At 38.7% G+C, this 105,208-nt stretch overlaps 9 protein-coding genes, 2 long non-coding RNA genes and 3 pseudogenes across 15 annotated transcripts; 10 read left to right on the forward strand and 4 right to left on the reverse strand.

Annotated features, from left to right (window-relative positions):
- The first annotated feature begins 487 nt into the window (after positions 1–487).
- Positions 488–13,748, forward strand: LOC147940119 (putative RING-H2 finger protein ATL37). Its single transcript, XM_087460384.1, has 2 exons — positions 488–621; positions 12,806–13,748. Exons 1-2 carry the CDS (start codon positions 488–490, stop codon positions 13,746–13,748), a joined length of 1,077 nt encoding a protein of 358 aa, XP_087316510.1.
- A 381-nt stretch (positions 13,749–14,129) lies between these two features.
- Positions 14,130–15,656, forward strand: LOC147940120 (putative RING-H2 finger protein ATL37 pseudogene; annotated as a pseudogene). Its single transcript, XR_015564309.1, has one exon. The product of XR_015564309.1 is annotated as a putative RING-H2 finger protein ATL37 pseudogene (transcript).
- On the reverse strand, positions 15,280–19,558 carry LOC104707227 (DNA mismatch repair protein MLH1). 2 transcript variants are annotated; one of them, XM_087462709.1, is made up of 16 exons: positions 19,225–19,558; positions 18,953–19,125; positions 18,782–18,854; positions 18,567–18,680; positions 18,234–18,444; positions 17,991–18,139; positions 17,729–17,827; positions 17,563–17,632; positions 17,313–17,448; positions 17,010–17,104; positions 16,816–16,924; positions 16,527–16,692; positions 16,218–16,379; positions 15,947–16,103; positions 15,693–15,856; positions 15,280–15,579 (listed from the first exon to the last, which is right to left on the reverse strand). In XM_087462709.1, exons 3-16 carry the CDS (start codon positions 18,830–18,832, stop codon positions 15,535–15,537), a joined length of 1,728 nt encoding a protein of 575 aa, XP_087318835.1. In that variant the 5' UTR covers positions 18,833–18,854; positions 18,953–19,125; positions 19,225–19,558; the 3' UTR covers positions 15,280–15,534. The 2 variants fall into 2 exon arrangements, with proteins under 2 accessions (XP_087318835.1, XP_087318834.1); XM_087462708.1 differs by having other exon boundaries at positions 18,546–18,680; positions 19,225–19,550.
- LOC147940121 (DNA mismatch repair protein MLH1 pseudogene) lies at positions 18,845–19,497 on the reverse strand (annotated as a pseudogene).
- A 136-nt stretch (positions 19,559–19,694) lies between the features above and the next one.
- Positions 19,695–21,844, forward strand: LOC109125940 (putative F-box protein At5g41500 pseudogene; annotated as a pseudogene).
- Positions 21,845–24,052: 2,208 nt separating this feature from the next.
- On the forward strand, positions 24,053–24,873 carry LOC147940122 (uncharacterized). Its single transcript, XR_015564608.1, has 4 exons — positions 24,053–24,316; positions 24,407–24,475; positions 24,556–24,609; positions 24,673–24,873. It is a non-coding gene; the product is annotated as an uncharacterized LOC147940122 (long non-coding RNA).
- Positions 24,874–30,080: 5,207 nt separating this feature from the next.
- LOC147940123 (uncharacterized) lies at positions 30,081–31,210 on the forward strand. Of its 2 annotated transcripts, none has more exons than XR_015563740.1 (4): positions 30,081–30,441; positions 30,551–30,629; positions 30,738–30,838; positions 31,035–31,210. It is a non-coding gene; the product is annotated as an uncharacterized LOC147940123 (long non-coding RNA). The 2 variants fall into 2 exon arrangements; XR_015563741.1 differs by having other exon boundaries at positions 30,111–30,441; positions 30,738–30,780.
- A 19,583-nt stretch (positions 31,211–50,793) lies between these two features.
- LOC104709559 (uncharacterized) lies at positions 50,794–55,997 on the forward strand. Of its 2 annotated transcripts, none has more exons than XM_087461633.1 (12): positions 50,794–51,247; positions 51,337–51,455; positions 51,534–51,978; positions 52,064–52,179; positions 52,263–53,004; positions 53,161–53,299; positions 53,380–53,540; positions 53,662–53,850; positions 53,937–54,164; positions 54,511–54,835; positions 55,065–55,248; positions 55,333–55,997. In XM_087461633.1, exons 1-12 carry the CDS (start codon positions 51,062–51,064, stop codon positions 55,790–55,792), a joined length of 3,294 nt encoding a protein of 1,097 aa, XP_087317759.1. In that variant the 5' UTR covers positions 50,794–51,061; the 3' UTR covers positions 55,793–55,997. The 2 variants fall into 2 exon arrangements, with proteins under 2 accessions (XP_087317759.1, XP_019084300.2); XM_019228755.2 differs by having other exon boundaries at positions 53,383–53,540.
- Positions 55,998–57,394: 1,397 nt separating this feature from the next.
- On the reverse strand, positions 57,395–58,285 carry LOC109125941 (uncharacterized). The gene has a single exon (XM_019228756.1). It carries the CDS (start codon positions 58,283–58,285, stop codon positions 57,395–57,397), a length of 891 nt encoding a protein of 296 aa, XP_019084301.1.
- Positions 58,286–63,053: 4,768 nt separating this feature from the next.
- Positions 63,054–65,701, forward strand: LOC104707228 (patellin-5). The gene is made up of 4 exons (XM_010423534.3): positions 63,054–64,615; positions 64,706–64,830; positions 64,922–65,072; positions 65,200–65,701. Exons 1-4 carry the CDS (start codon positions 63,281–63,283, stop codon positions 65,455–65,457), a joined length of 1,869 nt encoding a protein of 622 aa, XP_010421836.1. The 5' UTR covers positions 63,054–63,280; the 3' UTR covers positions 65,458–65,701.
- Positions 65,702–65,934: 233 nt separating this feature from the next.
- LOC147940124 (uncharacterized) lies at positions 65,935–66,552 on the reverse strand. The gene has a single exon (XM_087463170.1). The coding sequence runs from the start codon at positions 66,420–66,422 to the stop codon at positions 66,048–66,050; it is 375 nt and encodes a 124-aa protein (XP_087319296.1). The 5' UTR covers positions 66,423–66,552; the 3' UTR covers positions 65,935–66,047.
- A 572-nt stretch (positions 66,553–67,124) lies between these two features.
- Positions 67,125–67,605, forward strand: LOC104707229 (uncharacterized). The gene has a single exon (XM_010423535.2). It carries the CDS (start codon positions 67,156–67,158, stop codon positions 67,516–67,518), a length of 363 nt encoding a protein of 120 aa, XP_010421837.1. The 5' UTR covers positions 67,125–67,155; the 3' UTR covers positions 67,519–67,605.
- A 32-nt stretch (positions 67,606–67,637) lies between these two features.
- Positions 67,638–72,728, forward strand: LOC104707231 (uncharacterized). Its single transcript, XM_010423536.3, has 2 exons — positions 67,638–69,124; positions 69,244–72,728. The coding sequence occupies exon 1, from the start codon at positions 67,751–67,753 to the stop codon at positions 68,852–68,854; it is 1,104 nt and encodes a 367-aa protein (XP_010421838.2). The 5' UTR covers positions 67,638–67,750; the 3' UTR covers positions 68,855–69,124; positions 69,244–72,728.
- A 410-nt stretch (positions 72,729–73,138) lies between these two features.
- Positions 73,139–75,707, forward strand: LOC104707232 (transcription factor bHLH81). The gene is made up of 5 exons (XM_010423537.3): positions 73,139–73,763; positions 74,353–74,499; positions 74,724–74,789; positions 75,228–75,296; positions 75,438–75,707. Exons 1-5 carry the CDS (start codon positions 73,308–73,310, stop codon positions 75,489–75,491), a joined length of 792 nt encoding a protein of 263 aa, XP_010421839.1. The 5' UTR covers positions 73,139–73,307; the 3' UTR covers positions 75,492–75,707.
- The last annotated feature ends 29,501 nt before the right edge of the window (positions 75,708–105,208 follow it).

Here is a 105,208-nt window from a genome sequence, read left to right on the forward strand (position 1 = left end):
GTACCACCTTGTTTACATCTTTGATTACCATATGGTATGGCTCTCTGATTGCTCTACACTTGTGCTATCTATCATGCTGATGTAGTTCCTCTATCATTTGACTTTGCATTATCTTCCTTTTTTTTTTTATCCTTTTCAATGACTTTCCCGACAGTTTTCAATTGTCTACAAGATGGATTAGGTCATGTTGCGTAGTCAACAAGTTAATAGAGAGGGTATCAGTGGAGATGTACTTTTTTTACGCCTATGGTGAAAAAAAATATTTATTCAAAGCCAAAACGTCCGAGACAAATAAACTCCAAATCAATAATTCAGACCAAAATAAATATACCATTGTATCGTGACAGGCAGATCTTAGTCATCTACGAATCAGAATTTGTATAGTATAAGGACTTCTTTTTCTTCTCTTTCTATCGCTCTTAACAGAGACATAGAAACTTGAGTGACCCGCCGTGATATAATTGAAGAGCGGTTCACATGCATGATCATGACTATTATCACGGGACTTCTCATTCATGGGATCGTAGCATGTGTTTTCTTGCCGCTCTTCTTTTTCCAATGCTTGCCTTGCGCAACCTGCCAGCAAGAGTGGGAATCCACAGACTACGATAGCGTATCCAATGTCTCGCCAACAATTGAAATAGTTTTGTTTACGATGTTCCTTGTAAGTATCTTCATGTTCTGCCTCTTATGTGCATCGTGCACTACGGAGGGTGATGAGGCGGAATGCCACGAAGTATTGCACAGTAGAGCGACTGCTGCGCTTGACAAAAAAGTACTCGAGTCGTTTCCGGCTTTCCTCTATTCAGAGGTTAAAGGGATCAAGATAGGCAATGGTGGGGTTGAATTGTTTGAACTGAATTTTCAGAAAGAAGATTCAGAAAATTGCAGGTTTTGGGACAATGACTTTTCGGCGACTTTCCGGGCAAATGACTGATCGGAATTGTCGGGTTGATAGTGCAATGGAAAGTTGGTAACGAGTACTACAAGATGGTATACTCATACGTCCAAAAAGGAGTTGATTTGAATGAGAAATAAGAGTGTGAAATAAACTACTTTGGGAAATTTGAGTTGATTTTTCACTTATATATATAGTTTCACACTCTTCTAGTTTCAAAAGTGTGTAGATGGGAAGAGGGAAGATTCTCACACGCGAACCGAACCTAACCGGGCTGGGCCAAGCACGCACGCGGAGCGGGCCGAGCACGGACACGGGATGGGCCGGGCTGGGCGTGGACGCGGGCCGTAGGCCCTGGGCTTTTGAGTTTTTTTGGAAAGCTTTAGACCCATTTAATTTTTTGGAAAGACTTGGTGTGAACTCCAAACAAACTTGGGCAGTACTCCGAGAATATTCACTGAATATTTTCTTGAGACCTCCCTCCTTCCACTATATATAGAGGCACAACCTCTCATTATTTTACACATACAAAAACACAAAGCACTCCTTTCTCTGAAGATCTCTCTCCCTCTCCCTTGCTTAGTTCAAGTAAGTTCTTAGTTTAGTAGTTTCGAGAGTATAACATAGATCTGTTCGCTTGAGTTCTATTACGGGTGTGCTACTGTAATAGTTCGTGATCGGTTGTATCCTAGGATTCATAAATCGTGATTGTCCGAAAGCACTTACGGCCGATTTATTGAATTAAGGAAAGAGATATCATATCTTGCCTCCGTGATTTATTTTATGCTTTATATTATGCTGTTGTAATTCGTTTCTAATTTCGTTAATTTAAATATAATTCACATCTTTTATCAATTCGATTTTTGCGTTCCTAACAGTCTTAATTCAATAATTCTGCTTTCTACTTATCGCTTTAAACAGATTGAGAATTTTTCGAATTTTTTATTTTAAAAACGATTTCAAAATCTTCTGAAAAATTGTTTCTGCTTTCATCTTTCGGTGCTTACGCGGAAAGTTTTTGAAGAACGCTTTTACTTTAATTATTTCTTCTCTACTCTCTCTGGTTTCCACGAACGCTCTTAATTGAGTGAGTTTGTGAAACAAGTTTCTGTGAACGCTTGTTAAGCGAGTTTGCAAAACTAATTAAGTGTAATTTAATTACTTGAATTGTTTGATTAATATATTAATCAGATCTGTTTATTGTGAAACAGAAAGATGTCTGGAGACAACACCAACAACGTTGACGGTGCTAGGGTTCCTGCAACCCCTGTTGAAACTCCTGCGGAGTTGGCTTTACGGCTTGCTAAAGAACTTGAAAACACAAAGCTTACCGATTCGGGTATGGAAAACGTGCGCCGAAATCTGTTCGGTAATAGATCAACCCACATGGGGATACCACCTTCGGATTCCCAAGGGATGATGCCAGATAAGTTTGATGGCAAAGTTGGGTTCAAAACGTGGCAAAACAAGATGCGCTACTACTTGGCCAGCATGAACATGGAACGATACCTCACAGAGGATCCACCAACGCTTCCACAAGGTGACACTGACGTGTATGTGGTTCACAGTATGGATAGCTGCGCTCAAGGAGACTATTGTTGCAAAGGTCAGATTCTGAACCGTTTGGTCAACGATCTGTATGACCTTTACAGTATTTACAAGACTTCAAAAGCATTGTGGCAAGCTTTGGAGACCAAGTATAAGACTGATGAGTCTGGGATGCAGAAATTCCCAACTACGAAGTTTCTGAACTTCAAGATGGTGGATTCCAAACCAATAATGGAACAAGTGGAGGCTCTTCAACGCATCTTTCAGGAGATCGAGTTGGAAGGGATGTCGATCTGCAATGTCTGCAAGACAAATTGCTTGATCGAGAAGCTACCACCAGGCTGGTCGAATTTCAAGCATTACCTTAACCTCAAGTGTAAGGCAATGTCTTTTGATGATCTCATCCGTCGGTTGAGAGTTGAGGACAACAATCGTGGAGCTCATTGGGAAGCTCAAAACCAGGGGCATGATGTTCATGTAGCTGAGCATAAGGTCAAGCTGAAAGGCAAGGGTAAAGGGATCTCTATTCCTCATAAACCGTTGAAGGTGTCTCTGGACCAAATTTCAAGAAGAGCAACCTTGAGAGGAAGTTCAAAGGCAAGTGTCATCGTTGTGGTAAGATTGGACACAAGGCTGAAGTGTGCAAAAGCAAAGCCAAAGATCTCAAGTTTCAAGCAAACCTAACTGAAGAAGACATGGTTGCGGTGGTTACGGAATGTAACTTGGTTGATATCTTGAATCTAGTGGAGTGGTTCTATAACACTGGTGCTACCACACATATATGTACTGATAGGACCATGTTCACCACCTACGAGAAGAACAAGTCAAACGAGCAGCTTTTCATGGGCAACACGGCGGTGTCCAAGATTGAAGGTAAGGGCAAAGTGGTTCTGAAGCTAACTTCTGATCGTGAGCTCACCTTGCAGAACGTGAAGCACGTACCTGACATGCGGAAGAATCTCATCTCTCGAACAGTGCTAAGCAAGCATGGTTTTTCCATCAGTTTTGAGGCTGATAAGTTAGTTCTTAAGAAAAATGGGATGTATTTGGGAAAGGGTTTTGTTAAGGGTGGACTGATCAAGATGTCTATAACGATATTCCATCCGAAAATTGTACTTCTGCTTCTGTTGCTGAAATGAAAGAAAACCCTATTGCTTACTTGGTTGAGTCGTTTACTACTTGGCATGAACGTTTAGGACATGTCAATTACAAAACAATGCAAAAAATGCAAAACTTGAATTTGATTCCGAAATTCAAAACTAACCAAGAAAAATGTGAAGTGTGCGTACAGGCCAAACTCACTAAAACTCCCTCACCACGCGTTGAAAGAACAACCGACCCTCTAGGCTTAATTCACACAGACTTATGTGATTTAAAGTATGTGCAAAGTAGAGGCGGTAAGAAATACTTTGTTACCTTCATTGATGATTGCACAAGATATTGCTATATATATCTCTTGCATAGCAAAGATGAAGCACTGGAAAAATTCAAAGAGTTCACCCTCGAAGTAGAAAATCAGCTTCAGAAAACTATAAAGCTAGTTCGAAGTGATAGAGAAGGAGAATATAATGAGCCGTTCAATGCATTTTGCAGAGAAAAAGGCATTATACATCAGACAACAGCTCCCTACTCGCCAGAATCTAACGGAGTAGCCGAACGAAAGAATCGAACTCTGAAAGAGATGATGAATGCGTTGTTACAGGAATTTGGGTTAGCCCAGAACATGTGGGGGGAAGCTTTGCTTACCACAAATTACATCCTCAACAGGATACCGCATAAAGTGACTGGCAAGTCACCATATGAGCTTTTGAAAGGTACAATACCTTCGTACAAATACCTCAAAGTGTGGGGGTGCCTAGCAAAAGTGGTTGTACCACCTCCTAAAAAGGTCACAATTGGGCCAAAGACCGTAGACTGTATCTTCATCGGATATGCACATAACAGTAGTGCATATCGATTTTTGGTTCATGAATCAGATATTCCAGATATCCATGTGAATACAATTATGGAATCGAGAAATGCTTCATTTTTTGAAGACATTTTCCCCTGCAGGAAAACTCAAAAATGGACTCGTGAACAACGAGATGCAGCGACTTTGGAAGCTGGCAATACTTTGAGTACTACTTCTGTAGAAACAGAACTGGAACCTAGAAGGAGCAAACGAGCTCGCAAAAGTAAATCGTTTGGTGATGATTTTCTGATGACGGCATTTCTAGTTGAAAATCTACCAAGAACATACGCAGAAGCTATGTCTACACCTGATGCACCTTATTGGAAGGAAGCAGTCAAAACTGAAATAGACTCTATCATGCAACATCATACTTATGAGATGGCAGATCTACCACAAGGATTTAAGCCTTTGGGGTGTAAATGGATTTTTACGATAAAACGAAAACCCAATGGCGATATTGAGCGGTACAAGGCTAGGCTTGTAGTCCAAGGATTTCGGCAAAAAGAAGGCTTAGATTTATTTGATACCTATTCATCGGTAACAAGGCTATCTTCGATCAGGATGCTCATAGGTATTGCAGCCTTGAGAAATCTTGAAATCCATCAAATGGATGTAAAAACTGATTTTCTCCACGGATTTTTAGAGGAGGAAATCTACATGAAACAACCTGAGGGATTTGTTATTCCAGGACAACAACACAAAGTGTGTAAAATTGTGAAGTCATTATATGGACTCAAACAGGCTCCTAAGCAGTGGCACGAGAAGTTTGACAGTATGATGATGTCTAATAGTTTTCGCATTAATGAAAGTGACAAATGCATATACTACAAAACTACTCCATCAGGGTACATTTTGTTATGCTTATATGTAGATGATATGCTTATCATTGGAAGCAACAAAGATATCATAACTCAAACGAAAAACATGCTCAAAAGAAATTTTGACATGAAGGACTTGGGTTAGCAGATGTAATTTTGGGGATAAAAATCATCAGAACTGATGAGGGCCTTATCTTGTCTCAAACCCACTATGCTGAAAAAGTGCTTGATCGATTCAAGCACTACTCAAATGGGACTGCAAAAACTCCAGAGGATCCTCAAATTCACTTGACCAAAAATTCTGGTGAACCTGTACAATAGGTGGAGTATGCAAGGGTAATTGGCAGTCTAATGTACTTGACAAACTGTAAAGACCGGATTTAGCGCACTCTGTAAATGTACTTAGTCGCTACACAAGTAATCTAGGACATAAGCATTGGATGGCTATAACTAGAGTTTTGGACTATCTACGTTATACCAAAGATCACAGCTTGCACTATGGTAGAGAACCCAGAGTTTTGGAAGGTTACAGTGATGCCAACTGGATCGCAAACTCGAGAAACTCCAAATCCACGAGTGGATACGTTTTTACACTTGGAGGTGCAGCAGTGTCCTGGAAATCTTCCAAACAAACTCTGGCAGCTAAATCAACTATGTAATCTGAATTTATAGCTTTGGAGATAGCTATGTCGGAAGCTGAATCACTTCGTAATTTCTTAGAAGACATCCCAATGTGGGGGAATCATGTGCCTGCAATACGTGTACACTGTGATAGCCAATCGGCTTTGGGGCAGCGCAAGGAATACCCATTACAATGGCAAATCTCGTCACATCAGACGGAGACATAAAACTGTTAGACAACTTTTCTCAACTGGTGTAGTTATGATTGATTACATCCATACGAAAGAAAACCTAGCGGAAAGGTTTGGCGAGAGATCAAGTTATAAAATCATCAAGAGGAATGGGTTTAAAGCCTACGACTTAAGAGGAGGTTTGATGGTAACCCCACCTACTCAGATTGGAGACCCCATGACCTAGGTTCAAAGGGACAACTAAATCAAGCTGAATCTGCTACAAGCACTAAGAGACTTTTGTCTTTTCCCAGTTCCAAAAATGATGTAAAGTGCTTCCTGTATGTTAGAAGTTAAGCATATGCTTTTAATGATTTGAAATGTAGCTTTGTAAAATATTTGAAATAATTACAGGATATTTCTTTAAATACAAGCAGCTATTAAAATCACCTTGTGAGTGTGAAATGGGGCCGTTTCTAGGAGAATATATGAGGCTATACTCTCCAAGTTCACTCATGATTAACCAGGCATGTTCAAGGCCACAATGAACACAATAGAGAACCTCGTTCTACGAGAAAATGAAGCTGTGTTATGCCTGCTGTCTAAGTTTACATACAAATCCGGATGGTTCAAGACATCATGTTCACCATCTGGCCGAGTAAACTCGACAGGAATAACAATGATTCGGTTCAAGGTTTAAAAACACCACCAACTCAGATACAGTTAGTTTTCGCATATACTCTCGAAGGTCTGTCTAGTCTAGCTAGTAGTGTCAGTCTATAGAGTTTGTTATGTCGTCATATGTTTAGAGTTATTTCTATTCATGTGGGGGATTGTTGGAACTGAATTTTCAGAAAGAAGTTTCAGAAAATTGCAGGTTTTGGGACAGTGACTTTCCAGCGACTTTTCGACCAAATGAATGATCGGAATTATCGGGTTGATAGTGCAATGGAAAGCTGGTAACGATTACTACAAGATGGTATACTCACACGTCCAAAACGGAGTTGATTTGAATGAGAAATAAGAGTGTGAAGTAAGCTACTTGGGATGGTTTGGGAAATATCCCACATCGAAAATATGACTGATTTTTCACTCATATATATAATTTCACACTCTTCTAGTTTCAAAAGTGTGTAGATGGAAGAGGGAAGATTCCCACACGCGAACTGAACCAAACCAGGCTGGGCCGAGCACGGACGCGGGACGGGCCGAGCACGGACGTGGGATGGGCCGAGCACGGACGCGGGACGGGCCGGGCTGGGCGTGGACGCGGGCCGTAGGCCCTGGGCTTTTGAGTTTTTTGGAAAGCTTTAGACCCATTTAATTTTTTGGAAAGACTTGGTGTGAACTCCAAGCAAACTTGGGCAATACTCCGAGAATATTCACTGAATATTTTCTTGAGACCTCCCTCCTTCCACTATATATAGAGGCACAACCTTTCATTATTTTACACATACAAAAACACAAAGCACTCCTTTCTCTGAAGATCTCTCTCCCTCTCCCTTGCTTAGTTTAAGTAAGTTCTTAGTTTAGTAGTCTCGAGAGTATAACGTAGATCTGTTCGCTTGAGTTCTATTACGGGTGTGCTACTGTAATAGTTCGTGATCGGTTGTATACTGGGATTCATAAATCGTGATTGTCCGAAAGCACTTACGGCCGATTTATTGAATTAAAGAAAGAGATATCATATCTTGCCTCTGTGATTTATTTTATGCTTTACATTATGTTGTTGTAATTCGTTTCTGATTTCGTAATTTAAATATAATTCGCATCTTTTCTCAATTCGATTTTTGTGCTCCTAACAGAATGTGCTATTTGTCTATACGAGTTCGAAGATGAAGACACGTTACGTTGGATGCCTCCTTGTAGCCACACTTTCCATACTAACTGTTCAATATATATAATTAGAGATGCTCTTCCTTTTCAAATACCGAGAACCAAAAGCAAAAACATTGGCCACTAGAGGAGAGATTACATTCCTAGCTTTTTCATTTGAGAAGTAATAATGTAATCAACTGGGAACTGGAAGAGTCATTGCTAGCTCTGGGCATTCGGGTCCTCGGGTCGGATCCGGGTAGGAACCGATTGGGTCTGATTCTTTTGGTTACACAATTTTTTTATCCATTTATGAACCGATAAGATTTGGTTCAGATATCGGTTCGGTTTCTCTCGGTTCCGGGTCGGTTTGGTTCTTTAATTTTTGGAACCAAATCAGTACCGAAACTTGAATTTTCAAACTTTGGTTCGGGTAAAATGGACCCATTTGTACCCGAATGTAGCAAATTACCCGAAAATGAAAACAAAAACCTGAGACATCAAAGTTTAAAACTTCAAAGTTCAAACTTATTTCCTAACAACAAGAGTTCAGACATCAAACACCGAAGTTCAGACAACAAGAGCAAGACAAACAAAATTCAGTCATCAAACACCAAAGTTAAAACATCAAACTATCAAAGAGACAAAGATCAAACTTGAAACTTAAAACTTGAAACTTGAATGCTACTTGAAACCGTCCTTGGCTTGGCTCCTTGCGAGTTGAATTCATTTCAGGATATCAAACTCTACATAACAAAACAGAAGATACTAAGTTCAGTAATCATTAGTAAGAAATCGAAAGCGTTTCATCAAAGAGACATCAAACTTAAAATTTTATTTGAAATTGGAACTCACTCTACAGTCCTTGCAAGTTGAACTCAGGATCAAACTCTACATAACAAAACAAAAGATCAATTTTTAGAAATAGAAAGTAAAAAGCACATTTGAGTTAAAAGAGTTTAATAGAAGATATTATTAACTCGCATGAGATCATCTTGCAACTCCACATCCGCAGGAATTTGTTGGATTTTTATCACTCCCTTTTCAGTGACATGAATCTCACATTTCATCCATTGCTTTGTGCACATCAAGACTTCAATCATATAGTGGGTTAAGCAGCTTCTTTGTGGGTTTAATATCCTCCCACTAGTGCTAAATGCAGATTCCGATGCTACTGAAGACACTTGCATTGCAAGTATGTCTCTAGCAATAAGTGATAGAAGCGGAAACTTTGGGCTATTGATCCTCCACCAAGATAACACATCATACTCAGCACCATTTAGAAGGGTCGGATTCTCCACATTTTCTTTCAAATACAAATCCAGCTCATTTGATGAATCTTGAATTCCTAGTTCTTTAACCACCTCTTTGTAGATACTCTTCATGCTTTCATAACCAACGGTTCTCTCACAATAATCACTTCCAACTTGCTCTTGAGACTGAGAAGTTGCTCTTTGGGACTGACTAGATGTCTCCGATTCACCACTGCCACTTCTATTGACTAGAACACTATACTCTGCAAACATATCCTTAAGGATTTGCAAGACTGAATCATGAAGATGAGTAGCCTCAACACTATTCTTACCATAAAGTGTGTCAAAACAAAGCTAAGCAAACTCCATCTTCTTTCTTGGGTCGAATATACTTGTTACTATCAACAACTTATTCATTTTAACCTTCTCTCCAAAAGGATCCTAATACTTCTCTAATTTCTCTAACATAACCAATGCTTTCCATCTCAAATTTGCATCAGGACCAGTACTTGCAGTTAGAGCAGTAATGTTTTTTAGGATGGTAACTATCTCATTGTATATCTTGTGGGAGCACACAGAAGTTGAAGCTGATAGTACTAGTGTAGACTTGTAAAAGATGACAAGAAACTGAACCAACCTCTCAACTGCATCGAAATCCTTCTTGACTGCTGGTCCAACCCTTTTTGTCCCATCTACTTTTTCCTCAAAGTAGTCATTATAGACTTTGTCTTCAGCCTCCATCTTTTCAAATGCCACCCTAAACCTCAAAGCTTGTTCTAACATGAGGTAAGTGGAGTTCCATCTGGTCTTGACATCTAAAGGTAGGCTTCCACGTTTAACTTTTGCTGTTTCCACTCGAAGATCAAATGCTTTCAATCTGTCTGTTGTAGCTCTCAGAAAATTAATTCCATTCCTGATGGCAGCCACACTGTCATCTACCTCTTGCAGACCTTCCTTAACAATCAAGTTCAATATGTGAGTGGCACACCTTAGATGCAAATAATCACCTTTAAGAATAAATGCATCATTCCCATTAAGCTGTGTAAATGCTTCCTTTAATCTCCTTATTGCTGAACTGTTAGCAGTGGCATTGTCTACTGTGATGCAAAAGACTTTCTTGATGTCCCACTCTTCCATACAATCCATAAGAACCTTGGAGATTGTTGAACCTTCCATACAATCCATAAGAACATTCTTGAAACCAATGATCAGCTTCTTTAACTTCCACCAAGCATCAATATAATGAGCAGTAATGACTATATAACTATTTCCAGGATATGGAGCCACCCAAATATCGGTTGTCTGTTTATTCTCCCCAAGCACCTTCTTCATAGCTGCTTTCCTCTTAACAAACATCTCCACAACATCTCTTGTTGTTGTTCTAGGAGAGTGCGGCTTATACAACTGAACTTTGGCACAAAAGTGTCTCCAAGCTAAGCACTCTATGAAAGATAATGGCAGCTCAGCTAAAACCAACAACTCATTAGAAGCTTCCCGAAACACAGATTCAGACACTTTACTCAATCTAAGATCACCATTAACACCATCGGGACTAAACACATTCTGACTCTTTTCTGTATGAGCAGCTTGCCATACCTTGTATACCTTGCATGCAGTTAGTAGATGCTTAGATAAATTGGAGGTACTGGACTTGCTTGGACATTTCAGTTGTTTCCTACAATAATGACAATTGCATAAGTCATTATTGCCCTTCTGTTTAGTGAAATGTTCCCAAACCCACGATGTCACTGCTTTCTTCCTTGTGTTAGAACCATCCTCAATACCTCCTTCACCATGTTTCCTCTTGTTGTTAGCTCCAAGACCAAAAGTAGGTGAATCAACATCATCGCCTCTTTCACCATCATCTTCATCACTCAATGGAAACTGATCATTTGGTGAAGGATGATCAGAAGACGCCATCTGCAGCATTAAGAAAAAATATTTAGCCATTGAACAGGACAACTTACAAACAAGACCAAAACATTGAACATTACAATTTACACCAACGAAATAGTAAAAATCAGATTAAATCTTACAAACCATACATCACAAACAGTCAGACAGTAAGTAGTAACCTAGACTAAAGCTTAAACAGTCACAAACAGTCACAAAACCTTACAAACCATACATCACAAACAGTCATTACAAATCTTATTTTTTCAACCTTAGCTTAAACAGAGAAGGCAAATCTTTTTTCAACCTTAGCACAAACCAGACAAGAACATTGAACATCAGAGACAGTAACCTAGACTAGAGGCTAGAGCTTACAAATCTTTTTTTTTCAACCTTGAACAGCAAAGGCAAAGCTTACAAATCTAAATTTAAGATTAACAAAATACCCGAAGAAGTGATAAATGATAACAATAGTTAAACAAATAATCGATTAAGTGGGCTATAGAAAGAGAGAAATGAAACAGATCGAAAACATACCTCTGAATATTGGTTTCTCGACAACGCAGACGGCGGTGACGAAGAGAGATTATTTAGGGATTCCAGTTTTCTGTATTAGGGTAGACATGGGTACACTGGTATATAAGAGATTACAAAGATGTACGTAGTCGTACGAGAACAAGGCTGAATCGAGAAAGACAAAAATCCAAAGCAGTTGCGGGCTGTCAAAAGTGATGATTCATCATAAGTGAAGGTTTGGGAAGAACTAAAGATAGAGTTTCGGGTTCTCGGGTATCCATTCGGTTCTCTGGTGATAACCGGAACCGACCTGATCCGATACTCACGGATATAGAAAATAATTATCTATCGGTTATTTTGGTGATAACCGAATCCGAACCGAATTGGTTATTTTGGGTCGGTTCCGGTTCGGGTAAATGGATACAGTGTTTTTTGCCCAAGGCTAGTCATTGCACTGGTTTTAAATTTTTAATGCTAAACAGGGTAGCGCGTGGAATTTACCTAGAAGTTCTAGGCTAGAACCTATAAAAAGAAGACTCAAATGCCACTTTTCTCTCTGGTCTATGTCTTCTCATTAAAATTTACAAAGTGAAAAGATATGTTAAAATTTGCATCATGTGATATATAAAGTTTAAAATAAATGAGGGAATAATTGTATCACGTTCATAGCATTTTACTGCATCAATTACCTTATTCAGCGATACAGAGATCGAGCAACCGCAGTTAGAATGCGTTTGGTACCACCTTGTTTACATTTTTTATACCATATGGCTCTCTTATTGCTCCACCTGTGCTATCTATCAGGCTGTTGTAGTCCCTCTATCATTTGACTTTGCATTATCTTCCTTTTTTAATCTTTTTCAAAATGACTTTCCCGACAGTTTTCAATTGTGAAGTAGGATTAGATCTTGTTGCGTAGTCAACAAGTTAATAGGGAAGGCATCAGTGAAAATTCACTTGTTCTACGCCTACGGTGAACAAAAAGACTTGTTCAAAGCCAAAAAGTCAGAGATAATAGCCAAATCAAGAATTTGGACCAAAACAAATCTACCATTATGTATTGTGACAGGCAGATCTTAGTGATCTACAAATCAGAATTTGTATAACATAAGGACTTCTTTTTCTTCTCTTTCTATCGCTCTTAAACGGAAACATAGAAACTTAAGTGATCCGCCGTGATATTTTTGAAGAGCCGTTCACATCATGAGACTTCTCATTCATGGGACCGTAGCATGTCTTCTATTGTTTTTCCAATGCTTGCCTTGCGTAACCTGCCAGCAAAACTGGGAATACGCAGACTACAATAAAGTACGCAATGTCTCGCCGGGATCAATAATTGGAACAATTTTGTTTACGTTGTTCCTTGTAATTATGTTCTTTTTCTTCGTCATATATGGAACCTGCTTTACGGACGGTGAGGCGGGAGGCCATGAAGTATTGCACAGTATAGCTACGGTTGCTGCGCTTGACAAAGAAGTAATCGAGTCTTTTCCTACTTTCCTTTATTCAGAGGTTAAAGGGCTCAAGATAGGCAATGGTGGGGTTGAATGTGCTATTTGTCTATACGAGTTCGAAGATGAAGACACGTTACGTTGGATGCCTCCTTGTAGCCACACTTTCCATGGTAATTGCATCGACGTGTGGCTCTCTTCTCGGTCCACATGTCCGGTATGTCGTGCAAATCTGTCTCTAAAACCTGGCGAGAGCTTTCCATATCCGTGCATGGATCTTGAAACGGGGAATACACGAAGAAACGTTCAAGAATCGCATGATGACATAAGTTTGGTAGATAATATTGTGACATGGAACAACGATGCAAATTATAGAGCAACTCGATCAAGATCTACAGGGTCATTGTCGAGCTGGCGTATGGCTAAAATATTCTACCCTAGATCTCATTCGACCGGACGTTCATTGGTTCAACTAGGTAAGAATCTAGATCAATTCACACTGCAGTTACCAGAGGAGGTGCAAAGAAAAATGGTTAGCTTGAATCTGGTAAGGAGAAGCCATATGGCTTTACCTCGAGCCATGAGTTCGAGACAGGACTACAGGGACGGGTGTGTTGGGAGCGAAATAAGCGGTTTCTTTCAAGGACAACAAAAACTTAAGCGTGACATATCTAAGTCTCTCTCTTTCACTTTTCAAGCATCTTCTGTTCGGTCCACAATTGGCAGGGACGATCTAGTGCTAGATACTTCCCAAGTAAACGAGAAAGATTTGGGTGAACAGTCGTTCCAACGCCTCGTGCCAGAGAAGGTTTAATCTGTGTAGACAATAGACATGTGTCCTATCTGTGTGCTGATGTAGTTCCAAATCGAGTTAGCCTTTGACTTTTCATTGTCTGTTCCATGCTTTACCTTTGTGAATAAAATAATATTTTTGTTTTAGTCTTCTTGTTGCAGTTGTCTACAAGTAGGATTAGTTCAAAACTGTCAGATACAGTCTTGTTGCGTAGTCAACAAGTTAATAGAGAGGGCATGACTCTTGAGTGGAACTTGTACTTGTTTTACGTCTACGAAGAACATAAAGACTTTCTTAAAGTCAAAAGGTTGGAGGAAAAAGCCAAACCAATCATTCGGACCAAAACAAATCTAACATTTTAATTAGGAATACAATATTTGTTGTCGTGAAGGGCATATCTTATTGATCTACAAGTCAGATTTGTATTGCATAATGAACGACGACTTCTTCTATATCTCTCTGTAGGGAGACATGGAGCTCAAGTGATCCACCATGATATTAATAGAAGAGTTCTTCACATCATGACTATCTATACAAGAGATCTAAGCCATCGGATTGTACTATATGTTTTATTGCTGCTCTTCTCTTTCCAATTTCTTGCTTGCGTAACTTGCGAGGAAGAGTTGGAATCAGTAGATCCCAATGGAAAAAAAGTCACGGCCGAATCTGTAATTGGGATCGTTTTGCTAGCGATGTTCCTACTAGCTTTGGTTGTTTGTTGCTTGCACTACGGATTTTTTAGTGCAGAGATTGAGGCGGGAGGCCATGAAGTATTGCACAGTACAGTGAGGCGTGGGCTTGACAAGGATGTCATTGAGACCTTTCCGGCTTTCCTCTATTCACATGTTAAAGGGCTCAAGATAGGCAAAGGCGGAGTTGAATGTGCAATTTGTCTAAGCGAGTTTGAGGACGAAGAGTTGCTACGTTGGATGCCTCCTTGTAGCCACACTTTCCACACTAACTGCATCGACATGTGGCTCTCTTCTCGATCCACATGTCCGGTATGTCGTGCAAATTTGTCTATAAAACCTGGCGAGAGCTTTCCATATCTGAGCACTGATCTTGAAATGGGAAGTGCAGAGAGAGGCGTTCGGGAATCCCCCAGTGAGATAAGCTTGACAGGTAATAGCGTGACATGGAACAACAATGCAAACTGTAGAACACCTCGGTCGAGATCTACGGGGTTATCGTCGAGCTGGCGTAAGGCTGATATATTCTTCCCTCGATCTCATTCGACCGGACATTCATTGGTTCAGCTAGGTGAGAATCTAGATCGATTCACATTACAGTTACCAGATGAGATGCAAAGACAACTGGTCAGCCTGAATCTCATGAAGAGAAGCCACATAGCATTACCACAAGCCAGGAGTTCGAGACAGGGCTACAGGAGCGGAAGCGTTGGAAATGAGAGAAGCGGCTTCTCTCAAGGACGGCAAACACTCAGGTGAGCCATATCTACGTCTCTCTCTTTCTCTTTTCAAGCTGCTCCCATTCGGTCCACGCTTGGCAGAGACAATCTAATGCACGAGACTACCCAAGCTAATGACAAACATTTTGGTGAAAGGTCATTCCAACGCCTCATACCATAGAAATTCTAATCTATTTACATTCTTCCCCTTCAATCAATGAGGATGGATAAGTCACAGAGAAAGCTCGAATTTGATTATTATGGTTTCGGTCATCATGTGTGCCACAGTTTGGTTTAACCATAAATTGGTTCTTGTTTTCATTCGAAGTCTAGAAGCATAGTTAGAGCAAATGGAAGCCTACTCATATCAAAAGTTCCATCTGCGATCAGCAGTTGCGGCTAGCATCGTTCGAATATCTTGTACAGCTTTTCAAGGGATGCTACCTGAAAAAGAGTAAAAAAACTGTAATTAATGTCTGTGAGCTTTGATTTTCCAGAGAAAAGTTTTTACTTAATGTAAATGTAAAGCTCCATCTAGTAATGAGAGAAACAATAACCTTGACAAAAGTTCCATTTGAAGCCATGGCGGCTGGTGGCTTCAAGAACAATCTCATAGACGGAAACAACACGTGTTGGATAGACCATTCACGTTGTGCCCATGCGTTTTCAGCATCTGAAAAAAGGTCTTGATCAATATTTTCTTCCATCTCAACGTTACCCCCTGAAACAGTACAATGTTTAGATGCTCTCATCCCTTTCATTTGCAGTTAACCAAAAGCGAAAACATTGGTCACTTGAGAAAGTTGCATACCTAAATCTGTATTATCTTGAGAGCTCTCACTTCTCTTAGTATAGAACTGAATACCGTCACCCGATGGGTTTGGCAAAAGAGGAGGATGCATCGCGTAAAAGTTCCCAATAGCTGCAGAAACTCCTTGAAAGCAAGTCTTCTCATCTTCCCACTCAACCTAAACAGTACGTTACCGTTTACATTAGAAACCACTGTTCCTCTGATCAGTGGCATTTCAGTAGGAGCAAAATTGCAGATATTTAATAATACAAATAGTATTATCGGAACTCACATCATTTCCCAAGCACAGTAAAAATTCGGGAACTCGGTCCATGTCAGGTGTATACTGGTCGAGTATGACAGGAAGCCTTGACAAATTTCCATTGGAGTCAATGTTAATGCTGAAATACTCATCTAACATTTCCGTTTTTTCCTTCAGAAGATCTGTATTCATCTACATATTAAAATGAAATGAGTTAACGAAATCCATACGCAACATTACCACAACAGGAACTTGTTACTGTTGACGATACAAGCTGAACCAAAGGAATAGTTGGTACAAAACCAGTAGCAGAAATACGATACAGAAAGCAGAACTTACTTCAGCGATTCTTTCTTTCAGATCGTCATTGTTCTCACTTCCTAGATCTAGATCCTCCTCTTTCAGAGCCAATAATATTAACTCCGACAAAGGGGCTGGATCGCTAAGCTGTATAGCATTAAAATGAGCAAAACGACGAAGAGTTTGCTGATACATGAGCTCTTTGCTGCAAATCCAAAAAGGATGGTATATACAAGAATGAGGTCTTTTTGTAACATACAGCTAAAACCCGTTCCCATATTAATACAGTAGACTATTCCCCCAAAACATTAGATCTCAAGAACAATACCTGAGGTTCACCACATTTGCTAGATATAGATGGGTGTTATACTGAACTAAAGCAAAAACATCATCTGCCATTCCAACATATGTGCAATTCCTAACAGTCTCCAGCAGACCTAGCAAACAATAATTTCAACATAAGCTGTTACAAAGATTGGTTTACACTTATGTTCAGAAGAATATTTATGCAGAGAAAGTTACCTGGATGGCAGCAGCTGTCAACTCCAGCAATGAGTTCCTGGACACTAGAAAGATCTGCAGTTTCCTTTGGGTTTCTTCTTTGCCTTACAGAAGACCTGCATGTCCAGTAACAACATCAAGTGATAAAATAATACGCTTAGAACATTTAACCAATAAAAGAATATCTTGCCAAAGCAACAGCAAACATTTTCAAGGAAATCATAGGAGTGCAAAAATTTGGTAAATAGAACGAGAATTTTGAAGAGTGATGAAACGGGAACGATTTGTTACTGACTACATATCTTGTATCAGGTAAGGTCTTACCTTACTACACTCAAACTAGAAACCTTGTCAGGGAGATTATGGGATTTGGGTTGCAAAAAAGCATGTAACCGTCCAGCTGGATCTGATGAATCCGTTCTCACCATTTTATTTACAGGAACTTTCTGTGTTTTTTGTCCTAGTAAATGAGAAGAGCACCATGTTTTATATGAAGTGGAAAACGAAAAAAGAGCATGCAACGGGAAAGGCTTTAGGTTATATAAGGCATTCAAACTAGCCAAATGATAAATACCAGAAAGCAACGGAGAAACTGGAGGATCACTTCTCGAGGATGTTAACGTAGATTGAATGTATTCCACTTTCTGTAGCATGAAAATAGAAATGAATCTTATGATTAATAAACAAATGTTTTTAACCTCCAATGAAACGTTTTGCTTCAGGTTATTTTTCAAGCATACCTGCTCTTGAAAAGTCCTAGTATCATTTGCACTTCTCAGTTTTAATTCAACCTCTGACTGAATCATCTCGATAATGATTTCCTGGTTAAGAAGGCTAACCTGCAGGGAAGACCAAAACATCTATTATTTGATGTATATAAGGAATTTCTTTTTCAAGCAAGTTAAGCAACAAGTACACAATCTTCTGTCGTAATAGTTGAACCCATATACATGAATTTGGAACTAAGCCTCAAAACTAGCATATAAGGAGGAAAGCAATAACCTCTTTCTTTGTTGGATGAATATTGATATCAACATGTTCTCGTGGCAAATTAATTGACATGTAGACAAAAGGTTTCGATGCTTTTGGCAACGTTGCAGCATAAACAATCTCAATGGCTCTTTTTAAGGCAGAGCATTCCACCAATCTATCTGTTGTAATCAATAAAATTAAAGGTCAGATAGGCTTATCTAATGAGAAATCAGTTATAACTTTTCATTCCTACTAAGGAAAGAAAATCCTCACCATTAATGAAAAGCACCAGTATGGTCTTCTTAGCAACATAGTTTGAATTGGATATGAAACCTTCCATATCAAAAGTACAACCAGAGGGGTCAGAAGAGGAGACTTCTACTTTCATCAAGTTCTTTGCAACTGATACCCCATAAACGGACCTAACTGAATCAAGCCATGAAGGCGACACAACTGAGTGAACATCCGCCTTGACAGCTCCATGCTGGTGAGAAATCATCATAAAGGAACTAAATCATTCGCTTCACATTTCCAAAATACCGCTTCCCCAAGAGGTAAAATAGTCTATATAGTAAGTATACCAACCTTTCGACAAGAAAAGCTTACATTATTGTGATGGATGGCCATACGACTCAGCAAGTCTACTATTTTCCCATAATCATCAGCAGAATTTTGAAGTGTCTTCCTTCTAGCAATCATATTGTAAAACAAATTCTCCACCTAGAAAGTTACTCCCAAATTCACTTATCTCGCTCTTTGCTCAACCAATTTGATGCCAATATTTTCACAATTAAGTAATGAAAATTGAACTGATAACTAACCAATATCTGAGTTCCTTTGACAGCAGCACACGGCTTTGGTTCATGCTCCATGACACCATCTCTTTACGACACTCTGAACAAAAAAATTAGCAGACACAATATAACAACACTGTCTCTTCACAAATTTAGTAGAACAAAAAACATAACTTAATCAAATCACTGTCACGAAACCTGTAACCATGAATCTGGCCTTTAGTAATTGTAGTTACAGTAACATGAGCAACATAAGTCATACTAGCCAACGCCTCTCCTCTAAATCCCATTGAGCTGAGTGAGAACAAATCCTCATACTTAGTTAGCTTCGATGTCGTATGTCTCTCGCATAGTATCGGCAAATCTTCACGCTAAACAACAAGAACACAAACGAATCATTTCTCACCAGAACTGACACAAAAAATTCCCAATTTCGAAAACCAAAAATGAGAGTGTGTAGAGAATCGTACTCTAATACCGTGACCGTCGTCTGAGACTTGAATTAGTTTCAAGCCACCGTCCTTAACAACGACGCTTATGGAAGTGGAATCGGCGTCGAGGCTGTTCTCAACGAGCTCCTTCACCGCTGAAACAGGACGCTGGATTACTTCACCAGCTGCAATACGGTTGACCACGGACTCTTCTAGGCGTTGAATCTTCGGCGGTTCTCTCGGTGCAATCGCCGCCGCCGGAGAAGCTTCCTCCTCCATCTCCACCGTAAGAGACGAACCGTCGTCGATCATCTCCTCCGCAGAAAATAAAAACCTCAGCGCCAGATACAAATTGGGCTCGCTTTAGGTCTGCACATGGGCCTTTGGCCCAATTAAAAAATCCTATAAACTGAACGACGCCGTTTCTTGCCCTCATCCCTCCTAGTCTTGAAAAAAATATAAAAAGGTTTTTGAAGGTTGAAACAATGACGAAGTCGAGGTCGAGGACGATGATCTCCAACCTTCCAAGGGATTTGATAGAGGAGATTATTTCTAGGGCTCCCTGGAATTCTATGAAAGCAGTGCGATTAACTTGTAAATCTTGGAACAATATAGCCAAAAGTGAGAGCTTTACGAAGATGCACATTGGTAAAGTAACAAGAGAAGGGGAGGCCACGATGATCATGAAGGAGGAGCCTCACGGTCTTTATTTAATGAGTGGCTTCGTCGACTTTGATCCATCTATAAAGGTTATAGGCCAACTTCGTTTCCGTAACAATCAAGTGACTATATATAGAATTCTCCACTTTGAGGGTTTGTTGTTGTGCATCTTGCAAGAGGTTAGTAGGATTGTGGTTTGGAATCCGTATTTGGTGCAAACAAGGTGGATCATGAAATAACTAGAACATTGAATACTAATACAAGAACACCAAGAAATCAGTAAACTGAGCTTTATTAAGAAATTCTCAAACAACTATCTTACAAACTTGTTTGATCAGTTTTATGCAACACCACAACATGGTTTGCCACTGAAACAATTCTAATCTACCCAACCTTACATGCACAGCTAACAGCTATGCTCACTCTTTATTCACTCACCAATGAGACCCTCAAGCAATATTATTTTTCTTGCTTAGATCTAAACACACACTTTTCTCTCTGTCAAAGTGGTAACCGAACAAGGTTGTGAATTGCTTCTCTTTTATAGACAACAACAATCTTCACCATACTCTTCTTTATCCAGCAAATCCTCCTATGCACCATGTCCTTCAAGAACCTCTCTTTGTCCAATGAGTCATAGGAGAAACCTCATCATTATGTTGACTTCAACACTCCACTTGCTTGTAGCTTCCAACGGACACATTTTAGGCTGACACCTTTTTCGTCCATGCTCAGCATCTCCACGCTCGATGCACTGCACTGTCTTCAAGGTGTTGTGCTGGCAAAGACAACTTGCCACTTTCCCGCTTCGTCTGAAGTCCTTTAGGTACACTCTGCGATAGCTTGTAACTCTTACAGATCCTCTGTTTCTTCAGATCAACTTCCGATACTCTCACCGTCCACACAGATGTGATTATTTCAACTATGCTCTCGGATACCAAGATAAGAAATATTGTCGTAGCATTAAATTCTTGAGGTTTATAGATTATTATGGGAATAGACCATATGATTTTTTTTGGTACGAAATCTACGATTTTGACTATGGTATATGGAAAACTCTTGATGTCACTCCACACTGGAGTATATATTGGTCTTCCGATTGTGTTTCTATTAAGGGAAACCTTTATGTGGAGAAAAAGATCCCACATCTGATAGATGAGAAGGGACTTGAGTAATATATAATGGGTTAGGGCCTCTCCACTCACTGCCAATTGGTTTTGAGTTAGAAGTCTATAACAAACACTAATTTAACATGGTATCAGAGCCTAGAAGAGCCATCATCTCGAGGGGGCGTGTGGAGAAAAAGATCCCACATCTGATACATGAGAAGGGACTTGAGTAATATATAAAGGGTTAGGGCCTCTCCACTCATTGCCAATTGGTTTTGAGTTGGAAGCCCATAACAAACCCTAATTTAACAAGTTACTGGTGTGCTAACAAAAGGAGCTCAAAAAGTCATATCAATCACATAATATGTTTTGATTTTACAAGAGAGAGATTCGGGCCGCTTCTGCCTATGCCTTCTACCATTAAGGATGGTAGATATGTGGCTTTATCTTGTGTTAAAGAAGAGAAGCTTGCAGCCTCATTACGGCAACACGAATCATCTGAGTTTGATATATGGATCACGACCAAGATTGAGGTTGAAATGGTGTCGTGGTGCAAGTTCTTGAGAATTGATACGAGACCTAAAGTAGATTATCCACATTGTTTCTTCATTGACGAGGAGAAGAAAATCTATATGTATTTCAGTCAAAACTATGAGGACTCTTATCGTTGCAAAACATATATGAACATCATTGGAGAGGCTGGATACTTGAAAAAATTGGATGTTCAAAGATATACATATGATGCCTCTTATGCAGTCTGCTCTTATGTTCCAAGTTTGATCCAAATCAAGAAACATGCACGAGGCAAAAGGATAAAACAAAGTAGTTTAGAAAAGCGTCGAGTAGATCAAAACAAGTTGAGACTTGCCTCAATTGAAATGCTAGTCTAGGAGCAATATATATAATTAAGGAGGAGCAAAAGGAGAAAACAAGTAATTTTGTGTGCTCTTGCATCTTAGATATTTAATTGGAAGTGAAGCTTATGCTGATTACACTTGTAGTCTGCAAGGAGCAGAAAATTGAGAGAGGAGGTCGAGTATTGGAAACGCTTCACGCTGCTCTTATAACCATATGGGACTTCTTGCATTGTGATGCCTATCTTGCCGTCTTGCGTAATAAAGATTCATGCTATGTTTTTGGTATTGTTGAGGTTCTCTTTTACTTTCAATTGTGTTTTTTTTTTTTTTTTTGTAAATTAACTGATACGAGACTATGGTTAGGTTGATTAGAGTATATGGTTAGGACATTTTAATTAATTAGTTTTGGTGGTTTACATTATGAATTTGGTTTTCCTATTTTCCTTTTAATTTTAAAGTGATTTCTTTATGCATTAGGGTTTATGATTAAAGTTGTATGATACATACGAGCTTCCGAGCCAAAAGATATCATCTTCAAACTCATAAGTCATAATCGCAAGGTTTGATAGCTTGAGAATTAATAAAGATTAAAAGCTTAACTCCCTTTAAGAATATTGATTAATAAATCACTAAACCAATAAAAACCAAAGCACCAAACTCTTGTCACGTAACATATCCTAAACATAATCACGTATCACTAATGTTATGTGTTGTGAATCATTGAACTTGCTTGTGACCAAGAAAAAAAAACATAAGTGGTGTTTCATTTATATGTGGTGAAGTTGGTGTATGCTTGACTCGGGCATACTGAAGATTCAATCAATGTGGAAGTGGAACAAATAGACATGTAAACAATCAACGTGGTTTCAATATGTTTTGTTCTAGTAAATGACAAGAGCACAAACTTATCTATGAAGCGAACAAGTACAACAGAACTTACTTTGGTTCATGTTCTATAACATGCACTATCTCTATAAGACACTCTACACAAAAACAGAATAAAACATAACTTTTTTTTTTATAAAGTAAAACAAAACTTAATCAAATTACTTTTCCAAACCTGTAACCATGAATCTGGCATTTAGTAATTATGGTTACTGTAACATAATTCATGCTAGCCAATGCCTCTCCTCTGAAGCAACAAGAACACAAACTAATCATTTCCCAGCAGAACACAAAATTGCCAATTTCGAAACCAAAATGAGAGTGTCTAGAAAATCGTACTCTAATACCTTGACCGTCGTTTAAAGAATATAATTATACAAAGATAAGAGGTGAGATAATTGGTAACAAATTAATAGGGTAAGTTAGAATCAAATCTTTTGTGTTTATTTTATTTGGATATTCATTTTTTGAAATTAATAATGTATTTTTTGTTCTTTAAAATTAATTAAATTGCAATAAATTAGTTGTTGAAATTTTTATTTTTAATAACCACTAGTAAAAACTGGTCATATAGTTACGAAAAATTGCTACAAAATCATTTATAACCAATATTACCTACACAAAGTTACAAAATAGTAACAAATTTTTAGATAAGTTATTTTGTGACAAATTTGTAAGTTTCTGTCATAAAACAATTCAAAAAGATACAGTTTAGATTTGTAGCTAATTTACTACAAACTTAGAGACTAAAAATTTTGTAGCACTTGACTAATCCTAACAACTTGTAGCTCTGTGTAGCAACTTTGTGTCTATTTAGCCACAATTTTTGTTTTGTGTCTATTTATAGCTAATTAGCCACAAATTAGCAAGAAATTAGTATGTGGCTATTTTGCTACAATCAAAATCATAAGTTTCTCGTAGCTAATTATCCATACATTCTGTTTCTAACAATTTGTAGTTATTTCATAAAAATTCCAACACATTATGTTTATTCTAACTAAAAATCACAGTAAATAATTTTTTAACAAAATTAAAAATATATTTATTATATCCTAAATTAAATCATACTAAGTTTGTTTATAAATTGTAAAAATAAACCAAAGATCTAATCAATATATGTTTATATCCAAACCCAAATATTAAAAATTAAAAAATTATATTTTTCTTACACCATGGATAGCCATGAGTTTATTTGTGGTTATAGTCTAAGTCATAGACAAAAAATTTAGGTTCCCGGTTATGGGCTGTGAAAAAAATTAAATAACATAGCTACGAGTAGCACATAAATTGTTGTGGCCAGATCCAAAATATGGGCCCAAAATTCTACTCATAGCCACAAACAGCGTCAAAAGTTTTGTGGCAATTAAAAAAAATATACAGAAAACCCTAAATTTTCTCTATTATGTTATTTTGCCTGTCAAGCCTCTCTTCACTTCACCCATTTCTCGATTGCTTTCTTTACTTTGCCGATATCACTCTCTCGACGAGTCCCAAAGGTTTGGCCATAGTTCATTTTTAATTTCCCGATTGTTCCTTAATCTTTTTTTTCATCCTCTAATTCCTTCATCCGGCCAAGTCTCCGAATGTCATCGCTTACGAACCTCCAACCTGAATCCGCCGGTACGTCTTCTTCATCTCCTTCTTCTCTTTCAATGTATTTGCTTTTTCTGTTTCAACAATTCCAGTCCCTTTAAACCATTAACGCTTTAGGTTCGGATATGTTTGTGAAATTCGATAGTGTAAAGTTAAATTTTCGGCTTGGAATCAACCCGCTCAAAGGTAAATCTCTTTTTTCCTCTGTTTCAGATCTAACTATTTCGTTTAAGATTTGACCTTTATATCTAAGCATTTTTTTTCAGATCTGACCTTTATATCTGACCATTTTTTTTAGATCTCATCACCGTCAATAAAAGGTAAATCTCTCGTTTTTACTTCTCAAATCAACAAAAAAACAATTGGATTTTTTTATTTTTTAGGATCCAAAGAAGGGATGCATATAGAGAAGAATCTGTCCGGCGAAAGAAAGAGAGCGGCAAAGAGGTGGCAGAGGAGAGCGGCGGAGAGCAAAAATCTTTCTCCGTTAAAAGCATTTTTATTTTCTATTTCAATTTTCTTTTGTATAATTAAAATCATTTTCGCAATTTAATAAACAAAATAGTTTTGATATTTTAATTTAATATATAATCGCCAATTTTTTTTTTATTAAACTATATATGGAGGTCACAGATTAGTTACTGATTACTTCGTGGCTACTAATCCACGGACATTTACCTGGTAAATTCGTGGCTATATGAAGCTACCTATTAAGCAGCTTTCAGTCAATTTGTGTATCAAACATACACAGTAAATCGTAGTAAATGGTAGCATTTGCTCACAAATTGTGTAGTCTCTAATTTGTAGCACTTTGCGACAGTTAGTGACGAAGGATAAATTTGCTACGACCAAATAGTTATTAAATTTTTTTGTCGCAAATCTGTAACAAATCTTTTTTTGCTACAATTATCATGAGATACCTACAGAATTATTCGTAACTATATGACAAGTTTTTACTAGTGAACTATTATTAGTTTATTCTTTCGAACATATATTTATAACTAATTATAATGGCATTTTCATGTAAGTAGTTACACATTTTGAGGTTATATTCAAAATGTACTTCCAATATATAAAAGAGGGGATATATATTCTGTAATATTAATTCTGCTCTCTTATAGTTGAACTTTAGTTTTTTTTTATATAATTTCTTGAACTTAGATTACTTTGTTTATATAATAAATTCTAGGTTTGAACCACGAGATAATGTAAGTAAGGTGAACTTTTTTTATATAGAGATATCTTCATATGATATTTTGAGATATCACCGAATCAGAGCCAATTTCTGTTAAAGGAGTTTCGAAGGTAGTTTGACATCAGTGGCTAATCCAAGAACCTCAAATAGTTTAGTCACTAGTGAGATACTAATAATAGATACATCCTTTGTCCCGCCGTTGAATCAAATGCGCGGTGATTGTTGTGCCAACTATCTCCCAACGTAAATACTTAGCCACCCACTACAAAATACGCACTCAAAAACGTCCGTCATTCACCCTCAAAAACGTTACATCAGTTTTTAAACCAAGGGTGGTCCAAATTACAAGTTGAAACTTTTAATCGTCCGAGACTACTTGGGTCTAGTGATAGTATGATACATACATGTATTAACTATGGAGGAATTCAATTCCTTTCTTTTTTTTTCAACTAAAGTTTGTTTGTTTCTAAATTTCCGGGTGGAACAATTGGTAGCCCACAATGCGCATAACTTGAGGTCACAATTCAGATAATGTCTCTGCAAATTTTTTTTTTTCATAACAGAATTTATAAATTTGATTATATTAAAAAGAAAAATTATTAGTTACAAGTGTACGTAGGAAAATGCATGTCAAGTATACCATTGTACTTGATATCTTTATATTTACCCTATTTAAGCACACCTTTAGTCACTTTTGCATTATTTAGGACTACTCTTGTCTGTTTTGCACACTTTAGGTTGTTTACAATCATGTCTATCATCATGTGCATGCATTTATGCATTTGGAGTGTTATTAGGTGTTTTTGAGCTCTCAAAGGCTAAGGAAAGATCTTGTGTAGTTTCTAGAGCTAAGCAAGAGGATTTCAATCATCAAGAAGGGAAAATAAGGCACACTAACATCCCACTCGACCGTGGCCGCACAACACTCGGTCGGATTCATGACAATCCCCTCAAAGATTAATATTAACTCCTATGAAGATCTTCCGTTGGAATTCAGCTTCAGAGTTATGCATCAAAGTTGTAGGTATTTGAGTTAGATTTCAAATGTCGGTGATTTCAGGCCAATTGGAGGTGTCTTTCAAGAGGTATCACTGCTTTAGTGAATGTATATACATCTAGATCGAAGACTGGAGCCATAGAACATCACACCCGATCCTGTACTCGATCCCCACAGTCGAGTGAAACTATACTCGACACTATAATCGATCTTGTAACACCCGTGAACCAGAAAGGGATTTTGGGGGTGGGTGTCGAGCGACACAATAGGGGTGTCGGTCGACACCAATTTTCTCGAGTTTAGTGGTTTAGTTTAATCGTCGGTTTGATTCGGTTTAGTTTGAGAAACCCTAGGGCTTGAGTATAAAAGTTATATTTTGATGCCCTTGTTAAGGGGGGGGGGGGGGGGTTGGCGGACTGGTGGTTCTAAAGGAGACAAGGAGAGAGAGAGTTGTGGTGCTCTTGTTTGGAAGGGATCTGAAAGGAGATTCATCCTCTTCATGTGTAAGGAGAAGGATAGGAGCTTGGTGGTGGATTGAGAGAGACAAGGAGGCTCTCTCCTAGCTGTTATCTAGGTAAGTCGTGTTGCTTGATGCTTAATTTGGTTAGGGAATCAATAGTTGTGAATGATTAGGGATTTGCGGCGAGAAGGAGCTTAAAAGGGGCTCAAATCGTGATTTATGGGTTGGTGTCGTTCGACACCAACACCCGCAGATGGACTGCGCAAACTAGTCCAAGATGGCTACTTTGGGGCAACGTTTGGAGGATGAAAATGAGTCCGATTTGGCTGAAATTTGGTGGGAAGTTTTGTGGTTCTATAAGCTTCATATCCAATGGTGGGTTTGTGAAACGGACGGTTGGTTTGGGATTTGATCAAGTTTTTTTATTGTGCAGAGCTAGTTGCGATGGTGCAGTCCCCAGACGAATGTCCAGCCTTCTTCAATCTGCTAGATGATTTCAGCTTGATCAGATCATTATTTCCCTCCTTCACTCTTACCAGGATACCACGTACATCAAATGTGAGCGCATATTGTCTTGCTCGTTCTTCGTGATCTTTAGTTTCCGAATTATCTTTTGTAAACTCTTATGCTCCAGTTTGGGCAACCAACCTTGGAGTTATATTCTAATTTTAATGTTTGGTTGACAAAAAAAAAACAAGAAGGTATTACTGTAGTTCTCATGAAGTCGTGATCAACACAAACATGATACATGGCATTGTAAAATATACAACCGATCATCATAAGTGTATTATAGTAAACAAAAGAGATGATATTACAAGAAGAAACCATTTGTAATAATTCCATGAAGGCGCGTAAAGATAAAAAGACGATCGAAACGTATAATCTACAAAAAGGTTGAAGAAAGCCTTTGAGAGGAAAAAAAAGCTCCCTTCTCTCTCCTAAAAAACCCTAGCCTATTTTTTCAGATATGAGGGAGGGAAATCCTTCCGGCAGCCATTTCTGGTGTCGGGATTTCCTCTCCCTCCCTCCTCTTTAGTTTAGCTCCTTGATCTTCAGCATGTTGGTCGAGGTTAGCATCAAAGGTCCAGTGGTAAGTAGGATCTCTTCTTCGTCAGCGCGGTGTGGTATTTATCCTTGCCGATGTAGCTGTGGATCTGGTCAGGCGGAAGAGGAGCTCTGTATTCGAGCCCCGGTTTGAAGACATCGGATGGTTAGCATAGGAGTTCCTCTAGGCTCAACCGTCTTCCTGGAATCTGCGGCTACGGCGGAAGTCGGTAAGGTTAAGGTGGGTTTTGCTGTTTGATAGGGAGGTTAACTGTAGATCCTTTTTGATCTTAAATGGTGGTCGCGGATTCCGAGTTTAGAAGGTTTGTGTGAGCCAACGATCTTCTAAACCGCCGCGACGACTTTGCAGCCATCCATCCGGATTGAAGGATCTTTGCTTTGGGAGATTGTAGAGCCCAGATCTGGGATGGAGGGGATAGATCTGATGATAACGGGTTGCATGGGAAAATAGATCTGATGATGGCATCGCGGAACTGGTTTGTCAGAGAGGCTAGCTTTCTGGGAGGTTTGTAGCTTTGGTGGTGCGTCGGAGGAAAGAGATCGATGGTGGAAACTGGTTTCTTTCACCGTTGATCTTTGATCCTTCGATAGTGTTGCTAAGCCGTGGACCTTGAAACTGCCGGATTTAAGGCGTGGCTTCTCTGCTTCCGACCAGCAGCAGGATCGATCCTCCGTTCTGTTTCTGGCAAACTTTCCGATTTCCCTTTTTGTAACTGGACTCTTTTGTGTGTAGGGCCTCGGCCCAGCCCATTTTGGGATTATAATAGAATATAATTTTAATTAAAAAAAATCTACAATAAGGTGCAAATTATTATTAATATTTTTTCAATCAGTACACAACTACTTAACTAGACCGGACCTTACTCGGGTTAGATCGTAGTCGTAGGTGGATAATCTCAAACCGTAGATTATTTTCCTGAACTTGGTTTGGAGTACGAATCCCCTCAAACCGGTTCACACCATTTATGTTTAGTGGTTGTTACAAGACCAAGCAAACGGAAAACAGTGTAAAAAACAAGACAAAAAGAGTACACGATTTTCCTATACTAGTAAAAACTGGTCATATAGTTACGAAAAATTGCTAAGAAATCATTTATAACAAATATTACCTACACGAAGTTACAAAATAGTCACAAATTTTTAAATAGGTTATTTTGTGGCAAATTTGTAAGTTTCTGTCGGAAAACAATTACAAAAACATACAACTTAGATTTGTAGCTAATTTACTACAAACTTAGAGACTAAATATTTTATAGCACTTGACTAATCGTAACAAATTGTAGTTTAATATTTTTTAAATAATAGAAATTGTTTATCTACAAACAGGTTGTAACTTGAATCACAAAATTCGTCGGTTTGGTTCGTAGCAAAAAATTTTGACCCCAAAATATTTTGTTTCAGTATAGTTTAACTTATTAAAAGTTATTTGTTTGACAAAAAAAAAAGAATAAACAAGAAAACCCTCGCACTCAAAATCCCTCGACTTAACACTTAGCAAAAAAATATGGCCACTCTTATATCTCTTACACGAATCTCTTCCTCTTCAAGAATCATTATGCCTTCATCCGGCCAACACTACAAGAAATTAGAGTAATGATAGCAGTATAATATAGCGTTTTATACGTGTTTGCTATAGTTGATATATCCTTCAGTTTTAGACAGTGTTTGTATTGTGTCAAACGCTATGGTTAGTTGGTCATATTTTAGGCCTTGAATGGCTGTAGATTTTAAAAGTGTTTTTGGTTTTAGATTTTTCAAAAATCTACTTTAAAGCCAATCAAAATTATGAAAAAATTGGATTTCCTAAAAATTAGGGAATCCAGATTTTGTTGGTTTTTGGTAATTTTCAAAGAAAAACCAAAATATATGTTTTACTAATTTTTCATTTTCAAGCGTGACTTGAATTCTTTTTTCTGTTTTTTTTTTAATAAATTTTTAACACAAAATCTAAAAACCATAAACCAAAATCTAAAATCTAAAAACTAGAAACTAGAATTCAAAAACCACTTAAAAACTTGTAAACATTCGTGGCCTTAGACTTAAAAATAATTTATGAAGATAAAAAGAAACACTTATAACAAAAAGAGACAGTTAATATGTTCGTGAGAGAAACCATTTTCTTTCTTTTACATCTTCTAAAAAACCGAGTTCGTCCTAGTCGTTTCTCTCTCTCACAACCACCGAGGAGTTGTTTTCCAGCGACGTCACTAGATCTGGGTTTCCGTCTTGCTGTAGTCACTGCTGTCTACTAGGTATGTTCGTGTCGTGTTATGAGCTCGCCGGAGATTCGCCTCTCAGATCTTTTTCCTTCGCTTCCACTGTTGGTTTTGCTCCATACCGTGTCGGAGTCGTTGCCTCCTCTTCTTCTGTCGAGTTACAGACATTGCCGACGAAGACCCTTTGGCAATCGATAAAGACGTCTTTCACGAACTCTGGTTAGTATACTACGGAACAACACTCAATTGATAAAGCTCTCTTTGTATTCTTTTTTCTTTTTCTTAGATTTATTTCGTTGCTAAATCGATTTTGTTGGGAAAACCCTAGTTTGCAGCAATGGTTGAGTACTGCCCGAGTATGAACAAGCGAAATTGTCTGATATGAGCAGAAAACAGAGAATGCTGAAGTCTCCGATAAGTTTATGATTTGTGAATTCTTATTCTTTGTTGATTGGTATCCTTAAGAAGATTGTGTGTAAATTTTGGGTATTTTGTTTTTGTTTTTGGCTTCTCAGTTGCATCAATGCAATGAGCAATTGAAGGATGAGAAGGAAAAAGGTGAGAGTCTCTGCAAGAAATATCAACGACTCAGCACTTGCTTAAGTTAAAATCTGAGGTTTTTGATTATACTCAACATTAGATGCTTTTGTTTCTAATTATCCTCCATTTGGTGTTGAGTTTCTTATTATGTTTGGTACATGAATGTATCCAGCTTACTTCATAGTGTGCTAAGCTACAAGAGAGAACTATTATGTCTCGTTTTTACTTCTCAAATCAACAAAAAAACAGTTGGATTTTCTTTTATTTCTTAGGATCCAAAGAAGGGAATGCATATAGAGAAGAATCTATCCAGCAAAAGAAAGAGAGTGGCGTAGAACGGCGGAGAGCAAAAATCTTTCTCGGTTGAAGCATTTTTTATTTTCTATTTCAATTTTATTTTGTATAATTAAATTCATTTTCTCAATTTAATAAACAAATTGTTTTGGTATTTTCTTAATCTCCAATTTGTTTTGTTTTTTTTATTAAAACTATATGAGGAGGCCACAGATTACTAGTTACTGATTATTTCGTGGCTATTAATCCACGGACATTTACCTGGCAAATTCGTGGCTATATGAAGCTAATAGTTACATAGCTTTCAGTCGCTTTGTGTATCAAACATATACGGTAAATCGTAGCAAATGGTAGCATTTGCCCATAAATTGTGTAGTCTCTAATTTGTAGCACTTTGCGATGTAAAAATTTGCTACGACCAAATAGTTATTAACTTTTTTTGTCACAAATCTTTTTTTGCTACAATTATCATGAGATACCTACGGAATTATTCGTAACTATATGACAAGTTTTTACTAGTTCACTTATAACTGAAAAATATTTTTCATTTTTCTAATGAAGAAGAAAAATCGTTATATATATAAATCTGTTAAAGGAAAAGAGTGCACCATTATGGAAATTGAGACAGTTAGTTCTTTGATATCTGTTAGTGCAACTTGCTACTTTTTGGATCCATGACCATGAGTACGCATAATATAGGAAGGTAAAAAGAACTAACTACTCTTGTCATATCTGAAGAAAATGTCGCAGCATTTGCACACGTAAGTACTAAAGTCACATGACTGTAAACAATGTACGTGTGTGCATGAGATTCTCAGTTAAAAAGTATGAATCGCAAATCCAATTTTTTTTTTGACAATCAAACCCCATATATTAAGTTATGGGAGATGACTTTCTTTGAGAGAAAGCCAATCAGGTACCAACAAGCTTACATGGGAAAAGCAAAAATCTCGTGCTCTTGCATATTTTGCAAGCTTATCGACACGGATATTATCCTCTCGAGGAATATATCTAATACTAAAATTAGCAAAACCATCTCTGAAATGAATAAAGTCCTTCAATTCTGATGAAAAAGTCGGCTAATCTTCGATATTAGACGTCATCGTTAGGAGGTCTGAACAATCCGTAGCAAAAAGAGTTTTATCCACGTCCAAGGCTAATAAGCACTCCATAGCCCAAATAAGGGTGTATAACTCTGCATGCAAAGGAGATAGACTTCCACGCGATCCTTTTAGTCCCATGTGCATGATTCTATCCCCAATAGACGCAATCCAACCATGCCCACTCCTATCCACCTCTGTATGCCAAGATCCGTCTATAAAGCATACGAGGGTTTCTTGTGGAATTGGGGTCGAAAGTACTCTCGTTTCTACTATCGCTGGTGCTAAATCTCTATTATTTGCTCTTCACCACACTTCTTCCTCTTAGATTGCTCTCTCTAATGTATCTTATGGAGACTCAGAGATATTTTCAAACACTTTCTTGTTTCTTGCCTTCCAAATATACCACATCACCCAAGGGAATGTCCGCAAATTTTGCTCAAGTGCACCAAAATCTTTGCCGTGCCCATATAGAAAATCCAGGTTGCTATATAGGGAAGATGACGAAAACACCGTAGGGTGGGAAGGGATTATCGATAAAGCCCACACTTGGCGTGATGGGAGGGACATTCAAATAGCATATGATTTATAGTTTCCTCCTCCACTCCACATCTAGGACAATCCTTATCCCTATCAATATGGCGATAATGTAAGCGTTGGCATGTTGCCAAACATCCAGTCACACATTGCCACACGAAATGCTTCAGCTTTCGTGATGTTTTTAATTTCCATGTTTGCGCCTTGAGTGTCGTAACACTAGGCCCCTGAGAAGGGAGGTCGCAAACAGGGCGAGAGATAGCTCTGAATTGCAAGTCCAATTATAGTTTGGGTTTGTGCACAAACTATAACTGGATAGTTAGTCAAGAATAGACAATAATAAGACAAGAATAGATAATAAATAATGGGTAATATTAGCAAATACCACAATTGTGAAAAGAAATGAAGAAAATACTACAAAAATATTTTTTTTTATAGGAAAATACCACTGAGCTCACGTTTATTATGGAGTGAAAATACATAATTACCCTGTTGTGTTTTAATGTTAGAGTAGAAAGAATGAATGATGCATGAGAATTTTTTAAATAACATGTAATATATATATTTCATATGTTATATTAAACTAAATAACGTTCAATATATAAAAATAGTGTGTTATATAAAAAAATAACATGTTAAAAAGAGAAATTAATTAATATTGCATGTAATTCCAAGAAATAGCATGTTCCAAAACATAATAGCAGAGTTCCAAGGTGAGTAGATATGAAAGAAGAGAGAGAGAAAAAAAATAACAGATGTTTCAACGTGAGCGAGCATAAGAGAAGAGAAGAGAGAGAAAGAGTAATAGAGAAAGCTGAAAGAAAGAGAGTGCATGAGGGGAGAGAGAGTTTGTTATTTATGTGGAAAAAAAAGAATGAAAAGATATTTAAAAAATAATATGTAATATATGAAATGGGTATAAGTGTTATTGTATTTGAAGAGAAAGAATATCCTCTGACAAGCACTGCACAATTGTGGTATTTTCTTAATTATGTTCTGTTTTTGTGGTATCTAGTGCATATTATCATAAATAAATTGGATAGTTAGTCATTCTCGGAACAAAAAGACAAAAATAAAAAATTAGATAGTTAGTTATTCTCATAAATTCTGCTACCAACGTAATTATGAAGATACTGAACTAAGGATTTTGGGTGGCAAAGCTAAACATAAGAACTACAACCGAAAAGGGGACAACTCTAAGATTCATCTGGTTGATATAGTATCAGTGATATCTGTAATTTTACTTCACACAAACACAACAATATAATTCATCAAACTTGGTAGTCAAACAAAATGCAATAAAACTTGATAGCTCGAATCTTCATACTATGATTGCCAATAAATGATGTGCAATAGAAAAAGCTATTTTCTGTTATAAAATAAATATGATTATCCATCACTACATGTGTCTTGCACCTCAATGACACTTTTTCATTATATGCAATACATGTGTAACATCCGTGAACCGAAATCCGGTTTAGGGGTTGCATCGGTCGATTCACTATGTGCATCGGTCGATGCAAGGTTGGTTTTCTGCAGACGAGTTTAAGTTAAACGCTGCGTTTTAGGTTAGGAAAACCCTTAACTCGAGTTTTGTCTCATTAGTCGTGTTTAGCCGCTTTTGAGAGAAAAGAAAAAAGAGAAAAAGTTCTCTAAGTGTTCTTGAGTGTTCTTGGTGATTTCCAGTGATTGGAGGCGTTTTCTGTAGAGATTTGTAGCTGAGATCGTTGTAGGAGCTTCCTAAGAGCGTGTTCTTGCTTGTTTAAGGTTCAGAAACTTCTTGGCAAAGGTAAGTGCATGACCATGGCTTATCTAAGCTGGAGATCTCTCTGATTTGCTTGTTATGTGTTGTTACGCTTGTTAGATTGTTATTTGGGACGTTAGGAAGCTTTCTTGTGGCTTGGGATCGAGTTTTGTGGTTGTAGGAACGAAGATCCGGCGAGAAGCTTCGGGGGAAACGATGCTCGGCAATGCATCGGTCAATGCACTTTGTGCGTCGGTCGATGCAAGTGCGAGGACGGCGCGTAAAATTTAGGGTTTTCGTGCTATGTCGAGCATGCGTCGGTCGATGCATTGGGAGTATCGGTCGATGCAAGTGAACCTTGCATCGGTCGATGCATATCATGCGTCGGTCGACGCAACCCCAACTGGTGTCGGTCGATGCATGTTTGGTGTCGGTCGATGCAGATTCCTGGTTTCTTATTGTTGATTGTTGATTGTTGTTTGATGGTCAGAGGTATCTCTACTGCTGGTGTGTATAGCCCAATAGATGGGAGAATTGCCTTACTGAGTGTTTATAAAATACTCATGCATTGCAATTTGTGTTTGTGGTGCAGGTAAAGGCAAAGTATGATCGTGGAATCAAGGCAATGAAGAGGAGGATGTTCTAGGGACTCAATTGGTTGTTGTCTGGCATTGCTAGAGTTGGGTCATTAGAAACATTGCTAGATTGCCGGTTTTATGTTTTCTGATGTTTAGTATTTGGATATTATTTATGTTACGATTATTGGTTTATTATTGGATATTGATATTAGTTATTCCGCAGTTGGTTGTGACTGTGGTTAGGTGCCTAGTGGGTATGAGACCACTAGTTGTAGTTTATTTATTATTATTATTATTATTTACTATTTATTATTAAAAAAAAAAAAAAAAAAAAAAAAACGTGTCCGGTCGTTTCAGTTTGGTATCAGAGCCCATATGGTTCTAGGTTTGGGTTCACTAGGCTTTGTGCTATAGATGTTTGGGATTGCATGTCTTGATTGATTATGTGAGTTAGTCAATTGTGTGTGGTATGGAGTCCTAGAACATCCTCTTCGAGCCTACAGTGTGATTCCATGGTGAGTTTATGTTTTTGTGTTATGTTAATTGTGTGTTTAGCCTTCTGTTCATGGTAGTGCAGATGGTTAGAGGGGGTTATGTTGCTGGTCGTGGTCGAGGACGCGGACGTGGTTGTGGACGCGGACGTATTTGTCGTAGGGACAGAGTCCCAACGGTTAGTGAGACTGCAGACTAGAGTGTGATAACTAAGGGTGTTGGCGAGTCGCGGGTGTCCAGGGGGATTCCATGAGTGTGGCAGGAGGGGGCGGTGTTGATGCTCCAGTAGCCGGTGATGTTAGGGTCCCGGGTGTGGGAGTCCCAGCGGGTCGAGTCCCTGGTGTCGATCTTGCGGGCTTGTTAGCACAGTTGTTGGAGCGGATACCTGCGGTGGCACTGGCTCAGGCTCAGGTAATGCCACCAGTGGTGGCGGAGGAGCGGCAGCCAGTGGCTAAGGACTCAAGGAGATGCGTGGCATCAATATTGTGCGGTTTTCAGGTGGCACAGATCCTACTGCTGCAGATGTGTGGAGGATGAGTTTGGAACATAACTTCCAGACTTTCAGATGTACTGAGGAGTTTTGGGCGGACATAGGGGTCCACCATTTGCTTCGTGATGCTCAGGTATGGTGGAGTTTTGTGGCTGCTATGAGAGTGCAGAGGGAGATGTCTTGGGCTAACTTCGTCTTGGAGTTCAACCGCAAGTATTTTCCTAGAGAGGCACTAGATAGGTTGGAGGTGCAGTTCCTTCAGCTAGCTCAGGGGACTCGGTCAGTGCGGGAGCTTGACTTGGAGTTCAGTCGACTTCTAAGGTATGGGGGTCGAGCTATTGAGTCTGAGGAGGCTCAGATCAGGAGGTTTTTGAGGGCCCTACGTGATGACTTGAGGGTTCACTGTAGAGGGCGGAGTTATGCTACGCGTGCAGAGCTGGTTGAGGCTGCGGCAGAGATCGAGGAGGATATCCGGGCATAGTCAAGTAAGGCTCAACATCATGGAGGTTCTAGCAAGGGCGGCAAGCCTGCGCAGGGAACCAAGAGGAGGTGGGAGGCTATGCAGAGGTCGAGTGGTGCGAGTTTCTTCGGTTGTGGGAGCAAGGATCTCAGGATTGCTAGCTGTCCCAAGAGGAGTGCTCCGACGGTAGCGGCTCGTGTATGCTATCATTACAGGGAACCAGGGCACATCAGGCCCTTGTGTCCCAAGTTGCAGTCGGTGGTAGTGGCAGCGTTGTAGCAGGCGCAGCCGGGAGGGCAGCAGGTTGCACGAATTGATCAGGCGCCACGTGTTTACATGACTGCAGAGACTGGTGGAACCAGTGCCAAGGCGATCACATGTATAATTTCTGGTACTATGTCTTTGTGAATTCTTAGTAGGTTCAGATTTTATGTTTGCCTGTGATAAACTGTTAGGTTCTCAACACATGAGGTTTGTGTAGGGACCTTGTTGGTGAGCGGGTTTAAGTCCCACGTTATGTTTTATTCTGGAGTTTCTCATAGCTTCATTAACCTGGAGTATGAAGAGAGTGCTGAGATCAGAGGGGATCCCGGGGAGCGTACAAGAGTTGTCAGAGTTGCGGGAGCCAAGTTCCTGAGATTTATTGGACGAGCTAGAGGAGTTGATATTCAGATCGCAGGAGAGTCGTGGCCAGCGGATTTGCTTATCAGTCCAGTGGAGTTGTATGATGTTATTATCGGGATGGATTGGTTGCATTGGCATATAGTGCATTTGGATTGCCATCGGGGTAGAGTGGAGTTTGAGCGTCCAGGAGGGAAGTTGGTTTTTCAGAATATTAGACCGACTTCGGGGAGTCTCGTGATCTCAGCCATTCAGGCTGGGAAGATGATCGAGATGGGCCGTGAGGCTTATTTGGTTATTATATCTATGCCAGAGTCAGTGGGGAAGTCTACGGTTAGCGGTATTCAGATTGTTGAGCAATTTGAGGACGTGTTTCAGTCATTGCAGGGATTACCACCATCTCGGTCTGATCCTTTCACGATTGAACTGGAACCGGGGACGACGCCATTATCCAAGGCTCCTTACAGAATGGCTCCAGCAGAGATGGCAGAGCTTAAGAAGCAGCTAGAGGATTTGTTGAGTAAAGGATTCATCCGTCCTAGTGTATCACCATGGGGAGCGCCGGTGTTATTTGTCAAGAAGAAGGATGAGAGTTTCCGGCTGTGTATTGACTACAGAGGTTTGAACCGGTTCACTGTGAAGAATAAGTACCCTCTTCCTAGGATCGATGAGTTGTTGGATCAGTTGAGAGGTGCTAAGGACGAGGTATGGGCATTATGAGTTTGTGGTGATGTCGTTTGGGTTGACTAACGCACCAGCAACGTTTATGAGATTGATGAACAGCGTGTTTCAAGAGTTTCTGGACGTGTCTGTCATCATTTTCATCGACGATATCCTGGTTTATTCCAAGAGTCCTGAGGAACATGCAGTGCATTTGAGGGTAGTTCTGGAGAAGCTGCGGGAGCATAAGTTGTTTGTTAAGTTGAGCAAGTGCAGTTTTTGGCAGCGTGAGATGGGGTTTTTTGAGTCATATTGTGTTTGCAGATGGGGTTTCTGTAGATCTGGAGAAGATCCAGGCTATCAGAGATTGGCCTAGACTGCAGAATGCCACAAAGATCAGGAGTTTTCTTGGGTTGGCAGGTTACTACAGGAGATTTGTGCAGGGTTTTGCGAACAGAGCATGTCCTATGACTAAGTTGACAGGGAAGGATGTTCCTTTTGTTTGGTCACATGAGTGTGAGGAAGGCTTTGCAAGCCTGAAAGAGATGTTGACTACTACGCCAATGTTGGCTTTGCCTGAGCAGGGGGAAACCTATGTGGTTTATACTGATGCATCTAGAGTTGGTTTGGGTTGTGTGTTGATGCAGCATGGGAAGGTGATTGTCTATTCTTCTCGGCAGTTGCGGAAGCATGAGGGCAACTATCCTAGTCATGATTTGGAGATGGCTGTTATAGTTTTTGCCCTGAAAATTTGGAGATCTTATCTTTACGGTGCAAAGGTACAGGTGTTTACAGATCATAAGAGCCTGAAGTATATATTCACTCAGCCCGAGCTGAACTTGAGGCAGAGGCGGTATATGGAGCTGGTGGCAGATTATGAATTGGAGATAGCCTATCACCCTGGTAAGGCTAACACGGTTGCACATCCTCTAAGTCGGAAGAGAGTAGCTTCGGCTCAGGAGCAGGAGATGGAGACTCTAATGGAAAGATCAGTGCTTTGAGGTTGTGTGCCGTTTCTTAGGAACCGTTGGGTTTGGAGGCGGTTGATAGAGCAGATTTTATGAGCAGGGTGCGGTTGGCGCAGGAGAAGGATTTGGGGCTGGTGAATGCATCAAAGGATGTTGATTAAGAGTATCAGGTCTCAAATAATGGTACTATCCTTGTGCACGGTCGGATTTGTGTCCCCAAAGATGAGGAGTTGAGACAGGAGATCCAAAGAGAGGCTCATGCGAGCAAGTTTTCTATTCATCCAGGAGCGACTAAGATGTACCGTGATCTCAAGAAGTACTATCACTGGGTCGGGATGAAGAATGATGTAGCTAGTTGGGTCGCGAGGTATGATGTGTGTCAGCTAGTAAAGGCTGAGCATCAGGTTCCAGGCGGGTTACTGAAGAGTCTACCCAATCCTGAGTGGAAGGGGGATATGATCATGATGGATTTCATGGTGGGATTACTAGTGTCTCAGACATTTGATGTTATTTGGGTCATTGTGGACCGGTTGACTAAGTCAGCACATTTTCTGGCCATTAAGAAGACTGATGGAGCAGTGGTCTTGGCTAAGAAGTATGTGAGGGAGATAGTCAGATTGAATGAGGTGCCAGCGATTATCGTGTCTGATAGAGATTCTAAGTTCACTTCGGTGTTCTGGAAGACATTTCAGGCAGAGATGGGCACTAAGGTGCACATGAGTACAGCTTAGCATCCCCAGACAGATGGACAGTCAAAGCATACGATCCAGACGCTGGAGGATATGCTGAGAATGTGTGTGTTGGATTGGGGTGGCCATTGGGCAGATCACCTGAACCTGGTAGAGTTTGCTTACAACAACAGCTATTAGGCGAGTATTAAGATGGCTCCTTATGAGGCTTTGTATGGGAGGCCATGCCGTACACCGTTATGCTGGACTCAGGTGGGGGAGAGGAGCATGTTCGGGGCAGATTTTGTTCAGGAGACCTCAGAGAAGATTCTGGTTCTCAAGCTGAACATGAAGGAAGCTCAGGATCGGCAGAGGAGTTATGCGGATAGGAGGAGGAGAGACCTTGAGTTTCAGGTAGGAGACAGAGTGTACCTCAAGATGGCCATGGTGCGAGGTCCGAACAGGTCATTGAATAAGACTAAGTTGAGTCCGAGGTATATGGGTCCGTTCAGAGTGATTGAGCGGGTTGGACCAGTGGCATATAGACTGGAGTTACCTGAGGTTATACGTGCTTTCCATAAGGTTTTCCATGTGTCTATGTTGCGGAAGTGTCTCCGTGAGGATGATCAGTTGTTAGCTAAGATTCCTGAGGATCTTCAGCCTAAAATGACTTTGGAGGCGAGACCAGTGAGGGTTCTCGAGAGGAGGATCAAGGAACTTCGGAAGAAGAAGATTCCTTTGATGAGAGTCCTTTGGGACTGTGATGGTGTTGATGAGCAGACTTGGGAGCCAGAGGCGAGGATGAAGGCAAGGTTTAAGAAGTGGTTCGAGAAGCAAGCCGCAACTTGAGCTTGTCTAGCCTGGTCCCATCTGTAATCCGTGGCTGGAGCGGGAATGGAGTATTCCAGCCCATCTCTCTTGTTTACTTGGTCGCTTGGGGTTGTTGGTTGTGCGACTAAGTAACAAGATGAGGTGGGGCTCGGGGTAAAAAGTTTCCGTGAGGCGGGGTTTTTGGAGGAAAGTTTCCTGAAATAGAAGTTTCCAAAGTTAAAAGTTTCCAAAAGGGGAAAGTTCTAAAAATGTAAAGTTTTATCTGAGTTAGAATTTGTCCATTTTAGTGGCTGTGAGCCTTGGAGGGGTTTGTGTGGCCTTAGTGGCGGACTTTGAGTCATTGTGCCCATGTGTGGCGGTCTTTTGAGACATTGTGTGGCTTTTGTGGCTGGTTGTTTTGCTGTTTGTGGCCTTTGTGGCGGGCTGTTTAGCCAGAGTGCCTGTTTAAGCGGTCATTGGGGACAGATGGTCTTTGTGACGGTCCTTCGAGACAGATGGTCTTTGTGACGGTCCTTCGGGACATATGGTCTTTGTGACGGTCCTGTTTAAGACATTTGTTTGGCCTTTGTGATGGACAGATGGTCTTTGTGACGGTCCTGTTTAGGACATTTGTTTGGCCTTGGTGGCGGTCTGTTTAGGACATTTGTTTGGCCTTGGTGGCGGTCCTGTTTAGGACATTTGTTTGGCCTTGGTGGCGGTCCTGTTTAGGACATTTGTTTGGACTTTGTGGCGGCCCTAGTGGCAGTGAGATGATCCATGTGTGGTCATGAGGTATCCTAGTGAGGGGATATGTGGTTGATAGGACATTGTGATGTCTTACGCGAGCCACGGGAAGGAAGCCTGGATAGGGATATGACTCAGACGTGTTCAGAATTGTTTGCTTGCGACTCTTCGAGGACTTAGGTTCTCCTAGTACTGCCATATTCTGAGACTTTGTGGCTTGGGAGTATGGTTGGTATATCGACTTTGGATGACGATCCAGGGGCGCGCTGTAAGCTGGCAACCCAAGAGACGAGTATTGGATTTTTCCTTATATATTATGGCATGCGGGCTTAGGCCCGATGAGGAACCAACATTGTGGCATGCAGGCTTACGCCTGATGAGGAACCAATAAAAAAACTCAATGTTTAGGCCTATGAGTAAAGGAAAGTCCAAAAGTCGAGAGCAAATAATGCTTAGAGCGTGAGTCTATCGCCTAGAGGTGACCCTCCGTAGATCGGTCGGAGGAGTGCGGGCCGTGGATACGGTCGCACGGGAGTCCTTGGCTGATGGATATTCGTGATTCGAGGACAAATCTATGTTGGTGGGGGAGAATTGTAACATTCGGAAACCAAAATCCCGGTTTAGGGGTTGCATCGATCGATGCAAGATGTGCATCAGTCGATGCAAGATGTGCATCAGTCGATGCAAGGTTGGTTTTCTGCGAACGAGTTTAAGTTAAACGTTGCGTTTTGGGTTAGGAAAACCCTTAACTCGAGTTTTGTTTTATTAGTCGTGTTTAGCCGTTTTTGAGAGAAAAGAAAAGAGAGAAAAAGTTCTCTAAGTGTTCTTGAGTGTTCTTGGTGATTTCTGGTGATTGGAGGCGTTTCCTGTAGAGATCTGTAGCTGAGATCGTTGTAGGAGCTTCCTACTCATGCATTGCAATTTGTGTTTGTGGTGCAGGCAAAGGCAAAGTGTGATCGTGGAATCAAGGCAATGAAGAGGAGGATGTTCTAGGGACTCAATTGGTTGTTGTCTGGCATTGCTAGAGTTGGGTCATTATAAACATTGCTAGGTTGCCGGTTTTATGTTTCCTGATGTTTGGTATTTGGATATTATTTATGTTATGATTATTGGTTTATTATTGGATATTGATATTTGTTATTCCGTTGTTGGTTGTGATTTTGGTTAGGTGGCTAGTGGATATGGGACCACTAGTTGTAGTTTATTTATTATTATTATTTTTTACTATTTAATATTAAAACAAATAAAAAAAATTAAAAAAAAAACGGGTCGGGTCGTTTCAGTTTTTATTATAACCCGTCCTGTGGACCCCCTAGCCTACCCGCTAGCCGCCCCAACGGACTCCAAGCTGGCCCTGCAGGGCATCAATCCTAACTCCTCACTGTGGAAATGGAACTATTCATTCAAATCCACCAGTAGGTTATTGGTGCGCCAGACGTTCCTCGAACCCTGGTCCCTACCCTTTAACAACCTTTCCACATGACAAGCTGTCACCAATTAACCTGCAGTTCCTATCCACGTGAGGGGTTAGGATCGATGCCCTGTAAGGCCAGCTTGGGATCTATGGGGACAAACTAGCGGGGGGCTAGTGGGGTCTACGGGACGAATTGACATAACATGTCTTTGTGATGAAACACTTAATCACCATTTGTCAACAACACTCATATACGTGTCTTTGTGTCTTTAACAAATGTATGAGTCATCATGTTTTCCTTCCCACTATAAAAAGGGATTATGCACATGAGAAGAACTGTAACAAAGAGAAGAAGAAATTATAGCTTTATTACTTACCTCTCGTCTCTCTCTTTATTATAGTAGTGTATGTTATTATACATATATATACACATATACATATATGATATAATATTATTATTTATTTTCATTATGTTATTATGACGATCAATCCGAACACGTTATCAACATGATGTCTTTACCGCTGGAGCTTTTACGAGGTAAGTAAATTCATATTGTTTCGGTTTATATTTATAGAATATAAATATTATAGACATCGTGAAATTATGCCTTTTTCGGATTGATCTTCATAAGTTGTAGGCGTTGTCTGCTTTACGATTAAATCTATAGCTAAATCATATCTGGAAAGATTGCTAGATATATGGTAGGCTCTGCCTCCTTTACGATCAAATAAAAGCTATGTCTTTTCCGGATAGATAGATCGTTATATATGGTAGGTTTTGCCTCCTTTACGATCATATATAAAGCTATATAATATTTGGATTGATCATTTGATATGGTAGGCTTTGCTCCTCCTTCACGATCTAACAAAAGACTATGTCCTTTCTGGAAAAATCGGTTTTGCCTTCTATACGATCATATATAAAGGTATGTCATTTCCAGATTGATCGTTATACATATAGAAGTTCTGCCTCATTCATGATCAAATAAAAATCTTTGTCTTTTTGAAGCATGCTCTTTTTGTGTGATGATGGATGATATGATGATGATGAAAGGTGTTTCAATACTCTTATGATGTTGTAGCATAAAAGATGTCAATCCATAAAGAGTGTGATATGTAAGCAGTCAAGATGTGATCAATGCATTCAAGTTAAGCCAAATATCAAGTTGATTTGTTTCAAACAACCTAATGACAAAAAATTGTGCATAATTAAACTGTAAATGCAGAAGATTAAAGCAACTTAAGACAGTACTAATGCATAATTAAACTGTAGAACAAGTGCAATAAACTGTGCTAAGCAATAGAAAACTACTAACAAATGCAACTAAGAGCAAACTGAAAAGAAACAGAACATAAACAAGGAAGTAAACTGGCGCTCGAGTAGCACTCGGTCGAGTGCATGGTCGAGTGGGGGGTCTAGTGGACTTCCGGATGAAGAACAGAGACATGACAACAATCAAAACAGAACAAAACACAAGTAAATCAAACAGCAAGCGAATAACAGTATTCAAACAGAGAAATCAATAAACAAAGAAGGTCCTATGGATGAATTCATGGGCTGGACTCAAGCTATGGTTATCTAAATTGATCAACAAACCTCAATCAACAATGATCTATCTCTAGACAATGATCTTCTAATACTTGTTAATCCATTCTCATGACAATAACAATCAAGCTTAGATACTCTTAGACCTAGTTCTCACTAGCTATTACATATAAAAGCAGGCATTAAACAACCAGATCATCAAAGTCAAAAATCACTTTAAACATCTAATCTCTTAGCATGCTTCATGACAATCTCTAGCATTAGCCTTATCTAAAAACTTAGACATTAGTGTGATGCTAAGAAGCTTAAGATCTATCTTTACCCTCTCAGTATAAGAATAGCATAGAACATATCTAATCTAGAAGAGATATTTAAACAATCAAGCTTGATCAGTGTAGATACCCATAACTCTTATCCAGCCTAATCCATGCCTAAGATCCTAAGCCACTAATCAGATCTAAAAATCATCATGAAGAACACAAACCCATAAATTAATGAAACTACCATGATTAGAAAGATGAGATAAAGATGAACAATTTAATACAAAGAAGTGAAAGAAAATAGTCAACAGATTTAAAGTTGTGAAGGTTACAAATCTATGAAAATCTAGAGAAAAGATAAGAGATGATGCAATCAAGTAAAAGTAGCTAAAAATGGCAAAAACTAGGTTATGAGGTGTCTACAGGGTCTCCAGGGTCTCCAGGGTCTGACTTTGCGGCCACAAGTGTCAGTACATATATATAGTAAAGAGAGAGAAGCCCTAGTTAGCTAAAGGACAAAACAGAGATTCGGCTGCAAGTGCTCGAACATGTGCTCAGTCGAGTACATGGTCGAGTGGTTGGTCCGTCACGTAGCTCGAGTCTTCAATCTGGGATGATATCTGTTCAGTAAAATGAGGATAACTCTTGAAATACACCTTCGATTGACTTGAAACCACCGCCATTAGAAAGTTAACTCAATTTCCTACAACTCGCATGAAGAGTGTTCAAGCTTAATAGCAAAGGAAGATACCCATTCGGATCGATATTTCAGGAGCCTGTTATGCTTCCGACCATGTATTCAACCGTGTGTCTGGTCGAGTGGCATGATCGAGTGCCTTCTTTTTCCTTCCTGATACTTTCAGTCCTCTTGTTTAGATCTAGAAATAACACCAAGTCCTTCTGTACCCTTTTAGAGCTCCATAACACCTAATAATACTCCAAATGAACAAATGTATGCAATGCATGCTTCTAAACATCCTAAGTACATATTTGGACATATGTGGCTATAAAACCTAAGGAAACATTTCTATATGATGCAAAACATGAACTAAACAAGGCCTTGAATATGGTAAAATATAGTAACATCACTTTTCCGGATTGATCGTTATATATGTTAGGCTCTACCTACTCTACGATCAAAGAAAAGTTATGTCTATTAAATTATTATATATAAGGATATAGCTCTTATTTTATTTTCTGAATATAGAGTTTGTTTATTTATTTTTGTTTATTCGTAAAGAATAATTATATGTGTTATATATGATTTAAAGACAATGAAATATTTTTATAACCAAAAATATATTTCTCTTTTGAAAATATATAAAGCATGTGTACATATATTTTATACAGTGCAAAGGTAATTGGAATGTCTAGATAAGTTAGTCTCCCGACTTTCAAAGACATCAGATTCATAATTATAGATGTCTAGTATGCTCTGAAGTCTCAAACAAAATATATGTCTTAATAAAATTATTATGTTGAGACTATAAATAAATATGGTATCGCAAGGTCGACCATATTGGAGACACGCATGTATATAATTATATCATGCAAAAACAAAGATGGCAAAATAATAGTAAATATGAAATTCTCTTATGCTTCAAGTATAACATTACCGGTCAAGCCATCTCGGTCAATCAATGATATTAAAATTATTGAGAATTTGTTCAGAGGAACAAAAGTTCTTTCAAAAGTATTGCATGTCCCGTTCACATTTCATGAGGTTGTAAGCATTGCACTTCAATTCAGGTAACATCTATTTTATGTTGAAGTTGTATTAGTTTATTTCAATTTGTTTAATTTTTTTTATTTATTATTTATGGATTCGATGGTTATATACCTCCTCCTTAATTCTGTAGTAGGCTATGTAGGTTATGCCTCTAGAATCATATAATATTTGCCCATTTACCATTCTTTTGGATTAACAAGCTCATAATATATATATGATGATTTATTTCTTTTCTACTCCCCATATTAAACCCTGAATACAACCGATCTAAAAATAAGATTCGGTGCAAGATGAATAGTCATGAAAAGTTATCATCTTGAGAGGGGAGGGGATGATACTAGACACACATCTTTATAAGGATCTAAGATAATACACATGACCGAAATCGGTATGTTGTTGATCCTTAAGTGGGATTCAGTACGAGATGAATGAACTCCAAGAGTTATCATCTCGAGGGGGAGAATTAAAGAATCCCAAATTGACAATAATTCGATTAACTTTGGTGAATTTGACACCCCATAGCGATATAACTTTGGCGAAGTCATATCCCATAATTTATCACATATATGTCACATGTGATAAAGTGTAACATCCATGATGTTTACTCTCAAAATGAGCTATAATGAATCGTTCATAGTGCAACTTCAAGAGACTGCAAAACGATTCATGGTGATGTAGTCTCTATGTTTTTACATGGAACATGCAACTTTGCATGAAAAATATATTATATATGAGGTCAACGGTTCGTAAGAAAAATTTCTCCCATGTTATATATTCATGGTTGGAGATTAAATATTTATTCATTTTGAATCTTATGGGTGTGTGATATATATTTTAAGATGCTCCTCCACACCGCATAAAAATATCATCCACAGAGGATGAAATATATAGATGCAGGAGATGAATCTCCGGTCTAATAATGTTAAAGCCATCTTATGAAGATGTGCTTATTGCAAGATTTGCATATCATCATGTTGGATTATAAAGATCCCATCACTATGGGGAAATCATAGAATAGTTTGGATCTTTGAACAAATGAATATAATGAATATGAACTTGATAGTTCAAAAGTTCAAAAGACCACTATTCAAAATGTGTACTACAAATCAAATGCAAAAAGCTGATGGATGAGATTTCATATTGATCCTCGCTTAAATGAATAGGAACTTGTAGTTCTAAGAAATCTCATATCCCAGCTAGAAATGCTCTAATAAAATATGTCTCTGACGGATGACATATTAAGTCTATGACACATAAGAAACGTGATAGACTACTTTGGTTCCTAAGATAAATAAAATCCTCGAAAAGAAAAAGGAGCAAATTAAACTCCTAAAGAGGAGTAGATAGACTCTTAAAGAAGAGCTAATAGTCTCCCTGAGAGGAGTACATAGACTCCTAAAAAGGAGCAAGATACTTCTCAAGAAGAGTAGAGAAACCGATTGATATGGTTAATAACGAAATCATTTACCTATATAAAATCATTTATATAATGATTAAAGAGATCTCGATTAACCATGTCATTACGAGAAATATGGAACCAAAGACATAATGTCGACAATAAAAATATTATATCGCGCAATGTGATTAATGAGGATAATAAATCTCCGCTCTGTGAGCGTATAAAGATATCTATTGGCCAATAAAGAGGTAATATAGTCTATATAAACTCGTATGAAAACGAGTAATTTTTGGACTATTGGTCCAAGCATTAGAAGAGTATAATGATATATAACAAAATGGTGTGTCGTGCCATGTTTTGTTAAAATACCGTATATTATCAAACAAAATGGATGCTATATGAATGACTTGAAATATGCCTCATGGGATGCTTGAAAAGCTTACCCCGAAATATATATGATATCATACTTATATTCTCGAGAATTCATAACAGTGATGATTTTGAACATCATCAAAAACTCTTGAAGAGTTATTTGGAATAAAAGATCTTGGAAAGACAAAAATGTCTCCAGATATTCTAAACTAAACATCTATCAAAATAGATGTCATACTAATCACTTCTAAAGGAAGTCGAATATATGTATATATATATAGTCATATAAGATCATATATAAATGCTGACGAGCATTTATATATCTTATGAATTGTGCATAGCATTTTCTACTAATCTTTTTGCAGCATAAAACTCATTCTCTATGAGTAGATTTTGAGTATGAGTTAAAATGTATCTTCTATTGCAAATGTATGATTAACTTGGGCTTAATATATTTTGGAACCCCCAAGTTTGGTTTAGTTGTTTTTGCAGATGGAAGATTTATATCGGATATAAAGATATATAGCAAAACAACGACTTCGTGACGTTTTAGTGACAGACTTTGGTCGTCGCTTATTCAAGTAATGCCAAAAATAGTTGTGCTTTATATGCCATATCGGGAATCCATAATGGCTCAGATGATCCCCGAACGTCAACAATAGTTACATGCCTAAGACTGAAGCCTCGTAACATGTTGGCGAAGAACATCAAACTGAGGGTTCGATCAGCATCAACTAGTTAATGCTTGTTAAGACCCATTAGCAAGAAGCAACTGAAAGGCAACAACACTGTTTTGAAGACTATGTTGCATATGTCGCCCAAATCGCCCAAATCAAAGGAAGTTACACCAAGAGCGACAAAACAAGACATATTCCTCCCTTACACTCAAGAATTCGAGAAGAATAAAGAAGTTGATAGCCAGTCCATCAACTCAAGTAATAATGTAGCAGAGTTATTTACAAAGGTGCTTCCGACTACCTCATACATAATGCATCTTCAGAGATCAAAATGCATCTTTTGAAGATGATACTTCCAAGGGGAGAATATGATGATTCGTGTGGCTGCACTCTTTTTCCATTATTATGGTTTTTATCCCATTGGATTTTTCCATGACAAAGTTTTTAACGAGACAGCAAATAACACGTAAAATATTGACTTCAAAGAAGAATGTCAATGATAAAAATGAAGAGAAGCAAAAAATGATTGATATGAGTCATCTACAAAACTTATGAAGAGAATATGACTCTCTATTGCAAGGGGAGTTTATGTCACTATACTCTTTTTTCTTCGTTATGGTTTTTATTCGAAAGGAGTTTTCTGTGACAAGGTTTTTAATGAGGCAGTTCATAACTCATCATTAATGATGGATACTTAAGGGAGAATATTATAAAATAAATATGATTATCCATCACTACATGTGTCTTATGATGGATACTTAAGGGAGAATATTATAAAATAAATATGATTATCCATCACTACATGTGTCTTCCACCTCAGTGACACTTGTTCATTATATGCAATACATGTCTTTGTGATGAAACACTTAATCACCATTTGTCAACAACACTCATATACATGTTTTTGTGTCTTTAACAAATATATGAGTCATCATGTTTTCCTTCCCACTATAAAAAGGGATTATGTACATGAGAAGAACTGTAACAAAGAGAAGAAGAAATTATAGCTTTATTACTTACCTCTCGTCTCTCTCTTTATTATAGTAGTGTATGTTATTATACATATATATACACATATACATATATGATATAATATTATTATTTATTTACATTATGTTTTATAACATTTTCATTATTGTACGTAGATAGATGCTATGGCAGGCATTGGTTCCTCTATAAAGAGTTTCGGGTCAAGAAAAGCTTCTCTCTCTCTAAAAATCATTCAAAGAGAGAGAAAGCTTTTCCGGTTTGTTTTGCCATCCAGATTTATTGACTATTTCTGGATTTTCTTTCAGTATCATCTGGTTTCTCTAATAGTGGTGGTTGGCTTCCTATTCCAACATCGTCCGGTTTCCTTAACGACGGTGTTTGGCTTGCCGTCCGGTGTAGTATCCGGCTTTTGTCTGACATATATTGGCTTTCATAGCAGTGCATGGTCGGCTTTTGTCTAGCATCCTCAGCTCATACAGCAGTGATGGCTAGCTTAAGGTTTCAACCGACGTAGTTTGGTTTCTTTCTGTTTTTGCCTTCTCTCTTTTCCGGCATGTCCGGTTTCCTTTTCCTTTTGGTTTTTTTTAATCACGGTTTCGTTTAAACCGTTGATTGTTTTTAGTTAAAATCTCATCGGATATGTGTGTTGGTGATAGCGATTTAGTGGCATCTCTGCTCAAAAGGGTCTAACTCCAACCTATCCATTGGGTTTGAGGTTTACGGATAAGGATTAGGCGATTTGCAATTTCAGTTGAAGATCCAAAGCTCTTTCCTCAGCTTATTACTATTGCCTTTAGCTGTGTCTTTTATGTTTAAGCTTCTTCGATTGGTTTTTAGTCAACAGAGGTGGATTAATCGGAGTTCTTATTCTCTTTTGAGATTTATGGATCCGTATTAGATCTTCACTTCTGTTTTGCAGTTGTCGGCGAAATACAAAAGAATCTATCTTCGATCTTCACTCGACGTTAGTTTCATTCTCCGGCGGAATCGATTGCTTCAACGACGAAGGATGACGACGGAAAACTTTTAGTCTCCTCAAGTTACACGTGTCTTTGTTGTTGACATGTGTCTTTTGATATTTTAATTTGATCCAATCTTCTTCTCTGAGTGATGCAATGTTGGGCCAGATGGACTTTCTTTATTAGTCACATTAAACCACTGTATGTTTTATTGAGTTTTTGCTCGGTTGTTGTGTGTAATGTTTTATATCAATAAAAATCCTTGGGGTTTGACAAAAAAAAAAAAAAAAAATCTTTACTTGGGAAAAAAAAAAGATGTTATGGCATTTGGAAAAATAATTGAACAAACACAGTTCATCACATTTTCAAGGAAAGGAAAAAAAAAAACTCGAATTGCACAAACCCAAACTATAATTGGATTTTCAAACTAATTTACAAACCCAAAAGTTACCCGACGTCGTTTTATTGGCTCAATACAGGAATAGATGGAGAGATGAGAGATTGTAATAGTTTCAAAATACGGATAATTCTGGAAATCTCCACAAATTACGGGTCCAATTGGAAATTAAATAAAAACGCGTATCTTCTCTTCTCTTCGTCTTCATCAAAACAAAACACAATTCAAAAACAACCTAACGAAAACAAAAATCAAATCTCTCCGCTCTTAAACATCTTCACCGACTGTGAACATTTGTGTTTCTCTCTCGTTTCCAAATAAAGTTTACATTTTTATTTTCCGAATAATCACTTTTTGTGTGATCTACAATTTGTGTGGTCGTGATAATCAATGACGGAACCGGAGCGATTAGGAGGAATCTCCCTGAGTTTTCCGGCGAATGAGGAAGATAACGTAATTACATCATCACCAAAGACTCTTCCCCGGAGACTCCGTCGTCGTCTTCTCGAACCCAAGAGTCCTGTCTCAGCCGAAGAGATCGATTCCAAACTCAGAGAAGCTGATCTCCGTCGTCAGGTAATTTTAAAGTTTGAAACTTTACGTATGGGTTGTGTAAACAGAACGGATTTTGAAAAAAGATCGTTACTTTTATGGAATTTTTGCAGCAATACTATGAGTCGTTATCGAGTAAGGCACGACCTAAGATGAGAAGTCCGAGATCAGGTAGTATAGAGGAGCTTAGTCAGAGACTTGAATCAAAGCTTAATGCTGCTGAACAAAAGAGGTATGAATGAGACTATCTTTTTGGTGATTTTGAACAATAGAGGAGGAATTGTGAGAATTTAATCAAAGTTATTGATAGGTTAAGTATTCTGGAGAAGGAGGTGGCTCGTTTGGCGAAGATGGATGAAGCGAGACAAGCTGCAAAGAACGGACTTGAGCAACGGGTTGAGAAAGAGCGTGATGAGTTAGAGAGTAAGGTTGAAGAAAGGGTTTTAAAGGCAGAGAAGAATAGGATGCTTCTTTTTAAAGCTATGGCACAACGGAGAGCGGCTAAGAGACAACGAGCTGCTCAGAGTTTGATGCAGAAAGCTATTCAGGAGAAGAGGTATAAGGAGAGTGTGCGTGCAGCGATTTATCAGAAAAGAGCAGCTGCTGAGAGTAAACGGATGGGGATTCTGGAAGCGGAACGGAGAAGAGCGAACGCTAGATTGACACGTGTGTTTGGTGCTGCGAGTTCTGTGCAGAATCAGAAAGAAGCTGAAAGAAGGAAAATGAAGGACCGTTTAGAAGAACGGCTTCAAAGGGTATGTTAATACATTCTAGCCTTTTCTTTTGGAAGACCATATTGCAATTGGCCATAATTATCATTGTTGTTGTGGCATTTGTTAGGCCAAGAAACTGAAAGCACAATATATGAGGCGAAGAAGAGGAAGAGACAGTTGTTCATCTTCAAGATCAGAAACATTGCGAAAGAACCAAGTGCATCTTGTGAGGATGTTAGAAAGGTAAGTATATTTCCCTGTAAGATTATGTAAGATGTTTCACTGTCTTACCTTGATGGTCTGATGATTGTCCTTATCAATCTCAGATGCTGGAGGAGGTTTACAAAATACAAGAAGTCTACTTATGGCTTGGCTAGTGCCTATAACAGCCTCGGGATCAATGAAAAATCCATCGAGTCAGTACCGTTTGAGCATTTTGCCATTCAAATGAACTCAGTTTCTGTTATTCAAACAGTGAAAGAATTGCTTGATCGCTTGGAGATCCGACTCACTCTATCTCAGGGATCCAATATGGAGAATATTAATCATCTTCTTAAACACATCTTTCCCCCAGCTCGAAGAGGAAACTCAACCAGTTCCATGAGTAAAGGAGAGAAAAAGTCACCTAATTCCAAGAAGACAGGATATCAAAAACTTAAAAAGATTGCGAGATATCCAGCTAGAATTTTTCTTTGTGCCTACATGATCAAGCAACATCCCGGTGCAATTTTTAGAGGAAGAGGTGAACATGAGATTGCTCTAGTGGAATCTGCAACCTATCTTATTCGGGAGTTTGAACTGCTAGTGAAAATTATATTGGAAGGACCAGAATGTACTCTCCCGGACAATGTATCTTTCGTAGCTCCACGTCCAAAAAAATTCAGATCTCAGCTACAAGCATTTGATAAAGCTTGGTGCTCTTATCTGGAGGGATTTGTTGTTTGGAAAATTAACGATGCTAAGCTTCTTGAAAAAGATAAAGCCTCAACTCAGGAGCCAGAGCTGTCTGCGGTATCGAAACATACTTCCTCTCCCAAAATAGTAGACAGTGGCGTGAATCTGAAGCCGGTATTTCCCATGCCCCTCTTTTGCATTTACCTTAACTGACTTTGTGTACATAAGCGTAAAGTAAGCTTATTATGCTGCACAATTATCTGAATAGCAGACCATGTAAGGCCAGAAGCTTGATAGGGAGAAAATGACTTACCTTTCTTTTTTCTTCAGCTGAAGGCATCTCCTCCAACTAGTCGGGCTTTATTCTCTGAAACTGATGGAGAACGAGAATCAAAAGCACCTGCAGGTTCGCATCTTCCATCTTCATCTTCGCCGGGCTCATCAAATTTGTCCCCCTCTTTGAACAGTGGTAATATATTCAATCTGGATAACCTTTAAAGCTCGCTAGATAATCTGGCAACCCTTCAACCTAACACAAGTTTTATCCAGCAGGAAGCGAGGGCATTTCTACTCCAAACGTGGCAGCTAATAGCTTTGATGCAGCATTGGCTAGTGAGAACGAAGTAATCGTAAATGAAATTGTTCATGACAATAGCAGTAGTTTTGCTGATAGCTTCGACACTAACACTGGGGATACAAGCAACATTCAGGTTCATAAATAGAAGCTCCATAAGGCTTGTGATATATGCTGACTTCACTATTCTGATTCGCTAAGTTGCACTCGAATATTATCGACTTGACTCATATTTTTTCACTTTTGCGATGTCCCAGGTGAGGGTTAAGGAGACAATGGAAAAGGCTTTCTGGGATGGTGTCATGGAATCCATGAAACAGTCGCAGCCAGACTTCAGCTGGGTTATAAAACTCATGAACGAAGTTAGGGATGAGCTCTGTGAGATATCTCCCAAAGATTGGAGACAAGAGATTGTTCAAACTATTGATACGGATGTGCTGTCACAGGTAATTCTTACTACAGTCTTGTCTTTAAGTGTTGGTACAAAAGATATGTTATGTACTTAATGTCTTTTTCTCTTGGCATGATTCAGTTACTGGCTTCTGGAAATGTGGACATGGGTTATCTTGGAAATATTCTAGAGTTTTCCCTTAGCATTTTGCTAAAACTCTCTGCTCCAGCTAATGAGGAGGAAATCAGGAGTACTCACCATAAATTAATGACAGAACTTGGAGAGATAGTTCCAACTGAAGGCCAGTCAAATTCTTCATATGCCATCTTAATGGTTAAGGGGCTACGCTTTGTCTTGCAGCAGATTCAGGTATGCACATTTTGTACTTTTCGTACTTCGTGGACATTGTAATTGATCGTTCTATGCTTTCTGGACATATACTATGAACTAGAAACTTGTAGATGGGTATATTTCTATAACTTTACTGAATAGAGAATAGGGCAAGGTTCGCAAGTAGCTACCAACTTTCGAATATAATGTTACCATAATCTCCACAAGCATAACTGTAATAAACTTCCCTTTTCATGTAGTGCACTGTGTTAACCACCACTGCTAATTTCTTTGAAGTTTTTTGTACCCTCTGAATAAATGCAATACAGACCTAGGGAATAAATCTGGTAGTGCATTTTCACGTCATATGTCCTTTTACTTACAGATTCTAAAGAAGGAAATCAGCAAATCTCGTTTGAAACTCTTGGAGCCGCTTCTCAAAGGACCTGCTGGTCTGGAATATCTGAAGAAGTCATTTTCTAGTCGGCATGGTTCCCCAGACCAAGCGTGTTCCTTGCTACCATTGACAAAGCGTTGGCTTTTAAGTGTTCGAGGAGAGGCAGAGAGGGAGTGGAAAGAACACAAAGATGCTCTTTCTGCTGTCACAAACAACCACTCTGGATCATCAGGCCTCCCTTCGACCACCATGCGAACTGGAGGCAATATCTCCTCTGTTTCAAAAGTCCATACCCCTTCGTCTCCGTTTCCAGGTTTGGTGTCAATCTGTCTACTTTATTTATCTTAATGGGAAATTTTCTTTCCTAAGATCTCACTTTAGCTAACACAAACCAACTGGTTTAATCATTTTATCATATATGATAAGCGAGTGATGGATACTAAAAGATACTAAAAGATGCTTCCATGACACTTTGGGGAATCCACTATGGTCATTTGTTGTTCTATGTAATCATAGTTGCATGCTGGTGATTTTCTACGCAGGAATTGAACAGTCAGAGTGCAAGGGAGAAACTGTGGATCTTCTTGTTCGTCTCGGCCTATTAAAATTGGTGAGCGAAATTGGTGGTCTTACTGTAGAAACTGTCCCTGAAACATTTCAACTTAACCTCTCTAGGCTGAGAGCTATTCAATCCCAAATCCAGAAAATCACTCTAGTCTCCATCAGGTCAGTAATGACAAAACCTACCTCTTGATTTCACAGTTATGATTATAAAACCCTCGTATTAACCGCTCTGTTTCTTTCACTTAGTGTATTGATCCTTCAGCAAACACTTTTAAGCGATAACTCAGCCCCGATTGACATGGAGACCATTACATGGACTTGCATAAACCGGCTTTACGAGATGTTGGATGCAAAACCTGATGCGGGTCTTTCAGAAATCATGGAGACACTCTCCGAGCTTCTTGATTCGAATGATGCAGAGACAAAGAAACAAGTACTTGCAAACATGCTTCTGAAAAGCTTACAAGCAGGAGATGCAGTATTCACACATGTATCGCAGACCATATACCTAGCCATTACAGCCGCGGTTTTGGCAGGAAACAACACAAAGAGAAAGCAGTTGGTGGAAATAATGCTAAGAAAGATCGGAGCAGCTTCTCTCTCGGACAAGGTCACGGAAGTTTCAGACATTCTAGTTCTTGTGGCAACAGTGTCACGTTCTGTTCATGGATTGTGGTATGAAGAATTGCTGAAGAAACCAAACTAAAACAAGACTGTGGACCAGTGGACTAGTATGGCTTGTCTATGTGTGAGTCTATGATTTTAAGTGTTTGTAGATAAGAGTTATAACTTATAACAACACACCACGTTTGTATTTATAACAATATATTAGCTATGATTACTCGTACATCTGTAATACACTGTACGTACAAGTATTCCGGTTATTTATATTGTGATTGATTCTTATTAAACCAAGTCTAGTTTCAGTTTGGATCCGGTTATATCATTTTGGGGCTAACATCATTTAAATTTGGTCCTCCAGTGACAATACGAACAAAGTGTTGTTGGGGAAAATGTCCCTACAGACTAAAGAACTAAAGGTGAAAGCTATTTTGTACAGTATTTGATTATTTGAATTAACACCAACTGACTATAAAAGTTAAAGAAACACATAAACAAAAGAAGACAGTTCAGCTTTGTGACAAAATTATTTGAAATTTTCTGTGTACTACAGAACTTGTTATCGGTAACAAACAAATACTTCCTTTTAAAAGTTTTAGTTCAAGTTTATTATTGTCAAGCATTAATTTAGTTGTTTATTTATATCTAACTCCTTTAGGTTTAGTTGGTTGTATTTAATCATTTTTTGTCGATATGAAAACATCTTGAATGAAGAAAACGTTTCATAATATATTTTGCTTTTGTATTTAAAACATGAACGGTAGATTTAACTAGTGATGATAGAGATGTTAGGTGAGAGAATTAAACAAACTCTGATCTAACAAATTGTTTAGTTGGGATGATTTTGCAGGTGCTAATTTTTATCACGATATATAGAAAAAATTTATAGTTAAAATTTTTCTAAAACGAAACGATAAAATATTTTTACTTGTAAATATGGTTAGCCTCAACCCCTGTTTTAGAAATCGCTAGGCGTTAGTCGGGCGGTCGGGATGGGCCTAGCGTCTAACGAGAAAATAGGAGATTAAACGGGGATTAATCGGGAACTAGTTTTTGGGTTATTTTATTAAATTAATAGTAAATTAAAAATATATAGTACTAAATATATGTGTAATTATGTTTGTGTGAAAAGAAAAATATCAAATAAAATATAAAGCTATAGTATTGTCTTTAAAATTACTATAAAAACATAAAAACATTTATGATTTTAATTAAAAGTTTGTACATTAGTTATTTTAAAATATCATAAACTCTTAATTTAAATGTCTAAATAACAAAAATATATATATTTGATTTATATTTGGCTCCAAAAATAATTGGTATATACAAAATTATGCGGGAATTAATCGGATTAGACGGTATAATCGGATAATCGATGCTAGGCGGGAATTAGTCATTAATCGAGGCGGAGAGGATGGGCCTAGCGATTTTACGACGCGTAATCGGTGCTAGGCGGAGATTTTTAAAACAAGGACCTCAACTATAGAACATGCGGAATAGTGTTCTCGAAAACATATGTATGATTGGAAAATTCTATTTACTACATATGTGTGATATTTTGGTATCATATTTATTTTTTTATTTTTTTTTGGTTTTAATGTTAAGATTTCATTCCAAAAGCGTTTACAAGTTACAATACAAGCTTACCCATTATCACAAGAACAATAAGACAGAGAAAAAGCGATATTTACAAATGCGGCCAAAAACGAGTAAAATAAGTTAGAAAGAGGGAGGAATCAACGCTATGCCCTGGGAAGGACAGGAGTTTATCCCGCATAGAACGATCCATGACAAGTCGTAGTGCAGCTGGTGGTGAGGAAGTGGCGGAGAAAATCCTAGAGTTCCTTTCTTTCCATAGGTGGTAAACCACTGTCTGAAGGAGGAGTTTGAGGATTGCTGAGTCCATGGCTTGATGCGGTTGATTTAGAAGAAGGATCTGGGAGATGGCTTCGTCAATAGAACGTGGCGGGATGGGAAGTACACGGCTAGCAAAGGAGCACCAAATCTCTGAGGAATAAGAGCAGTTGAAGAACATGTGATGGTGGCTTTCCAAACCAGTCGAGCATAGAACACAGGCAGCAAGGATATTCATGCCCCACCCTCGAAGGTGATCCCTTGTGGGGAAACGTTGAAGCACAGCTAACCAAGTGATAAAGGAGAAACGCGGTACATGTTCGCAAAACCATACAACCGCAGCCAAAGGAACTGGCGGGGAATGAACTCTAAGCTGCTCCCAGGTTTCCTTAGAGGAGAAAGATGAGGAGAAATTCCCAGTAGCATTGCGCCAGAGGAAAGAATCTGCACCACTGGTAGAAGTGGGGGCGGGTAGTTCGGTTAGAGCTGCTAGCAGAGTTAGAGAGTTGTTTGATCGGGCGGCCGGAAGATTCCAGTCCCCATTCCTTACAGCATCAGCCACCTTGGCGTCTTTTCTTATGCGCAGTTGTCTTGGTCCCGCATCACCTATAAAGGTAATGAGCTGCCCAAAGTTTGTCCAAGTGTCATACCAGAAAGACGTGTTACATCCGTCTCCCACCTTACATTTAAGAAACTCAATAAGGGTGGATTTTAACTGGAGCATGCTGTTCACAGTTTTGGAGAAACGACCAGCTTCTGGAGTTGACCAATAGCTTCTCCTTGAGAAAATATTTCCTTTCAACCAAGCAACCCATAGCAATACGGAATTTGAGAAAAAGGTCCAGAGTTGTTTAAGCCTGAAAACAGCTGCGAAGTCTTCCAGCAACTGCAAACCAAGACCCCCTTCCTCCTTTGGCCTACATACATCTTTCCAGGCCACACGAGCACCAGCAGCAGAGCCTGTCTTATTCTTCCAGAGGAAAGCGGAACATAGAGAATCCACTTTGGCATAGAAGCGCTTAGGTAGCACAAAGACACTGCTCCAGAAATTCACCATACCATATATCACAGAGGCAATAAGCTTTATCCTCCCTGCAAAGGAGAGGGATTTTGCGGTCCAAGAGTGAATTTTGTTTGTGATCCTCTCCAGAAAAGGCTGTAACATTGCGTAAGTTATCCTGGTTGGACTTAGTGGGAGACCAAGATAACGGGTGGGGAAGGAACCTAAGCTTATCCCAGCTAGAGCACTCAAATCAGCAGCTTCAGATTCGGAGTAACCTCCAAAAAGATTTCTGACTTAGACGGGTTCATGTCCAGCCCCGACATGTCCTTAAAACCACGCATCACCTCTGCAATGCCCTCCAGGGAACGACGAGAACCATTAGAGAACACAAACAGATCATCCGCGAATAACAGATGGGTGATTCTTGGAGAGGAATACTGAGGGTGAAGCTCAAGCTTTTCCTGGTCCGCCGCTTTCTCTAAAAGCTTTGATAGTACCTCCATAACCATGATAAATAGGTAGGGTGACAACGGGTCTCCCTGTCTCAACCCTTTAATCCCCTCAAATAATCCTGCCAACGCTCCATTTATAGCCACCGAGAACATTGGAGAAGATATACATTCCTTAACCCATGTGCAGAAGATAGGCGGAAAGTCTTGAGTTGCCAGAATTTTTAACACAAAGTCCCAACAGACAGTATCAAAAGCCTTTCTGATGTCAACCTTAAGCATAGAACTTTGTTGACAAGAAGCAAGCGGGTAGTGCCTGATTAGCTCCGAAGCTAGAAGGATATTCTCACCAAGCAGACACCCTTTAAGAAACGCGGCTTGATTTGGAGAGACACAATCCTGAAGGAGCGGCTTTAGTCTGATTGCAATTATTTTTGAGATAATCTTATACACCAAATTGCAACAGCTAATGGGTCTATAATCACCAAGCTTGCAGGCTTCTGGGAACTTCGGGATTAGTGCAATCTTTGTGGTGTTGAAATCCTTGAGCAAGAGATCATTCCGAAAAAACTCATGAACTGCCCATACTACATCTTCACCAACAATAGACCAAGAAGCTCTAAAAAACTCCACCGAATATCCATCAGGTCCAGGGCATTTGTCCAGAGGTAGTGCAAAAACCGTTTGAGTGATTTCCTCCTCAGAGATGACCTGACCAGAGCTAACTTGTGCACCTCAGAACATCAGAAGGGGAGAAGCTCAGCAAGAGTAGAGGTAGAGCATGGAGATATCACTATGTTTGTGGTTCCCAGGATTTCTTCAAAGTAGTTTGCAACATGAGATTTGAGCTCTGATGCACCTGATATCCTTCTGCCATTCTGATCTTGGAAGAAATGGATGTGGTTTTTGGTTAACCGGAAGGTGAGAGTCTTGTGGAAATAGGATGTATTCCGGTCCCCAAGGTGCATCCACTGAATCCAAGATCTTTGCCGATAGAATTTCTCCTCCGTCTTGCTTAACAACCACCATCTTTCCCGTGTCAGATATTCCTCCCTTGCCACATCAGGACCGGGATTTGTGAGGATAGAACGATGAAAAGCATCCAATTTCGCTTCCTCTGCTTTAACTCTCTGAGAGATGCCACTATAGTGCCTCTTATTTAAGCGTTTGAGCACATGTTTCAAGCACTTCAGAGATCTAGCGACTTTAAATTGATTTGAACCAGAAATAGAACCACAGTTCCAAGCCTGTCCCACCTCACTGGCATACTCAGGATGATCAATCACATGATGAAAAAACTGGAACGGTCGTGGGATAAAACGCCTAATCGAAGGGACAGAAGACCATATTGGAGTATGGTTAGACTGTTTTGGATCCAAGTACTCGACAAACGCATCCGGGAATAAAGAGGCCCACTGTTGATTAATCAGAGCATGGTCAATTCTCTTAGAGTCAGTATTCCCTTCACTACAATTCCACCAGGAGAAGAGTAGACCTTTCGCTTGCGCCTCAAACAGTTCAGCTTCCTGGAAAGCAAAATTCATCTCGTCCATACCACCAGTATCGACGTCCCTGATTTGGTGATCAGAATGCTGAGAAGTACGCAGAATCTGATTGAAGTCGCCAAAAACCGCCCATGGGTGGCTTGAGACTGGGGTGGTGGAGTTCAACTGAACTAGCTCCTCCCAAAGACAACTTCGCTGCTCAACCTGGTTAAAGCCATACACAAAAGAGATTGTAAGACTAAAATACATCACATGTTACCATCTATGCCGAAGCTTGATAGACCACCAAAGAGATACTAGGATCCCAAACCACTACTATCCTTGTCGTGTTGTGTTGGTCAAAATTACCAAAAAACTTCCAGCCATTTGGAATGGCATTTACAACCCTCCTATCATTACTCCTTCTTATGTGTGTTTCCAAAAAAGCTCCAAAAAGAGGCTTACGGATGTTAATCCAATCCTTAGTCATACTCTGTCTTGAACTGCTATTCAGCCCTCTTATGTTCCATACAAAAAACATGATAATGGGTAGCTTAGGGTAAAAAACCGGCCTTGCGGCCAGACTTCCGACGAGTCACGATAATGAAAGGCGACTCAATATCTCCTCCGTCGACTCTATCGAACTGCGTGGCATGAGGAGTGCTATCGTGGGTAGGATCTTTACTTGGTGAAGTTCTTCCTGACTCCAGCTATGGAGAGTGAGCTTCAACCGCTTCACTCTGAGAGCCTCCGGCGTACGTAGGGACTGGGGCAGGGAGAATAGGGTGGTGAACCACTGTTCTGGATCCGCCAGAACGAGATAGACTACCCTTTCGGGAGAGCCTTTCCCGACGGGATGGTCGACCTCTCCTGCTAGAAGATCGTCCTGTCACTTTTCTCCCGGAATTTGAAGGTGTCTTTGCTCTGCAAACACTAGTAGCATGTCCATACTGGCCGCAGGAAGAACACTTTGGCGGTAGCCAAGGGTAAGAAACATCCACATCTATTTCCCGGCCATCGCTAAATCCAGTGATCACCCTAGTAGGGAGTTCCTTCAAGAGATTTACTCGAACAAGGACTTTTGCAACTTCAAAATTTTCTTTCCTCGCTATTTCAGGAGCAAGAGCGACTGGTTTCCCTACCGCGGTGGCAATCCTCGCCAAGCTCTCCTTGTTAAACAACATGTAAGGCACACCTCTGAGTTCCACCGTCAGAATAGCCGAGGAGATAGGTGGTGTGTCAGGGCTAAAGTCTGGTGACCACGGGGCAACAAACATCGGGTGCCCAGCGATATTCCACATAATGCGACTAAGGATAGTGTCCTTTACCTGCGGTGATAGCACCTTTAGAAGGAAAGTCCCTTCGCTTATTCGATGAACAAAGATTCGCGGTCCTGATCTAGCCCAAATTGCATTGGCCACTCCAATCACTCTACCCATAGGAGGCGAGGGGCCGTGAAATTGAGCAAAGATAAAATCTTTGACTCAAGCTTTGCTGCTTGGATGTTCTCATCTGGAATGAGTACATATGGGACGCCTGAGACATGCTCCGTCAGTGTACCAATCTCCTCCAAGCAAGAAGAATCGCGCGCCATTGTAGAGTACTTACGTGGAACAGGAGGATTTGCTGCACCGGAGGGTGGACCTGCGACGATGGTAGACGGAGAGGTGTTCCCTAAGGCCGCCACATCGGAGGAAAGACCATCAACAATGCGTGGGGAACAAGCTAGAGCAGTCTCATTTCCAAAGACTGAAGGGCAGATAACAGAGGGTAGACCCGAGTCCACCGTCAAAGCTCCACCGGAGGCTGAACCTTCCACAGAGAGAGCAGGTGTATCGACGGAACTAAATCGTAGATCTACAAGAGACGCGATGCTCGAGGGAGTCGCGAGATCTAGATCTGCAGCAGGAGGGGCTTCAGATGGGGTATGGGGATCAGATGAGACCTCCGGAGGGAGTCCGAAACCAAGTCATCGTCAGGAAGACCAGTAAGGGGGGGAGGCCTGCTGACGCCAGCTAGAGCATGAGAAGTTATTCGAGCAGACTTGAATGAACCAGGAATAACACCGCGTAGAGTTTTTTTTCTTTTTCTTAAAACCTATGAGAGAAATTTCTGACGGGCGTTAGAGGCGAAGAGAAGTGTTTAGAAGAAAAAATGTATGATATAATAATGTATATATCATATCGACTCTGTTTTTTTTTTTGGTACCATACTTGGTATCATATTTATTTGAGAAATAGCCCTCATATTTTCTAGGTTTGAATGTTTGATATAAACGAAGTAATTTTGTAAGAATTTTGTTTTGCTATATAGTTTAGTAATGAGAAACTTTTCACTTATTAGCTAAACCACTTAGAATCCTAATCTGTTTTTGTTCTTCTCTACGTTGATAACTTGAGTGCTACTAGCAATTCAACCCAAAATGTAATAAAGAGTACTAACTACTAAAACCCAAAAATATATGCACGAACATGGGGTGTATCATTAGGTATTGGTGGTTACAACTTACAACAAAGTGGCACAATTTAATAAAGCACCGGTTACATTTACTATTTTACTTTAAAAAGGATAAAGACATCTTTTACTTTATTATTAGGACAGCTTTTTGAGTTGTAAATTTACAACATTTACATTGGATACCCTCTTCTTTGACCATTCTCTCTCTCAAGCCTCGACTCTCTAGTAGTCAGTCTCTCTACCTGAAAAACCCGCTAACGTTGCTCTCTCTATCTGTCTCTGTCCCTTTCTTCTACCTTTTCCAATACAACTCAAATAAATATAAAATGTCTCAAGATTCTCCAACTACTACTACTACTCCGCCACCACCTTCAACCTCCGGTGAAGAAGTAGAGCCAAAGCTTGTAACTCTGGAATCAGAGGAGGCACCGGAGCTAATTCAACCGCCGTTGGCGACTCCAGAGCCAAATCCTCAGCTACCTTTAATGCCGGAGCTAGAGCAGCCTAACCACGTGACGGAGGAGGATTTAGAGCAGACACATGAAGTGACTTCGGAGCTAGAGGGTCTCAACCACGCGGCGGAGGATTCAGAGCAAACACAAGTAATGACCCCGGAGACAGTGACTTTGGAGCCTAAGGTTCATGCGGCGGAGGATTCAGAGCAGACACAACAAATGACGCCGGAGACAGTGACTTTTGAGCCAGACCCGTCGGACGATGAGTTAGAGAAGACGGAGACAGAGCCATCACAGAAACTGATGTTAGAGCAGAGGAGAAAGTACATGGAGGTAGAAGATTGGACTGAGCCGGAACTACCGGACGCGGCGGTGTTAGAAGCTGCAGCATCCATCTCTGAGCCGAAGCAAACGGAGCCTCAGGCGGTGTTAGAAGCTGCAGCATCCATACCTGAGCCAAAGCAACCGGATCCTCAGGCGGCGGCACCACCTACTACTACTGCTTCTTCCGGTGAATCTAGATCGCTGGCTGATATGATGAACAGAGAAGAAGCTGAAGCAGAAGAGAAACCAAAGATTCAGATTCCTCGTAGTCTTGGCTCATTCAAAGAAGAGACAAACAACATCTCCGACCTTTCAGAACACGAGTTAAACTCACTTCACGAGCTCCGTCACCTTCTTCAAGAATCACAAGATTCAGGCAAAAGCTCTATATGGGGTGTGCCGCTACTCAAAGACGACCGAAGCGACGTCGTTTTGTTCAAGTTCCTAAGAGCAAGAGACTTCAAACCTCAAGAAGCTTACTCAATGCTCAAGAAGACACTCCAATGGAGAATCGAATTCAACATCGAAGAGCTTGTCGATGAAAACCTCGGAGACGATTTAGACAAGGTTGTGTTCATGCAAGGACAAGACAGAGGGAATCATCCTGTCTGTTACAATGTCTACGGTGAGTTTCAGAACAAAGATCTTTATCAGAAGACGTTCTCGGATGAAGAGAAGAGAGAACGGTTCTTGAGATGGAGGATCCAGTTTCTTGAAAAGAGTATAAGGAATCTTGATTTTGTAGCTGGTGGTGTTTCAACGATCTGTCAAGTGAACGATCTTAAGAATTCTCCAGGACCTGGTAAGACTGAGCTTAGGTTAGCTACTAAGCAAGCTCTTCATCTTCTTCAAGACAATTACCCTGAGTTTGTCTCTAAACAGGTATGAATCTTTAATTACATAGACAATGAAAATAATGTTTTGATGATTGCTCAGATCTGATATGGTAGAATGTTGAATGTGTGCGATCAGATATTCATCAATGTCCCATGGTGGTATCTTGCGTTCTATAGGATTATTAGTCCTTTCTTGACACAAAGGTCAAAGAGCAAACTTGTTTTCGCAGGTCCTTCAAGATCTGCAGAGACACTTTTCAAGTAATAACCAAATCTTTTATGTTTTGTTTTCGAATTGTTTTCATAACTATTGCAAAATGTTAAGCCACTCCCTTGTCTTTTGGTTTTATAGGTACATTTCACCAGAACATGTCCCTGTTCAGTATGGTGGACTAAGTGTGGATAACTGCGACTGTAACTCGGATTTTACACATGATGATGTCGCTACTGAGATTGCTATTAAACCAGCTACTAAACAAACCGTCGAGATTATTGTTTATGAGGTGAGACCCTTTTGATATTGGACATTTTATACAAGTATTTTGAAACTCCCATTTCTGTGTGTTTGAATGTGAAAAGATGTCCAAAACCTACTTCTTACATTTGTGCCTAAAAACACTTTGTATGCAGAAATGCACGATCGTGTGGGAGATAAGAGTAGTTGGATGGGAGGTTTCGTATGCAGCAGAGTTTGTTCCAGAGAACAAAGAAGGGTATACAGTGATCATTCAGAAACCAAGAAAGATGGCTACGAAAAATGAACCGGTGGTATCTCAGAGCTTCAAAGTTGGGGAAGTTGGTAGGATTTTGCTCACGGTCGATAACCCGACTTCAACCAAGAAAATGCTTATCTACAGGTTTAAGGTTAAGCCTTTGCCATGTGAGTAAGTAAATCGCATCTTACTTCATGTGTTGCTTAGTTTAGAATTATTATGATCATATGATTGTTAGTTGTATTTTTTTCTTTTTCTTTTATGTATGGTGACTTATATGCTTGTGTGGTTCTGTTTTGCGCTAATTCTTTTGTTTTTATATTGTATTTTCTCTCATATCCAAATTTCTCCCAAGGACGATGATGTTTGTGTGTTGAATTGCTTTTAAAGGGAAACCAAGCCTTAGGCTTCTAGTAGTATCTTCAAGTCTAGTGCATAGTCTCGTCTCTAAAGTCTAAAAGACTAAAACATTCATTGCCGTAATTGTTTCGCATGAGTACTTTTACGTGCACTAGATTGCAAAACAAAAATATCATAAATTGTAATTTATAAGACTAATCATGATCAATTGTGACTAACATCAATGACAAGGATGGGTATGCTGATAACAAAGTTGATGAATAAAAATGGTCACAAACTATAAAAATTAAAGTAAAAACATAAATTGAGATTAATTGGACATATATTCATTTTATCTACATTTTAAAGTTTGAAGTAAAAAAAGGAATATTCACATATAAAATTTTGAAGTAAAACAAAATAAAATTACGACAAAAGAGGAACCCTAGTTAAATCACGTTTGTGATCGCCGTCGTCATCTTCGCAAATGGATCTAGCCAAACTCAACTGATCATCTAAGTATCTATGAAGCAAACCACTTTCTCCATTCTCATCTTCTACTTCAACTCTATCCTCACATCTCCGGAGCCGTAAAGCATCTTCATCAACGGCGACGACTTCTTCTACGGCGGAGGAGGAAGGTGGAGGTTTCACGAACCGGCTGAGGATGAGGCTGAAGATCTCGACGGCACATAGGAGAGGGATTGAAAGACAGAGAAGAGGTAGAAGGAGAGGTGAACAGAGGAGAAATAAGAGGATGCGACGCCACGGCGTATGGAACCAAGATGCAGCGGTTAGCATGACGTCAGCGGTTGATACGGCGGAAGGAGGCGGCGGCGTGCATGACTTGCTACTTTTGTAATATAAGACATTTTACTTCTTTTTTTATGTACATATTTGACGCTTGCCGACCTCGTATGACATTTTTTTTTTTTTTGGCTAAATTGTGTACTAGTTAATAAAATTTAACAGTTGGTTTTGAAGAGATGTAAATAAATTTGGTGAATGGTTGAACTATTTTTTAGGTTGACATAAGTAATAGATTGTTTGACATAAAAGACTTTTACGTAAACATTAGTGATTGTGTACATCTTAACCTTTTTTTTTTTAAGGAGATTATTATTTTAGTTTAAATTAATATAATCTATATCAACTGAATAATAAATAATTAAATACTAAAACTAACTGATGTGAAGTTACATATAGACTATTTTCAATAACAGATTTGATGCAAGTTTTCACCTTTAATCCTTAAATAAGTCGACAAAATTAGGAAGATCAACAACAATGTTTTCAATCTTTGAACAGTTTGAACAGACTTTTTCAATATCATGTCACAGACAAAAACAAAAAGCAAGCAAATAATAATACTAATTTCTTGGCGAACAAGCATTTTTGACTATTCGTATTTTCTTGAGGCCCAAACATATTTGGTATGCTCCTCAACCTCAATATATATATATATATATTAATATATACAAGACATTAATAATAATCCAACACTTCATCAAGTCTCAAATCAAAGTAAGCAAACATGAAGAGTGAAGGTCGTCATCAACGCATCGTAAGGACGGGAATGATTCATCCGCAGGGCTTTAATCCGCGACCCACCAACCGGCTCTATTCACCACCGGCTAATGGAATATTTACCAAAATGCCATCAAATACTACCAACCATTCAAATTTCACTGGAGAAAGTGAACGGTCCAACTCCAAGTATAGTAATTGCCATGTGTCGCCGGCTATCAAGTCGAGCCACAAATCTAAGGGTTGCCGTAAGATACAGCCGACAAGTTGGTGGAGTGAGGATAAGTTAGACCGGTTCATTGGGTCGGACTCGTCTTCTGTTAAAGAGATTTTGGATATGTTATGGGATGAAGAACATGATGAGCATTAGTTATCATCTTGTCTAATCATTTCATTTGGGATGTATGAAAATTATTGTTTTTTAATTTTATGTTTGAACTTTTGATCAACAATGATAATAATTATGGGACGAAGCAAAATTAATTTACAAAAAAAATATCCTGCAATATAGCACAAAGTTTTATCTAGTCATCGATTAAACAAAAACTATATAAAAACAAATCTTGAGAAGAAAAAAATTAAGATGTCATAATTTTGTTTTTATGTGGGTTAGTTTTTATTTCTCTAACCAGAAAAGCAGTGTTCTCTCCTCGAGAGCGATTGGCACTGTTCATAAACCCCAATTTGAAAATCCGCGGCCAGCTGAATCCTCGTCGTATGGCTGGAGCCCCGGCGCAAATCCCCCGGTTCCCCCAGACTTTTTCCCCTCTTCCCTTCTTCCCCGACAAAGGGTCCTTTCTGGTCAGAATGATGTGGAAATGGCAATCCCAGATCTAGATCCTCCTTGTCCCTCAATTCTCCCGTCACCTGTGACGGTGGATCAAAACCTCATCTCGGCTCCGCGCCCTGGTCAAGGCATCCTAGGCTCTTCTCCCTCCCCCACCTTGGCTGCTCTTTCGACCTCTCTCCAGCCTCTCCCAGGGAAGCCGGTAGTTCCTGGATTAGTTTCTCAAATCAACTCTTGTGAAACTAATCCTCTTACTTTGAAGGTTTCCTCAGCGAGTATTTCGGATTTCAATTGGGCTTCGAGATGCAAGGGTGCTTCAAAGTTCCCGAATACCGCAGTTGAGGTTTCTGTTTCGGGTGAAGGTAATCCTCGTGTTAAGGTCCCAAATGCTTTTTTTGAACGAAGAGCTCGCCTCCATTCAGATTACATAGTGGGTATCTTCTATGGAAATGCTCCTTCCTATGGTAAAGTATGGGCTGTCCTAAACTATCTTTGGGGAAAGGATCAGAAAGTTAAAATCCATACTCTCTCTAAGAATGCTTTCCTATTCCATATCCCCTCGGCCCCCTTAAGGAATGAGATCCTTCAACATGAACTCTGGCGTGTTGGGGATTCCCCTTTCTTTGTAACTGAATGGAAGGCGTCTTTCAGTTTAGATCCTCCATCACTGCAGAAGGCGCCACTATGGGCTACACTCAATCAAGTTTCTTTCGATCTGCTTACTGATGAAGGTTTGAGTTTTCTCTCTCGTCCCCTTGGAAAAATTGTTGATGCAAAGCCGTTTTCAACGGTCAGTTCAGCAGAGATCAAAGTTATAATAAATCTTAAAGATCCTCTCCCGAAAACTATAGAAGTCGAAAGAGAGGATAGGGAAATTGTGGTGATTTTTGTCTCGTATCCGTGGCTCCCACCTCTCTGACCTGTTTGCAAGGAATTAGGTCACAAATCTTTCTTGTGTCCTAAATGAGATTTGAGACAACCCACCGGGCAAAAGAGAAAACAATCGAGAAACGAAAAAATTTAGCTATGGTTACTGTAAACCCGTTTGCTATTCTTCAAGGTGATTCGGATCAGTTAGCTGAGGTAACAGAGAAAGCTATCATAGTCGGGCTACCTTCCCCTTCTCATCACAGTGGTTCATCTTCCTCTTCTTCCTCTTCTTCCTCTTCCAAGCGCTCAAAGAAAAACCGTAAGTTAGCGCTCGTCGATCCTCGTCTTTAGGCGGTGGCACTCCTCTGGTGGCAGGGGTTAGCCACAAATCCCATTAACTAATATATGTCGGATACATTTTTTTTGGAACGTGTGCAGTTTTAATGACTCCTTAAAGCACTTACCCTTTGTTCAATGGATTAGAGCACGACGTATAACTTTTGGGGCACTTTTGGAGACGCACGTTAAGGAATCAAACAAGAACCAAATTTTATCAGTTCTGGGACCAGAGTGGTCTGTTTTTGCAAATTACCAACAGTCGGATTTAGGGCGTATTTGGGTTGTATATAAGGCCCCTACTATCATTACCCATCTTTTCTCGGATAGTCAGTCTGTTACTTGTGAGGTGCAGCTGGAAGATGAGCTACCGTTTATCTTTACCGCCGTATATGCTTTCAACACGGTTGAAGAAAGGTGTCTCCTATGGACCTCCCTCAAAGACACTTGTATCTCTTTTAACCTGAGCTCTCGCCCCTGGCTTGTTGGTGGTGATTTCAATGAGATCCTGAATATTGCGGAAAAATCATCCATCCATTCCTATCACTCTACGTCTACAATGAGGAGTTTCAGGGAATGCCTTTCAGATGTTGGGTTGTTTGACCTCGCTTTCCAGGGACCAAAGTTCACTTAGTCAAACCATCAAGCTTCAAATCTTGTTGCCACAAAGATTGACCGGGCCTTGGTAAATGGTCAATGGATCCAGTCTTTCCCCTCGAGCCACTGTACGTTTGAACCGCCTCAGTTCTCTGATCACACTCCTTGTCATATCAGGATCAAGACCCCTCCACCCTCCTTTGGTACGAGGCCTTTCAAGTTTTTTAACCTCTTAACAAAATTGCCCAACTTTGTGGATGTAGTTGCAGACTCGTGGAGATCATTCGGTCCTTCAGCCTTAACCCTCTCTGATTTCTGTCACAAACTAAACCAGCTGAAAAGACCTTTAAAGACTCTGATGAAGGAGAGGTTCAGTGACATTGAAAAGAGGGTCTTAGAAGCGGACCAAATCCTCTCTCAACTCCAAGTTTTGACCCTAAATGACCCCTCCCCTTTCAACGTGGCCCAGGAGTCGACTGCGAGGCAATTTTGTCTATCTCTGAGGATCGCTGAATAATCCTTCTTTAGACAACGGTCTAGGATCAAATGGATGGAGGAGGGTGATTCAAACACAAGACTCTTCCACGCAATGATGAAGTTCAGAAATGCCTCGAATGCTATTAAATACGTTCTTAGGCCTGATGGGACAAGGTCGGAATCTTTGAGGAAGTTCACAATCTAGCCGAGAGGTATTTCTCATCCATTTTGTGCTCTCCTAGAGGGGATTTCTGCCCTTTCCTTCAGAGTTTCCTGGAAAGGATCATACCCTCCATTATATCTCCCACTCAGAAAACCTTTCTTGCCGCTGAGGTTACTACTATCGAGATAAGAGAAGCTCTTTTGCCTCTACCACTGAATAAATCACCGGGTCCTGATGGCTTTCCAGTTGAGTTCTTTAGAGCGTCATGGCAAGTCATTGGTCAGGAATTTGCTGGTGAGGTGCAGGAGTTTTTTGTCTCTTCCTTTTTGCCGACTTGTGTAAACGCAACCTCCATGGTCTTGATCTCAAAGCGGCCAGGAGCAGAGAACTTGAAAGATTTCAGGCCAATCTCTTGCATGAACACTATATATAAGGTTATTTCTCGGATATTGTCTGACAGGCTTAAGCGAATTCTCCCTTTTGTAATCCTCCCAAATCAGAAAGCTTTTATCAAGGATAGGCTTTTGATAGAGAATGTCCTCCTGGCTTCTGAGGTTCTGCAAGGTTATCATTTGTCCTCCCTTACGCCAAGGATTACCCTGAAAGTGGACATATCAAAAGCTTTCAACTCTGTTCGATGGGATTTCGTAATCCATGCTCTATCCTCTTATGGGATTCCTGACCAATTTTTGATTTGGATCAAAAGTTGTATATGCTCCCCCAGTTTCTCCATTAGCATCAATGGAGTCACGTCGGGGTATTTTAAAGGAAGGATCGGTCTTAGACAAGGGGAACCCTTATCACCTATCCTCTTTTTTCTGATGATGAATGTTCTCTCGATAATGCTCAATCAAGCGGCTCAGGATGGCATCTTGCTATCACCCTAGGTGCGAAGAAATGGAACTCACTCATTTGTGCTTTGCAGACGATTTACTCATCTTTTTGGATGGGTTCGAGGAGTCCCTAGTTGGAGTTTTCACAGTTCTGTCACAGTTTGAGAAGTTTTCTGGACTATCAGTTAATATCACAAAGTCCTCTATGTTCTCATCAGGTGTAAGTGAGGATACCCTTCTCCATATAAGATCTAAATTCCCTCTCCCGTCAGCCGCCCTGCCTGTCAGATACCTTGGTCTTCCTCTCTGCTCGAGAAAGCTTTCTATAAGAGATTGCGACCCCCTTCTTTCCAAGATAAGGGCAAAACTGAACTCTTGGCAGCACCGACACCTTAGTATTGCGGGCAGATTACAGTTGATCTCAACTGTTATAGCTGGGATAGTTGGTTTTTGGTCCAATGCCTTTTTCCTGCTAAAGAAAGTAATCAAATGCATAAACAGTCTCTCTAGCTCTTTTCTGTGGCATGGATGTCTGGACAAACCATCAGGTGCAAAAGTTGCATGGGACAACCTGTTATTTCCTAAGAGGGAAGGAGGACTGGGCTTACGTTCATGGTCCTCTTGGAACGAAACATGCGCTTTGAAGCTTATTTGGATGCTCTATTTCTGGGCAGGTTCAATCTGGGTGGCTTGGGTCCGATCCAAATATTTCTCTTCTGCTTCTTTTTGGGCTCTAAATGAGAATTCCTCTCAAGTCTCTTGGCTTTTCAGGAAACTACTAAAGCTGCGTCCCAAGGCAATCAAGTACCTCAATATAAAGTTGGGTACAGAGGAAGACACTTTTTTCTGGTGGGATCCTTGGGTACAGGAAATGTGGTACTCTTTGCGACGGTCAAAACCGCAGGTTCCTTGGTTCCCTCTTGTCTGGCACAAAGCAGCTGTACTGAAACACTCGCTGGCGGTTTAGTTGTTTTTGCTCAATCGTAATCCAACTCTAGATCGTATGATCAAGTGGGGTCTAGATGTGGAACCGATATGTCTCCTCTGTGGGCTGGTAAATGAGACCAGAAACCACCCGTTCTTTCAATGTGACTACTCATCAGCCATTTGGTCTGCTATGTCAACTAGGATGGAGCTCCCTTCCCCTCCTTTGGTATGGGACCAAATCATCAAATGGCTTCCATCTGCCTCATCTTCTGCTATCACCTCCTTGGCCCTACTGCAAGCTTGTATCTACGAAATCTGGAAAGAGTGAAACCGTCGCTATCATGAAGGTGTTACCCTTCCGCACAATATTGTCCTAAGGCGTGTAAGTATGGCTGTTAAGGACAAGTCTATAACCCTACGGTACAGGTCTACAAAGCTTGGTGAAGCTCTGAATGTCTTCTGGACCTCACACTGATTGGTTTTTCTTTCTACTTATAAGCTTATGTATGTTCTATTTTTCTTTCACTTTTTGTTTAGTGAGTTATGTGCTCACTCCCACTTTTTCCCCTCCTTATTTCGGTTTTCATTACTATATCTGGTTCTTGTATGATTTCTTGTAAACTTTTTTATTTATTTTATAAAAAGATCCTTTAACAAAAAAAAAAAAAAAAAAGTAACGCAGCTAAAATAAAAAGTCGCATTTTTCAGATATATCGGCAATAAATAAGTTCAACTGAAATTGTCGGACTAAGAAGGTGGACTGTACGAGCATCCATCGCGAGTGGTTTGAATAAACTGAGTGGTGTAAACCATAATCTTATTATTACCAAATAAAAAAGGAAACAAAAGAGAACAATGACGTTAAAGCAATGTTACTCTGTTACGCGCTGACGTATCTCTAACCTTTTAGGTTCTGTACTATCTTAGTCAAGTGTTTGGAAAGTATCTTAATCAGACGGTTAGGGTTCTTTATTAATTACTAGCCGCAATTTTTGTATTTGACAAAAAAGAAAAAAAAAATAATAATCCAAGAACAATCTGGTCTGCTGCTGAATTAAATTAAAGAAAAAAAAACAGAGCAAGAAACAAAAAAAAAAAATGTAAAGAAAAAGAAAAAGAAAAAAACTTTAGTAGTGTTGTCTATTGAAACCAGAGAAAAGCCAAAGGGGATGCAATCAACATCCGTCGGTAGTAGCGGCGGTGGAGACGACGGAGGAAGCAGAGGAGGAGGAGGAGGGGGGCTGAGTCGAAGTGGACTGTCTAGGATCCGTTCAGCTCCAGCGACTTGGCTTGAAGCTTTACTTGAGGAAGATGAAGAAGAGTCTTTGAAACCTAATCTTGGTCTCACCGATTTGCTTACCGGGAGCTCGAACGATTTACCGATAAATCGTGGCTCGTTCGAGTTCCCTATTCCGGTTGAGCAAGGGTTGTATCAACAAGGTGGGTTTCACCGACAGAATAGTACTCCGGCGGATTTTCTCAGTGGTTCTGATGGATTTATCCAGAGCTTTGGGATTCCGGCGAATTACGATTACTTATCCGGGAATATCGATATTTCTCCCGGAAGTAAACGGTCTAGAGAAATGGAAGCACTCTTCTCTTCTCCTGAGTTTACTTCTCAAATGGTAAAAAATTGGTTTTAAAAAATCATTTGGGTCAACCAAATTTAGTTCATTATTTGTGGTCTGTTTTTTTGTTTACCTTCCAAAAATAGGATGAACTTAACTAACTTAGCACTTGTTTTTAGATTTGTCAAGTTGTTTGAAATTGTAGTTAAACTGCTGACTAAAGTTCTCGAGATTGAAAAGACCAGTCTTGTCTTAAAATTGACAACTTGTGTGTTTTTCTGAACCAAAGCCAGCAGCAGCAAGTTGCAGTTTTTATTTTAACCAAAAAAAAAATATTGCAGTTTTTATTTCTCCTTTTGTTGTTGTACTCTATTGCTTTGGTGTGTGGTGTGAACATTAAAGAATGCTCATATGGGCAAATGGTTGACGAGAACATAAGTCCACATGATGGTATATACTATATACTTATTTGGTAATGTCGATTTTGGTGGCTAATGTATATATATATGTATTGATCCTCCACACCATATGGTACATTAATATTACTTGGATGGTAGGGAATACATGTATAACATATGCATTGCGTGATATTGATTAAGATTTTAAATGTTGACTGGCTCTTTCCGGAAATCTTTTCTGTAAGTAGAAAGGAGAGCAAATCAGCGGTCAAGTTCCTGCCGGGGTATCAAGCACGACGGATATGAACATGGAGAATCTTATGGATGACTCGGTTGCCTTTAGGGTTCGTGCTAAACGTGGTTGTGCCACTCATCCTCGTAGCATTGCCGAGAGGGTAAAATATCTTCAATCTTTTCTTTCATTTCATTGAAATTTTGTGATAAAGTTTTATATCTATACTTTTAATTCATGGAAGCGATGAAAAAGGTTCTATATTTACTTTCCATTCATAGAAGTTAGTGATTTACAATATGCTTCATTGAACATAGAACTGCTCTGTTCTCTTCCTTGTGAGTTTCGAATAAGCATTTATGTATTCCTCCTCCTTTCATTTTGTAGGTACGAAGAACGCGAATAAGCGATAGGATAAGGAAGCTACAAGAGCTTGTACCTAATATGGATAAGGTAATATCACTATCAAAGTAGAAACAATTTGAATTGACTAAGGATGTCTTATACGATTATATTGATTGTAAATGGGTCAAATTTTATAGACGTTTTCAGCAAGGTTAGAAGTTAGTGGTTAATAATTTAGCCTTAAAGTTAAAGAGACCATAAAATATGACAGTTGATGATTGTGATGCAACTTCAAAATTACGGTGGTCATCTCCGGTACTAAGGTTTAAACAATTCAAATCCAATGGGAAGGATCTTGAAAATAGACTCAAATTGTTGTCCCTTCGATCAAATAGCAGACTTTTTAAAGCGTGAAGTATGAATTTGGTTTTATCTCCCTATAGATCATGAACAAACTGAGGAAAACTTCTCGTTCTCGCATATATATATATATAGGCTCTAAGAACATCCGTTTACTTTTTTTTTTTTTTTTTTTTTTTGTTGCAGCAAACCAACACTGCAGACATGTTAGAAGAAGCTGTAGAATACGTGAAAGTTCTTCAAAGGCAGATCCAGGTAAATGATCTAAGTGAATATATGGTAACCCCATAGATGATTTAAAAATGATTAGTAAAAGAAGTATATAGTAAAAAAAGAGTTTTTAACATTGAATTATCCATTTCTGATTTGGTTTTAATTTTGGTGTGCATAATTTAGGTGTTAACAGAAGAACAGAAGAGGTGCACATGCATCCCTAAAGAAGAACAATAAGGTCTGCCCCTGATTTGTGGATAAATGGCAATGATCTGATCGAAAAAGTCGAAAGATGATCTTAGCTTGAGTTAGATGGGTGTGTCAGGTTGACAAGTATATTATTTGTTAAATGGATGTAGGGTGTAAAATATTTTTTTTTGGTACAATAATGAAGAAAGTTAACAAGTTAATGGTAGCACATATATATTCTTTATAAGAAATGACTTTTTAGAATGTATTCGTATCATTAATTTGGATTTAAATTTTTTTTTTCAGTTTTTCACTCTGTTTAATGATATTAAAGTATTTCTAAAAAGTTTACCAACGAAGACAGAATCGCTCGAGCTTTTGTCTACATATTTAGTTATGTCGTCATTCCTCACTTTCTAGTTTATCATACCAAAGCAATCTAAGGGTAGAAACCACTCTTTAAAATAGAAAGTCCAAATTCGAGAATATGGAATCCGACGGCATCACCCACTTGTGCTGAGGCCTGAGGGAAATGAGTCAGTTTTGTAGAGCTGGACGGCATTAACTTTATAGTCTCGCTTGCCAAAGAATGCATTTTAGCTTCGGGTTCTTGTTGATTTAGGCATTTGTTCCAACAAATCTTTTATTTTAGGCATTTTTTTCCATGCTTCTAAAATTGGGCATTTTTTATGATAATAAAAATACAACACTACCCCTAGAATCTCTCTTGCAACGTTCTCATCACAATCAACATGAAGAAAAGAAAGACAATTAGTCTTCATATATAATATAAATTAACCATCGTTTGGTTTTCATTGTTAGGTTTATATACCAACACAAAAACTAGAAAAAAAACAAATCAAAATTACATCAACAATCTTTAATTTCAGAAGACAACAATAAAACAAATCTGAAAATAAAAGAGATGAATCAGTCCATTAAGCTGTCGACTCCTTCAAGAACTTTTCTGTCTTTACAGCTATCTTGTCGATGCCACCAACCATGTAATATGATTTGTTCAGGATGATACCTTAATACCAAGCAAACCCTGAAACAAACATTTCATAGAAACTCAAAACTTGGAAGGATCATAGAAAAAGAAAGAAGTCATGGACTGAAGAGCTTGGCAGTTACTAGAAGCCATTTTAACCGAACATACAAGGGGAACGCAAAAGAGGACAACTAATATTTAGTAAGGGAAACCCATGGACAAAATCTAACACGCATGTAGTAAGAAAACTAAACCCTAAAGAACTACAACTGAGGGAACCCCAATAGCCAGTTAAGCAGAACACTAAACCCTAAGGAAGTACAACGGAGGGAATCCAAGTAGCCAGTTAAGCAGAACACTAAACTCTAAGGAAGTACAACGGAGGGAACCCAAGTAGCCAGTTAAGCAAAACACTAAACCCTAAGGAAGTACTCGGAGGGAACCCAAATAGCCAGTTAAGCAAAACACTAAACCCTAAGGAAGTAAAATGGACGGAACCCAAGTAGCCAGTTAAGCAGAATACTAAACCCTAAGGACGTACAACGGAGGGAACCCAAGTAGCTAGTTAAGCAAAACACTAAACCCTAAGAAAGTACAACAGAGGGAACCCACAAAACCAAATGAAACACACATATTGTAAAGGACATGAGTAAGTAACAACATGGTACCAATTCATGAACGAATATTAATTCTCCATCAAAAAGATATGCAAAACCACTAGAAACAATAATGAAATTCACAAATAATGATTTTTAAAATGAAGATCCACAAAAGTAGCCTGATGTAAAGAACATGAGTTATACATAAGGTTAGTATCCCTTCACGAACTCAAATTCTTTACCCTAATTTCATGAGTTGTACATAAGGTTACCCTAATTTGATTTGTAAAGCATTTGATTTACAACTTCACAACACTAGCTTCAATAACGAGTATTTTGTCTCCAACAAAACACCAAAATGAATGAAACGACCGACCATTTTTTTTTTAAATAATAAATAATAATAATAATAAATTCACTACAACTAGTGGTCCCATATCCACTAGTCACCGAACCACAATCACAACCAACAGCGGAAATAACCAATACCAATATCCAATAATTATAACATAAACAATATCCAAAACTCAACCAACATGAATCATAGAACCAGCAACCTAGCAATGTTTCTAATGACCCAACTCTAGCAACCTAGTAATGCCAGACAATAACCAATCGAGTCCCTAGAACATCCTCCTCTTCATTGCCTTGATTCCACGATCACACTTTGCCTTTACCTGCACCACAAACACAAATTGCAATGCATGAGTATTTTATAAACACTTAGTAAGGCAATCCTCCCATCTACTGGGCACACACAATCAATGGAGATACTCTAACCATCAAACAACAATCAACAAACAAACCAGGCACTGCATCGACTGACGCCAAACATGCATCGACCGACACCAGTTGGGGTTGCGTCGACCGACGCATGCTCGACATAGCACGAAAACCCCAGGTTTTATGCGCCGTCCTCGCACTTGCATCGACCGACGCACAAAGTGCATCGACCGATGCACATGCCGAGCATCGTTTTCCCCCGAAGCTTCTCGCCGGATCTTCGTTCCTACAACCATAAAACTCGATCCCAAGCCACAAGAAAGCTACCTAACGTCCCAAATAACATTCTAACAAGCCTAACAACACATAACAAGCAGATCATAGAAATCTCCAGCTTAGATAAGCCATGGTCATGCACTTACCTATGCCTAGAAGATTCTGAACCTTAAACAAGCAAAACAACGCTCCCAGGAAGCTCCTACAACGATCCCAGCTACAGATCTCTACAGGAACAGCCTCAAATCACCCAAAATCCTCAAGAACACTCAAAAACCTTTTCTCTCTTTTATTTCCTCTCAAAAACGGCCAAACTCGCCGAATGAGACAAAACTCGAGTTTAAGTGTTTCCCTAAACCCAAAACGCAGCGTTTAACTTAAACTCGTCCGCACTTAACCAGCCTTGCATCGACCGATGCACATAGTGCATCGACCGATGCAATCCCTAAACCGGGATTTCGGTTCGCGGATGTTACAATTCTCCCCCACCAACATAGATTCGTCCTCGAATCTCGAACAACCATCAGCCAAGGACTCCCGTGCAACCGTCTCCATAGTCCGCCCTCCTCCGACCGATCTACGAAAGGTCACCTCTAGGCGATAGACTCACGTTCAAGGCATTATTTGCTCTCGACTTTTGGACTTTCCTTTACTCAGAGGCCTAAACCTTGAGTTTTTATTGGCTCCTCATCAGGCCAAAGCTTGCATGCCATAATATTGGCTCCTCATCGAGCCTAAGCCCGCATGCCGAAGTCGATATACCAACCATATTCCCAAGCCACAAAGTCTCCGAATATGGTAGTACTAGGAGAACTAAAGTCCCCCAAGAGTCGCGAGCAAACAATTCTGAACACGTCTGAGCCCTATCCCTATCCAGGTTTCCTCCCCGTGGCTCGCGTAAAGCAACACAATGTCCCACCAAACACATATCCCCTCACTAGAATACTCATGACCACACATGGACCATCTCACTGCCACTAGGGCTGCCACAAAGGCCAAACAAATGTCCTAAACAGGACCGCCACCAAGGCCAAACAAATGTCCTAAACAGGACCGCCACAAAGTCCAAATTAAGAGTCCTAAACAGGACCGCCTCAAAGGCCAAACAAATGTCCTAAACAGGACCGCCACTAAGGCCAAACAAATGTCCTAAACATGACCGCCACCAAGGCCACTCGTCCCGAAGGACCGTCACGAAGACCACTTGTCCCGAAGGACCGCCTAAAAAGGAAACTTTGGCTAAAAAGCCCGCCACAAAGGCCACACAATTGGCTAAATAACCCGCCAAAAACACCACACAATTGCTAAACAGCCCGCCACAAAGGCCACACACGGCACAAAGACTCAAAAGTCCGCCACTAAGGCCACACAAGCCCCTCCAAAGCTCTCCACCACTAAAAATGGACAAATCCTAACTCACATAAAACTTTCCATTTTTTGCACTTTCCACTTCAGGAAACTTTCCTCCAAAACCCCGCTTCACGGGAATTTCGTACCCCGAACACCACCTCATCTTGTTACTTAGTCGCACAACCAACCACCCCTAAACGACCAAGTAAACAAGAGAGATGGGCTGGAATACTCCATTCCCGCTCCAGCCACGGCTCAAGTCGCGGCTTGCTTCTCATACTACTTCTTGAACCTTGCCTTCATCCTCGCCTCTGGTTCCCAAGTCTGCTACTCAACACCATCACAGTACCAAAGGACTCTCATCAAAGGAATCTTCTTCTTCTGAAGTTCCTTGATCCTCCTCTTGAGAACCCTCACTGGTCTCGCCTCCAAAGTCATGTTAGGCTGAAGATCTTTAGGAATCTTAGCCAACAACAGAGACACTTTCGCAACATAGACACATGGAAAACCTTGTGGAACGCACGCATAACCTCAGGCAACTCCAGCCTATATGCAACCGGTCCCACCCGCTCAATCCCTCTGAGCGGTCCCATATACCTCAGACTTAACTTAGTCTCAGTCAATGACCTGTTCGGACCCTACAACATGACCATCTTGAGGTACACTCTGTCTCCTACCTGAAACTCAAGATCTCTCCTCCTTCTATCGGTATAACTCCTCTGCCATTCCTGAGCTTCCTTCATGTTCAGCTTGAGAACCCGAATCTTCTCTAAGGTCTCCTGAACAAAATCTGCTCCGTAAATGCTCCTCTCCCCCACCTGAGCCCAACATAACGGTGTACGACACGGCCTCCCATACAAAGCCTCATAAGGAGCCATCCTAATACTCGCCTGGTAATTTTTGTTGTAAACAAACTCTACCAAGCTCAAGTGATCTGCCCAATGGCCTCCCCAATCCAACACACCCTCAGCAAATCCTCCAGCGTCTGGATCGTCCTCTCTTACTGTCCATTTGTCTGGGGATGATAAGTTGTACTCATATGCACCTTAGTGCCCATCTTTGCCTAAAATGCTCTCCAGAACACCGAAGTGAACTTAGAATCCCTATCAGACACAATGCTTGCTGGCACCCCATGCAACCTGACTATCTCTTTCACATACTTCTTAGGCAGGACCGCTGCTCAATCAGTCTTCTTAATGGCCAGAAAATGTGCCGACTTAATCAATCGGTCCACAATGACCCAAATAGCATCAAATGTCTTGGCCACTGGCAAACCCACCACGAAGTCCATAGTAATCATATCCCACTTCCACTCTGGAATGGGAAGACTCTTCAGTAACCCGCCTAGAACCTGATGCTCAACCTTCACTGGCTGACACACATCGCACCTTGCGACCCAACTAGCTACATCCTTCTTCATCCCGACCCAGTGATAGTACCTCTTGAGATCACGGTACATCTTAGTCGCTCCTGGATTAATAGAGAACTTGCTCGCATGAGCCTCTCTCAGGATCTCCTGCCTCAACTCCTCATCTTTGGGCACAGAAACCCGACCGTGCACCAAGATAGTACCATTATCTGAGACATGGTACTCTGAATCAACATCCTTTGAGGCATTCACCAGCCCCAAATCCCTCTCCTGAGCCAAACGCACTCTACTCAGCAGATCTGCCTTACCCACTGCCTCCAAACCCAACGGCTCGTGAGACACTGCACACAACCTCAACGCACTGATCTCTCCTATCAGAGACTCCATATCCTGCTCCTGAGCCGAAGCCACCCTCTTCCGACTCAGAGCGTCTGCAACCGAGTTAGCCTTACCAAGATGATAAGCTATCTCAAAATCATAATCTACCACAAGCTCCATCCACCGCCTCTGCCTCAAATTCAGCTCGGGCTGAGTGAATATATACCTCAGGCTCTTATGATCGGTAAACACCTGTACCTTTGCACAATAAACATAAGATCTCCAAATCTTCAGGGCAAAAACTACAACACCCATCTCCAAATCATGAGTAGGATAGTTGCCCTCATGCTTCCGCAACTGCCGCGAAGCGTAGGCAATTACCTTCCCATGTTGCATCAACACACATCCCAAACCAACTCTAGATGCATCTGTATAAACCACATCGGGTTCTCCCTGCTCAGACAAAGCCAACACTGGTGCAGTAGTCAACATCTCCTTAAGGCTTGCAAAGCCCTCCTCACACTCCTGTGACCAAATAAAAAGAACATCATTCCCTGTCAACTTAGTCATAGGACGTGCTTTGCTCGCAAAAACCTGCACAAATCTCCTGTAGTAACCTGCCAACCCAAGAAAACTCCTGATCTCTGTGGCATTTTGCGGTCTCTGATAGCCTGGATCGTCTCCGGATCTACAGAAACCCCATCTGCAGACACAATATGACCCAGAAAACCCATCTCTCGCTGCCAGACACTACACCTGCTCAGCTTAGCAAACAACTTCTGCTCACGTAGCTTCTCCAGAACTGCTCTCAAATGCACTGCATGCTCCTCATGACTCTTAGAGTAAACCAGGATATCGTCAATGAAAATGATGACAGACACGTCCAGAAACTCCTGAAACACGTTGTTCATCAATCTCATAAACGCTGCTGGTGCGTTAGTCAACCCGAAAGGCATCACCACGAACTCGTAACGCCCATACCTCGTCCTGAATGCAGTCTTTCTCACATCTGCCTCATCAATCGGGATCTGATGATAACCCGATGTCAGATCTATCTTGGAGAACCAAGTAGCACCTCTCAACTGATCCAACAACTCATCCATCCTAAAAAGAGGGTACTTTTTCTTCACAGTGACCCGGTTCAAACCCCGATAATCAATACACAACCGGAAACTCCCATCCTTCTTCTTGACAAACAACACCGGTGCTCCCCACGGTGATATGCTAGGACGGATGAATCCCTTACTCAACAAATCCTCTAGCTGCTTCTTCAGCTCTGCCATCTCTGCTGGAGCCATTCTGTAAGGTGCCTTGGATAACGGCATCGTCCCCGGTTCCAGTTCAATCGTGAAAGGATCAGACCGAGATAGTGGTAATCCTTGCAATGACTGAAATACATCCTCAAATTCCTCAACAACCTGAATACCGCTAACCGTAGACTTCCCCACTGACTCTGGCATTGATATAGTAACCAAATAAGCCTCACGGCCCTTCTCGATCATCTTCCCAGCCTGAATGGCCGAGATCATGAGACTCCCCGAAGTCGGTCTAATACCCTGAAAAACCAACTTCCCTCTTCGACGCTCAAACTCCACTCTACCCCGATGGCAATCCAAATGCACCATATGCCGATGCAGCCAATCCATCCCGAGAATAACATCATACAACATCACATGACTGATAAGCAAATCCGCTGGCCACAACTCTCCTGCGATCTGAATATCAATACCCCTCTCGCCCGTCCAATAACTCTCTGAAATTTTCCTCCAGCAACTCTGACCACTCACGCTCGCTCCCCGGGATCTCCTCTGATAACTGCACTCTCTGCACACTCCGGAGTAATGAATCTATGAGTAGCTCCAGAATCAAACATGACGTGGGAGTTAAACCAGCCCTCCTCAGACTCCATAGCCCGACCCCCATAAGATAGAAGTCGACTAAACTCCAAGTCCAGCTCCCGCACTGACCGCTTCCCCTGAGCTAACTGAAGGAACTACACCTCCAACCGGTCCAATGCCTCTCTCGGAAAGTACTTGCGGTTGAACTCCCCCACGAAGTCAACCCAAGTCATCTCCTTCTGCGCTCTCCTAGCAGCAACTGATCTCCACCACACCTGAGCAACTGATCTCCACCACACCCAAGTTACGTTCCACACTCGTCCTCCACGCATCTGCAGCAGTAGGATTTGTACCACTCGAAAACTGCACAGTATTGATGCCACGCATCTCCTTGAGCATAGACAAATAACGACTATGCCCTCCCACATCCGCAGACACTGGTTATCGCTCCTCCGCCACCACCGGTAGCACTACCTGAGCATGAGCCGGTACCACTCCCGGTAACCACTCTATCAACTGCGCTAACAAGCCCGCAAGATCGACACCAGGGACTCTACTCGCTGGGACTCCCACACCCGGGACCCTAGCATCACCGGCCACTGGAGCATCAACACCGCCCCCTCCGGCCAGACTCATGGAATCCCCATGGACACCCTGCGACTCGCCAACACCCTCAGCTGTCACACTCTGGTCCGCAGTCTCACTAACCGCTGGGACTCTTCCCCTACCATGACCACGTCCACGACCACGACCACGTCCGCGTCCTCTACCACGACCAGCAACAGCACCCCCTCTAACCTTCTACACTACCATGAACAGAAGACTAAACACACAATTAACATAACACAAAAACATAAACTCACCGTGGAATCACACTGTAGGCTCGAAGAAGATGTTCTAGGACTCCATGCCACACACAATTGACTAACTCACATAATCAATCAAGACATGCAATCCCAAACATCTAAAGCACAAAGCATAGTGAACCCAAACCTAGAACCGTAAAGGCTCTGATACCAAACTGAAACGACCCGACCCATTTTTTTTAAATAATAATAATAATAATAATAATAATAATAATAATAATAAATTCACTACAACTAGTGTTCCCATACCCACTAGCCACCTAACCACAATCACAACCAACAGCGGAAATAACCAATACCAATATCCAATAATAATCCAATAATTATAACATAAACAATATCCAAAAATCAACCAACAAGAATCATAGAACCAGCAGCCTAGCAATGTTTCTAATGACCCAACTCTAGCAACCTAGCAATGTCAGACAACAACCAATCGAGTCCATAGAACATCCTCCTCTTCATTGCCTTGATCCACGATCACACTTTGCCTTTACCTGCACCGCAAACACAAATTGCAATGCATGAGTATTTTATAAACACTCAGTAAGGCAATCCTCCCATCTACTGGGCTATACACACAAGCAATAGAGATACTCTAACCATCAAACAACAATCAACAAACAAACCATGCACTACATCGACCGACGCCAAACATGCATCGACCGACACCAGTTGGGGTTGCGTCGACCGACGCATGATATGCATCAACCGACACCAGTTGGGGTTGCGTCGACCGACGCATGATATGCATCAACCGATGCAAGATTCACTTGCATCAACCGATGCTCCCGTTGCATCGGCCGACGTATGCTCGACCTAGCACGAAAACCCTAGGTTTTACGCGCCGTCCTCGCACTTGCATCGACCGATGCACATGCTGAGCATCGTTTTCCCCCGAAGCTTCTCGCCGGATCTTCGTTCCTACAACCACAAAACTCGATCCCAAGCCACAAGAAAGCTTCCTAACGTCCCAAATAACATTCTAACAAGCCTAACAACACATAACAAGCAGATCAGAGAAATATCCAGCATAGATAAGCCATGGTCATGCACTTACCTTTGCCAAAAAGATTCTGAACCTTAAACAAGCAAAACAACGCTCCCAGGAAGCTCATACAACGATCCCAGCTACAGATCTCTACAGGAACAGCCTCAAATCACCCAAAATCCTCAAGAACACTCAAGAACCTTTCCTCTCTTTTCTTTTCTCTCAAAAACGGCCAAACTCGCTGAATGAGACAAAACTCGAGTTTAAGGGTTTTCCCTAAACCCAAAATGCAGCGTTAAACTTAAACTCTTCCGCACTTAACCGGCCTTGCATTGACCGATGCAATCCCTAAACCAGGATTTTGGTTTGCGGATGTTACAATGAATCCCTTCACGAAATCAAGATAACGTGTAGTCTAGAGGTAAAGAAAATACCATGAGAAGCGGTACACAAGTAGGAGTGAAACACTGAGGAGATAAACATTCATGGATCCTCTAAGGATGAGGCTGAGTTATATCAATATTGTTGTTCTATTGGTTACTTATTTGATCTCTATTTCACTCTTTATTTAGGCAAGAAGAATATCATAACAAGGAAATTAAAACATGATATAGCTTGAGGGATGAAATTTTTTCCAAAAGAACATGCAAAAAAATAGACCAAGTACACACATGAAAAGATGAATCAACCAACAGGTTTGCTAAGAAAGAGAGTGAGGGATCAAAATTTTAAGCTAAACCCCTACAATTTCAATTTCTGAGAATCGATTCTAGAGGTTACAAAATATCCAGAATCATAATGTTTTACGGATTCACAGAAAGTCAATTATTGTATCTTCAAAACCAGATTACTTATATTCCTTAATTCTCTCTTTTATAACACCACCCTAACTAGCTACTCTCGAAATCAAGAAAATCATTTGATTTGTTTCTCTAGTAGAAATAATAAATGAACAACTAAGGCAAAGAACAGAGCTCACATACCTTATACCTTAGGCAAAGAACAGAGCTCACATACCTTATACCTTACAAGGTCAGGCGATTCCCAGAAGCTTCATGCGATACAAAGAAGCGACAAAGAGGATGAATGAACCGTTGTTGGGAAATGGAAGAGATTTGGGACTTTTGTTACCTTTGAAGTAGAGAGACATTAAGTGTAAGATTGCAGACCAGATACAAATTGAAATTTCAAAACTCTCCGTCTCTCCTTCCCTATCAATCTCTAAATCCCAATTAAAAAAGGAAAATTGAAAATTTCAGAAAAATTAAAACCCTAGAAACTGAAACGTACTTCTTTATAGGCTTTTCTCTATTAGCATTCGTATAGAGCTAATTCGTTTGGGGCTATCATGTTGGTGTAGTCGGAGGGAGAAGATTGGAGCACCGTTTTTTCATTGTCTAACTAGAGAGCAAAGAACACAGGGCGACAAAGATGAGAGACGATTCATTGTTTTAGGTGAGAGGGGCAATATTGTCTTTACAATATCTAAGAAATGCCTAAATCTGTAAGTATGGGAAGAAAGTCCTAAATCTACAATACCCATGAGAAAAAATACCAATCTTGTAATTTCAAGAGTTAATTATGAGATAAACAATTTGTTTAACAGACTTTTTGTCCATGATTATGGATTTAGGCTTTTTTCGCTACAGAATGACGAAACTGCCCCGCTCACAAAAGACGATCAACTTACTTTCTCTCTTGCTTCGAATGTCTGTTCCTTACGCCTCACCCAAAATCAGAAAAAAAAAATTCAGATCTTGAGCTGCTACGCAAAGAAGATTATCTTTTGTACTTTGCCTACGCTCGAAAAACCTTGAGAGGATTTAGCTTTGTCCCTGTCTCTATTCTCTCTCTCCTCTACAACAATTCTCTCTTTTTCTCAGTTTTTGCAATGAGAGATGAAAATTGGGCGATGACGAATCTCGATTCTCTCTCGTAACCATGCCCTTTGTGAAGAACCTTCGTAAGAGATAGTGTCGATGATGAGATCCGGTGATAGTCATGTTTTTTTTATGGTGGTGAAATCTCTACTTAATAACGGCAACGTATTGCCACGACCATGGGTGGAGCCAATATAAGATCATGTGGGTCAAATGACCTTGGTGAATTTTTAAAACTGGTTAAATTTTGAAAGAAAAAAATCAAATTAACCCTGGTAAAATAGCACAATTAACTTTTATAAAAAAATTTAACAACATAATTGATACCTTAAAATTTATTTTGACTCTGGTAAACTAATTTCCTAGCTCCGCCACTGGCCACGACGATGATGGTGATGAATGAGTAGAGATTCAATTTAGATTTGAAGATGAGTTGGAAATTTTGATTCACTCTGTAAAAAAATAACATAATTTTTTTTGCGTTTGTTGTTAAAAAGTTTAAGAAAAAAAATCTTAATTGATCCGATCAATGTCTAAAATTAGAGCCCTTGGGTTCAACATTATCCCCTTAGGGTTTAGATTCCTTTATTCAAAACACAATCAATTGAATATCTTGGGTTTGTCGGAGTAGATGGTGTTGGTGGCGGAGATGTTTTGTGAAATGGCGGTGATGTGATCCAGTGACAACGGTGGTTTAGATGTGAAGAGGAATTGGAAGTTTTAATTGGCACTCTTGGGTTCAATAGTTAGCATCCTATTAGGGTTTAATTTTTCTTATTAAAAATCAAGGGCTATCGCCAGAAAATCAGACTGTGTTCAGAGAAGCACCGTTGAACCAAAAAAAAATTCAGAGAAGCACCGTCGTTGTCGAGAGAGAAAGCAAAAAAAAGTGATACAAAAGACAGGGTAAAAATATCTTTTTTGATCTGTAAAAAGCCTAATTCTGAGAGTATGGATAGAAATGCTCATTTTGAAAGTTTTGGGCCAACAAATGCCCATTTAGACAATAACCCCTTAACTCTTTTAGCTTTGATACGTGGCTCTCTGACCGTGTAAACTCTAGATTTTGTGAGGTACCTACAGTATATCATTTAGAGTATATTTTCGTACTCAACTAGGTCTTGAATTCGGTTTCTGTTCACCATTTAGTCTCTTGGTCAAAAATCAATGAATCAACACTTAAAAAATTTGGGATATCAATCTCGTAATTAACCAGAAAATTCTTGCAACAAATTCTGATAATGATGCTTTTATTATTAATACTTTTTCTATGCTATAGCATATTAGCATAGCACCAACAACTATCACACAGATTGTTTTCGTCCTATTCAATCATTTTTGGAACTTTGCCTAAAATATTGCATATAGGTCTACTAAAGTTAAAAGGACATAACGCGTTGAACATTACAATAACATGTAGGCCTCATGTTTTCACCGAAGATGCAATCGTCAAAAGGGAGGAAGTCTCTCCATGGTACATAAAAATTGGTAGTTTTGAAAATAATCAACAAAAAAATGGTATTTTTGAAAATATCCCTTCTTTTTTTAGAGAATACAAGAGTAGTAACTCATATAAATTAATTAACTATATGACAATGATATATTTAAGAATAATTATGATTATGGATAAATGATGTGTGGTAGAAGAAGTGAGAAAGCTAGATAACCCTATATATATAGAAGATGAACTAGTCTTAAGGTTTTAACTGTTTAAAAACCTGAAATTGTGTAAGACCACATCCTTTTAAAGCTTATTATAGAATATAGGATACATATATAGTCGTCTGTTTATTGATTTATTTTTGAAAACACAATATACTTATTTCTATCATTTAAAAATGAATAAATTATTTTTATTCACATCTACTATTCTAATTATCTTTACCGTTTTTGTAACAGGTGTGCAAATTACTAAAAAATTATAATTATTTTACTATATTACGCATCGTCGTTGTCGCTCTAAAAGTGACAAATTTGAATCTATATATACATTTTTTGAAACATTTAGCAAATAAATCCTGGAGTTGCAACCTATTTACAAGCATGCCATTAGTATTAATTATTAATTTGTTTTTATTTAATTAATTAATATTAAGTTTTGATTTTTGGAAACAAAATTTTCTATCCTAATAAAATTTCCAAACAATCGAAATCAGTCCCTTTAACAATAAGTATTAAGTTTATAATTAATTTAATTAATATTAAGTTTCCAATTATACAAAACAATATTTTCCTCATACAAACATTTCCTAAACAATCAGCATAATCAATAAACGACAATGTTTTTAAAACCAGACTGGAAGGTGAACCGGAAGTCTTTCGGGTTGCTGGGTCAATTAGTCGGACTGGTTGAACCACATGTCAATTAGTTTATTGGTTTGTTTATATTTTATGAATATAACATCTACTTTTCTATAAATATATGAACAAAACATACATAGTTAAGTATTAGCTGTCGATATAACATTCCTACTTTTAGTACAAAGTAACAACCCGCATTACATGTGGATGTGGGATACATAGATTCAAATAAAATTATTATGATTAAATAATTATCTGGGATCCAAGATACACGTTTGTGTCAAATAAAATATATGTATTTAAATTTTATTAATTCAAATTTTTCTTTATTTTGTGTAAAAATATATTTTCACCCTAAAATTTGAATGTAGAAAAAATTTTAACATGGTGAAGAAAATATTAATAAAATATTATTATTTATGGTAATTTCTTTTTTATTTTCAAAATTAAATTCATATTTTTTTATGTTTTATCAAATAAGTATAGAATTTTGCATGTTTCTTATAAAGCATAACAACAGTACATTAGGAAGAAAAGATAGTGAGCTACACCAAGTATAGTTGAATACATGACCACTAATCCCAGCTTTAAAAATGTATAGCTAACTAGACAAAGTAAATGTATTGCATTGGCCATATGTACAACCTATATGATGGCATGTGCTCAACATCATGATCATTGTATTCTGGTACACCGTTTGTCAGAATCCGGCGTTAACTAGATTTGACTGTGACCAAAAAATATATATTTAGTATTAGAAAAAACATTGTTTTATTGAATCATTTATGGTTTAAAAAACATATCTATATCCAATATAAAGATATATTATATATGTTTAATGCATTTAATCTTATAATAGTTAGTTTTTTAAAAAAGTTCAACACTTAAATAAAACTGAAAATAAAAATCAAATAAAAATCACTAACAGTTTTTTAAGATATTGAAACTTAAACTAAAACCTGAAAATTCATGTTATAATAATTAAAATATGGAAATTATTTATTATACATTGTTAACCAAAAAACAAAAACTTATTCTTAAATTTATTCAAATACAAAAAATATTCATTATATGAACTCATTAGAATCAAACCCAAATTATATCAAAATCATTAGAACTACTGATAAAAGTCATTTACTCATACATATGTGGTAAAATAAAAGTTTTAATGTCTGAAAGTTTATTATTGATTTTTAATTTATTTATTGTTAAGTTTTTCAATTGACAAAAACTATTATAAGATTGATTGCAATAACAAATATAAAATATCTCTTTATAATGAATAAAAATATTTAGTTAACTATTAAAAGGCCATAAATTATTCTATCAAACAGTTTTATTTTTTTTGTTTCTAATACTATAATAAAACAAAAAAAATAAAAAAACTTTGTCTGTTAACAAAGGTCAACGCTAGTCAAACTTGGTTAATGCCGGATTCTGACAAACTGTGTATAAGAATAAAATGATCGTAATGTTAAGCCTATATCATCAAATAGTTGGTATATATGATCATGCAATACATTTACTTAGTGTAGTTGGCAATACATTTTTAAAGTTGGGATGTGTAGCCATATATTTAAGTATACTTCGTGTTGCTGGCCATCTTTTTCCATTACTAATGCATGTTTTTTAAAGTTTTACAGTTATGCTTCCTTTCGTTATGGAACACACATGACCTCCCATTATGCTTTCTTTCTCCATCATTACCACAAATTTGTTGTAGTATATTAGCCCATTTGGCAATAACGATTGGATGTTTAAAAAGTGTGATATCTTTATTTCCGAACTTGAGAAAATTAACAATAAACAATAGTTTTTTCCTCGTTGTTTTATATAAAAAAATCACATATAATATCCAGAAATCTTATGAAGTTTAAGAGTAAACCTCACAAATGTTCATTTTTATTTTTAAGAAAATACAAAGTCCAACAAATCAACCAAATATCCTTAAAATTCACTCTCAATCTTCTAAAATTATAAATTCAGTACACTGCCTAAAAGGGAGTAGTATTTTGATATTTTCCATAATAAAGTTGAATAATGGCATAGTCTATAATTTTCTATATTACTTAGGTATAAAAACACAATACATCACTTAGATTAGGCCTGGGCATAAAACCCGTACCCGAATACCCAATCCGGAACCCGACCCAAAAAATCGGGTTCAGGTTGGGTACGAGTTTGCCTATAAAACCCTATTGGATTCTATTTTCTAATACCGTGGATTCGGGTTAGGGTCGGATAATACCCGGTACCCGTTTGGGTACCCATTAAACATATAAACATATTCATAATCTTTATCATTAATATAATACAATTACCTCAAAATTATGATTATAATTTTGAATATTTCATTTAGTTTTATAACTAAATATCAAAAATAATCAAAATATCTAAAATATTTTGTTACGTAACTCAAAATTTAACAAAATTTTTTTAAATTTAATTAATTTTAATTATATTTTTTTGGGTACCTGGTAGTTCGGGTACTAATCGGGTTCTAAAATTTGTAACCCAAACCGATCCGAACCCGATAGTACCCAAACCGAACCATACCCATATATATAAAAATACCCAATGGGTTCTATTTTTCCAAACCCGTTTACCTGAACCCGAATGAGTAATATCCGAACTCGAATGGATTACCCGAATGCCCAGCCCTAACTTAGATATAGGACGCCCACGTGTTTGTTGTCTTTGAGAGAAACCGTTTCTCTCGCTCACAAGTCACAACACACCCGCTCTCGTAGCCCTGTCTCGAACTCATGGATGGTGGTAAGGCCATGTAGTTTCTCCTTATCAGATACAAGCTATGCAAATTGTCTTTACATCTCCTTCGGTAACTGCAAATGAATCGGTTTAGATTCTTACCTAGTTAAACGGATAAATGCCCGGTCCAATGAGATCTCGGCTGTAGATCTTGATCTAGTTGTTCTATCATTTTAGGCAATCTCTAACCGTCGATTGTTGTGTTAGAATAAGGAGAACTCCTATGTGGTGCGTTTGTTCAATTTATAACCCCGCAAATCGTGGCTCTCGTCAATGCCAATGATGTCAGTTACATCGTTGGAGTCGTCCGTCGATGTGGTCGACCCATAGCCCGTGGTACCAAATGTGGAAGTAAGTGTATGTACCAATCAATCCCAATTTTTAATATGATTTGTTACGATATCTGGTCTGCATTGCTTATTACCGTTGGAAAGTTTTCTATGATCAAGAAACAAATATAATTATGTTGTAAATCATTTAGGATGGATCTCCATAACCAGCCTATATTCATGTTCAAGTCCACAAGGTCTATCAGCATTGTTCTCTTAGTTTAAGTCGGTTTAGGCCCATTGTACTTAGGGCTTTATCTTTCACTATATATATGTATGATTATCGAACATAATGAATAACAAGAAGAGAATACATCTTTTGAGTTTCTCTAACTTTCATAAAACGTTATCAGCACGAGTTTGCCCTAAACTCCAACTGAGAAAAATCCCTAAAACCCTAAAGCAGCCGCACAACATCCTTTGTTCGTCCAAGCTATCAACCGGATCAAGTTCATGATTATTCAAGCTCAACGATCGGTTCTATGTTCGTGATCAAGTTTTGTTCGTGACTAGTCTGAGGTTCGTGATCAAACTCAAGGTATATCCGAGGTCTTTAGCTCCCGGATCAATTCCAGTCAAACCCCAAACGGTGTAAGGTAAATAAATTGAATTCATCGGACACATATATCGAACCTGATCTTGAATATATTAGAACCCTAAAATCTACAATTACACAATCAACAAATCAAAACCCTAAAGTTCTAAATTCTAGAAAACCCTAAAGCTTAAAACTCTAAACCCTAAAACATTAAAATCCGATTGTATGAGGTTTAGAATTGCTTAGGATTGATTGTTTGTTATTGATTGATTGTGATATATCTTGCATAAATTGAAAACTTAAAATCGGAATTGTTCTATGTCTTGCATGAAATCCTAAAACTAATAACTTAAAATCGAAACCCTAGAGAAATTTTTTTTCCTAAAACCTCTTGTCCTAATTCTATTCAGAATAGGAAAATTTACTAAACTAAAAAGGAAAACTTAAAAAAGGAAATAATCTTATCTAGAGAAAAGGAAAACTTAAAAGAGGAAATTCTAGAACCCTGAATTTATTTGCATATTTCCTTGTTCATACTAGATTATATTTTTGTCTAGAATTGTTTCATGCATATATTAATTATGTATTAATAGACAAGAAATTATTTACTAAAATTGGCATGGCATGTTTCGGTCTTAAACACCGCATGGCCTAGACGAAATTAATGGCATGGTTCGATCTTAAATACTGCATGGCCTAGATGAAATTAATTGCATGGTTCAGTCTTAAATACTGCATGGCATAATCCAAAACGATTGTATGGTTTGGTCTTAAATACCGCATGAAAATAATCGGGTGCATGTTTTGTATTTTATAATGGGCATTGGACACTAAAATTACCCTGAAATCAAAGGACCTATGTGAGTGCATTGAGGATGATAATGATTGTACTGAAAAGAGTAGGTACAAGGCGATTTTGCTAATACGCCATCATCTTGCTGAGAGTCTCAAGAACCAGTACCTTACCATTGAGAATCCTCTTGACCTTTGGACAGAGTTGAAAAACAGATATGGGCACCAAAAGACGGTGCTCCTACTAAAGGCTCAATTCGATTGAAAAAATCTAAGAATCCAGGATTTTAAATCCGTGGATGAGTATAATTCAGAGCTATTTAAGATAGTCTCGATCTTGAAATTATGTGGTAAGGAGGTTACTGAGGAAGACTTGCTAGAGAAAATATTCTCAACCTTTCACACCAATAACATACTGCTTCAGCAACAGTATCATGAAAAGGGCTTTAAGACATATGCAAGTCTAATCTCTTGTTTGCTACTTGCTGAGCAGAACAATGAGTATTACTAATGAACAGTGCAATGAGACCTCCTGGTACAACTCCATTACCAGAAGTTCACAAGGTTGATATGACCAAGAAAGAGCCTAAAGAGACTAAAGAGTCTAACTACGTCCATAGAAGCGAGTATCACGACCGTGGCCGTGGTGAAAAGAGGATGTGATGGTCGTGGCAATTACCATAGAAATAATTATGATGGTCATCGCCGTGGGAATCGATCAGACTTCGGTTGTGGTCGAGGTAGAGGCCGCGGAATTTTCAAACCGCAACATAAGACCAAATCCATTTGCCATAGATGTGGTATTGAGAATCATTGGGTAAAGACTTGCAGAACACCTAACCATCTTGTTGATCTCTATCAAGAGAATTTGAAAAAAGAATCCAGAAGCTAATCTGGTTCATCTCGATGGTGAAGGAGATTTCGACCATGAGAATGATGACCAATTGGATTATGAGACTTCGGATTGTATAGGAGAGGATAATTAAATTTAAAATATTGTCTTGATTTAATTTCCATGTTTCATGCTTTGAATTTTATTGGATAATGATTTTGGTTTAAATTCAATAATTTTATTTCCTTCAATATATTTTTGTTTGTTTTATTCTTTTATGTCTAAAACATAATTCTTGTCCATATTGAGAAATGGCTGAGGACAATAATATAATTGTGGTGGATAGTGGATTAAGCCACACAATTTTAAATGAGAAGAGATATTTTGCAAAATCTCATTTTGAAAAATGCCAATATTAGCACAATAGCGGGTATAGCAAGTCTAATGGCACACATCTTGAAATAAGTGATGCTTTATATTCACCCGGCTCAAAGAGGAGCTTATTGAGTTTCAAAGATATTCGTTTTGATGTGATCATGAGACCATCCGAGACGACCCTTGAGTCTTGCTCACCACGAACGAAGTCAAAGGTCAACTCTTCCAGCCAAAATACTATTTGGGATACATTCTTACCTTATCTAGAGCATATCTCGAGGTGGAATCAGTCCAATCAGAGTTCAGATGAAGAAGTTATTCATTTTACAACTCAGGTGAACTCATGGCTACGCGATTTGGACCTACGAGTATTCAAAGGAGGATTCCGACCAATTCAAAAGGATTCAAGGTATGAACCAAAATGTTCTGGAATATTGATCCATCCTAGAATCACTGCGAATTGGAAGCACATTAAAATCAGTTCATACTTGAAAGATATGGATATTTCAAATCAGTGGATCTGCCCCAGTCCCAGTTTCGCGTCTGAGCCAAAGATCGTGTTACACAGACTAACTCAGCATCAATTTCGACACGAAATCGGTTGGAGGATGTTAATGGATCTCTTATGTTTCCAACAAACCCAAGAACACAAGATCTGGCCAACAAACCACAAAGTTACGCTTCATTTGCCAAAGGAGGTCAACCTAGTTCTTCACATGAAGAGTTTTAGGTCCAGTTGGTTTAGGTGCTTCCAGAATTATGTTTGGCAACCAGGAGGTGTTTCTACTAAGCCCAATGTGAAGAAATAGTACAACCTATGTTGTTTCTCATCAGCAAGTTGGACCAAAGAGTCAAAGAGAGAAAAGATCAAAGAAACCCTTAATGGGTCAGTTCAAGAGCTTATGGATAAATAGAGCACGGGAGATACTATTGGAGATGATACATATCTAGTCCAGTCCACTTTGAGCCTAATTCAAGTCCAAGAAAGCTCAAAATAATCACTTTATTTTGTGGTCAAAGAGGGATGACGAAAATGGAGTTCAACTCACCTTGGGAAGGACACCTTGGGAAGACAAACTTCAAAGAGTTGAATTTTCATTCAACTATCTATTTTTATTGTGTTTTAGTTTCAAGAATAATACTTGGCTTTGTGACCAAGTTTTCTATCTCTATATAAACTCATGTAATCTCATTTGAGAATAATCAACCAATTTTCCTTTTCATTTTAGAGTCTATCTCTTTGTTCTTTGTCTAGAACGTTTCTTTGTTTCTTGGTGTGTAATATCCAAGTAACAGCCTCCTTTTGCTGGATTAGTGTGTCATATCTAGCAGTGATTGGAGTTGGGAATATCAGCAGCCTTCCGCAACTGCTGTGCGACCCCTCAATCCATCAAATCTCCCTTGTTGCACATTGCACCTTGGTGAGTTTCTATCCTTTCTAATCCGGCTGAGTGATCCTCGAATTTTGGGCGTATCACGTTTGAATGGTTTCCATGTTGAAACTAAGGGTGAAGGAAACCAAGAGTTCCTATATATTCCTGAAATCACCCAAGGATCTAAGAAAATCCTAGAGACTATACCCGCATTACCCAATGGTCTTTACCATGCTAAGATTAATATGATAGAAGCTACTATGGCAATGAACAAGATATTCAATGAACAATTCACTTTATGGCATGACCGGCTTGGCCATCCGGGTTCTAACATGATGCGTAAGCTAATTATGAATTCAAATGGGCACACTCTTAAAGAGAGACGAGTTATCCCTAAAAATCTGACGTGTGTAGCATGTACACAATGGAAACTCATTATAAGGCCATCACCAGTCAAAGTAACTAAAGAGATTTTACACTTAAGACTATACGTCTAGACAATGCTGGTGAATTTACATCCCAAGCGTTTAATGAATATTGTATGTCCATGGGGGTAAGTGTGGAACATCCTGTGGCACATGTACATACACAAAATGGATTAGCTGAATCCTTTATTAAACGTATTCAATTGATTGCTCGACCATTACTCCTAAGGTCGAAGCTTCCTGTGTCGGCTTGGGGACACACAGTATTGCATGCAGCAGAACTTATACGCATCAGGCCATCTAGTGAGCATAAATATTCGCCATCCCAATTACTAACGGGTCATGAGCCAGACATATCCCATCTAAAGACATTCGGGTGTGCCGTTTATGTACCGATTGCACCATCACAGTGAACTAAGATGGGATCTCAAAGGAGGATGGGAATATATGTTGGATATGATTCTCCCACCATTATTAAGTATTTAGAGCCAACTAGGGGTGATTTATTTAAGGCTTGATACGCGGATTGTTAGTTTGCTGAATCCGAATTTCCTATGTTGGGTGGAGAGACAAACAAGCTGGTCAAAGAAATATCATGGAATCAAACATCCTTAAATTGGCAAGATCCTCGGACTCTAGCATGTGAGGCAGAGGTCCAAAAGATTATACAATTACAAAAGCTAGCTAATCAATTGCCAGATTCCTTTGCTGACCCAAAGAGAGTTATGAAATCGTACATTTCAGCTTGTAATGCACCAGTACGTATTGATGTTCAAAAGGAACACAATCAAGTTTCTACAGAGTCTAAGGCACATTTGAAACGTGGTAGACCAATAGGTTCCAAAGATAAGAACCCTCGGAAATCAAAGAAAGGTGCAAATCAAACCGAGGTTAAGGAAAATATAGACATGGCCGCGGCAAATCCTAAGGTACCGAATGAGGTTTGGGACGCTGAACCTCAAGGTCTTGAAGGTATTGATAATAATGAGATCTCAATAAATTATAATGTCTGGAATTAAATGGAACTGAAAAGATGTCGACATCGATGAAATATTTGCATACAAGGTAGCACTTGAAATAAATGAGGATCATGAACCCACGTCCATATTAGAGTGCACTCAAAGACCAGATTGGTTAAAATGGAAAGAAGCCATTGACGTGTAGTTGAATTCATTAAGGAAAAGGAATGTGTTTGGTCTGATCTTAAGGACACCATTCGATATAAAGCCAGTTGGACACAAATGAGTCTTTGTAAGGAAGAGAAATGAGAATAATGAAATCGTGAGATATAAGACACGACTTTTAGCACAAAGATTCTCTCAAAGACCAGGAATAGATTATGAGGAGACATACTCCCCTATGATGGATGCAACGACTTTTAGATTTTTAATAAGTCTGGCTATAAGAGAAAAACTTGATTTGCGGCTAATGGATGTAGTGACCGCATATTTATATGGTCCACTGGATAATGAGATTTATATGAGATTACCAGAGGGTATTGAGCTCAAAGATAAGAGTGGTTCTCGAGAACAATACTGCATAAGGCTAAACAAATCCCTTTATAGACTGAAACAAAGCGGGCGTATGTGGTACAATAGATTGAGTGAGTACCTAGCCAAAGAAGGCTATAAGAATGATCCCATCAGTCCATGTATTTTTATAAAGAAGTTGGCAAAAAAAGGGTTTGTAATCATAGCAATATATGTGGATGATTTAAATATCCTAGGAACCTCTGGGGAAATCACCCAAACAGTTGAATATCTCAAGAAAGAGTTTGAAATGAAAGACCTAAGTAAAACTAAGTTCTGTTTGGGATTGCAACTTGAGTACATAAATGATGGAATCTTTGTGCATCAAATGGCATATAATGAAAAGGTACTCAAGAGATTTAATATGGACCAGGCTCACCCATTGCCTAGCCCAATGGTTGTGAGAAGCCTTAATTTGGACAGTGATCCATTAGGTCCAAAGAAGGACGATGAAGAGATTCTCAGTCCGGAAGTGCCATACATCAGTGCTATAGGAGCTTTAATGTTCTTGGCTAGCCACACTAGACCAGAAATTTGTTTTGCTGTGAACCTCCTAGCAAGATTTAGTTCTTGTCCGACCCAAAGGCACTGGAACGGTATCAAACATGTATTGTGTTACCTACAAGGAACGTTGGATTTGGGTTTATTTTATACTAACTATAACAAAGAAGGTTTAGTTGGTTTTGCTAATGCAGGTTATCTATCCGATCCACATAATGCAAGGTCTCAAACCGGCTATGTGTTTACGCACGGTGGTACAACAATTTTGTGGCGTTCAATGAAGCATACCATTGCGGCTACATCATCTAATCATGCAGAGATTTTAGCTATGCGTGAAGCCAGCCGTGAGTGTGTTTGGTTGAGGTCGATGACTCAACATATCAGGTCGGATTGTGGCATGGCCGATGACAAAGAACCGACTATCATATATGAAGACAATACCGCTTGCATCGCACAACTCAAGGAAGGGTACATTAAGGGAGATCGGACAAAGCACATATTACCTAAGTTCTTCTTCACACATGAACTACAAAAGGCCGGAGAAGTTCAAGTGGTACAAGTTCCATCATGCGACAATTCAGCCGATCTCTTCACCAAATCATTACCGACATCGATATTCAGGAAGCTCACGCAGGAATGCGGAGACTTAAGGATTTTTAGTGATGCTTGGAACAGGGGGAGTAATGCGTGCTGTACTCTTTTTCCTTCACCATGGTTTTGTCCCAATGGGTTTTCCTGGTAAGGTTTTAATGAGGCAGCGTCCCCAAGCGCATTACGGTTATCTCTTAGCATTTGCATGGTTATGTCATCCATAATCAGCCCATATTCATGTCCAAGTACACAAGGCCCATCAGCCTTGTTCTCTTAGTTTAAGTCGGTTTAGGCCCATTGTACTTATGGCTTTATCTTTCACTATACATATGTATGATTATCGAACATAATGAATAACAAGAAGAGAATACATCTTTCGAGTTTCTCTAACTTTCATAACAAATTACATATTTTCTAAATAAACAAACTACTCTATATTTAAGAACTGTTATTGGATGAATTATTTGTAAGGGGGAGTTATTGGTTCTATGATTTTAATAAATTTGAAAATCTAATAAAAATCATATTTTATTCAATCATTGATTTTAAATATTTATCAAAATTATGTATTATTAGTTATATGATTTATAAATACTTATTAAAATCTCATGTTATTTATTTAATTATTTATTTTGTATTTCAAAATTCACATTATATTTGGAATGGATTTGAAAGTGTAAAATAGAAAGATCCAAATTCAAGGATAAAACATGTTATTTCAAAATCTATCTAATTGGATTTTCATAAATTACAATTCTACATGAATTTCTCTTTCACCTCCCCCCAAAACAGCAAAGTTGCATAGTGTTTTTCATAATTAATTTTTGGTTAGCTGTAACTAAAATATTTGTATTCCACGTTTGCATTTACATATTGTAATAGTAATACTTGTTGAGAATCTTGAAAAATGTCTTTAATTATTAAAAGTGATTTTTTTTTTTTTTGAAAAGTTTTCATATGTACATCCATACGCAGGAATTGGTATTTGAAAGAATCATCGTCCTATACAATTACTTTTCACTTTACGTTATGGATGTGCAGGTCTCCATGGATCATTTTTAGTAAGTCTCTAATTTTTTTTTTTTTTTTTTTTTTTGTCAACTGCTTTTACTAAATCAGTTCAAATGGAACCTTAGAAGGAAAATTACCTACAAAGGTTACACTAAGCGGTTCAGCACGAACTTTTTGTGCTTAGGAATTCACTTTAACATTCGCACTCCAAGAAACAAGAGAAAGAGAAAGAAAAAAACAAAGTTTTTTATCATTTGCAATATCGTTTAGGTAAACTGAGAAAGTCAGCCACTCGAAAGAGAAAGACACCATCTTCATCAGATCAGAATAATCCGCGAGAAAGACGATGTCATTAATATCAACTCCAATCATACAACGCATAACCCATAGTAAAGCTTCAACCTTTACGTAAAGAGGAGATAAACTTTGTCGTCGATTAGTAGCCCCCATCGAAATCATTCTGTCATTCAAGGACACACAATACCAACCTAACCCAAAGAATTTATCACCTTCTTTCCAAGATCAATCCACAAAACATCTAGTGACTATCCTGCCTAGTACATCAAGCCCACTTCTCTGGCGTGGTTGGAGATCACTAATCACAACATAGTGTTGTTCCGTCATCTCTAATTGAGTCAGCTGCCAAGCCTTTTCCTCTACACCACTCTTAAAATCTTAAGAACGTTAAAATTCACATCCTGAAATACCCTATTATTTCTACCCTTCCAAATATACCACAAAATCCAGAGGAAAGAGGAATCGGATACTCCGTTAGGTAGATACAAAAAAAAATCTATATTGGCATACAATGAGCCTGTCGGGAACACCCCATCACCCGAGGAGATCTAAGATAAAGCCCACGTCTGAAATGCCGGTGGACACTCAAAAAACGCGTGATTTATCGTTTCATCTCCATTCCCATAACTACCATACACATGATCACAAACGATACCCCACCTATACAAATTGGAAGTGACCGGCACACAACTCGAAAACCTGCCAGATGAAATGCTTTAGCTTGGGCGGTGATGTGATTCTCCCAATGAATCAACGCTCTAAGGCAGGTAGACTAATAATCCTAAAACTCCGAAGGCTAGCAAAGCTGGATGATAAGGCGTGAGATGAACTCGAAAATCCTTATGCCCCAAACTCTCTTAAAACAAACCAACAAAGCACGGCGGTGGAACTTTAGATAGAAGCTTTGCGGAGACAGATGACAAGGCGTGAGACGAATCCCAAAAATCCTTGTGCCCTAGACTCTCTTGTAACGACTCTTCGATCCTCAGCTAACGAATGGCAACATCAAGTGGGGCGGAATCACTTGATATACCAAAAACTCTTTGATGTAACCCACCAAGGAGAACTCTTTGATGTAACCCACCAAGGAGAAAGAACAAGTTTCAAAGGAACAAAGGAGTTTACCACTCTCAAATAAAAGATAAAAGATGTTTTGGATTGATATTTCTCAAAAGATATTACAAGTGTTTATAAAGAGGTAAAAATCTTGGTAACAAAGCTAAGTATTAATTATTCTTGAAACTAAAAGTCAATAAAAATAGTAAGTTGAATGAAGACTCTTGATCTTCATTTTCGTAACTCCTCTTTGACCACAAAATAAAGTGATTATTTAGGGCTTTCTTGGGCTTGTATTAGGCTCAAAGTAGACTGGACTTAATAGAAATCATCTCCAATAGAATTTTTCACGCTCTCTTTGGCCATAAACTCTTGAATTAACCCATTAATTGCATCTTTGATCTTATCTCTTTGACTCCTTGGTCCAATTTGCTGATGAGAAACAACATGGGTTGTATCATTTCTTCACCTTGGACTTAGTAGAAACAACTCCTGGTTTCCAAACATAATTCTGGAAGCTCCTAAACCAATTGGACCTAAAACTCTTCAGGTAAAGAACTATATTGACCTCCTTTGGCAAATGAAGTGTATCCTTGTATTCCATGAGTCAAATCTTATGTTCCAGAATTTTTTGAAAACATAAGAGATCCATTAACATCCTCCAAGTGATTTTGTGTCAAAATTGTTGTTGAGTTGATATGTGTAATACGATCTTTGGCTCAGACGTGAAACTGGGACTGCGATAGATCCACTAACTTAAAATATCTATATCTTTCACATATGGCTGATCTTAATGTGATTCACATGCTTCTAAACATCCTAAATGCATATTTGGACAGAAATGGCCATAAAACCTAAGGAATCATTTCTATATGATGCAAACATAAACTAAACAAAGCCTAAAATATGGTAAAATTCAGTGACATCAAAGATCCTATAGTAACAAAAAAAAAAAAAAAACACTTAATAGTAAATATATAAAGCGAAGAAAAAACTTATGGTTTGTTAAGACAAGCTTATGATGTGATGGTAAGATCATACCCAATGATGTAATAAGTAATGAAGACCACAATGAAGACTTCAACGAAGGATAAAGGGAAGTTGATGATTGAGGTTGGTAATGAGACGGCGTTGATCTGAAACGGCGTTGCTTGTAGAACACTGGAAGCTTATCACCATGACCTTTCTTCACCATAATCTTGTTTTTTCAATATCTAGATCCCACTTGACTCCGACTAGATGTAAACTATTATGTAAAACAATTTAATTAGAGGAGTTACAATTATAATTTACTAGATAAGGGTCCGCACGATGTGCGAGTTTTAAAATTGTTGAAGAAAATAAATCCTAAATCTTAAACAATTTTATAAAAAAAATAAAAAGAAATTTTATTTTCTGAAGTAAATATTAAAATAATTTTAATTAGAGAAAAAATCATATTTGTATTTAACTTCATACATTTATTTATATTTTTATATTTTTAATATATTATAACAATTATTACAATAATCTAAAGCTAAATTATATCCCACCAAAACTTTTGTCAAATACTCATCATTACAAATATTATTATTGTCAAATTTCAAAAACGTTTCACAACTTATTACAAAATATTTTACATACAAAGAATTCATCAAAGCAACATATAATTAGTAGCCACATACAATTACAGTATGTTTTAATGTTTTTATCACCACCTATAAAATGTCTTTTAAACGAATTAAACAAATTAAACAACTTTTATATTGCTTTACTTTCATTTTGGCATGATTATAGTTCTTATAATTTTTAAAATTGTTTTGTGACATAGTTTCTTTAACCATGAATCTTTTTACTCCAAAAATATTTTGGATGAACAACTGGTGAAAATTATCGACTCGATTACAATGATTTTATGACCAACCCAATAAAAGTTGAGAAATTGAAACAAAGTTAATATAACATAATAAAAAGAAAATTTGAAAATTATAATCATGATAGTATATATAAGTCTTAGATAATTTAAATATATAAAATAGAAACTTTATAAACAATCCAAAACATGACATATGTCATAATCACGTTAAACCTATTTACTCCTCAGAAGTATCACATTGTACCAAAACTATTTAGAACTCTGACCTCGTCTCAAATATTCTTGAATCGTAAGTTCTCAACTTATTTCTACCCGAATCAAAAGTTCTTATATATTTCTCTACATATATGGGTTTAAACGGTTTACTAACCAAATTCGATAGAAACCACATAAATTCCGTTTGAAACCAATTTTAAAATGGTTTACTGTTCCAACTTCCGTAATTTCAAAATCGCTTCTATATTATTTGATCAAGCAGCTCTTGTTTCAGTACTGGAATCATTGACATTATCTAGAAGAGAAAAAACTAGATTTTGATCAGAAACATCAACCACCGACTAATCTTCAAAACTTATAATGCTACTAACTATAGAATCACTTTTGGAATCTCCATCAGTGTTTCCATCCTCGATTAATTTAGCGGGCTTTATATATTTTAATTCTATTTTATTGTATCTGATAGCTTCCACTAAAGAACCCGCATAAATGAAAGATCAGCAAAATTATATCAGAAAAACAATCAAAGATCAAAGCTTTCGATATAAATATGTAAATTTTATGTAGATATATTGTTATTTTTTTTAGATTTGTTATTCACTATTTATTGATTAATAATAACATACATGCTTAATGAATTATTTTTTTGTTTATACATGTCAAAATCTAATTGAGAAAACATGTATAATATAATTATCGTAGAATGGAATATATATTATTTTTCTTAATTTTTCTTTTTGATTTAGGAAATTTTATATATATCTAAACATGTAGATTTAATGCTATTATCTTAATTAGCTGTTTTGAAAATAATAATTTTTCGACACATGTCAAGATCTCATCATTATACTTGACACGTGTCACGATCCTGTTAATGACTAACTTTGAAAACCTAACTTTATATAATAAGATTCTTTTTCTTTTAGGATTAGGCCAAGAATTAATATAATGTAGGATTGTTTTGTATAAATATAATTATTGTAGAAGGATTTCTTTAGGAACTACATGTATCTTTATTGTAAGATTATCTTTATAATTTATTTTATGATTAGTAATTTTTTTATTTCTTGATTTTTTTAAAAAGATTTCTTTTCTTTTAAAATTAAAAATTTGTGTAAAAATTGACACTTGTTATGATCTTATGAGTTAGTAACTTTTAAAATTGACATGTGTCATGATCTGGTGAGTTAGTAACTTTTGAAACCATACTTTATATAATAAGATAGTGTGTTTGAATAAGAAAAGTAGTCAATTCATAATTTATGTAATTTCAGTTACAATTTAGTAGTAAAGTGTAGATATAAAGTATAAATTAATGTACATTATTATATTTTATTTTGTAATAAATTAAATGGACCAATAAGGAAAGAGTGAAACCTTATAAAATCATACCAAATACAATAAAAATCCTAAAGATTAAATTAATTTTTAATCTCTTTTATATTCACCTTAATTTAAGCTATATTGCTAGGTTAAGTTCTAATGATTTCCTCTTTGTAGTAAAATTTTGAAAATGGAATATTAATTTTTTTTATATATATAGAAAATCATTAAATTAAAATTTTTTGAATTAAATAAACATTATATTGATCTTTATATAATTATATTTTGGATCACAAGAACTAAATATAATGATGAGTATACAAAAAAATGTATTAAAATTTTTTTGGAGGTAAGAGAGAGTTAACTATTTTGATTTAATAATTATATTATAATAGTTTATTTAGTTAAAATATTGCATATTTTTAAAATATAATAAGATATACATGAATGA

The sequence above is a fragment of the Camelina sativa genome, chromosome 8 (assembly GCF_030686135.1).
Source record: "Camelina sativa cultivar CO46 ecotype springtype chromosome 8, ASM3068613v1".
NCBI classification, from domain to species: Eukaryota; Viridiplantae; Streptophyta; class Magnoliopsida; order Brassicales; family Brassicaceae; genus Camelina; species Camelina sativa.

Coding starts and splice junctions, on each gene's coding strand:
- LOC109125941 (XM_019228756.1), bottom strand. CDS start 58,285: ATGCTCCAGTTAAAATCCACCCTTATTGAGTTTCTTAAATGTAAGGTG.
- LOC104707231 (XM_010423536.3), top strand. CDS start 67,751: ATGTGGGTTAGTTTTTATTTCTCTAACCAGAAAAGCAGTGTTCTCTCC.
- LOC147940119 (XM_087460384.1), top strand. CDS start 488: ATGACTATTATCACGGGACTTCTCATTCATGGGATCGTAGCATGTGTT. Junction 622..12,805: donor GACTACGATAGCGTATCCAA/TGTCTCGCCAAC, acceptor ACGCAATGTCTC/GCCGGGATCAATAATTGGAA.
- LOC147940124 (XM_087463170.1), bottom strand. CDS start 66,422: ATGCTAACCGCTGCATCTTGGTTCCATACGCCGTGGCGTCGCATCCTC.
- LOC104707228 (XM_010423534.3), top strand. CDS start 63,281: ATGTCTCAAGATTCTCCAACTACTACTACTACTCCGCCACCACCTTCA. Junction 64,616..64,705: donor CTGAGTTTGTCTCTAAACAG/GTATGAATCTTT, acceptor GTGTGCGATCAG/ATATTCATCAATGTCCCATG. Junction 64,831..64,921: donor TCTGCAGAGACACTTTTCAA/GTAATAACCAAA, acceptor TTGGTTTTATAG/GTACATTTCACCAGAACATG.
- LOC104709559 (XM_087461633.1), top strand. CDS start 51,062: ATGACGGAACCGGAGCGATTAGGAGGAATCTCCCTGAGTTTTCCGGCG. Junction 54,165..54,510: donor TTGTCTTGCAGCAGATTCAG/GTATGCACATTT, acceptor TTTTACTTACAG/ATTCTAAAGAAGGAAATCAG. Junction 55,249..55,332: donor ATCACTCTAGTCTCCATCAG/GTCAGTAATGAC, acceptor TCTTTCACTTAG/TGTATTGATCCTTCAGCAAA.
- LOC104707227 (XM_087462708.1), bottom strand. CDS start 18,832: ATGGAGCATGAACCAAAGCCGTGTGCTGCTGTCAAAGGAACTCAGATA. Junction 17,828..17,990: donor TTCATCCAACAAAGAAAGAG/GTTATTGCTTTC, acceptor TCTTCCCTGCAG/GTTAGCCTTCTTAACCAGGA. Junction 17,105..17,312: donor TCTAGTTTGAGTGTAGTAAG/GTAAGACCTTAC, acceptor CTGGACATGCAG/GTCTTCTGTAAGGCAAAGAA.
- LOC104707229 (XM_010423535.2), top strand. CDS start 67,156: ATGAAGAGTGAAGGTCGTCATCAACGCATCGTAAGGACGGGAATGATT.
- LOC104707232 (XM_010423537.3), top strand. CDS start 73,308: ATGCAATCAACATCCGTCGGTAGTAGCGGCGGTGGAGACGACGGAGGA. Junction 74,790..75,227: donor TTGTACCTAATATGGATAAG/GTAATATCACTA, acceptor TTTTTGTTGCAG/CAAACCAACACTGCAGACAT. Junction 75,297..75,437: donor TTCTTCAAAGGCAGATCCAG/GTAAATGATCTA, acceptor TGCATAATTTAG/GTGTTAACAGAAGAACAGAA.